At 43.8% G+C, this 121,896-nt stretch overlaps 1 protein-coding gene and 1 long non-coding RNA gene across 3 annotated transcripts; one reads left to right on the top strand and one right to left on the bottom strand.

Moving 5' to 3' along the window:
• Window positions 1-12,353: 12,353 nt before the first annotated feature.
• On the bottom strand, window positions 12,354-89,384 carry LOC121485786. Of its 2 annotated transcripts, XR_005986365.1 has the most exons (6): window positions 89,300-89,384; window positions 78,769-78,903; window positions 71,632-71,738; window positions 16,349-16,404; window positions 14,950-15,087; window positions 12,354-13,642 (listed from the first exon to the last, which is right to left on the bottom strand). It is a non-coding gene; the product is annotated as an uncharacterized LOC121485786 (long non-coding RNA). The 2 variants fall into 2 exon arrangements; XR_005986366.1 differs by lacking the exon at window positions 16,349-16,404.
• On the top strand, window positions 73,775-74,288 carry LOC121485785 (60S ribosomal protein L21-like). The gene has a single exon (XM_041746556.1). It carries the CDS (start codon window positions 73,806-73,808, stop codon window positions 74,286-74,288), a length of 483 nt encoding a protein of 160 aa, XP_041602490.1. The 5' UTR covers window positions 73,775-73,805.
• Window positions 89,385-121,896: the final 32,512 nt, after the last annotated feature.

The raw sequence follows: 121,896 nt of genomic DNA, 5'->3' as shown, positions 1-121,896 counted from the left end.
ACCCAACTCTGATACAGTCAATTGGTCAAAGCAAGTCATGTGTCATGCCCAAACTTAAGAGGAAGGGAAACAGACTCCATCTCCTGATGGAAGGAGTGGCAAAGTCCCTTCACAAGAGATTGTGGGACAAATTGCTGCAGAATCATTGGAAACATCTGGAGCAGCAACACAGGTGCAAAGTCCTCCTGAGCAGCCCCCACATTGTGGGGAAGGCTATGTGAGAGAGGCTTACACACATCTCTAGACAAAGGCCTTCTTTGTTACAAAAGGATAAAAGGGCTCTGAAATCTTGGGGTTAGAGCTGCGAGTTGAGCTTCTGTCTCTGCAGGTTAGAACTATCTAGGTTGTTTGTGACAGAAACTCCACTGAAACTAGCTTCAGGGCAGCCTAGGTGGCTCAGCGGTTTAGCATTGCCTTCAGCCCAGAGTGTGATCCTGGGGACCTGGGATCGAGTCCACGTCAGGCTCCCTGCATGGAGCCTGCTTCTCCCTCTCTCTGCCTGTGTCTCTGCCTCTCTCTCTCTCTCATTAATGAATAAAATAAAATCTTTAATTAATTAATTTATTTATTTATGATAGTCACAGAGAGAGAGAGAGGCAGAGACACAGGCAGAGGGAGAAGCAGGCTCCATGCACCGGGAGCCTGATGTGGGACTCGATCCTGGGTCTCCAGGATCGCGCCCTGGGCCAAAGGCAGGCGCCAAACTGCTGCGCCACCCAGGAATCCCCATAAAATAAAATCTTTAAAAAAAAAAAAAAAACTAGCTTCAGCCAAAGGGGAGATGTTGCAGAGACCGTGGATCCCATGGCAGGAAAATGGTAGGTCTCAGGGACATTGGGAACCAGAGGTTTGATGGTCCAGGACTCTTTGACTCTCCTTCCTGTTTCTCTGAACACCTGGCTTCCCTCTGCTCACTCTCTGGTTGCAGATCCCTTTCTCCTTAGGGTGGCAGATATGAATGTTCCAGAAAGAAGGAGTGGGATGTTGGGCAGACAAAACCATGAAAGGTCCACCTGATGAGCCCTAGACACAGGGCAGGGCAGTGGTTAGAACAAGGTCCAGAGTCAGACTGCTAGGGCTGGGGTTCCACTCCTACCACTCATCAGATGTGTATCCCTAGGTAAGGCACTAAGTCCTCTGTGCCTTCACTTCCTCATCTGTGAAATGAGCAGAGCTCTTTCTCCTATAGAGTTGTGGTGGTGAAAATGGGTTAAAATGTGCAAAGCTCCTTGCATGATCTCTGATTCCACAGTATGTGCTCACAGAAGGTTAATTATTATAAATAGGATGAACAGATTTTATTTACAGCAATTACATTTATATGCTATAAGATAATATATAGAAGATTAGAAAATTTTTTTGTTTCCTGGGAACTGAAATTCTTAATTTCAGAGAAAATACGTAGTAAGGGTCTTTTGTCCACTTCAGAAATGCTGAAGTGGAAGTTCACAAGGCAGACATGTGCTCTTTCGTTTATTGAACAAATATATCTGGAGTACCTGCCCCCCCATGCCAGCCCCTGGTCTGGGCAGAGGGCACCCTGCCTGAGGCCGCAGAGCAGAATGCCCGCTCTCATGGAGCTGACATCTGGTGCTGGGCCGCAGACCCGTTTAACATAGAAATGTGCTTTTAAAAGTTCCACGTGGGCCGAAAAAGGTTGTGTCAAATCAGAGCGATTTCCAAAAATGCCACCAAGGAAGGCCTCTGCTAGATTCTGAGCTGCAACCACAGCAAACCTTCACTTCTGGTCTATTCAGAAAGTTATTTTCTCCAATTTCCCCAAGTCCCCTCAACCTCCATTGCCAAACGGCCACCCAGAAACCCCCCCCCCCCAATCCATTCTACTATGGGTTGAAGGAAAAGAAAAAAAAAAAATCCCTGAGCATTGCCTGAAGCAAACCCCACAGACTTACGGCGTTACTTGGGTGTGAATTTCATAGGAAATCTGGCCCCTGGACCTTTTCACCACCTCATACACAGTTTGTGCCTGTGTCCCCCTCCCATATGAACTGCTCTGGAATGAGGGAGAACTATTTCATCCTGGGTGAAGAAAACTTGTCTCTAAACTGGGTCTCCTGTTTACTAGCTCCTGTGCTTTATCATCCTCAGTAGGTCACAGAGGCCTCTGAAGAGGCATGGGGGCCTGTCCCAGCACATGCAAGACCCCCACCCCACCGGCCCCTTCCTGGCTGCTAGAGGGACAGCTGAATGAGGTTGGGTGTTCATCCCTTCAGAAAAATATTTGAACACAGCTGTTACCCTTCTTCCTGCCACCCATGTGGTTGTGTTTTTAAATATGGCTTGAACTTGAAGCAGTTTCCATTTATAAAAATTCTTTAGCAAAATGCTCTTTCCAATAACAATATTCCCATGTGTGCCTTTTGCTTCTGATATTTTCCCTATAAATGAATCTGCTAAAACAGAGTCCTCTTAAAAAAAAAAAAAAAAAGAGTCCTCTTGTCCTTTGGTATTTTTATATCCACAAACCAGCTGGCCCCCACCTTGTGGTTCTGGGACCTCTTGCTTTGGCACAAGAACTCAGAAAGGGCAGGATTCCCTCTTGTCATTCTGCAGAGTTTATCTCACACCATTACGACAGTCCGTATGGGGCTCTGGGCCCGGCGTTGGGTGGCGTCCACACTGCCACAGCAGCGGAGCTACTAGGTTCTCCTGGGGGATGCTCAGGCCCTAGTGTCCAGGCAGCTCCACATATTCCCCGTCCTGCTCCTCTCCATGACCTTCCCCTCTGGAGAAAGAGAAAGAGAACACAGGCCACCTAGGTAGTCTCAGCCCCCAAATACCAGGAGCCTCTAGGTCAATGACTCTATCAGGGTGGTTCCCAAACTTGGCTGGACTTCAGAATCACCCTTTGGAAGTCCAGTGCCCAGCCCCACTCATACCAACTGGGGAAGACTCTTCAGGGAGCATTCCAACTGGAGTATCTTTGGAATCTCCTCAGGTGATCCCAATGTGCCAGTGAAGTTGAGAACCGCTGCCCTCAGGACATCCCAAGGATGCAGGGTATCAGATCCCGGCACAGAGTGGAATGGGTGTTTGCCAACAGCTGTTTCCATAACACTGATAAGCCCTATGGTGATTTGGCTGTCAGGATAAGCGTTTCCCCCTTGCAGATGTTTCCTGTCTGCCACATAGGGATTTGGGTCAAGATAACTCTAAATGGTCTTATTAACCAGAATTATATAACATCACTCACTCCCAAAGGGTGGCTGCCTCTCAAGCTTAGAGATGGGGAGATCACGGGGACAATCCTCTTTCGGTTATTGCAAAATTCCTTTCATTCACTGAGTTGTGAAATCTAGAGCCATAAACCAATTAATATTTTATTTTATTTGTTCATCTTGCAATTTTTCTAGTATGAAGAAAAAAGAGACAAAAATAAAAGTGTAAATATATACATGAATATACACATACATACACAAGTATATATTCTTTAATATATCTGTGTAAACATATATACACATATGCCTAGAAATGATTCAGTGGCAATGCTGAGATTTTCAAGCCAAGAAAAGCCCTATTAGAGTAGGTTGAACCCAAAGAAAATCATCTGCAGTTGAGCAATGACCAGATAGCCTTAGCAAAAATTTGAAGGCCTTTACAATAGTGGAATTTATCGAATTAGACGGAAGATTTAATTACGGAAATTAAATCTGAAAATGTGAGCTCAGTGGTGGGGGCAGCAGGCTCTAGCTCCTCCCCCCACCCTGACAAGGGCCTGTGGCAGAAAGCACTCCTGCCTACCAGCCCCAGAACTACCAAGGTCTGTGAGGGTGGGGTCTCCTTGCTCATTGTCCAGCAAGTGCCTGGCATAGAAATAGATATACCTTCAATATCAGTTGGAAAAATAAATGAACGACCCAATACTTTCAAATGTTCATAACAAAACTTATGAATTGAGTTTTAGTACTAAATTTCAAAATATTATCAGTATAATCTGCCCCTCTGCACACAACCCTTCCTACCATTCCCCCAACCAATAATTGACTATTTTCCACTATGACTCTTCTGAAGAGCTGTTTTAACAGGGTCACTGAAATACTTTGATCAATAAAGGCAAAAAATAATTTGAAAAGGGAGTAACCATGAAGAACCCTATTCTGGGGGGATCCCTGGGTGGCGCAGCGGTTTGGCGCCTGCCTTTGGCCCAGGGCGCGATCCTGGAGACCCAGGATCGAATCCCATGTCAGGCTCCCGGTGCATGGAGCCTGCTTCTCCCTCTGCCTTTATCTCTGCCTTGTCTCTGCCTCTCTCTATATATATGACTATCATAAATAAATAGTAAAAAAAAAATTAAAAAAAAAAAAGAACCCTATTCTGGGTCTTACCATTATGGAGTGTGAAGGTATTTTCTTCTCCAGGTCTGAGTCCCTTCATAAAAGTTGTCCGATTAGCTACTTCCTACCTATACTGTAGGGATTGCAGGGAAACAGGGAAGGTATATACACATGCACTATGGAGGAAAGATATTTTAAATGGTTTTCAACCAATAATATTGTAAAAATACCCCAGGGACTTGTGATGTGGAGCCAGACAGAGTCTAGGAGGTGAGATTATGTCTGCCTCAGGCCCCTTCGAAGCATTTAGAAATGTTGCAAACATAGAATAAACCCAATAATCTACAAAGGTGGAAAGGGGAGGTGTTACCCTCTGTGACTTAGGTTAGCTCGTCATTTGAACAGAAAGCAAAGTACCCATCTAAGTAAGAAAGTTTAAAGCTGTTTGGAAAGATAGAAAGAGATGGAGTACTTCCAAATTCGTTCTATGAGGCCAGCATCACCTTAATTCCAAAACCAGACAAAGACCACACCAAAAAGGAGAATTACAGACCAATATCCCTGATGAATGTGGATGCAAAAATTCTCAACAAGATACTAGCCAATAGGATACAATAATACATTAAGAAAATTATTCACCATGACCAAGTAGGATTTATCCCCGGGACACTAGGCTGGTTCAACACTCGTAAAACAATCAATGTGATTGATCATATCAGCAAGAGAAAAACCAAGAACCATATGATCCTCTCATTAGATGCAGAGAAAGCATTTGACAAAATACAGCATCCATTCCTGATCAAAACTCTTCAGAGTGTAGGGATAGAGGGAACATTCCCCAACATCTTAAAAGCCATCTACAAAAAGCCCACAGCAAATATCATTCTCAATGAGGAAGCACTGGGAGCCTTTCCCCTAAGATCAGGAACAAGACAAGGATGTCCACTGTCACCACTGCTATTCAACATAGTACTGGAAGTCCTAGCCTCAGCAATCAGACAACAAAAGACATTAAAGGCATTCAAATTGGCAAAGAAGAAGTCAAACTCTCCCTCTTCACCGATGACATGATACTCTACATAGAAAACCCAAAAGCCTCCACCCCAAGATTGCTAAAACTCATACAGCAATTTGATAGCATGGCAGGATACAAAATCAATGCCCAGAAATCAATGGCATTTCTACACACTAACAATGAGACTGAAGAAAGAGAAATTAAGGAGTCAATCCCATTTACAATTGCACCCAAAGCATAAGATACCTAGGAATAAACCTAACCAAAGAGGTAAAGGATCTATACCCTAAAAACTATAAAACACTTCTGAAAGAAATTGAGGAAGACACAAAGAGATGTTAAAATATTCCCTGCTCATGGATTGGCAGAATTAATATTGTGAAAATGTCAATGTTATCCAGGGCAATTTACACGTTTAATGCAATCCCTATCAAAATACCATGGACTTTCTTCAGAGAGTTAGAACAAATTATTTTAAGATTTGTGTGGAATCAGAAAAGACCCCGAATAGCCAGGGGAATTTTAAAAAAGAAAACCATATCTGGGGGCATCACAATGCCAGATCTCAGGTTGTACTACAAAGCTGTGGTCATCAAGACAGTGTGGTACTGGCACGAAAGTTTAGCATTTCTTTAAAGATTTTATTTACTTATTCATGAGATAGAGTGAGAGAGAGGCAGAGACACAGGCAAAGGGAGAAGCAGGCTCCCTGCAGGGACCCCGATGTGGGACTCGATCCTGGAACCCCAGGATCATGACCTGAGCCTGAACTGAAGGCAGATGTTCAACCCCTGAGCCACCCAGGCGTCCCAAGTTTAGCAGTTTTAAAGCAGGAAAACTTTGAATGCCATAGGAACACCAAAGATTTTGCATACTAGATTAATGGAACCAATTGTTCTTTTTTACATTCCAATAAAACTCTATCTCTTGGAAAACTTCAAGCAATCTGTGAAGGAGGCATGTGTGAGCCCAATGGAAACAGTTCTGCCTCCTCTGTCTGAATTGGGACTGAAAAACCAACAACCAGAACTGAAAAGACTTTATTTCTTGCACAGAAATGTTTGGGGTTTTTACTGCCCTCCCTACATTTATAGATCTGCTTGCGAATAAGACATACTCACAAGTTTATAAAGGGGTTGTTTGGAGCTTGGAAAGCATGCTTGGTCCTGTATCCTCTGCCTGCAGCCCACTTCACCAGCCAGACTCCATACGTGTCTTTGCTTCCGTACCCCTGAATTTCCATTCCTCTAACTGGCTTTGGCTTCTGTGCCTCCATGAATCTGCCTGAGCCAGTACCTCTACCTGGGGTTCCCTTTCTTCACTCCTCTATTAAGCAAACACTTAGTCTTCTTTCAGAACCTCATGCCACCTTTACTATGAATCTTTTCTCAATTCGGCAAATATATTTCATTGCTCCTGCTCATGTTCTGCCTCACACTTCAGCTACTAGAACATGTAAGCATTAAGTGCACTTAAATATTATTCCTTTTTCTTTCCACCTATCTCCATCAATGGTCTGTGAAGCCCTCTAGGACAGATTATGTTTCATTGACCTCCGTATGTCCAGTGCCCAGTCCAGCGCCTCTTTGGTTCCTAATCTAGGATAATCATTCAGGAAGGTTCCAACAAAATATGGGAATAAATGAAGAAAGAAGATCCATATCTTCTTTCCAAAAGACATAATGCCTCTGACCCATAGAGCAGTAATGGCAAGTCCAAGGATGACAGTTGTGCAGCAGTCTGAAATCAGTCAGTAGGGGGTGAGACTGAAGAACAGAAGGTCCTAGGAGAAAGGACTTATGAGGAAGAAGAAGGAGAGAATACCTGATATGATGGAGACTCAAGGGTAGAGTGGGGGTGTAGGGAAGCTGATGCTATAGTAATGACATGATGATAGCACATAAAAGGAGAGGCTAGTCAAAACTCTAGGAAAAAACAAAAACTTTACAAGAATTGTTCTTTCTAAGAAGAGAAATTGTTCATTTCTTGGAGCTGAAGCAATATTTACATAGTCATAGTCATAAAAATAGAAATTTTAGTTATTAATTTAAGTACAAATAGTGACGTATCTGTATCAAGACATAGGTGGAAAGAAGATGTAACTAAGGGCCAGTGAAATCTGAGCCTAAGCTGTTGATAGGACTTATGGAAAAGCTCCTTAAAAGGTCAAAAAGCATGTGGGCATTCCCCTTTTTCTTTCTCTTGTCTCCTTTCTTGCCAGATGTAGAGCCCAGGGTTTCTATGGTAGCTCTATAGAGCTATCATTTCCGATCCAGCTGCCTTCTATCTTTCTGCTCCTTGTGTCTAGTTTCTCTTATGTGAGAGATGAACAAATTTTTATCTTGTTTCAAAAGCTTTTGCTGGATCTCTGTACTGGCAGCTGAACACAATTCCTATCTGATACAAGAAATACAGCATTTTATTTAGAGATTTGTAATTAGCCATCCAAAGAAACACAGACTTCTCCAGCTGTGTTTAAACAAGGCGGGGCATGCAGTGTGGAGGGGGTATGTGGGAAGGGTATGCACACTATTGACTGCATGTTCATCCCCATGTCAAGGGCTTAAGAGTGAGCATGTGGGGAGAGTCAGGCTGACTCAAGAGTCCATCCTCACAGTGGCAACTTTGCCTAATTTCTAATAGGATGCATATGTTTGGCCATTGATTTAAAATGGAGTTTGAATTATAGAATCACTGTTTGGGTCAACCTAGGCTGGATGCTGCTGGTTAAACTCCAGGGTTGATAGTCTTCCTATCCCCTTACCCCCCATCTTCTACCACTTACAGATCTTGGCTACCACGGTTAGCTTCATCCCTGATATTCCTGGCAGGGATGCAATGAATGGTTGTTCAAATCGTACACTGAACTAGTCATTAATGGAACTATTCAAAATCACAGACAGCCTCTGTATGGACTAATGCCTTATCTCTAATTGCCCTTTGAATCTAAAACGCTTGCCATGGCCAACCGTGGCCTCTGTGGTCTGTCCCCACCTATCTCACTGAACTCATATTGACTCTCCTTGCTCATGCCACTCTAGCTAATGTGCACCTCTCTCTCCCTGCCATATTCCTGAAGCCTAGTGCCACCTCAGGACTCCTATACTTGCCTTCTCTGCCTGGATATTGCCCCTCATTGATCAGTCACTAGATGTGGGCTGTTCTCTAAATCGGACTTGACCCTGAAGGAGACAGCTTCCTGAGGGCTGACAGCTAAGGGCCATCTGCCATTAGCACCCCCTTGCAGCTTCATTCCTAGGAGGTACCTCACAGTACCCACTACTTCTGTCTTGTTCATCACCACATCTCAAGTGCCTACAATAGTACCTGGTTCCATAGGAAGGAACTCGGTAAGTTTTCAGCAGATGAATCTTAGTGGATTGAGAGGCTGTGTCCTTCAAAAGGCCATTGCATTCTTCCACTCCAAACCATTACGTTTAATCTTAAATTTCAATCCCTAAGGGACATGTTACTTCATTAATTTTGGAGCAGATAAGTGGACAGGAGACAGATCTTATCTTCACTGTCCCAAGTGTCTTACTGCCAAGACAGAGAGCCTGACAGAAATACACATTTATCAAATACTCCTTGACCTCAGTCACCCAGTGGGGTACTGTTTGCCTTCGCTGGTCACTACCCCAGCAGGCAGGCTCTCCCCCAAGCTCTGATGCATCCTTGGCTTTGGACCTGCTCTTGCATAATGCAAAGCAAAGGTCCTTTTATTCAGAGAATTCCCCTTGGCCAGCTTTTACTTAATCATGTCAGCCTCTCCACCTGAATCTTCTGCCTCCTAAAGAATATTCTATTGGAGCAAGGCCCTTCATTCAGCATAGAAGATGACTCCCCATGGAACATAATCCAGGCCTTCTACATTTATTATAACTTCTTTCTTCGCAGATCTTAAAATAAATACAGATGGAGACTGACTTCAAATTTAAAAAGATACAAAGTGCTGAGCTTGAGAATCTGAAGCATATTTTACTAGGAAATTAAACTAAAAGGAGATGATCAAAAACTTTGAAGTTAAGTATGGCCATATGACTTGTTCTGGCCAATGAAATGTGAGAAGACATGTGTGTCATTTCTGGGTGCAAGCATTAAGAACCAGTGCAGAATATAAGCTCCAGGATGGTAGAGTCCCAGGGAACAATACATGGAGTCCCTTGATAAATATTTATGGGGGTGACAGTGTTATTTAGATGATAAAAAGGATTTTAGCTTCAAAGCAGAATTTATAGTAATAAAATAAAAATATTGTTTGGGAAAAAAAAACAGTATAGAAGATGCCACAAACTGCCTTTGTCCTGTCTTGTCATTGGCGGCAGCACGTGTCAAGAGGGAGCTCCCATCAGCCTGGCTCCTCCTGACTATAATGCTAACATGCAATGGACCAGAAGTGTTAGTAAGAAGCAAACTTTTGTTTGAACCACAGAGATGTGGGAATAGTTTGTTACTGAATCGTGGCTAGGCTCTCCTGACCAGGCAGTTTCTCTTTCTCACTCTCTCTCTCTCTCTTTCTGTCATTTTTTTGTTTGTCTCATCCTATTCACCTCTGTAAATCCAGGCAGATGCCTCCCACATACTTTGTTGCCTCTCCTATTTACCCGGACGTCTCTGCCCAACCACCCTATTGATTATCTCTGCTTCTCTGAGAGATCCCTGGTTTCACAGCCTGTCAGCATCCTGCAAGTGTTCAAACTCCAGCTACTGTGGCCCAACTGGTGCGGATCTCTCCCAGCGATCCTGCTTCTGGAAACAGCTGAGAGGAGGAGGGGGCCCACTGAGCCTACTAGTTTCCCCCATCTGATCTCACACCCCACCTCCCTTCCCCTCATTAATCTCAGAGATAATATATTTTCCTGAGGACAGGGAGAAAGAGATCAATGTGTCTTAGTTTAAAATTCATGTTTGTGACTAGATAATTCCTTTTTCCAGTTTCCATTCCTGCCCCTCATTTCAGTGCATGGTTCTAACTTTCTTTAAAATATGACTCCAAACTCCCCTCGTTCAGGAAACATTTCAGGACTGATTGCACATGAATTGATTCATTCCTTTGCCGGTTGCCCCCCGGAACTTAGCTATTCAAGGGCACTGTGTTAATGTTCCCTTGCTGATGAGTTCTTTTGTAAATGTGTTCTTTGGATTTCCATGCTGCCTTTTCAGACTCAATTCTACATGTAGGATTAGCAAAAACAGCTCAGAGCTGAAATACAAGGGGACAAATTAATCTTTCACTGAGAAATATTAAAATAGCTTACTTTACAAACACTAAGAAGTCATTTAATTGGAATCTTTTCAGAGACTAGATCTTCTATTTCTTCAGGAAGTGTGCCAAACTCATGGATCTGTACATCTTAGTCATCCACCAAGTATGTTTAACTGGCTTAGGAAACATTTTCTGAGGCCAAACTTTCAATTATTTTCAGTGAGTTCCTTTTATTTTATTTTATTTTTTTGTTTGTTAAAGTTTTTTTATATATTTAAGTAATCTCTTTGGGTCCAACATGAGGCCCAAACTCACAACCTGAAGATGAAGAACTGTGTGCTCTTCCTACTGAGCTGGCCAGGCGCCCCCAGTTACTTTTAGAGAAAACATTTTGACGCACAAGTTTCATCTTGTAACATGGTTGATGGTTGATGATGTTACTTGTTCATCCACTTGCTTGTTCATTCGATTATTAAAAGGCACTCGATAAACACTGGGAACATGGCATCCTGTGAATAAGGCAAGGTAAGGTACACAAAAGAAAATAGAAGGTATGGTGCCTTCTGTGGAACTTGACATTTATTTATTCAGACAAGAGGAGGAGGGAAAAGGAAACAGTGCCAAGGTGCCGATCATCTTGAGTGTGGCTGACAGGTCAACCAAATCTGGACATGGATTTCTACATAGTGCAGTGTGTGGCTTCCAATTTTTTAAGCTATCAGATACAGAGTAGGGACCAAGGTACAAATCTGCAGCAGGTCCATATTATTAAACTAAGGACAGAGTGGACAAATTGAAGGAAAACTTGATCATTTCCTCTTCTTCATTTCCTTCACTGCATTTTATTATGACTGCTCCTACCTTAATAGATTTCATTTACTGAATATCAGAGATAGAAATTGGGTTGAGGTCCTGGCCTATGCTGATTTCTTCAATGCTTTGGTCCTCTTTTGAAAAATGAGCATGTGGGGCACCTGGGTGCCTCAGTAGTTTCAGCATGTGACCCAGAGTAGGGCATCCATGGTGCATCAGGTTCCTGAGCATGGTGTGGAACATAAGAGGTAAGGACACAACTGGATGGAACTCATACAGATCTTCTTGGGCTCTGTTGATTTGGGGTCCAGAAAGAGAAGCCCCGTTTCCCTTTTTATCTGCAAAACTGTTGCCATGAACCTGGAGTTGCTGTTGGCCACAGTGGCAGGTTTCTAAAGACAGCTGGAGCAGCTGGAGTTGGAAAGGATGAGTCCAACACACCAAGGGAATCTGGGGTTCACCACAGTACTCACACTGCCCCCTCCCTGCCCTCCTCTTGGCTTGGGTACATAAGCCAGTAAAACAATGTCCTCTTTCTTTCTCATAAATAACTTCACACTGGGCTTCTATTACTTAAAAACCTAACAGTCTTAATTGTAGAGGCCACGAAATACTCAACACTTCACACACGGTGTCATTTAACCCTTACAAAAAGGAGGTGGTGATAATTAATTTCATTTTATAGATAAGGAAAACAAAATTCTAGATCATATCACATTATCGTTGCTCTCATAGTGTCCTTCCCTGTTTCTCACTATAGAGTCTTTATTTTTTTCAAATTAAATTTCTTTATTCAGAGGTGTCTAAACATCTATTCATGCCCTCTGTCATTTTTAAAACAAATTTCTTTATTTCTTCATGAGACTCTTCCTTTAACTTTGGTCTCATTTTCTCACTCATTCAAAATAGTGGGCGGGGAGGGTCCTGGGTGGCTCAGTCAAATATCTGCTTTCAGTTCAGGTCATGATCCAGGGGTCCTGGGATGAAGCTGGCGTTGGGCTCCCTGCTTAGCGGGGAGTCTGCTTCTCCCTCTCCCTCTATCCCTCCCCCCAACTTGTGCTCTCTCTCTCTGTCTCTCAAATAAATAAAAATAAAATCTTTAAAAATAAAAAAATATATATATATATTGAACAACCACAATAAACCAGGCACCGTGCTAGATTCTAGAACATCATCATGAGCCAGATGGGCACACCCACAATCTGCTCAAAGCCTGAAGACTACAGGGGAAGAGAGACAGGCAGTTACCCATCAGGCCTCTGTGCACTGCAGTGAAGAAAGCGCATGGTGCTGGGGAAACCCACAGGAGGAGCACTCCATCCTAGAAGGCTCAGGAAAGATCTGAACCAACACCTGAAAGATGTCTTTCCTTTTGCCCCTTACTACTGTTTTTCATCATCTCCATCTCACACGATGTGTTTTCCTTATACTGGTTCTTCCATCCAAGGCCCTTAGACCCAAGTCCAACAAGCACCGATGGACCATCTACTATGTGTTAGAAACTGCCCTGGGGATACATTGATACACTGATGGGGAGACAGGAGCCGAAAAAGCATTTCACTGAGTGTAGACCCTTGTGATGAAAGTGGCCTGGGGTGCTGGAGAGTGGGGACAGGGCTTCTTGGTCCTGGATACCACACCCCTGTGGAGCCTTCCTTTGTGGTCCCTCCCCTCCTCATGGCTTGGAGCCTTCCTCTGTTGATTACCCATCTGATTCCACATCTTGCTAATCCCCTTCATTTCCTCATCTACGGAGATTTTCACTCTTATTTCCTAACCCCTCCATTATTTACATGGAAGTGAGGAATCTGGATATAAGCAAAGTGGTTGCTTTTATCCTATATTTTTTTAGGAAGTGAAAAACACAGGCCAACTACCAGATCCACTCTGAGATTTGATTGTATTGAACTGGAAAGAACAATGTTTCTCATTCTAACTCCTCTGTTAGCTTCATGCCTTTGCTTCCCATAAGTTCCCCTCACTCATTCCATCTGTGTTGTTGCTCTTATTTTTGATGATCCATTGTCTCTACATCTTTCCTGAAAGTGATGATTGGGAGGGGGTGGCATGAAGGATGAAGGAAAGAACGATGTACTGAGCAGCATATTTGGGGTGTACAAAAGGACTTGAGAGGGTGTAAAGTCATGTTTGCCCAATTTATTCCATCATTCATTTTTCTCCGTCCTTAGTTTCTATTAGTTTGGCTCTTCCTGGGCCTCTGTTGTTCCATTGCTTCATCGGGGTCCCCCCTTTTCCCGAGGGCCCCCACTCTTCTGAGACAAGAGTCCCTGACTCTCCAAATCTGCAACAAAACTGACAAGGACAAAAGGACAAGTCATTTTACCCTGGTTCAGGAAGCCTGCATAACCTTGGCTTCCCCAGTAAACTCTTCCTGGTATTTAAAACATGTGTGAACTGAGATAAGATTCCGAAAATATTAACAAAACCCAGGCCTCCACACAAAACAATCCTACAGGAATAATATTCATGACAACAGCACCCACCAGGGTTCGCAAGTCACGGCTAAAATGTTACTACTACTGTGCAATGGAAACTGCAGGCTCCCTGCTATGGAAGTGGAGCATGAGCTTGAATGAAACCATGCTGTGTGTTTCCCAAACCGTGCGGACAGCCCAATCACACTGTGATACATAAGGAACTCACTATTTTGTTTTATTTTATTTTATTTTATTTTATTTTATTTTATTTTATTTTATTTTATTTTTTTATTTATTTATGAAAGTAAAACTTATTAGTTTTAAATTCAAAGTATGACAGCCAAAAAAATATTCTTAAATATTGCTTCCTTCAGTAGAAGATTCTTGTCTTTAGCACGCTTCTCTGTGGGCTCCCACCATTGAATGTGAAAAGTGGCATTAAATCACACTTACAGCTTCTAAGCCAGGCCATTTGCCTTGTACCCTTTTCGATTAAACTATCCCAGTAGCCAGAAATCTAACCAGGGACTGTGGGGGAAGAGGAGCAGAAGTAAATAGCGGGGAGAAACAGTTGTAGGAAAGGAAGAAAAGAATTCCTCGCGCGTTCAGGACTACCAGGGGTGGCAGGATTCAGCTGCTTTGGAAACTACTCAGAAATATTCTACTCCAGGTCAGATGGAGCAGCTGCTATTTTAGGCGGAGGAAATCCTGGTCACCTGTGGGATGTTGATAGAATTGAGCCTGACTTCTCACCTCACCTTGAAATCTCTCCACTTCAGCTTCCATCAAAACCTGGAAATAACTCATTTAATCCACTTCTTTTCTCAGTGTTTGGAACTGGACACTTTATCTCTTCCAGGATTCTTTTTTTCCCTGAGGCTTCATGAGAACTTTGCCCTCTGATATCTACAATATTTAGTGTTGCTCATTTTTTCCTAATTTTTACTTTCCCTGGATTTTTTTAGATGATCCCCTCACCTCCCAAAGTTGTCACTCTCTTTCTTCTACTCACATGTTCCAGAATCCTGGAAAGCACATTCTTATTCGTAATCATGGAAATGACCACCCACTAAAGGTAAACCCAGAAGACAATTCCAAGTGAATCATTCCTAAACCGTCACTAGCAGTCACAGGGATTGCCCTGACCACAATGCTGGAGAGATGCCTGGAAGACTTGCTCACCTGGCGAAATAATCATTTACCCTCCTCCACATCTCCCATATTCCACAGGGAAGCCAAGATTTTCATTGCATGACATCTCCAAGATAGTAATCAGCACCATTTAATCTTCAGGTAAATGCGCAGGGTACCACACTGACCCTATAGGACATGAGAAATCAGGAGCTGATGTGAATCTGCTGATCATCCCATGGTTATAGGAATCATGGCATAAGTCCTGAGGGGGTTTCCCTTGTAGATCAACATGGCAAAGTGCTTGGTCAGACTCTAAGCTCAGACTGCATGGGCTCAAATCCAAGTTCTACTGCTGACTAGCCGGGTGACTGGGGCAAGTTACTCAAACCTCGCGAGCTTCCATTACTTCATGCGTAAAGTGTTTCAAAGAGTGTCGGGCACAGCAATAAATGCATGCTCTTTTTTATCATTGCTGCCTTCAACACATTTGGGTCAGATTATGAGCCTTGTTAAATGAATAATTAATTAAACTGCACATTTATTTCCACCAAATATAATTAAAATAACAACTATGTTAAATTTGCATGGAAGTGAGGAATCTGGATATGAACAAAGTGGTTTGTGCCACTTTGCCAGCTATGTGCCAAGTACTGTATAAGGGCCCAGGAATATCAATGCCATTTAATATTTTCAATGATGCTGTAACTTAGGGATTAGGACTGGTCCCCTTTTATATGGGGACAATGGGGATTCAGGAGTGGTGATGAACTGCCCATGGTCATTCACTAATGTGAAGAGAGGCTATTTATTCATACCCAGTTCTCCGACCCCAAAGCCCATGCTTGAACTGCTATGAGATACTGTCCTTCTGACTAATAGCTTATACAAAGCCAAGGTCAAGAGGGCACCTGGGTGGCTCAGCAGTTGAGCATCTGCCTTTGGTTCAGGTCGTGATCTCAGGGTCCTGGGATCGAGTCCCACATTGGGCTCACCGTGGGGAGCCTCCTTCTCCCTCTGCCTCTGTCTATGTCTCTCATGAATAAATAAATAAAATCTTTAAAAAAGAAAAAAAGAGGCAAGGTCAATATGTCAGATGTGAAATGAAATTCAGCAAGGACCAAATTGTGTATGTATTTACACGTGTGTGTTTGCATAAGTCAGATTTAACAATGAGGAGAAAAACCTGAAATAGTTCTTTCCCGCTCACTGCCCCAGGCCTATAAGACAGAGATGCCTGAGGGGAAAATACTACCGTGCCAACAAAATTACCCTGGAATGAAAGTGGACTCCCCAACTGAGTCTGACTGGCCTCCATATTTCTCTTTGCTTGTTCTTGATCTTGGCTCTTGTATGAAAGGCTTATTTGTTCTAATTGTTAGAGTAGCCACTGAATCTGTCCTCAGGCAACAAATTCTTTACTCTTAGCCCTCGAATCTTCACTTCTCACCTGTTCAGAGTCGTTCAGAACCCCATCAGTGTCAAATTACAGGAGGGCCCAGGAGTCTGCATGAGGGGAAACAAGTCCTTTTTAAAAGTGAGGCTAACACATGGAAAGACACAAAAATGAGGAGCATGCTTGTGATAATAAACTTAGAAACTTGAAAGCACACAAATTTATTATCTTCCAGTTTTGGACATCAGAACTACAAAATGGGTCTTACTAAAATCAAGGTGTCAGCAGGGCTGAGTTCCTTCTAAAGGCTCTAGGGGAGAATCCATTTCCTTGTTTTTCTAGCTTCTTTTTTTTTTTTTTTAAAGATTTTATTTATTTATTCACGAGAGACACAGAGAGAGAGAGGCAGAGACACAGGCAGAGGGAGAAGCAGACTCCATGCAGGGAGCCTGATGTGGAACTTGACCCCAGGACCCCAGGATCATGACCTGAGCTGAAGGCAGACGCTCAACCACTGAGCCACCCAGGCACCCCTGGTTTTCCAGCATCCAGAGGCTGCCACATTCCTCAACTCTTGGCCTCTTTGGCCAGCAACCACATCACTCCCACCTCTGCTTCCATTGTCATACCTCCTCTGACTCTCCTGCCTCCTCTTTCTCTCTCAAAGACTCTAGTGACTACATTGGGAAGATAATGTCCCTATCTCGAGAGCCTTAACTTCATCACATCTGCAAAGCCCCTTTTGTCATGTAAGGTAACGTATTCCCAGGTTCTAAGGATTAGAATGTGGACATCTTTGGGGGACCATTACTCTGCCCACCACAATGGGTCTTCTATCTGTTTAGGTTCCCAGGATTCTCACCATAGCTGCCATGTTTTCACCTGTGGCATGAGACCTTCACTCATGGTGGGAAGGAGCTTGCAGAGCTCTGCACTCCCCAGAAAGCCTACTATAAGCATGTGGGTCGTACATGGGAAAGCCTTCCTGAAAGCTTTACAGTAGAAGGGATCCAAACAGATTACTGGCCAGAGGACTTGAATCATGGAGGAGTAAAAAAGGTCTGCCTTTGTTTGTACCCTCTACTGTCTCTGCTTAGCTGGGCCCAGGAGAAGGAAAGGATGAAGGCAGGGTCTCACCACCATTTTTTACATCAGGAGGCAATAGCGCATCTCACAGGTGTCTCAGAAAGCCAAAAGCCACAACTCCGAGAAAAGAATATATTGCACAGCCCATGCACCTGCCTACTTGCCTGCTGTATTAGTCAGGAAGCTCTACCCTGTGGCCCTTTGACAATAACACCTGGGCCCTTCCCCGATTGGTCTTGGGAGAAGCACCTGTCTTTTGGGGGAAACATTTGAATGGCTTTTTTTTTTCCAGCCAGCCTGTCTTGAACATGCCCTGTGATGGTTCATTGTCCCTGGGGCTGTTTTGGGACTTTCCTTCTTGAACAAGCAAGGCCCCTAGAGATTATGAGAGTCGTGAGATTCTCTGATTCACTGGCTTACAGACAATCCTATGGGGAAATGGCACTGTGTTCTACTTGCACATCTGTAATTGGACTCAGAACTTGAGAAGTGGACATTTGGCTGCAGGCTAAATCCCCCTGCAGCAAATATTGTCACAGCTGAGAATCTCTGTGGATCCACAGTATTTCTAAGAACACAGATGTCCCCTACAACTTTCTGCCTGTGATTTCTTGCGTATATCTGCTTTATCGGGAAGCTTAGCATCGCTGTGGTCTGAGGCTAGCTCCCAGTGCTATATAAATAAGTAGATGCACTCTTCTGTGCTATAAAGCACTTGGCTGCATCTGGGATTCTATTACTATCTCCTCTGGGCTTCTGTAGGCTCTGTTTGGTATTGGCCACACAGCTCTGCCCTATGGCTGGCTCTGTTCTTGTTGGGAGGTTGCGTCTGTTGGATGCAGGCTGTCGGACCACACAGGGACTGTTAATAAACTGTTTACTCCACGCTGGTGTTCAGGCTGGGACACCCAGTGTGGTCCACCTCCACCTTAATGACCGGATCTCTGTAGCTCACACCCCCTAATCAGGTACTTCAGAACCGGCTGGGGTTTCTTTCTTTAGTCTGGCAAGCTCTTTGCTTTTCATCCTTTGCTCTTACATCCTGCCTGAATTTTCTCTCCATTCACTCTGGAAAAGCAAAAAATCCAAATGTCAGACCCACCAAGTAGCTTTAAGTAATCGTTCTTATTTCTATACAAGAGGCATTTGGGGAAAAGAGAGCATGTTTTAAGAAACCACTGAGTTTTAGACATTACTCCAACACAAAAGCTGCTCATCTTTCAGGTAAGGTGATGGTCAGGGTCCGTGTAGCAATGGCAAAGGGAAGCTGACCGCCATTTTCCCTTCTAGAAGTCTTTTGGTTACATTTAACTTTGCCACTTGCACACTCTAGGAAACTTCTTCAGACCAGACGATGAGGATGAGCCCCCTGACCAGTGAGGAAGAGAGAAAGACCTTTGTGGCTTGCCCCCTTGGGAGAAGAAAGCGGAGATCTAGAGCCACAGGGCCCCTGCCCCCTGCCTCCCTGCGTGCCTCCCTCAGCCATTCCAAGGATGCTGACAGCCATAAAAAATCAGGCCTGTTAGCAACAGGAAAGATCACAGGCCTTGATTCCTGTCGAGCTCCTCCAACAACAGCTGCCATCTGGCTCACCATCACAGACGAATGCGGACCCTGATTTATGGGGCAGCCCGGGTCAGGGAGTGGGCCACGTGCATTGCCCTTTCCCCCACAAACACCCCAGTGGGCCGCGGCCTGGGAGAGGGCTACTGCAGGTCATCGATAAATCCTGGGGATAAAACAATGCAGAAGTTATTAAAGGGAGCGGGGAGGGGACCAATGTGAGTTATTCCAATTACAGGCATGGTTATCTTCTTCCGTGCAGTTCAAAGCGCGTGCACCCTAATGCATTTCAGCGGCTAATAAAAGTACCGAGGGCTGCTTTTTTCTTCTTGAAACCCACAGAGCTTATAAATTATAGTGTAGAGGGGTGTGAAAGATACATGGTAGCTTTGAAGCAGCGCTGACAGCCTCAAACTAATCGATCATTGAAGGAAGTCCACAGTAATAGATGATGCACCATTTATCTAAAGCAAAAATAGATAGTCGCCCTGTGGGAATAGGAAGGAAAAAAAAAACTAAAATGAGGGGTGGGCATGGGGGGACAAATGTAACATTTCTGATGTTTCAGCTACAGGCTTTAAAACCAGAGGCTCGGGATCCCTGGGTGGCGCAGCGGTTTGGCGCCTGCCTTTGGCCCAGGGCGCGATCCTGGAGACCCGGGATCGAATCCCATGTCGGGCTCCCGGTGCCTGGAGCCTGCTTCTCCCTCTGCCTATGTCTTTGCCTCACTTTCTCTCCCTGTGTGACTATCATAAATAAATAAACAAAAATTAAAAAAAATAAAAAATAAAACCAGAGGCTCAATAAATAAATAAATAAATAAATAAACAAACAAATACCAGAGACCCTGCGGCTTCACCTGAGAAGAGGGGGTGGCACAGAGGGACCGGACCACCATGGCCTGGGTGCGCCGAGGGGACCAAGACCTTTACTGTCTACAGCTTTTCCAGACGAAACTTTGAACAGAACCCTCCGCGGCTGGCCATGAAGTTCTCCTTAGCGTTTATTGTACTAAAAGGGAATTGGCTGGAAATTATAATTAAATTGTGTTTGTGTGGCCTGGTTGTGCGGGGGGGCGGGGGGGTGCAGAGATTTAGGGAAATGATCGTGTCGTACAAAATATGTTAGAAGATGTACCTGTGAGGACGCCTGGCTCAGTGGTTGAGCGTCCGCCTTCCACCCAGGGTGTGACCGCAGTGACCTGGGATCGAGTCCCTCATTAGGCTCCCCAGAGAGAGCCTGCTTCTCGCTCTGCCTATGTCTCTGCCTCTGTCTCTGTGTGAAAAAGAGGAGGAAGAAGAAAAGAAGAAGAAGAAGAAGAAGAAGAAGAAGAAGAAGAAGAAGAAGAACCACCTGTGGTTGTGCAGCTCCCAAGCCCAGCCACATGCAGCACAGAAGTGGAGCACCGCTGGGCCCAGACCTCCCTGCGGAGGTCCACAGGGAAGTCCTGCACCCCATGTCCTTTCATCTGGGAGATGGAGGCACTCAAAGATAGTTTGCTCTTTCACGTAGACTGAGCACCTCCCAAGCCACATGTACATTTGCTTAAAGGAAGACACTTTTTTTTTTAAAGAAATACAAAAAAAAAAAAAAAAAGGAAGCTGTAGTCTGTTCAAATACAATCCCTAGTTACACTTGATCAGAATTTTACTACATGTGTGTTATATGAGAGGGCCAGGCAAGAATGGCCTCAGCTCCCGACTCTTGCGTCTCTCTCCAGACCCCTGCAGTGCTCACATGCCACCATGTTATTTAACTATATATTTAACTATATATTTAACTATATAACTATATATTTAACTATATATTTAACTATAATCACAGGTTGGAGGGTGCTGCTCCTCTGCTGTGATTCTGCGGCCATCACGCTCCTCTCCGACAGCTCCGCCAAGCCCTGAACACAACATTGAAGGACTTTCTCAACACATCCTTGGGCTCTAGCCTCACCATTGAGCGTGCCCTCATCTCACTGCCCTGTGGCCACACCCCACAACGGGCGGTTCATCCCCTCTCACCTGCCTGCCTCCCAGAGTCCAGTGGCATCTGCCTAGAGGGCCTTTGGCTTCTGCCTGAAGGTCTCTCTGGCATGCATCCTCCTAGATGCAGCCTGGTGATCACCAGTCCACCCCTCCTGTGGTTGGCATATTCTGTTGTCACAGGGGACTTTGATACTTTGCTCTCAACCCCACACCCCACTGGGTGCTGCTTTTGGGGCTTGACCTTGAGCACCCACCTCGCCTCCTCCAAACCATGTGTGTGCCCACCCAGCAGGCCTCTCTGGTGAGCATGCAGTGAGTGGCACGTCTTCCAACTGGGTGACAGATGCAGAGTGATGGCTGAGGGGGCCTGTGCTGTGGGGCAGGGGGTGACGGGGCCCACTAACAAGCAGTAACTGGGAACTCAGGCAGGTGAGCTGCCTCTGAGCTAAGTTTTCATCACGATGGGCTGTCATTTACCTTCTCCAGACCCAGTAAGCAGCCTGTTTCCATAAATTAAAACAGAGCGAGGGATCCCTGAGTGGCTCAGCGGTTTAGCGCTTGCCTTTGGCCCAGGGCACGATCCCCGGGATCGAGTCCCACGTCGGGCTCCCGGCATGGAGCCTGCTTCTCCCTCTGCCTGTGTCTCTGCCTCCCTCGCCTCTCTATGTGACTATCATGAATAAATAAATAAATAAAAAATCTTAAAACATACACACACACACACACACACACACACACACACACACAGAGCGAGGCAGGTTTCCTGAGTTGATTTTAGGTTCTGCCAGTCACGAACCAGGAAACTCTGGGGTGTCTCTCACCTCCAGGAGTTATCGGAGTGCCCGTCCCAGACGGTTGCTGCAAGAATTAAATGAGGCAGGAGTGCAAAGTGACTGAGATAATATCTGGCACAAAGTCAGAGTTCAATGGCTGTTAGCTATTATTAGTTATTACTTCTAATGCTCACACACAACACAAGGTCAATTTCCCCATCCGGCAGCAAATAGGCCATGAAAATATTACAAATAAGGATTCTGTACCCAGAATTACAATTATTCCTTAGTTTTCCATGGTTCTAATGCTCTTCCCACAAATATTTTATCCCATATAGTAAGGAATGTGCTAGACGGTCCTAATTTCAAATAATCTTACCAATAGTTTTCATAAACCATCCAAACATCTGGGAAACAAAGTACTCTCACCACCCAAACGACATCCCCCAGACTGCCTCTTTTACCTAAAAGTGGAGCTTAAAAATATATATATAAATATATGTATTTTTTACATATATGTATACATTACATGTTTTACATATATGTATACATTATAAAATATATGTATATATTTACATATATAAATATATGTATATATTTACATATATAAATATATGTATATATTTTTTAGCTTAAGCTTTAACTCTTTTTTTACACTTGAAAAATATGACCTACATTCTATGGCCCTCGAGCTTACTGAGGTCATGGAGCAGCGGCCCCATTCCTTATCCACCAAGGCAGTCCGGGAGCAGCTGGGGGACCTCTGACTACAAGCCCATCCTCCTGGGCCATGGGGCCCAGGTCCTGCAAGGAGAACCTGCGCTCATCTCAAGGGCAGCTTGGAAAAGGCTGGAGAATCACCTGGCTCACTCAGATGCTTCAGAAACACTCGCTGAATGAACGAATGGAGCAAACAGATGCACACACACAGCACCCGGCCCGGCACATGGGCCCATGCACACTCCATGGATGGGGTGGCCGGCAAGGAGAGGTTCTTGGCTCCTGCTCCTACCCCAGAGACCTCTCAAGCAGACCCCTGGAGGAGTGTGTTGTCCCCGGTGTCCCCTCTAGGTTCCCATCAGAGGGCATTGGTTGCCCCGAAGCCTCACATGTTGTGTGAACTGTGTGTGGTGCATGCGGTGCCCTGGAATTCAGGTTCCAGAACCCCCTCTCCTCCACCCAGCATAGCCAGTGTGGGGAGCCCTTCGACACAGGCATCTCTTCACTATCCTGCACGAAGGATATTTTTCCATTGGTGAACTGAATGCTGTTTTGTTTCCACGGTGAGAAGAGACCCTGGCATTGGGAGCAGGTTTGGGGAAGGCGGAAGGACCTCCAGCCTGGATGGGGGGGATTGCCCCGGGGGCTGTGACTCGGGTCACTTGTTGAGCAGGGGTGAACCTCTTCTGTCTCGTCCATCCCATTCCAGATGGCAGTGCGTGTCCCCAGGGGCCGAGGCATCCCCCCCTCTGACTTCCCTCCCTCCTTCTGCCCTTTCCATCCTTCCTTAGTCCTCTCCAGCCTAGAATCTGATAAGAGTTGCAGGAAATAATTGGAAACCAACCTCCCCAGGTGTTCATCATATAAAAAAGGACAGCTCTGTCTGGCGTAGCTGTTGCCACTGGTGCTTCTCCTGGTCGACCTGAGACTTTTAGTGTCCTACAAATGAATATTAGTAAATAAATAAAAGAAATGCCTTTTTTCACCTGGCGACTACTCAGCCTCCTGATAATTAACTCGCTCTTTTCTCCTCCCTCTCTTACCAACCGTGAGCAGTAACGTTCTCTGGCAAACAGGTTGCTCGTGACTGTCCTGCCAACAGGTGTTTTCCGTAGAGGATGAGCTGTCCCATGGAGGCACATGTTGAAAGCCAGAAGCTCACAGGTCAATTTGCCCCATGCAATGGGATTTTAAAGGTTGATCCTACATTGAAAAATAGAGACTTCACAAGAAAATTCATATTTTGGCCATTTCTTGGAAATTAGGAGATGCTTTTGGAGATGGTGGGCCTACATTCCTACTTGGCAGGAATTGCCTGGTGCCTACATTCCTACTTGGCAGGAATTGCCTGGTGCCTCTCAGCACCATGGCCTCACACTTCCTCTTAACTCTTGAGACCACAGCTGAATGTCAGATGTAATTTATCATTTTATTAGTTCTGTTGTTTCTCTTACAGTAGAGATATTTTTTCTGTGCCCATATGCTGTGAATTGACGATGACTGAAAATTCATGATCATTCCTCCCATCGAGAAAAAGGAAGTCAATTTCCCCTTTTGAATCAGGGCTGGCCCATGACTTGCTCTGTCCAACAGAATGTGGTAGAAGTGATGCTGCCTAACTTCTTAAATGGGGCCATTAGACATTCAGTTTCTGCTTTCATGTACTTGGAACACTCCATCTTGGATCTCAGCCATCCTGCTGTGAGAAGCCCACACCACTTATAGAGGCCATCTGGAAAGAACTAGAACATTCCATTCCACAACCCCAGTTGAGCTCCCAGCCAACAGCCAGCCCCACCATCAGCCATGTAAGTGAGCAATCCTGGACATTCCAGCCTGGTTGTGCCTCCAAATGATCACCACCCTGGCTAACACTCCATGCAAAAAAAATACCCAGCAGACCCCAGTCCACCCACCAAATCATGAGAAGTAGTACATGGCTGTGGTTATTTTATATCACTAAGTTTTGGGGGTGGTTTCCTCTGTAGCAATCACTAATCAAAACATCCTATCATTATCAAATTTGAAGAGGAAAGAAAGGTAGATAAGGAGACAGGTCTCAGGAAAAATGGAAGAAAGTAAACGTTTTTGGAACTGAAGACTCTTCCTACTGAATTGGTACATAAATATCCAGCTTGCTTCAAAAATTTACACCGCCAGTTCTCAAAAGCATTTCTGTCAAGGACTCTGGCTCTAAGGGCCAGAGTGGCCACAGAGGCCTGCAGATCACAATCTAAGTTCTGCTTCTTTCTTACTAGCTTTCTAATGGTGAGCAATCATCAATTATCTGACCTTCAATTTTCCCGTCTTTGCAAGTGGAATACCAGTATCTGCTCTGCTAACCTTAATGGATGTTTTATAAATTGTAAAGGACTTTGTAAATGCAAAATAGTTATTTGCATTTTATGTCCCCAATTTTTTTTTTAAAAGGCTATACAACTCCTGGGATACTCTAAAAGTATGCTGTATTTATTTGAAATGCTGAGAGTGACATATTGGAATTTGTCTATCCAGCTGACCTTGAATTCCAGGTCTACGGAGCAGGGATGACAAAAAGATTTCAACTCCTATGCCTAATCAGGTGTGTTTACTGCCTGGAGAACTGTGTTGCAAATGATCTGAGGCCACATCTGGGAAGGGAGATGTGTACATGCGGGCCATGAATTGACCCTCAGCATGAAAAATCTTCTTTTTTAATTTTTTTAAAGATTTTATTTATTTATTCATGAGAGACACAGAGAGAGAGAGAGAGGTAGAGACACAGGCAGAGGGAGAAGCAGACTCCATGCAGGGAGCCTGACATGGGACTCAATCCCGGGAATCCAGGATCACGCCCTGGGCTGAAGGTGGTGCTAAACCGCTAAGCCACCCGGGCTGCCTGAACAATCTTTTTTTTAAAGGGCTTTTTCTTTTGTTTTTAAAGAGCCTTTGAATGAAATAACAAAGCATAAGTTAGGGGACTGGATTTGAGCTGTGTGACTGTGACCATGGACCACACATAACTTTTCTGATCTCCAGTCATGTCATCTGCAAAATGACAGTGAGGATGAGGATGATGACGCACTTATTGAACATTGACTCCATGGTGGATATTCTCTTTCTCTTGATCCCTACAACAACCTCTTGGAATAAGGTCTGTTTCATCATTACCCCCATTTTACACATGAAGACATGGAAGCACACATGGAGAACTTGCCGATGTCACACAGCTAGTAAGTCTGGGAACCAAGACTTGAACCCTGATAGTATAGACCAAATGTTGGCAAACTTTTGCAATAAAGGGCTAGAGAGTAGATATTTCAGGTTCTGTAAGCCACACAGTGGCTGTTGCAACTCAAAAACTCAACTCTGCTGTTGCAGCTCAAAAACAGCCAGGGACAATACGTAAACAAATGGGGTGGCTATCTTCCAATAAAATTTTATTTGCAAAAACAGGCAGTGAACTGGATTTGGCCTGTGGGCTGTAGTTTACCGACCTCTGGTCTAGGGAGGTGCTTTCCAATAGAAACAATGCAAGCTGCAAATTACACAGATTACGTATATAATTTAAAATTTTATGTAATTCATATTTTCTACTCACATTTTAAATAAAAGTTCAGAGACAGGTGAAACTAATTTTAATACTATATTTTAAACACAATATATCCAAAATATTGTTTCAATGTGTTATCAATATTTTTTAAATTATTGAGATAGTTTACTTTTCTTTTTTTTTTTTTTATATCTTTGAAGTCCAGTGTGTACTTTATACTTAGAGCCCATCACAGCTGGGACCACATGTAGCTGGTGACTACACGGAGGCCCTCAGGTCTAGAACCCAGCCTTTCTGTCTGCCTCAGCAGGACCTTGGAGCTAATACATAAGAACACAGGAGAGAAATGCTAATTATTGGTTTTGATTCATTTGGGTCTCTTGGATGGTTCCCAGGTCCTACCTTGTATGAACCATTTCAAGAGTTTGATTTTAATTTAATGATTTGGAATTCAGAATGCATTTTTCCTTAGAAACAACACTATAAATGGCTGCTAGAGTGTTGGGCCCTTCCACAAAGCCCTAATTAATGGGCGGTATACCTGTCAAACACAGTGTGGCTTGAATTACCCCTAATGATCATCCACAATGTGATTTTCTGCTAGCTCTAAGGATACTGGGAACAAACTCTGGCCTTGGGCAGCAGGTCAAAGCAGGTGCCCCTCCCTCCCCTGCCCCCACCCCGGATCTTTTGTGGCCAGGCCACCCTCTGAGATCTGAGTCATGGTCTGAGCAGTTGTCCCTTGTTGGCGAGAGCTCCGATGCCCATGTGCTTTGCCTGAATTCTGGGAAGGCTGCGTTCCTAAGTCAGAGGTTGCCCAGCCCAAATGCCTCTCTCTCCACCAGTGTCTTATAAAGGGTCCAGTATATACATTTCATTGCTTCCTATAGGTACAAGTTCAGGCCTCAGAAAGCAAGCAATAGAGCATTCAGTAGCGATTCCCAGACTGTGGAGTTTAATGGATCAATAACATTTCAAAACCAAAACTAAACTGAACTAAACTGGAGAACCTATATAAAGTGGCCTTCTTGCAATTTTTCCAAGTAAACACATTAAGGGGGTAAAGACCCCTACCATACACTGGCACCAGTATTTTAACATCAGAATAGCGTTTTAATGCTGAGTAAAGGAGGGAGGGGGCTCAGAATTAGAGACACTTTTTTTTTAATCGAATAAATTTGATTTTGTAGAAAATTCCTACTGCATGGCCTTTATTTTTAGCATTTTGTCAAGGACCTTAAAAACTTTGCCTCCAGAGTCATGGGTTCTCAGGCTAGCATTTGGGAGCCCGAGTGACTAAAATGGCTCAGGGCAGTTGCATGGGATAATGAAAGGTCTGGGAAGTAAGCAGAGGGAGGGACATGGCAGCAGAGCCCTTAGGTGAGCTCGCCTCCCACCTTCAGGAGGGTTTTGGGTAAGAGACATAACTGAGACAGAAAACAGACCCTTTACTGGCACTACTATCTTAGGTTCACATCTCGTGGGGGACTTTAGAAGGTATTTACACATCCCTTTTACCTCCTTGGATCTTGTCCAAAACTCCACAAGTTAAACGGAGAAGATACGCCACGTATCGTATAGATTAGACGGTGCCATGGACGGAATTCCCAAGATCGCTGCTCTAAATTTTTTATTTTCCTTTTGGTGACTTTTTACTACAGCCCATGTTCAACACCCGAGGAATGGATTTGGAGAACTGGAACTCCTGTAAAAGGATGACTCTAACGCTCATTCATCTTATAACCTGAGATGTTGCCTCATCTATAGGACAAGAATTATAAACTCCATGACAATGAGGGCTCACTGATTCCTCTGTAAAAGGGTCTCAAAGCTCCTCTGATGAAAGGAAAAGCAAAGTAGAAAGAATCCTTACAATATATGTCTCCAGGCCGTGGGTTTTCTTCTCAGGGGTGGGCAGGTCCCCAGCCACCCTCCTGCCGCCTTGGGTACAGGCTCCCTGGGTACGGGCTCCATGTCCTTTCTTCTCTCCTCTCTGCAGCAACCCCGCCCCACTCATCACCGCCATGGCTGAGCAAACAAGCATGCAGGCTCCTACCTGGGTTTTGAAAAGTTACTTTAGTGACCTTTCCTGCCATTAACCATTTTGGAAGAGTGATTGTCAATGGTAATCTCATCCAGGGTTTTCCTGATGAGATTGTGTTTGAATTATCCCCAATTTTCAAAGATTTGAAAGACCATGCGCGTGCGCGCGCACACACACACACACTCACACACACTCACACACACACTCACACACACTCACACACACACTCACACACACACTCACACACACACTCACACACTCACACACACTCACACACACTCACACACTCACACACACTCACACACACACACTCACACACACTCACACACACTCACACACACTCACACACACACACTCACACACACTCACACACACATACACACACACACTCTCACACACACACACAGCCAAATATGGATGACAAGACCCCAGCTCTGGTTGTTCAGCACCTCAAATGAGTTCAGTCTGGATATTTTGAGCATCACTGAAGTGGTCTGCGTCCACCCCACCTCCCCATCTCTACCCTTCCTGCTTCACATTTGCTTTTTAAAACCATGCTTCTGTTACTAACGGTTCCTTCTGAACCCAACATCCAGGGCTTTGAAGTAACCATATAAAGCAATAGACAGACTGCAAGCAAATGGCAGAGCACTGAGCCTCTGAGCACAGAATTTTCAGCTTACTCCTTCCTCTTGCTCTTCACCATCTCTGGAATTCGGCTTTGAACGGGACTCAGCCTTAGATGAAAAGGCGTCTCTCTGGTGTGTGGCAGCCAACGCTCCGTTTCGCCCACTCGTTTCTCCCCAGGCCTGGCGTGCAAGGCCCTGCAGCCCGGGGGCAGCCCACCCCCGGCAGAGGGAGACAGGGGTCCGGGGCGTCTGGGGCGCACCGGAGGCTGACGCCCTGACCCTGAGCTTGTTGAGCTTGTCCCTCAGGGCGGAGGTTCCCACTGCTCGGGAGCGCCAGAGGGTTGGGAGGGAGGGAGAAGAAACAAATCTGCGTGCACAGCACCTCCCCCCGCAGGGTGCCAGCGCTGACGTCCTCCGCACCAGCTCCCCTGGGAAGCGCTTCCCGCTCCTGTGTCCTCCACCTTCCTCTTCCTAACTCTCCCTATTCTCTGTCCCCACCCCTTCTCCCGAAGCCAGACACGGAGGCGTGGGTGCGAGTCCTTCTACTTGCCGTGGCCGTGGGAAGAGCGTGCTGCCGCCTCAGGCACAGCAGAGGAGGCTTGTGCAACCCCGGGTGCTCCACGGGGCATCTTGGGAACCTGCAGGTTTACACCGGGGGCATCTTGCCAACATGCAGGTCCACACCTGGGAGGGTCTTTGGGCTCAGAGGCTGCTCTTCCACCCGACAGCCGGGTGCCGAGGGCGCACCCCTCCCCACCGTCACAAGGAGCAGTGGGAGCCCCTCGATATTTCGTTTCTGTCTCTTGGCTCAGTAGCCCCTCAGGAGCCCTCCTCCTCCGCGCCGCCCACCGTGTCTGCTGCCCGCTCCCAGCACTCACCTGGTGTCTCCCGGGCCGGGCGGCGCTGCCACAGCCTCTGGCAGCTGAGGTTCGCAATACCCGCCACCCGTGGGAGACTTTCTTGGGTACCTAGAAGCAGAATTGCCGGGTGGGCCTTGGGTGGACGTCACTGGATTAAGGGCACCCAGACTGTCCTGCTGTGGACCGCGCCTCATCCTACAATGGTCTGGCTGAGGGGCACCTGGGTGGCTCAGCGGTTGAGCGTCTGCCTTTGGTTCAGGGCGTGATCCCGGGGTCCTGGGATGGAGTCCGGCATGGGGCTCCCCAGAGGGAGCCTGCTTCTTCCTCTGCCTGTGTCTCTGCCTCTGTGTCTGTCTCTCAGGAATAAATGAATAAAATCTTTAATAAATAAATAAACAAACTGGTCTGGCTGAGACTTTCCACTATTATCGCAAACACTTTTGCGGTGGTAACAGTCACACCCGCGACAGGTGGTGGTGATGGGCTTGGGCGGCAACTGCGGTGGGTGGCAGCCTTAGGAACAGAGGCCCAAGGGGCTAAGGCGAATTTTGCCTGTGGCGTTTGACTTAAGCACGAAGTTGTTGTCTCCATGAAATTGCAAATAACTCTGTGTGGCTCTGGATTGGCCTGAGGGCAGAGCCAGGTAGGCTGAGGAGCACCGGGGTAACCCCTGCACTTACTGTCCTCCCTCTGCAGCCCTGAGGGGGCCTGAGGACAGCAGCCTCCCCTAGGAGATGAGACAGAGGCCCCAGGGGCCCAGCCCATCCTGACTCCTTGGGGGCGCTGCCCTAGGAAACTGCTAACTTCCCTGGGCCTCTTCACACACCATTGAGGACACCAAGGCACAGAGGGAGAAAGCCTGGCTCTGAGCAGCAGTCACCTGCCCATATCCTGGGGGCAGGACATCCAGGCAGGCGGCGGGAAGGAGCATGACTGCGGAGCATCGCTCACTACCGCCCAGGCGCCAGGGTGCATGATGCCCTGTGCCCTGGCTCATTCACACCCTGCCCACCCCTTCCCACCAAGGAGGCTCTCCCACGGGCTCTGGGTGGGGACGAACTCATGCAGCCCCAGCTGCGTAGGCCCCCTCATGACAACAGAGAGTGTTCCCCCACATTTTCAAACACTTGTGGGGGCGGAGGTGATGCTGCTCACAGCTCCTGGAGCCAAACTGCCCATCCTGCTGCCCCTGCTCAGTGTCCACCATACCTCTGAAAGAGCCTGGCAAAACAGCTTAGGAAAGAAGATTCTAGAGAGTAGAGGTGGTTTCCCTGAGACGACAGAAGTGTGAGCATGTCAGTGCAGGCAGGAGTTGTATCTCCCGGTGGTCAGATATCTAAGTCTCCAGCTCCTTGAAGAAGGTGTTTGTGGCCGAAACCCCGTGTTTAGGCCCTCAGCAAGGGCCGGGTGCTGGGCCTCCCAATGATATGTGTTACCTCGTCCCCCAAGGCCCTGGTCTCTTGTGCTGCCCATTGCACCCATGAGCTTTCTCGACAGCCTCATTGTCTTCATCTTTCTCCTCCTCCTCTTGCTTCTTCTTTTTGCTAAAAACACTTGCATTGTGTCTCCACCTGGAATAAGACCTGTCTGTCATCAATGTCGTGTGCCTTCTTATTCAGAGGTTGATATGTAATAAAGCAGAAATTGAACTTTAAAATACATTCACACTATACAGGCAAGAATTGTGTCTGGGGCAGAAAATGCTGCTGATGTTTGAGTGTTCACATGCCCATGAATGTCCCACGCTCATATTGCTCAGGATGCTGATATGACATCCTGAGATACTAAGTAATTTCCTCACACAAGAGTTACCCCATGACCCCCTACCTGCTTCTACTCATGGTTGCATGAACAGAGCCACAAGTAGAAGAAACCAAAGAAGTTAATTCTTGGATTTTCAGTGTTAAATAGGTTCTTGAAACTCAGAATTCATGGCCTTGAAGCCCAGATCCAAATCTATAAAAGTTGAGAATTTTGAGAGAAGGCAGGAGGGTTGAATTTCAAAAGGCTACCCCTTCCCAAAGCATGAAAACAGAAAGTTTGTGTCATAACAAGACTGGAGAAAGAAGTAGACAAAGAGCACATGCCCTACCTCAGGGAGACTGGATAAATGTAGTCTATACCAGGGAGGGAGGAGCTGGGAAAGCAAGAGGGTCACTCGGGTGTGTGATGCCTCTGCTTACCCTTCCTGTTTACAAGCTTAGTCCAAGAGAAAGAAAAATAATGGAATCCCTTTTCAAGTTTGGAGATGCCAGGGTAGTGTCCACCCACCTGCACCTTATTTCCCTAGCAGATCATCAGACCTCACAGGGAAGCCTCTGCTCCACTATGGTGATATAGTAGCTCATGACATGTATGGGGTACAGGCATTAAAAGGAAGAGGGAGATAAGAAAGTCTGCATCTAAGACAAGGAGATGCTAGAGCCAAGGTTCATATGGGGACACTCTCAACATGTCTGCAGAATCACCCGTGGACAAAAGGTAGAATTCTCTCTCAGTTTAGGACCAAGACAGAGCAAGATGAAGACGGAGACCCCTTTGAACCAATGCCCTCAAAGTACCTGTGTCAACTCCCAGAGTTTCACATCACCTCCAGAAAGAAGATGAGCAAGACAATCCTAAATCTAACTAATTTCACTGGGTACAACAGGTTGGTTACAATTCCTACCTATGTTGAAAATGTTGGGCCCATGGGATCAAGGGGGATCCAGAGGCACCAACAAAATGGCAGTGGACCCTCCATCTTGTTACCCCCGCCTCAGAACTTTCCCATCACCAGCAAACCACCCAAGGGCACATCATCAGGGAGACAGGACCTATTCAGGAAACTTGAACTGTACCTTACCCAGACCCCATATAAGGGCATAAGCAGTTATTGCCCCATACCGATTCCACCAGTAATATGCCCTAATACCTATCACCCCAGACAGACACAACCCCTTACCCCACCCCACTTAAAAAGCTCGCAGGTATTCCCTTTGGGTGCAACTTTCCCGGCCCATGACTTCCCTGGCTTCACTCCCCTGCAGGGCTGGGGAACCTCACCCGAGAGCGATTCCATTAAAAGCTTGCCTCGACCCACCTTTGCCTGGCCTTTCTATTTCATTTCACTATCAACTGGATCAAACCTGACAGAAAAGTTCTCACATATCTGACAGGAAGTAGCCCTTCCCACCTGTGAGGGGCCACCAGATGCCTGGTGCTGCCAGGTACTGAAAGGGAAGCAGCCCACTCACTCCCTTCCTCCTCCAGCCATGGACTTGACTACCATGTTGCTCCTGCCCTGTGTGGAGTTCCACACCCATGTGACAAAGTCACTGTTGGTCCTCCCAAAGCCACTCTTCCCCAGGTGCCACATCAAGGTGGAGGAGTCCTGCGCAGAGGAGGGCACTACCCTCTGCCTGCCTCTGGACCATACATGGTGCCTCGAAGCAGCACCACCTATGCGTTTTGTTTTAAAATGTCTCATGGAAAGAGTTTCTTCATTCTCCACCCAGAGGAAAAATTCTCAACTTGGTATCTGCAGATAGAATTCAAGAGCCTGGTAGACTTGCTTGGGGGAAAAAATCCCACATATTTATTTTTATGAACCTCTAACTGAAATTTCCTTCTATGACCCTTTGTAGTACTGCAATTTTGTCACCAGTAGAATCACGGATATCTTTATATCATATATGCTCATCACTTCTTCACATTACAATAATTAGACCCACTACTGGGTCTTGTCATTTAAAATATTAAGAAAGAAGCACACATATTACTATTTGACAAAATGTTTGTTTTCATTCATAACTATATTTCGATAGAATTAGTTTCCTTTGTAATTCTATGTATTTCATTTTGTGCATTTAAAAAAAGGAATGTTTTTTTGATAAGGGGACCAGAAACTTACTCCGATGGCTGAAACTTACTCAATGCCATAAAAATACTTAAGAATCCCAATCCATAGTGACTGCACCAGTTCACATTCCCACCAACAGTGCAAGAGGGTTCCCCTTTCTCCACATCCTCTCCAATATTTGTTGTTTCCTGCCTTGTTAATTTTCCCCATTCTCACTGGTGTGAGGTGGTATCTCATTGTGGTTTTGATGTGTATTTCCCTGATGGCAAGTGATGCGGAGCATTTTCTCATGTGCTTGTTGGCCATGTCCATGTCTTCCTCTGTGAGATTTCTCTTCATGTCTTTTGCCCATTTCATAATTGGATTGTTTGTTTCTTTGCTATTGGGTTTAATAAGTTCTTTATAGATCTTGGATACTAGCCCTTTATCTGATACATCATTTGCAAATATCTTCTCCCATTCTGTAGGCTGCCTTTTAGTTTTGTTGTTTGTTTCTTTTGCTGTGCAAAAGCTTCTTATCTTGATGAAGTCCCAATAGTTCATTTTTGCTTTTGTTTCACTTGCCTTCATGGATGTATCTTGCAAGAAGTTACTGTGGCCAAGTTCAAAAAGGGTGTTGCCTGTGTTCTCCTCTAGGATTTTGATGGAATCTTGTCTCACATTAAGATCTTTCATCCATTTTGAGTTTATCTTTGTGTATGGTGAAAGAGAGTGTTCTAGTTTCATTCTTCTGCATGTGGATGTCCAATTTTCCCAGCACCATTTATTGAAGAGACTGTCTTTTTTCAAGTGGATAGTCTTTCCTCCTTTGTCGAATATTAGTTGACCAGATTTACCCCAAAGATACAGATGCAGTGAAATGCCGGGACACCTGCACCCCGATGTTTATAGCAGCAATGACCACAATAGTCAAACTGTGGAAGGAGCCTCGGTGTCCATCAGGATGATGGAAAGATGAATGGATAAAGAAGATGTGGTCTATGTATACAATGGAATATTATTCAGCCATTAAAAATGACAAATACCCACCATTTGCTTCGACATGGATGGAACTGGAGGGTAATATGCTGAATGAAATAAGTCAATTGGAGAAAGACAAATATTATATGGTCTCATTCATTTGGGGAATATAAAAAATAGTGAAAGGGAATAAAGGGGAAAGGAGAAAAAAATGAGTGGGAAATATCAGAAAAGGAGACAGAACATGAGAGACTCGTAACTCTGGGAAACGAACAAGGAGTGGTAGAAAGGGAGGTGAGCGGGGGGTGGGGGTGACTGGGTGATGTGCACTGAGGGGGGCACTTGATGGGATGAGCACTGGGTGTTATTCTATATGTTGGCAAATTGAACACCAATGAAAAATAAATGAAAGAAAGAAAGAAAGAAAGAAAAAAAGAAAGAAAGAAAGAAAGAAAGAAGAAAGAAAGAAAAAAAGAAAGAAAGAAAGAAGAAAGAAAGAAAGAAAGAAAGAAAGAAAGAAAGAAAGAAAGAAAGAAAGAAAGAATCCCAATCCATGCCAACCCAACCCATCACCCAGAAGAAACACACCGTTCCCTCTACTGCCCTCCAGTGCCCTCTTAGGCTTGCTATTTTCTGCACTCCTCTCCCTCCTTTTCCTCTCTTCCACACAATATTTATTCTGTCTCTTGCTGTCATCTTCAACCCCACTCTCCAGCAACCAAACAGGAGAGGGCCATGGGAACATGGCCTCTCTCCCCAATGCAAGTGTAAAGCAGAGACAGAGGCCCTCCTTGGAACATAGCTTCTTGCAGCCAGGTGTGTCTTAGAGGAGTGCATAATTTATTTCCTGTTGGATGGCTCTTTGTTTAGGAAAAACAAATAAGGCCCTTTGGCCAAGAAAGCTGATACCCAAAAGGCCTGGATGAGTTGCCCTAGGGGAAAGAAAAAGAGGTAAATAGCTCTGTCAAGTAGGATGGGAAGAATTTTGACATTCTGTGTTCAAAAGGGCGTGGCTCTGAGGAGGGGGGAGAGGAAGCATGGGGCAGGTGGCAAAAGGTTGAGATTTAAGTTAGGGCCTGCGCAGCACCTACTCACCCCCACTCAAAGGCAGCAGGCTATCACCCCTGTACCTAGGTATCTGGCTTGGTGAGAGTGTCAATCACATGTGTTCCAGCAACCCAGTCAAGGGGAGGGCTGGCAACCCAGCCCCAGCCAGTCAGACCTCTTCCTTGGGTAGAGGGATTTTAGTGTGGGAAGGCAGAGAGCTGAGCCATCTGGGTGACCCTCCCTTAGTCCTGCCTCCCACCCCTCACCCCCAACCCTGACTCTAGGAGGTGCTGGTTCCCCTCCTGGCTGAGGTCTGGTTCTTCAGCTAGCCCTTCAATTTATCACTCATTCCTTACCCTTCCTAGAAATTGATTTTTTGTCCTTTTTGTTTTATGGGCCAGAAGTAGTTTCTGCTGCAAAAACCAAAATATCCTGTCTCAGGAAGGCTGAGAAGAAGAAATGATCTGTGGGAAGTACAATAAGAAAGGAGTGTAGCCAGAATGACAGCAGGATTTGAAAAAAATCTGGAGATGGTGTCCTAATCTCCACTAGCAAGTCCTTCGTTCCACACGCAGGGACTTAATCTCTCTCCATAACCCAAACCACCGCTAAGTGTCTGCTTTCCAAAGTATTGTATTAATTCACATCCCCAGAATTGTGTATGAGAGTTTCTGTTTTCCTACTTTTCCCCTAGACTTTGATATTGTTAGATTTATCCATAGATTGGGATATAGCCTGCCCCATATCTAAGTGGAGCCATGTAACAAGTGATGGCGCCACTTCCGGGCTAAGGCAATTGAGAAGGCTATGCCTTCCTACCCCCTCTTTCTTCTTCCACCAGCTGAATATGGGCCAGCACTAATACCTGGGAGATCCTGAAGTAAAAACCCCAAAGAGAGAAGGAGCCAAATCCCTAAAACCCACTTGGAGCACAACAACTTGTCACTGAGGACCATCCACTTTAGATTTTACATGAAGGAGAAATAAGCTCGTAGCTTTCCTGAGCCATTATAAATTTGCATTTACAGCATCTCTTGCTACTCCAATTAATAAGCTCTGTAACCTAATACAAACATACCTCATTCTATTGTGCTTTGTTTTATTGTTCTTCACAAATATTGTATTGCTGGGATTTTTTTACAAGTTGAAGGTTTGGGACATCCCTTCACTGATCATGTCTATAAACACCATTCTTCCAACATTAGCTTATTTCTTATCTTGGTGCCACATTTTGGCATTCTTGCAATAGTTAAAACTTTCTCATTATTATTATATTTGTTATGATGATCTGTAATCAGTGATTACAATTTGCTTTAAGTCCAGAGAATGGTTAGCATTTTTTAGCAATAAAGTATTTTTTAATTAAGGTACATACATCTTTTAGACATAATGCTATCACACGCTTAACAGACTGCAGTATAGGGTAAACATGAAAAAATTCATTTGACTTGCTTTATTGCAATATTCACTTTATTGCCATGGTCTGGAACCAAACCTGCAATATGTGTGATTATATGTCTGTAATTCCAATTCATGATAAAATAGCACTAATACACTATTTACAATAGAAAAGGAAAGAAAGCACTCCAAATGTCTGTTAGTAGAGAAATGAATAAATGAATTTAACATAGTCATATAAAGGACTACAATACAAGAGTCCAAATGAATAACTAGATCTATATATCTCAATATAGATGGATCTAGAAAACAATTTAGAGTGAACAGAGCTAGCTTCAGATGTTAATACAATTTGATGCTATTTAAGTGATAATTAAAAAAAATAAATCTATTATGTGTAGACACATAAATGTATGAAAAGAGTTGATACCTGGACTGGAATGATACCATAGGGATGGTGGGTGGGGCTGGCAGGGGGCAGAATTGAGAGGGGAACTTTGGACACTTCATAATATATCTATAATAGTTTCTTTTTTTTAGAAAAAGGGTTAGGACTAATTGTGTTCCAATATTAACATTAGGGATAAGTCATTTGGTATGGCAAATTCTTGGATATCTGTTTTTTTTTTTTTCAAAGATTTTTAAAAATGTATTTATTCATGAGAGACAGAGAGAGAGAGAGAGGCAGAGACACAGGCAGAGGGAAAAGCAGCCTCCATGCAGGGAGCCCGATGTGAGACTCGATCCTGGGTCTCCAGGATCAGGCCCTGGGCTAAGGCAGAGCCAAACTGCTGAGCCACCCAGGCTGCCCGAATATCTTTTTATTATCCTCAGTGCTTTTCTGCTTGATTTCTTGTCATGTTTCAACAACAAAATTATACCCAAAGAAAGAAAACTCTCATAGGCTTCCTCAGCTTGGAGGCAGAGAGCTCCCTGCTGGCTGTCACTCTGTGGGGGCCTCCTGTTTCATTACATGGGGGCAGTGACATTTTTCTGCTAAAAATGGAAATAACCCTCTTCTTAGGCCCCACAGTTTCTTCCCTTCCATCATTCCTTTTTCCATTTCTTATCTGCAAAAGCATCACCACCCCCAAAGGTAAGAACATTCTTCCACTTTTTTCCCATGGTGGAGATTCCAGCTAAAGAAAATTTCAGTTCCAATAGCAAGATAATTCCCATGAATAACAAATGGTAAAAGGAGCAAAGAGATATAGACAAGTGACATAAACATGTACCATACATGTTTAGAAGGGAAGGAACAATTTCAAATATGTAAAGAGCTTACAAAGTTCAATGTGGGTTCCCATTTTTTAAATTTAAATTATAGTTAGTGAACGTATCGTGCAATATTGGTTTCAGGAGAATTCAGTGATTCATCGCTTACACACAAACCTGGTGCTCATCTCATCATGTGCCCATCACTCCTTTAGCCCATCCCCCCACCCACCTCCCTCCATCAACCCTGTTTGTTCTCTATCATTAAGAGTTTTAATGGCTTGTCTCCCTCTCCTCTTTTTTTCTTTTCCTCCTTCCCATATGTTCTTCTATTTTGTTTCTTAAATTCCACTTATGAGCGAGACAGTATGGTATTGTCTTCTTCTGACTGACTTATTTCACTTATCGTAATACACGCTAGCTTTATCCATGTTGTTGCAAATGGCAAGATTTCATTCATTTGATGGCTGAGGAATATTCCATTGTGTTTACACTATGTGTTTACACTACATCTCCTTTATCCATTCATCATCAGTCGATGGACATTTGGGGTCTCTCATAGTTTGGCTATTGTTGACAATGCTGCTCTAAACATTGGGGTGCACATGCCACTTCAAATCTGTATTTTTTTTTTGTATCCTTTGGGTAAATACCTAGTAATGCAATTGCTGGATTGTAAGGGTAGCTCTATTTTTAACATTTTGAGGAACCTCCACAGTGTTCTTCATGGGTTCCCCTTTCACATAAAATAAACATGAGTCTCCACTGATGGGAGACCATAAAGTTTCACATGTGCAAGGATTTCATTGCAGTCCATATTGCAGGAAATGAATATTTATATCTTGTATTTTTACCTTTGTGACTGAGGAAACATTTCATTGTTAAGAGTCATGAAAACAAGGACAAAAAACCCCACAAGAAATTAGGTACGACCCAGTGCTACCCTTCTGCAGCAAGACACTTTCTATTTCTAGGATTCTCAGTTTCAAGGAGGTGCTGTGAGTTGTACATGCTTCTGGATCTGGAAGGACACACATCCCTCCCTAAAATACCATCACATCTATTTCCTAGTTCTATTGTCAGAGAAACTGTCGCCATCAATTACGTGGACAGAATTGCCGGAAGGCCAATCCCAGAACATGAATGTCTAAAACAGGGCAACCGTGTGGCTTCCTGTTACATCTGACCTCCGCCTCCCTCCCTCCCCAGGAACAGTGCCAAACCCAAAATCCTTAGCTTGAGAGAAGTTGCCTTGCTATGAGACACATCCTTATTGAGAAAACTCCTGCACCCACTGAGACAAGAAGTGCACGGAAGACAGAGGGAGGCTGCTTTGCCAGCCAAGCTCCATGGACTAAACTGGAGTCCCGTGGGAAGGCGTGTGTTTATGACCGCGGCTGAGATGGAAAAACGGGTCGAGTAGTTGATGACAGGAGACCCTATAGGAGTGCTGACCTGTTTCCCGCCTGCTTGGCTGGGTGGCGAGTAGTTCTGGTCAATAGTACGGACTTTGGCAAATGTTCTGATGATTACATAATTCTGGTGGTCGCAGTGCCTCCCTGCCACCCCCTGGAAGGAACAGATGTCCCCACCCTGGGGAGCAGGAGGTTTTAGTACATAGAATAGGGGCTCTTGAAGTGGATCAAGGAGGAGATGAGGTATTACCTCCTCCTCGACATTCTGAGGGTCATTTTTTAGGGTTTGAAGCATGGAAATGTTCATTCAGAGTACCTCCAACGATGGAAGGAGGGAGTAGCCTATAAAGAAGCCTGGAGGGTCTGGGCCTGTGTGCTCACTGTAAGCCTTTCTCCTTGTTGTACTTCCATCTCACTGGCTTCAAAGTTCAGAAAATTCTCATGAAGGTACAGTCTGAACTCCACTGTAGATGGAGAATTAAGGGGAAGGGCTGGTTGGGGGGATAGAGGGACACATTCCTCATTCTGGTCGTCACTGGGGACAGCTGTATACTGAGGGCCACTGGCAGCAGCAGTGGCTGAGACAGGACAGAGGCCCAGCATCAAGGAAGCTCTGTAGCTGCTGTAGGAATCATCCCAGGAATCCATCCAATCCATCCAATCCATTCTTGCTCCTCAGTGAGCAATGAGGACCCAATGCTGAAGCACCTTGGAGGACCTGTGGCAAATCAAGGAAGCAGCCTTGGGAGGTTCTGGACTTTCTATTAGCTTGGTCAATGGGATTTGGAGTTGTTTTATATGAAATGTCATATTTCCTAATATTCTAATATCCCCTTCTTTACTGACAGAATCTTTGAAATTTAGTTGGGTAGATGGCCTTTCTTGTGGTTACCAGCTTGAACTCAAGCATTATTCCTGTATAGATACATTTGACAAAATAAATTTCAGACTGAGTAAAATATAGCAGCTTAAACCCGATAAAAGTCTATTTCTCTCTCATGTAGAAAGTAGAAAAATTAGTGGCATGGACTGCTATAGTGGCTCCATCCATTAAGATGAAGAGAGCAACATAGGCAAAAGGGAATAAGCTAAAGTGAGTTAATGTCAGATATAAGAAGAAGCAAGATGTGCCTGCAGGTGAGTAACTCATATGATGGACAAGTGGACTTTCCTCTCAAGGTCTCCAGCAGCACAGGTGGGTGAAAATGAGGAATCTTGATTAGAGCATTAAAAATGTCGCAAATAGAATCAACCCACAGATAAATCAGTGGCATATCCAGACCCAGAATCCAGGCCCCGCCTGCCTAGCCTCCAGGTGTGACAGTGATAATGGTCAATAATCTAACCGCAAACTTACTTATATACTCAAAATAGTGAATACAGACTCATTGTCTGTAAAACGCAGTAATTTGTTCTCCAGCTCCTTAATGCGGTTGGGGGATGGGATATGCCAGTGGACTTCAGCAAGAAGGACTTTAGCAAGGATGTGTATCTGAGTCCAAGTGTGTTTGAGGTTTGTGAATTATTTAGGACAATAATGGCTGGGTATTTATTTACTACATTGAAGTGGAGCTTTTGTGTTTGAATCAAAAGCACATATAAAAGCCTATTATAGAAAATCAGGCCCTATTGTAACATAAATGTGCATTATATAAAGCAAAAAGAAAAGGAGAAAAGGGGTTTAAAATTATAAATAAACTGTGGAACTTACAAATTATGGCAGAGTTGAGTATAGGATCTTGGGAAAGATCCAAGATGGCTCTTCTGATTTTTCCTGAGCAGTGTCCCTGTCACTACAATCCCCTCTCACGTCAGCCAGAAAAGGAGAAATGAAATGGCCCTTCTTTCCCCAGTCCTCAGGATATGACGACTGTGGATGGAGCCAAGTGGAGGAAGAATAATAGAACAGGAGAAACACAAAGAGATGGTAGGTGGAGCTCCCTCGAAGTCCTTGCACACGCTCAATAAAGAGAAGTGACATGAAAACAGTCCCCACCACCATCTTGAGTAGTCCTCCAACTTACAGGAATTTCCCAGATGGTTGCCTTTGTGGTCAGCCCATACTGTAGTAGGGGACGTTACATGCTGGAGTTCTGGTGCGAGGCTGTATTTTCACTCTGGGTAGTTTTTTAACAGCTTACTTAAGATATGGTTCAAATATGATACTATTTAAAGTATGAAATTCAATGTTGTTTTTCTATATTCACAGTTATGTGCAATCATCGCCATGGTCCATTTTAGAAACTTTTCATCACCTCAGAAGGAAACCTGATACTCTTTAGCTATCACCTTCTTTTTGCCAGATCCCCCCTTCCCCACTTCCACAAATGTCTCTACATCCTGTCTCTCCAGATTTCCCTCTTGTGGACATTTTGTATGAATGGAACCAAATAATATGTGCTCTTTTGGGGCTGGCTTCTTTCACTCAGTGCAATGTTTTCAAGATTTATCCATGCTGTAGCATGTATCAGTTCTTCCTTCCTTTTTGTAGCTGAATAATATTCCGTTGTGTTATATTGTATTGTGTACATTTCATTTCTCTATTTGTCACTGATGAACACTTAGGCTGTTTCCTTCTTTTGGCTAACGTGGATAATATTGCTGTAAATATTCATGTACAAGATTTTATGTGGATATATGTTTTTATTTCTCTTGGATATATTCCTAAATCAGATTACTGGGTTATATGGTAACTCTATAGTTAATCATTTGAGGAACTACCAAACTGTTTTCCAAAGTGGCTACACCACTTTACATTCCTGCCAGTATAGGATATGGGGGTTTCAACTTCTCTACAATCTCATCAACACTTGCAATTATTGGACATTTTGATTACAACCATCCTAGTTGGTGTGAAGTGGTATTTCATTCTTTCTATGTGCATTTCTTCGATAACAAATAAAATAAACCATCTTTTAGTGTGCTATTGGCCATCTGCACACGTCTTTTTATTTTATTTTATTGTATTTTATTTTTATTGTATTTTATTTATTTTAGTTTTGTTTAAATTCAAATTAGGTAACATACAGTGTACTATCGGTTTCAGGAGTAGAATTTAGTGATTCATCACCTGCTTATTACACCTAGTGCTCATCCCAACAAGTGCCCTCTTAATGCCCATCACCCATTTCTCATCCCCCTACCCTACCTCCCCTCCAACAACCCTCTGTTTGTTCTCTATAGTTAAGATTCTCATGGTTTGCCTCTCTCTCTGTTTTCATCTTATTTTATTTCTCTTTCCCTTTCCTTTTTTTTTTTTTTTTAAGATTTTATTCATTTATTCATGAGAGACACAGAGAGAGAGAGGCAGAGACATAGGCAGAGGGAGAAGCAATGAGCCCGATGCAGGAGTCCATCTCGGGACTCCAGGATCATGCCCTGAGCTGAAAGCAGGTGCTAAACTGCTTAGCCACCCAGGTGTCTCTTCCTTGACTTTCCTTATGTTCATCTGTTTTGTTTCCTAAATTCCACATATGAGTGAAATCATATATTTGTCTTTCTCTGACTGTGCATGTCTTCTTTTAGAAATGTTTATTCAGATCCTTTCCTTATTTTTTAATTGAATTATTTGGCTTTTTATTATTGTTGTAAGTTCTTTATATGATGTAGATCTAAGTCTCTTATCTGATATAAGATTGTAAAATATTTTCTGACATTCTGTGGGTTGTTTTTCCATTTTCTTCATGATGTCTTTGGACCCACAAAAATTTATAATTTTGATGAAGTCCAACCTCATTTTTCTTTGTTGCCAGTGCTTTTGGTGTTTATAAGATATCTTTTGCCAAATCCAAGAACAAACTTCCATGTGTTTTTTCCTTAAAGTTTTATGATTTTAGCCTTACATTAGGTCTTTGATCCTTTTTTAGTTAATTTTTGTGTATGGTATAAGGTAAGAATTCATACTTAAACTTTTGTATATGGCAATTCAATTGACCCAGCACCATTTGTTGAAAAGACTATTCCTACCCTATAGGATAGTTTTGGCACCCTTGTGAAAAATCAGTTCACCATAGGTATATGGGTTTATTTCTAGAATCTCCATTCTATTCCACTTACCAACTTGTCTATCCTTTTAACAATACCACGCATCTTGATTAACACTACATTGGAGTAAGTTTTGAAATAAAGAAGTACGAACCCTCTGCTTTGTCCTTGTTTTTCAATATTATTTTGGCTGTTCTAAGACCCTAGAAATTCCATATGAATTTTAGAATCACCTTGTCAACTTCTACAAAGAAGCCAGCTAGAATTCTGATGCGAATTTCACTGAATCTGTAGATCAGTTTGAGGAGTATTGTCACCTTCTGATCCATGAACATGAAATGTTTTTCCAATTATTTGGATTATCTCTAACTTCTTTCAACAATGTTTTGTAGTTTTCAAAGGATAAGTTATGTACTTCTTTTGTTAGATTTATTCCTCAGCATTTTTTTTTGGTGCTAATATAAATGGAATTATTTTCTTAATTTTATTTTTTGGGTTGTTCATTGCAAGTGTATAGAAATATAATTTATTGCTATATATCGATCTCATATCCTACAAACTTAATGAAATTGCTTATTAGTTTTAATAGTTTTCTAGTGGATTCCTTAGGTTTTTCTGTATACAAGATCATGTCATCTGTGAATAGAGACAGTTTTATTTTTTCTTTTCTAATCTGAATGCCTCTTATTACTTTCTCTTGTCTAATTGCCCTGGCTAGAATTTCAAGTATAATGTGTAATAAAAATGATAAGAGCAAGTATCCTTGTCGTTTCTGACCATGGTGGTAAAGCATCCAGGCTTTCACTATTCATGATGATGTTAGTGGTGAATTTTTCATAGCTGTCCTTTATCAGTTTCAGAAAGTTCCCTTTTACTTCAAATTCGTTCACTCTTTTTATCATGAAAAGTGTTGTATTCTGTCAATTTATTATTCTGTATTCCTGAGACAATCATGTGATATTTCTTTCTTATTCTATTAATATGATATTTTACATTAACTGGTTATTGGGTGGTAAAAGTAAATCCCACTTGGTCAAATTATTTTTAGATATTGCTGGATTTGGTTTGCTAATACCTTATTGAGGAATTTTATGCCCATTTTCATAAGAGATATTAGTGTGTAATTATGTTTTCTTATGATGCTTTTGTCTGCCCTGGGTATCAGAGTAATACTGGCCTCATGAAATGAGCTGAGAAGTATTTCTCCCTCTTCTATTTTTTGAAAGAGTTTGTGGAGAACTGGTATTAATTCTTCTTTAAATGTCTGGTAGAATTCAGTGATGAAGCCATCTGGGCAAAAGCTTTTCTTTGCTACTTTAATTATTATTATTACTAATTTAATTTCTTCACTTGGCATACTGTTTTTTTCTTTAGTCAGTTTTATTAGTTGTGTCTTTCTAAGAATTGTCCATTTCATCATCTAAGTTATTTAATTTGCCAGAATACAATTGCTTATAGTAATCCTTTATGATGCATTTTATTTCTATAAAATAAGTTGTAATGTCCCTTTTTGTTTTGTTTCTGATTTTAGCAGTTTGAGTTTTCTCTCTTTTTATTTTTATTGACAACTTAGTTAAGTGTTTGTCAGTTTTATTGATCTTTTCAAAGAGCCAGCTTTTGGTTTCAATGATTTTCTCTATTGTAGGTCATTCATTGCTGCTCTAATCTTTGTTATTTCCTGTCTTCTGCTTGTTTCAGATTTAGTTTGTTCTTCTTTTCCCAGTGTCTTAAAGTGAAAGGCTACTGACTTAAGATCTTTCTTCTTTCTTAATATGGGCATTTACACCTTTAGAGTTCCTTCTGAGAAGTGCTTTAGCAGAATCCCATGAGTTTTGGTATGCTGTATCTTCATTTTCTTTCATTTCAGACACTTTTATAATTTCTCTTTTGATTTCTTCTTTAACTTGGTGGCAGTTTATTGAGCGTGTTACTTAATTTCCACTTATTCATAAGCTTCTCCAGTTCTTGCCTGCTATTAATTTCTACCTACAGGGCAACCTGGGTGGCTCAGCAGTTTGGCACTGCATTCTGGCCAGCGCACGATCCTGGAGACCTGGGATCGAGTCCCCCGTCAGGCTCCCTGCATGGAGCCTGCTTCTCGCTCTGTCTCTCTCTATGTCTCTCATGAATAAATAAATAAAATCTTTTAAAAAAAATTTTACTTACATTTCACTGTGGTTGAAGAACGTATTTTGTATTATTTTTATCTTTTAAATTCACTGAAGTGTGTTTTATGCCTAGCATATGGTCTATCATGGAGAATGTTCCATGTGCACTTGAGAGAGGTGTATATTCTGCTATTGTTGGGTAGAATGTTTTATAGAATGTCTGTTAGGTCTGTTTGTTTATACTGTTGTTCAAGCCTTCTATTTCCTTATTACTTTTCTGTGGAAGAAATACTTCTCAGCTCATTTCATGAGGCCAGTATTACTCTGATACCCAGGGCAGACAAAAGCATCATAAGAAAACATAATTACACACTAATATCTCTTATGAAAATGGGCATAAAATTCCTCAATAAGGTATTAGCAAACCAAATCCAGCAATATCTAAAAATAATTTGACCAAGTGGGATTTACTTTTACCACCCAATAACCAGTTAATGTAAAATATCATATTAATAGAATAAGAAAGAAATATCACATGATTGTCTCAGGAATACAGAATAATAAATTGACAGAATACAACACTTTTCATGATAAAAAGAGTGAACGAATTTGAAGTAAAAGGGAACTTTCTGAAACTGATAAAGGACAGTTGTTCTACACATTATTGAAAGTGAGGTATTGAAGCCAACTATTATTGTTCAATTATCCACTTCTCCCTTTATTTCTGTCAGTTTTTGCTTTATATATTTTGATACCATGTTATTAAGTGAATATAAGTTTAGAATTGCTATATCTTCCTGATGGATTGACCCTGTTATCATTATAAAATGTCCATTTTTATAACATTTTTTTTTGTTTTAGTCTATTTGTCTGACATCAGCTTAGCCATTCCAGTCTTCATGTGATTGTTGTTTGCATGCTGTGTCTTTTGTCATATTTCTATTTTCAATCTCTTTGCATCTTTGAATATAAAATGTGTCTCCTGTAGACAGCATATAGTTGAAATATTTTTAAAAATATAGTCTCACAATTTTGGTCTTTTGGCTGGATTGTTTAATCCATTCACATTTAATGTTATTATTGAGATAGTTCAATTTATGTGTGTCATTTTGCTTTTTGTTTTCTATCTGTCTCATGTCTTTTTGCCCTCTATTCCTACTTTACAGTTCTTTTACATTAAGTAAATATGAGTATAATATTTTCTAATGTAGCATTGTACTTCTTTACTGATTTTTTTTTTTTTTTTTTTTTTACTATTTTTAGTAGTTCTTCTAGAGTTTACCACATACATCTTATCAGAATTAGCTTCTGGTTTACACTAGCTTAATTTCATTGATGTATAGAAACATTACTCTTATATATTCCTTGTCCTCCCTTTTTGTCATATTATTTTTACACATATTAGATCTATTGATGTTACAAACCCAAAACATCATTATAATTATTATTTTGTAGTCTGAAGTAATTTCCTTAGCCTAATAGAGCTTTGCTCCCATTCGCATCCTTTGTGCTATTACTGATAAAATAAATATTCTTCATACTTATGTGTTCACAGGCTCCAAATACATTATCTACATATCGTTTTATACCAGTGTCCTAAAATCAATTAAGAGAAGAAGGGAGAACATGTGCATTTAAACTCTGTTTTTCAGAAAAGACCCCGAATAGCCAGGGGAATTTTAAAAAAGAAAACCATAGCTGGGGGCATCACAATGCCAGATTTCAGGTTGTACTACAAAGCTGTGGTCATCAAGACAGTGTGGTACTAAAAAAAAAAAAAAAAAAAAAAAGACAGTGTGGTACTGGCACAAAAACAGACACATAGATCAATGGAACAGAATAGAGAAGCCAGAAGTGGACCCTGAAATGTACGGTCATCTAATATTCGATAAAGGAGGAAAGACTATCCATTGGAAGAAAGACAGTCTCTTCAATAAATGGTGCTGGGAAAATTGGACATCCACATGCAGAAGAATGAAACTGGACCACTCTCTTTCACCATACACAAAGATAAACTCAAAATGGATGAGAGATCTAAATGTGAGACAAGATTCCATCAAAATCCTAGAGGAGAACACAGGCAACACCCTTTTTGAACTTGGCCACAGTAACTTCTTGCAAGATACATCCACAAAGGCAAAAGAAACAAAAGCAAAAATGAACTATTGGGACTTCATCAAGATAAGAAGCTTTTGCACAGCAAAGGATACAGTCAACAAAACTAAAAGACAACCTACAGAATGGGAGAAGATATTTGCAAATGACATATCAGATAAAGGGCTAGTTTCCAAAATCTATAAAGAACTTATTAAACTCAACACCAAAGAAACAAACAATCCAATCATGAAATGGGCAAAAGACATGAAGAGAAATCTCTCAGAGGAAGACATAGACATGGCCAACAAGCACATGAGAAAATGCTCTGCATCACTTGCCATCAGGGAAATACAAATCAAAACCACAATGAGATACCACCTCACACCAGTGAGAATGGGGAAAATTAACAAGGCAGGAAACAACAAATGTTGGAGAGGATGTGGAGAAAAGGGAACCCTCTTACACTGTTGGTGGGAATGTGAACTGGTGCAGCCACTCTGGAAAACTGTGTGGAGGTTCCTCAAAGAGTTAAAAATAGACCTGCCCTACGACCCAGCAATTGCACTGTTGGGGATTTACCCCAAAGATTCAGATGCAATGAAACGTCGGGACACCTGCACCCCGATGTTTCTATCAGCAATGGCCACAATAGCCAAACTGTGGAAGGAGCCTCGGTGTCCATCGAAAGATGAATGGATAAAGAAGATGTGGTTTCCCGGGATCGAATCCCACGTCGGGCTCCCGGTGCATGGAGCCTGCTTCTCCCTCTGCCTATGCCTCTGCTTCTCTCTCTCTCACTGTGTGCCTATCATAAATAAATAAAATTAAAAAAAAAAAAAAGAAGATGTGGTTTATGTATACAATGGAATATTACTCAGCCATTAGAAACGACAAATACCCACCATTTGCTTCAACGTGGATGGAACTGGAGGGTATTATGCTGAGTGAAGTAAGTCAATCGGAGAAGGACAAACAGTGTATGTTCTCATTCATTTGGGGAATATGAATAATAGTGAAAGGGAATATAAAGGAAGGGAGAAGAAATGTTGGGAAATATCAGGAAGGGAGACAGAACATAAAGACTCCTAACTCGGGGAAACGAACTAGGGGTGGTGGAAGGGGAGGAGGGCAGGTGTTGGAGGGGAATGGGTGACGGGCACTGACGTGGACACTTGATGGGATGAGCACTGGGTGTTTTTCTGTATGTTGGTAAATTGAACACCAATAAAAATTAATTAAAATAAATAAATAAATAAACTCTGTTTTGTAATTACTTAATTTCTTGTGGTCTTTGTTTATTCACGTGAATTGAATTACCATTTGGGGTCACTTACTTTCAGTATGAAGAAGTTCCTTTAATATTTTTTATACAGCAAACTAGCAACAAATTTTCTCAGTTTTTGTTTATCTGGGGAAGTCTTTATTTCACTTTTATTTTTTAAAAGATAGTTTGCCTGAAACAGAATTCTTAGTTTATATTTTCTCATTGAACATTTTGATTATGTTATCCCACTGTTTTTAGGCCTCAATTGTTTCTACTGAGAAGTTAGCTATTGATATTATTGAGGGTTCCTTGTTAGTCATTTTCTCTTGCTGCTTTCAAGATTTTCTCCTCGTTTTTAACTTTCAAAATTTTTACTTTAATGTGTCTCTGTGGCTTGCTGTGAATTAATCCTATTTGGACTTTGTTGCACTTCTTAGATGTGTAGGTTAATTGTTTTTCAATAAATTTGGAGATATTATGAGCAACTCTATATCTACAAATTTGGTAGCCTAAGTGAAATGAACCAATTCCTTGAAAGACATAATCTACCAAAACTCACGGGAGAAGAAACAAACAATCTGAATGGGCCTGTATCTAGTAAAGAAACTAAATCAGTAATTTAATAGCCTTCAAAACAGAAAGTGTCAGACCCACATGGGTTCACTAGTGAATTCTACAAATATTTAAGGAATAAATTATGCCAATTATCTACAAGCTTTTTCAGTAGATAGGAGAAAAGGAGGTCCTTCCTAACTCATTTTATGAGATCAGCATTACCTTAGGACCAAAACCAGACAAAGATTTATAAGAAAAGAAAACTATAGACCAAGACCAATATCTCTCAATAAATTTGAAAAGTTTTCAGCCACTATTTCTTCAAATATTTTTCTGCTCCCTTCTCTCCTCTCCTTCTGGTCTTCCATTACTCGTAAGTTGCTGTACTTTCTCCTCCCTAGGGACTCATTCTGAGTATAATATTTTCTCCTGCAGAGCTTCCTCCTGCAGACTAGCAGGCTTACAATTCGGTCTTCAGTATCTTAAATATTTTCCCAGCTGCCTATCACCACAACCTCCATGGTTTTTGAGAGCATGCTTAGTTTGACTTTCTCCAAGCACTGTTGCAAAAGAATTTAATTCCTTTGGAAAAATATTAGGAACTAGGTTTTTAATGGCCTACTTTTCCTCCTCTCTCCAGCCCCATTCTTTAGCAAAACATTTGAGCCAGGTTCTAGAGCTGGAGATAGGGACAATGGCAAGCTTCTTTCTGAGTGACACCTCTACTCTAGATGCTGAGGGGTAGGGGCAGCCAGGTAGAGAGGTAGAGAGGTAGGGGCAGCCAGAAATTCTCTAAGTTTACATCTTCCACCACCTCATGAGCCAGAGCAAGAGTAACCAGAGCCATACCCTTCTCAGCATGCCATGCTGAAGGGAGACGCTCTATTCTACAAGTGGCAGCTAAGTAACAGAAGAAGGGGCCCCACCTCTCAACCATACTCATCTGGAACTTAGTCTCAGAAACAGGTAGCTGTGGACAGGATGAGAAACACTACCATACTGCTTCTCTGGGGAAGAAAGTCCTCTGCATGCTGGAGGGAGAGGGAACCCTGTGTTCTTGGCTACAGAAGTTTGGAGTGGAATCTCCACCCTGCTGGACTGGAGCTGGGAAGGAAGGAAGCAGTTTCGGTTCAAATATCACAGACACTCACCTATCTTACCAAATTTTTGTAAATGTTCTTGAGTAGAAGTTTCTTCAGTTACTATCTTTTCTTAGAACCATTCCCACAAGGTTGAAATGATCAGCGTTCTATAATTTTTCTCCAGTTTTCCTACAGTGGGCCTGCAGAGCTCCTCATGCTGTCATGCAGAAGTTAATCTTACTCTGGGTAGTTTTATTTCGAGTATGGAGCTATTACTAATACCCTTGTATATAAATTACAAAGAACTTCTGGCATATTCTCTTAATGGTGACATCATGGACTAAGAATGGGATGTTGAAGTCCTAACCCCCAGTACCTATGAATACAATCTTATTTGGAAATAGGGTCTTCGTAGCTATAATCAAGTTCAGATGACAGCATACTGGATTCTGAGTAGGCCTAATCCAATGACTGATATCCTTGTAAGAGGAGGGAAATGTAGACACATACATATAGGAGGAATGCCATGTGATCACAGAAGCAGAGACTGGAGTGATATGATGACAAGCCAAGGAATACCAAGGATTGCTGGCAACCACCAGCAGTCAGAAGAGGCAGGAAAGGATCTCTCTCTTAGGGCCTTCCAAGAGACCATGGCCCTGCTCTTGATTTCAGAATTCTAGCCTTCAGGACAATAGCTATACAGGACATTTGGTAACATTGTCTGGTAGATAGTTGCTTTGAAAGGAATTTCAAAAAACCGTGTGGAAGGGTTACCTCTATTCCATTTCCCATTTAACATCATCCCTTTTATTTTTTTGTTTCATGAAAAAAACATGGAGACCATGGAGAGACTACATTTCTGTAAATTACTCTTTCAGTTACTTATTAAATTTGAGAAATTCTTGGTTTCCAGAAACTTGTCTTATAAAATATGTTTGAACTGCCACACCCAAAAATTTGCAATAACTCTGTCTCACTGTTTAACAAGGCAATAATTAGTCCTCAAGTTGGATCCTCCAAGGCCTCTGTTCAGATCCATTTTTCTTTGGTGCCTGGGTTACTGCCTATAAAACAGCACAGTAGTGCTAAGGGTGAAAGGAAAGGACCATCCAGAAATCTGATTAATCAATGCCTTCCCCCCCACCCCAGATTTGGCATAGCTTTATTCTTGGAAGCAGTATATAAAATACAGTCTGCAATATTTGTATTTTTATAACACCTAATAATGTACTCTTTTATGATGTAAAATCTGTCTCTATGGACCTTTTTTCAATTTATTTCTTACATCTTTGTGTTTCTCTACAATGTGGCTAAGCCCCAAACAGCAAAACTTAAGCATGCCCACATGGATACATGTAATAGTGAAGGAAACTTTCAAATCCAAGCTAGTAATAGACCATTTTAAATAACTGATGGTAACTTTTGTATCTCTGGACAAAGACTTCTCTGAATTATACTTGCAAGCAATCCTATTATATGATGCTGTGCACTCAAAGGTTTTGAGAAATTTTGGATCATCTCACACTGCTCAGGATATTAGACTACAAAAACAATGTATGAGAAAAAAAGAGAGAAGAGAGGAGGATGCCCCAAAGAGTTACTATTTAGGAGATCATTAGCTCTTTTCCCCCCATGTCTACCAAACTTGTTAAGGGAATGGGCAATATCCAAGTGAGAAAAACTGAAGTCTAAAGAACAAGGCAACCCAACCGTGAAATGATTGCTTTAGAAATCCAAGAGCACTGATGAGTTAGTGCATAAAGGAACTCTGTGTGTGTGTACATGCATATATATTTGAGTGTGTGTTGTCTGTGTGTGTTTGTTGCTACCATTTGAGCATGGGCTGGAAGGGAGTCTTCTCATCTGGCTTCCATCTAGAGATTACCACCCTGGCTTTCTCCATCTCTTCCTTTTCCACCTCCTCAGCTTTGGCTTTCCATCCCTTGGTTAGCCCCTCAGATGCCACCCAGCCACATAATTGCAGTCATATGGCTTAAAATCTAAGGAAGAAAACATATTAGACTATGTCTTCATGGGGTTTGCATTCTTTAATTATAAAAAGTATCATTTGGGTTTCTTTGGACATTTATCTAAAAGCAGAACACCCAGCCATTGTTCTTCCAGGACAACACTCTTTCTCAACATCTGTTAGAATCTTGGGAAGTGTAAAACCACAATTAATTAAAATTCTTCTCTCATTTCTAGAAAACTAAGAAGGGCCCAGATGAATAAGATCTTGATTCTAAATCTAATATTTTGTAAATAATGTGGAAGTTTGGGTGTTTTTTAATTTGGCAGTAGTGGACAGGACAAGTTGAATTGGGGAGAAGAACCTAGAAGCTGAAAGATCCCTGAGGAGCCTGTGGATAGAGCCAGAAACAGGACAAATATAGACAAAGTAGAGTCAGTGGGAGTGGAGAGTGGGAGAGATTCTGTTGGCTGATGGATTTGGGGAGCTACAGAGAGGGAGGAGTGAGCAATGACTTGATGATGTGATCTTGGCTGGCAGAACAGTGAGTTAGAAAATATTCCCTGAGGCAACATGGGTTGGCATTTGAAAAGCACCCCCAGAAACTACCTAGCCTCAGAAGCCAAAATTCCCTTTTGACATGACTAAAGGAGGTAAGAGTCCATTTCAAAGCCCTCATGAAATTTACCCTACTGAGATTTACCAAATGCGGTGAGTTGACCTTAAAGTTAGTCCTTCAACAATGTCACAAGATGGTTACTTCTTTATTTCACAGCTGATGCTCTCCTTAGGTTTTGGTTAGCCACTTTATTTGGGAGGCCTAGTCTCATTACTACTGCTGTTCACAGGCTCTTACCCGGACAAAAACTCAGAAATTCAGTATCCTGACTATTCAGTGCACAATAAGACATCCATCTCTTCTCCCAGACTATGACCAGGGCAGGCAGGCAGGCAGGATCCTTAAGTCTCACAACCAAATGGATCATCACATATTTTCATAAATAAAGAGCCTGATGATGAGAACTGTGTCATTTCCCAGATTGCCTTTCTGTTTTCTTTGCTTCACTTAACAATTTGTCCTTGCTATACCTGCCTAGGTTCTACTTAGAAGTTACTAATTCACAGAGAATGCCCCATTCCTAACTCTGCTTCTATTCCTGTCCTTTCCCCCATCTTCTGTCCTCTTCCTTTTCTAGATGCAAGGTCATCAAGAGCTGATTAAAGTCTCCATGAAAATGACATGGTAGTGGCAGTTGGGAGCCAGCAATAGTAGGCTGGCTAAAGGAATTGACCTGAAATTTGTGTTTTGGCTCAAGCTGTCCCTGGTATCTCCAACTTAAACTGGTTCTCCACCTCCACCCTCACCCTGCCCCATTGAATCTGCTTAGAAATTCTTGTCTTAGTCATGCCACATGTCATCAATCCTGAACAACACGTTAAGATATTTAGAAAAATGCTCTCCTTGTCCTCTCCCCCACGCCCCTACTCATTTGGACAAAATGTGACCTTTACCTGCCAATGCTGGTCAATAGGGCATCTGGGTGGGCTTTCAAGTAAGAAATTCAGAACCTTCCATTTAAAACTGCAAAATCTAAATAAAACACAAACCTGAATGACAGCTATGCTCTCTACCTGTGCCAGCAGAAGGACCAACATGGAAGGTACCCACTCAAATTAACTTGTCTCAGCCAAAGCAGACTAGACAATGCCTTGAACAACAGAATTCCAGAGGCATCACAAGTCTGCTATACATACAGATTTAGCCCTAAAGATCAACTCTTCCACTGACAGTTAAATAGAATTCTAACTTCTTAGCATCACTTATTTCCTTGCCCTCTTCAAAATGCAAATGTTTTTGGGGAAAATTATTATTTTATGCATATCTTTCTCACCTTAGTGTGAAATAATTTGCAAAATAACTTTCCAATCTGATTGCCAACTGAGACAGGCCCCATGAAAACAGAGAGCAAGGAAACCAACTGCAAATAGAAACACAACATTGATGTGCCCATGAGAGCACTTGGTGGCAAACAACAGGAACCAATTCTAACTTGAGCAGGAAAGGATTCTATTGTATTGATTTAAAGATCAAAATCATTGGAAAGCAATGTATGAAATTTATATGCAATCTGGAAGATCCAGTTCTAGGTATAGACAAAAACAAAGGGGTACTAGACAAAAATGTAGAAAAGCCACCCCCCAAGACTTGTTGCTTGTGCTACCATCAGTGGTGCAGCCCAGTGGATAGCACCACCAGGTCCCTGGGCCCTTGTTGCCACATTTCTTGTCTTTTTTCTCTACTGTCACCTCCATCAGTTCTTTATGTCACTCCTTCAAGAGTCTAGGGGCTGATGGGAGAGTCTGGCTGAACCAGTCATATTGTCTGCCTCCCAAAGATAAGTTGCTAGAAGATTCATCACACAGTGGGAGACATGGCCCAACCTCCCATAGATCTTGGCATTTCCCCCAAAGAGGCAGATTACTCAGTGCTGGGCTGCAAAACATGCCAAATGTCCCCTACAGTAGGTAAAACTGGAGAAGATTCTAGAGTGGTTGGACTTCAGCTGCATTAAGTCTGTTTACATAGGTTTACATAGGTTACATAGTTCATTTAATGTGCATGCCCAGGGAGAGTTCATTATATAAAGTTTTATGAATGAAGCAGCCTTTGAAGCCTTTGAATCTCTTTGAAGATTCAAAGAGATTGAGTAACTTGTTGAGGTTAGAAGGGAGTGAATAAGGATTGCAATGTGTCCCTGACTCCAACAGGCCAAGAGCAGCAATGGAGTAGAGGTGGTTTGTTCATCAGGAGCCTGTTTATAGAGCAAGGAGGGTTCTACCTGAAGAGCTGGGCTTGGAGAAGGTATATTAGGTTTCTTGGGCCAAAACAAAGTACCACAGACTGGATGGTTTAAATAACAAATTTATTTTCTCACAGTTCTGGAGGCTAGAAGTTCAAGATCAAAGTGTCAATAGAATTGGTTTCTTCTCAGCCTCTCTCCTTGGCTTGTAGATGATCATTTTCTCTCTGTGTCTTCACAGGGTCTTTCCTCTAGGTGTGTCCATGTCCTAACCTCCTCTTTTTGTGAGAACATGAGCCAGATTGGATTAGAGCCCACCCTAATGACCTCAGATAATTTAATTACCTCTTTAAAGGTATAGATAGGGGATCCCTGGGTGGCGCAGCGGTTTGGCGCCTGCCTTTGGCCCAGGGCGCGATCCTGGAGACCCGGGATCGAATCCCACATCAGGCTCCCGGTGCATGGAGCCTGCTTCTCCCTCCGCCTGTGTCTCTGCCTCTCTCTCTCTCTCTGTGACTATCATAAATAAATAAAAATTAAAAAAAAAAAAAAAATAAAGGTATAGATAGGCTCCAAATACCATCAATCATATCATGAGGTACTTGGGGTTAGGACTTCAATATAAGAATTGGGAATGGGGGAAGGGGAGAAGAGCACAATTCAGCCCATAACAGGAGAGTAACCTGTCCGGAAACCCCTCTTTGCAGAATAATGAGGGAAGAGGAAGATAGTGGGACTAAACAGGTAACACCCTTAGTCCTCATTTTGCAGATCTGATGAATGACTGCCCCACCTGCCTTAACTACCATTCAAACTGTTGGGTTAGTCCTTAGAGCCTAATTAAACCCAAGGCAGTGTGTTCTCTCTTCCAGGTTAAATTATCCTTTTGTTTGTTTGTTTGTTTAATTTTGCCTGTTTTGTGCATCAGAGTTTTGTCCAGTTTCAACTACTAAATTGCCAGACCTTTGCTGGGAGATTTATGCAGTAAGATAGTGACTTGGATTGAGCTATGTCTCCCCAAAAGTCATGTGTGGAAGACCCAACCGCCAAGGAGATGGCATTTGGAGATGGGGACGTTGGAAAAACATCAAGTTTAGATCAGGTCATAAGGTTGGGGCCCTCATAATGGGATTAGCATCTCTATAAGAAGAGATACCAGAGAGCTTGCTCTTGCTCTTTCTCTGCACGTGAGCACACAGGGAGAAGGTCTACAAGCCAGGAAGAGAGTCCTCACTAGAAACCAACCATGCTGACACCCTGATTTTTAACTCCCAGCATCCAGATCTGTGAAAATATTCATTTCTGCCATTTCAGCCTGTCTGTACTATTTTGTTATGGCCCTGTGAGCAGACCAGCCATGCCTCTCCCTGCCTCTGCCTCCACAGCTGTTCCCTCTCTCACCTCTTTGTCTTCCTGTCTTCCTACTCTTCTTTTCCAGATCTCCTCCATTTCATTTGCTTACTATGGCTGCTGCAACAAATTACCACAAATCTGGTAGCTTGAAACAATAGAAATTTACTCCTTCAAGGTTCTGGAGGCCAGAAGTCTGAAATCAAGGTGCTGGCAGGGCCATGTTCAGTCCAGAGGTTCTAGCAAAGACTTTTTTCCTTCCTGCCTCTTCCTTGGCTATGACAGCATCACTCCAATCACTGCCTCCTTCTTCACATGGCATTCTTCCCTGTGTGTCTCTCTGGCTCAAATGTCTGCCCCCCTCCCCCTTTCTCTTGCAAGGACACCTACTAGTCATTGGATTTGGCCTACCCTAAATGCAGGATGACCTCATCTTGAGATCTTTTAATTGATCACACTTGCAAAGACTCTTTCCAAAAAAAGTCCACGGATTCCATAGGTTGACTTGGGCATATTTTGGGGAGGGGGGGCACTTTTCTACTCAGTACACTCACACTCCCCCTCCCTGCCAGAGCTCATCTTCCCACCTCCACAACCCTGCTGTCCTCCTTCCTTTCCCAGGCCTGGATCACAGAACCTTGGACTGGATTGGAGCCAGATATCGCTGGATCAAACATTGCATCCTGTCCCCACATCAGAACCCTCATACCTAGAGAGAACACCTTTTTTCATTCACCAGGTAGGAACATGAGAGCTGTCTTATAAAGAGCCTCTTCACTGGGAAGGAAATAGTTTACATATTAATAGTATTATAATATATAATATATATATATAATACTATTATATTATATAGTATAGTATTAATAGTAAAATAGTTTACATATTAATACGAGTGTGTTTATACAAAGAGTACTCAACTAGCAATGTCACAGTGCTGCAGACAAGTCCTGACAGCCAGTTGTTAGAGATTTGATTTGTCATTGATTTTGGGTGGCTCAGATTCCATTGTCACCTATGATATGATCAATGTCGGCCAAGTTCCAAATGCCTTTGGCTGTGTTCAAAGCATGAAGAAGAGGGAGAGAGTTAAACAGCCCTCTACATGGAATCCAAAGGCTTTATTCATATGCCCCAGAACTTTTTCTCCACTGAATAAAGCATTCTGTACCCAAAGGGAGCCCAGTCCACAGCTGGTACCATTCCCAATGTCCTGCTGGCCTCCTGGCAGCCTCTCAGCACAGAATCTGCAAGGTCCACCAGGGACCCAGCTCCAGGATTCAAACTCTGCCCTATAGCCAAGAGGATGTCTGTTCCTGCAATGCATTATCAATGAGTCCTTGATCACCGTCTCCACCAGCAGAAACCCAGGATATAGCCTGTGAATTACCATGTCCTCAGCCTGGGGAAGAAATAGGCACAGCTCACCCATATTGTTCAGCTGAGAACTGGGCTCAGACCAGAAGGGCCACTCTCAGCCAGGATGCCATCGCTCCAAGCAGTTCTTGCCTTTTCTACAAACACCCTAGGGTGGGCTTTCGAGTCCCTCCAGCCCTCAATCCTACTTTTCCTCCATTATATCCAGAGAACTTTTTTTTTTTTTTTTTTTTTTAAGCAAAGGGCTAAAAAAGAGCAATGGCTGTTCTCTCAGACACCAGAACGTTTTGTTGTGGGACTTTTCCCTCATACAACATCATTTTAAATTTGGAAGCTTTAACAAAAGCTTACGTTGTTATTTAATTCCTTAAGAAAAGTCTGGCATATTCAGAGTTACCTAGACCTGGGAACAGTGTCTAATATTCTAGAGATTAGCAGAGGTTTCTTTATCACCTGCTCTAATTCTGCATAGAAACTGGAGGCTCTTGCCATGAGGTTACCCCCACCCCCACCCCCACCACAACTAAGAAGTAAGGCCAATTCACTGGAAATGTGGTGGGCAGTTAAGAGACAAAGGAGTTGTCCCAAATGTGAATGAGAGATACACAAGTGGGTTGGTTAATGACTTTAGGTGTTATGGATTTATGAAAATTTATGTAAACATGATGAATTACACACAAATTCCTCTCTACTCCCTCCCAAAACACCATTAAAGTGACAGAAAAAAGATAAAAAGACATTGATCCACAAGGGCAAAAGAGGATATGCAAGAAGTCAGAGCAGAGGGAGGTCAGAAGGTAGCAGTCATATCTAATGGTGATTAAGTGAGCAGACTAGAGGAGTCAGAAAGCCAGTTCTGGGCCCAGGGCTATAGGTGGGTTCATGCCTAGAGGAAATCTTGGGAATAGAAGCATCAGGTGTTTCTCTTGGGAAGAGTCCTGGTGGTCAGGTTGAGAATGAAGTCACAGTCCCCTTGCTAACCCCACACAGCATAGGACCTGTGGGACCCAAGGAATTTAACAAAAATCCCCTACCCCTGGACAAGCAGAGCAGGACTAACTCCATTTTGTGCTACACCCGCCATCTCATGTATAACCCCCACATGACCTGCTTATTGCTTAAGGCGCTGCCCCACCCTAGTCAAGCTGCTGAGCACACCCTTAGCCAAACTGGCTAAGAATGTAAACCCGCCTTTTGCCCGCCAAACCTGCACGCCAATTCTGACCAGAGTGATAGGCTAGTTCAAACGGTCACTATAGGGTAAATTGTAATTCAATCGGCCACCTGCGTGTGGACCGACATGACTATGCAACTTTCTGTGTGTTACAAACTCATTGGCCACTGGCCCCTATTAAACTGGTACGCCTCTTAACCTCGGGGTCCAAGTCCCTGCTCCGCTGTGTCGGGTATACTTGCACACAAGCTCGAGCTTGCAAATAAACCCTCGTGCGCTTGCATCAGTGTTGGTTCCTTGGTGGTTTCTTGGATACACAATCTTGGGCACAACAGATCAGCCCTCTGTTATCCAGAAAGAGAGTCACTCTTTAAAGATGATAAAACAGAGAGAGTCCAAGCCCAGGGACCTGGTCCCCAAGGTAAACAGCAGGTAAGGTCAAAGTCAAGCCTCTTTACTCACTTGGCTCTGAGCTCTAAAAGTCAGGCATGGACCCTCCCCTCCACCTCATCCCATAGCAGGAAATTAGAGAGTCCTTCTCTGGAAAAACTGATTGACCCCAGACTTGACTATCAGTAATGACATTTGGGAGTTTCTAACAAAATAGCCAATTACCCTTTGGGACACTACAACATAAGGAAAACCTTTGCACACAATACAGAGTTTCCTGTACTATTTTAACAGTCACTCTTAAATAAAATGCAAAGGTTAGCAGATACTTGAGGGAAGTCTTTGTGAACAAAGAGAAAAAAAAAAACAAGAAAAAAGAGATAAGGTAGACATCAAGATATCTTTTTAAAATCTGTAATTCATTTTTTAAGTAAAGAAAGGAGATATTGTACTCATAAAACAAGATCAAGATGCCACATAAAGAAGAATTTACAAAAGTAATAACATGAATTTTAAAAACTTCATCATAGAAGTTGAAAGATCGAGTTGAAATACATTTTTTAAAATATTTATTTATTTGCAAGAGAGAGAGCATGCAGGCAGAGGAGGGGCAGAGGGAGAAGGCGAGAGAAAATCCCTGACACAGAGCTCAATCTCACAACCCTGAGATCATGACCTGAGCCAAAATCAAGTCAGCTTAACCAACTGAGCCACCTAGGCACCTCAAGAAATACATTTTTTTTAAATGGAAGACATATAAACAAGGGATTAGAAAATAAGATAGCAAATACCAAAATAATTAGACGGTTAGTCCACCAAATTTTAAAGCTGGACTTCACTCTGCATGAGGAAAATTATCAGAAAATAAAGTAAGAGAATTTCCCAGCACCAAAGTCTCCTGATGGAAAATTCCTACCAACTATTTGGCACGATAAATGAAACAAACAGCAAACAAAATACATCAGAGCAGACCACCTTAAATTTTCAGAATGTTTGAGAAAGAGATGATGCTACTATGTTCTTGAGAGAAAAACAGGGCACCCACAAAAGACCAGGAATCGAAATGGCATTAGACTTGTCAGAACCAGGACAGAAGCCAGAAAAGTAATACCTTCAAAATGATTTCCAATCTAGAATTTTATCACCCTCATCCAAGTTATCAACCAAAAAGTGAAAGTAAAAAATAAATATATTTTCATTTTCAGACATGTAAGCCTCAGAAAAAACCAAAACCAAAAATGGGAAGCTATTGGAAGGGTATAATTCACTAAAGCAAGGAAATATACCAAGAATGAGGAAAATATGGGATCCAAGAAACAAACATTCCAACACAAATTAGAATTCTTAGGGTGAGGGATGAGATCCCTAGGTTGATGACAGTGGCTCTACACTACAGCTTGTCTAAGAAAGAACCAGTTCACCAGAAGTGGAAAGAGGAATCCTCTGGGGAAAAAGTCTATGGAGAAGAGATTGAGTAAAATAACTCATAGATTGGAACAGAAATCCCCAGAAGGATAATCACCAAGAAAAATATGAATCACATAGATTACTAGATGCGTTAGAATGTTTTGAGAAATGTATACTGTGGCAAAGAATTTGAGGATGAATAAATGATAGGTACATTACAAAATTTGGAAATGAAAATATGAAGCAATTTTTAGCTGCCAGAGAGACAAACAAGTGACTCTGAAAGGAAATAATCATAGTATATATACCACACAGCTCAGCTATTTATATAATCCTGATATTAGCAAAAATGAGTTTTAGTTTAATCAAAAAATTATAGAAATAACTGTATGGAGAGAATGTTGGGAAGGGCATATGAAAGGAGCCAGACTTTATATTCTATAGTTAGAAGTTAGTAGGTGATACCTATCATGCATTGAATATCCATCACACCCCCCCCCCAAAATCGTGGGGGGAGATATTTAAGTCCTACCCTAGAGTGTGATGGTGTTAGGTGAGGCCTTCAGGAGGTAATTAGGGTTAGATGAGGTCATGAGGATGGAACCTTTACACATGGGATTAGTGCCCTCGGGAGAGTCACAAGAAAGCTTGCTTCCTCTGCTCCCCATGTGAGGACACAGCCAAAGGTCAGCTGTGTGCAACCCCGAAGAGGGCACTCACCAGAACCTGATCACGCTGGCACCCTAATCTCGGACATCCAGCCTCCATACTGTGAGAAATGAATCTCTGTTTTTTTACAAACTCCCCAATCAGTGGTGCTTTGTTATAGCAGCTCAGATAGATGAGGACAATATCAAAAACTATAAACTTACAGAATAGCAATGTAAGGTTATTATTTTACAACATGGAGATAAACAACGGAAGAAAGATCTGGAAGGAGTTACATTTGCCAGAAGGGTGGGAAGGGGGATGGGTAAGGCGGGATGGGCAGACTGCTTTGGTTTGGATGTCGCAAAACTGTTTCACTTTGTAAACCATGTACGTGTAAAAAAAAATGAGGATTTTTAAAAAAGATTTTATTTATATATTCATGAGAGACACACACACACACAGAGAGAGAGAGAGAGAGAGACACAGGCAGAGGGAGAAGTAGGCTCCATGCAGGGAGCCTGATGTGGGACTCGATCCCAGGTCTCCAGGATCATGCCCTGAGCTGAAGGTGGTGCTAAACTGCTGAGCCACCCAGGCTGCCCAAAAATGAGGATTAAATGGAAGATGTTACTTGGAGGTCTGTGGCTTTTACATTTCAAAAATATTCTGTTGGCATAAAAAAGTACTTTACCAAGTACTTGCTCACACATAGCAAGTTTCAGGCTTCAGAAAAATGATTTATAATGCACTGCATTATTTTTTAAAAAGGGTTCTTTGGAAAAAAAAAAAGGGTTCTTTGGGTTTTTTTTTTTAAGATTTTATTTATTCATTCATTCATGAGAGAGAGAGAGAGGGGCAGGGACATAGAGGGAGGGAGAAGCAGGCTCCCTGCAGGGACTCGATCTCAGGACCCTGGGAACACAACCTGAGCCAAAGGCAGACCCTCAACCACTGGACCACCAGGTGCCCCTAAAGAAACATTTTTTACAGGCATTATAAGTTTTGTTCATAAACCATTACAAAGCCCATACATGTTCTGTCACGGCAGGAGCCCTGGGGCACAGAGGTGATAAAGCTATGTCCTCAGGCCTGAAGGGGGACGGCATGGTGGGGAGGCCCACCTGAGGTGCCCCAGTGCCCCACACGAGCCCAGGGCACCTCTTGAAGGGCCTGTGTGTTTCCCAGCGAGCCACACTCCTCGGGTTATCCTAATGGAGCAGACACAGCTGCTACCTGCTTTCTTTCTGGTTCCTACCAAATTTTTACCCTGCTTATATAACCAAAGAAGTGCAATGAAAGGGTGGTTTTTGGTTTTTCTTTACACATCTATCAATGCTGAGTTCGCCTCTGATGGTATCATTTACCCCTCCAAATTTTTACTATAAAAAATTCAGTAATCTAAGTAAGATCAAATACTCAGAGAGTTCTTAGAGATGACACTGCAGTCTGGACAGCAGAATAAAGAATTATATTATGCCCAAAAAATGTCTCACAACCGCAGCTGCTAAAACGGTGTCTAATATAGTCACATGTTGAGTCCAAATGCCCGCTCCCAGGGATCAACAGCAGAAGGAATGATGGCGAGTCATCTGTAGCATCATCCATGTGGCACACCTACCACCCTTGCTCTGGTCATAGCCTTCTGGATCCCCTTTAGGAAACCACTCCTTCTTCTCAATGCCTGGGGAGGCCTGGGGGGGACCTCAGTCCCTGCACGGAGTGGTGGGGCATGGCTCAAGCCCCAGCTTGGGCTGAAAGGGGGCTATTTGAACCACAGAGTCCTCTCTGGGATCTGAGGCAGTGGGCTAGCCCTCACTCTTCATTAGAAGCACAGGCTGCACGGCTGTCACATCAAAGCTGCCTCATTCTTGAGGCACCTTGGAGACCAACACTAAGACCTGGAGCCTACTGAACCCTTACAGTAGGCCAGACCCCGTTCCAAGGATTTCCCATGTACTAACTTACTGAATCCTTACTGAGCAACCCTATGAGCGGATTGTAATATGATCCCCATTTTACAGAGGTGGAAACTGAGGCATGAATCCATTAAGTAATCTTTGTGGCCAGATTTCCAGATCTAACTTCTCAATCATCATGCAGAGCAGAAGTCACAAGTGGGAGGACAGGACTTGAGTCACTTGCAATGGAGAAAATTCTCACTCATTTCCAAGCCTGGACTGGTACACACCTTTTGTCTAAAACATAAACGAAGAGCTCTTTTCAACCTATTAGGCTAACTGAAAGAAAATGGGCATTGCTAATGTAACTTTACAGCAAAACTCAGACTAGCTAAGGTGTGGGTCCTTCAAAGTCATGTGTAAGGTAAGGGCACGAGCGGCCCAGGTGGCGGCCCCGCTGCCTCCCTCATGCCAGGTGTGGGTGAGTCTGGGTGGAATGCAGCCAAGTAGGCCAGTGAGGACTGAGGTCAAGGCCGACCTGCCGAAGATGACAAATAGAAAGAAAGAATCTGGGTTCCTGATGGTGTCATTTGAGCCATGAACTTAAGCAGCGGCCCCCAACCTCCAGACCTAGGCTCCTGATAGATAATGAGTTTCCTCATTTCTAACTCAGTTGCATTAGAATTTTCTGCTAACTGTGGCCAACAGCATTCTATGTGATACTCCTGGCATCCTGCCCCTGACACTTGTTATCTGAATACTAAATATAACTATCATGTATAGCTTCCCTCCAACTCCTGGAGACTCGGTGTCATCCTCTGGAAAATGGGCTCACAGTGCCTGTCCCCAGAGGCCTTTATGAGAGGAAGAGTTGTATGTAGCAGCTGAAACAGGGCCGACGGTTTCCAAGCAGCTTGTCACACGCACTAACACACCATCCTTCCAGGTTAGTGTAGAACCACCTACGCTTAACAAAGATGCACAGTGTGTTAAGCCTGAGGAAAGATAGTGCCACGAGTAACCTTAGGCTCTGACTAGAGGGCAGAGGGACCCCTGCTGGTGCTCAGATCTCTGTACCACGTAGGGGAGCACCTCCTGAACCCATCCTACCAAGGACAGGAAAATATTCAAATCTGTGCAGCAGAATTGTTCAGTTAGGAACCCGAAGTCTGTGGTGAAGCACATGGCAGGGCTTCTAGCTGGACTACGTGGTTAGAACCCCACCCAGAAAGGCCCACAAGAGCTGCTCATCAGAGTCCGCCCCCGCCCCAAGGTGGAAATGCCTCGCAGGTAAAGTATCCGATATAATCAGCGACTGTTACAATCGTACCACCTCTGGCTCCTTTGTGTTTATCTCATCAGACAGGCTAACCTTTGAATAGGAAATGGAAACCAAGCTCCCAGCCCAACCTCCGTGGGTCCCCTGGTTTCTGACTAAGGCACATCATTAGAGGCTGGAGAAACGCCACTATTGCTCACACTGGCCACCTCTTAGCCCATTCTGTTCATCTCTGCTTTGAAGCTAGTCCAAAAAATAACCAACTTTAACTTTAAATGGAATATTTTTTTTCTCTTACGATTTGCTCTAAGGGACTATGGACTCATACAAGGGGCTGTGCAGACGTTCTAGACTTTACTCAATCATTTCTTCTTTGGAGATGCCACCCATGGGCTGGGTGGTCTCAGCAGGGCTCTGGTCTCATCTCCCTTTGCGCATCACCCCCCAACATCCCCCACCTCCAGTAGCTAACCGGGTCCCAGGTGGAGGAAGCACCCCTGGCTAAAGGAGCTGCCTCAAAGACAGGTGAGCCCCTAGGGCTGCTTCCCCAAGACTCTAATGGAGAGCAGAAATCGAATACCAGTGACTCCAAAATGCATGTGGTTAGGCCTGCATAACATTTTCAAAAGCAGAAACTTTTACATGAAAAGTCCAGATTTCTGGTTTTCTTGAAAATTAGAGGATCTGGAGACCCCCGGGCCACATATCCGCGCGGTGGCTGGTCCTGGTTGTCACAGTGTCCCCAGCACATGGCCCTTGTCACATGTTTGTATTTCCTGCCTGGCCCCCCTACCTGCTCTGTAGAGCGGCAGCAAGAGACTGCTCTGGCCTGAAGCCCCCCAGAGCAGGGTGGGGGGTGGGGGGAGGCTTTCCCCAGGGGGCTTCCCCAGGAAGGGGGGAAGCCTGCGCCTGGTGGGTAGGATGGGACAAGTTCAGAAGGTGGCAGAGACAACTGCCTAAGGAGACTGGGAGCCAGACTGAGTGGCATTCAGAGATCAGATTAGGGGGTTAGGGCCTCATGGTCCCATCCAGGCCCTGTCAGCCTCCAGATACAAGTCTTGTTCCTCACCCTGCTCCTCTGCAAAATGGGTTGGGGATAGGGCCATGATCATTGTGTGGCTTGAGGGTTAAATGCCCAGGCTAGTGCGATCTGTGCTCAGGATTCAGTACGTGTTTGCTTTCACTGCTACCCCTGGAATGCGCGCCTTAACCCATCTGGACTTTCCAGCTGCAGAAGCCCAGAAATCTCCTTTGCTGCTTAGGCCTGTGTGGGGCCTTCCGTCATTCACAAGTTTAATGGCCATTAATACAAGCACAAATCTTTGTTCCCAAAGAATGTTGCTTTGGACTTCCCAGGTAGAGGGACGCCTCAAAATCACTTTGCTGCAGACTCCAAAAGGCTCTGGTGTCATAGATCTGAGTAGGATTTGAGGCTTTTAAAACCCCTTAAGTCTCTGTCTCATCTTTTCTAAGGAGGGCTGGAAAGATTACTCAGGATATTTTAATTTGGAATAAATAACAGGCAACGTGCAAATGCTCTCTTTTGTTCTTACCAGGGACCCAGGAAACAAAGATGCAGGACACTGGGCCCACGAGGGATGCTCCCCATTGCCGGGCCACTCCGACCAAGGGCCACCTGTTTTCTACTTTCTTTTTTTTTTTTTTTTTTAATTTATTTATGATAGTCACACACACAGAGAGAGAGGCAGAGACACAGGCAGAGGGAGAAGCAGGCTCCATGCACCGGGAGCCCGACGTGGGATTCGATCCCGGGTCTCCAGGATCGTGCGCTGGGCCAAAGGCAGGCGCCAAACCGCTGCGCCACCCAGGGATCCCCTGTTTTCTACTTTCAAGCTCCTCTGGTTCCACACAGCGCCCACTGGGTCTGAGGGCGCAGCCTTCTGAGAGATCCTAGGGCCTTCCGGGCGTGCTGCTGCCCAGATGGTGGGGTGCACACACGTGTGTGCACGCGCGCGTGGCTCCTGCCCGTTGGTGGATTGAGAGCCAAAGCCCTGGGTGGGTGCATTTGCAACTTCTCAAAGGGAGGAGAGACAGCCCATAAAAGGAACCGGGGCTTTTCTGGGGCTGTTTACAGAGAAGTAACCCCTGTGTCATTTTCTGCAGCAGGGAGGTCCTTGCCCTGATTGCTAATCGTCTGTGTACTTTAGCCATGTGTGGCGTAAGCCGCGCTCGGCCCCAGCACAGAGGTCCCTCCACCCGCAGCTTGCTTTTAACTGCACAGAACACAGCAGGCTGTGCTGGCCGGGCCACCCAGGGAGCCACCGCAGAGTTCTTCTGTGGGAGACCTCCCTGCATTCTCTGCTCTGCCTCTGCCCACCGGGACAGCTGAACAGCCCTCCCTGAACTCCCACTCAGGACACCTTCTCGTGCCTTCCACCTGGGTCAGCAGTACAGCCGCAGAGCTTAGCCTGCTGAGCCTGTCTCTGAGTCAGCCAGCAAACGGCTCTCTCTTGAAGCCTCATGAATACCCAGAAGGGGAAGTAGGCAGGGGAGTGGCCACTGGGGACTGTGGCCTCCGGCCTCACTACCTCCACACTGTGGCAGTGAGGGCAACTCTGGTACCTCCAGGAAAAGTGCGCTTGGGAGCCTCCCATGGGACCCTTGATGCTCAGAGCACTTGGGTCACACTGGAGGCTGAGTGCCTGGCTGGATTGAGGGACCGAGGGAGGAAGTAAGGGCCAGATTGTAGCATTCTTGTTCTAAGGATATGAGGAAGGGATTGATGGCCGAGTAAACTGACATGTCTCAAAGATCACTGTGACTTCAGTATGGAGATGGGTCAAAGGAGGAGCAAGGATAGAAGCCAGGAGACAGGGCCAGGGGCCCTCAGGGTCCTCCAGGGAGAGGGGAGGGGCGGGAAAGAGGATCCTGGCACATTCCAGGGGCCAAAGCCGTGACCTTCTGGGGGGTTTGTTCTAGAGGAGCTGCTAGGTAATAAATCAATACATAACACAACAAGATTTCCAGTTGTGATCAGTTCTGTGAATAAAACTAAGCAGCATGAGGGGAAAGTGGTGATGGAATTTGTGAGTACACGGATCCCGGGCCCCAGCTCACCGAATCAGCACATCCAGAGAGGGAGCCCAGAGATAAGTCTGTTCAACAAGTGTTATAGGTGAGTCTTATCGTCAGATAAGCTCTGAAAAGAGACACGTGAGGACTGTAGTTGGTGGGATCAGACACCCTAGAGCTTTAGCACTGCTTCTGCCACTTTTCTTGTGACCTTGGGACCTCACTTAACCCTCCCCAGCCTCATCTTCCTCATATGTCAAATGGGAATCTAAACAGTGCTAGCCTGACAGGGTCGTTGTAAAGATCAATGATAAAAGCACACAAACCACTTTGCAGGGTGCCTGGCCCATCCTGTGGAGGATAAAATATGGAGGAGAGGCTCCATGGTTTGCTATACTTGGTTATGTTTTATCAAGTCAATGAGTCTATATTAAGCTTCACTATTCATATTTTACATTTCAGAAATTGAACTCCTTTTCCTTGACCCCCAACCACATGTCCCATCCCCACGGCCGACACTCTGGCAAAACCATCATCCTATTGCAACAGCCTCCCACAGGGGCCTTCCCACCACCTCCAAGCCACCCACTCTCCACTACTCCACCCTGCTGTCGTCATAATCAGATTGGGGCAGTCTCTCACTTGATTTAACAGTTTTCCATTCTTCTCCAAATAAAACTCAGCATCATTACCGTAACTCATCCAGTTTCACCCTAATTGGGCTCTAGCTCCATATTCTGGCCTTGCTGTGGAAACTTTATACCAGGAATTCTCACTTGCAACTTAAATTTGTGACTTATTCTGAAAGACTTCAGACCCCCCTTTGATACACTTCTATAGCATAAAACTCACCAGACTTAAAATTTGTCAGACTTGCAATTAGTCATTTAACGTCTATCTTCCCTGTGAAATAGTAAGTGCCATGAAAGCAACGGTAGGATCTATCTTCTTAGAGCTGTGGATCGTATTGGGATTAAGAGTACCAACTCACGAGACAACTTCCTAGTTCCAGATCTTAGCTCTACCACTTATTAATTGTGTGATCTCAGCCAAATTATTTGGGCGTTCTGGGCTTCAGCCTCCAAATCTACCAAACTATGGGATTATTTTATAAATAAATTAAATAGTATGTGAGAACTGTGTAGAAGGTTGCCTGATAGCATTCACTAAAATTTTAACTGCTATTCTAATTACTCCAGGCCTGTATTTAGACATTGTGTACTCAATAAATACTTGTTGAGTGAAGGATATTGTTTATCTTACTTAGTATGTGGCTTGCATATTCCCAGCAGCCACCACTTAGTGATACTTCTACTCCATAGCTGGGCAGTCTTGGATAGAGAACTCATGTATTTTGTGCAGTATTAAGAATGGAATTCCTATAGGATGATTTGGAAAAGAGATTCTGATTTCAGGAATAGAATATGTGTCATCAATCAGAATTTTCTTTTTTTTTTTTTAAGATTTTATTTATTTATTCATGAGAGACAGAGAGAGAGAGAGAGGCAGAGACACAGGCAGAGGGAGAAGCAGGCTCTGCGCAGGGAGCCCGACGTGGGACCCGATCCCGGGTCTCCAGGATCCCTACTAGGCTGAAGCTGCGCTAAACCCTTAAGCCACCCAGGCTGCCCTCAGAATTTTCTTAGTAGGAGATGATTTTGGAGTAACTCATCTGCAGAATGCTTTGAAAGCACTTTGGCTTCCAAGTTCTCAAATGGAATTAAAATAATGGAAATATTGTAGTATACTCTAATTTTTTTCCTTAGGGATTACTGACTGCTGGTTAAGGTTTTGTTTTTAGTGTATAGAAAACTATACAATATAGTGACATGGTCCAATAAATATCTTTTTAAAAATCTATGCTCTGCATCATGAGGTGCTGCCTATCTTCACTAACACCATCATAAGACAGAATCTTTGAAATCCACCTATGTGCTAGAAAAATATCAAGAGTATCCTATAGGCAAGCTCTGCAGAGCTCCCATACATTATTTGGTGCATTTGATGTGGGATTTGGAAATAGTACAAACTGCACAAACCTCCTTCTGGACCTACCCCAGCAGTCAGTTCCTTCTAAACATTAAGGTTTGTTTTGATGCCCAAAAGTTTACTATCTTGTTAATTATCAGACTGGGCCTAAAAGATATACTGGGAAAAGTGAGAACAGACACGGACCAGCCGCAGGCTCCCACAGTATCAAGCTGCAACTATAGATCCAGAAAGGTAGGGAGACTATATTCTTCTCATTTCCCAGGTAAAGCAGGGAGGAATTGGAGGGATCGGCTGAAACTCCCACATGCAACCGAGTTTTGACATTAGGAAAGTCTATAAATTGGACACCTGGGTGGCTCAGTGGTTGAGTGTCAGCCTTTGGCTGAGTGGGAATAAAACTGATGTGAAGATCAAGAAATAGGAGTGGGAATAAAACCCCGGAGTGACCCCGGGATCCTGGAATCGAGTCCCACATCAGGGACAGAGCCTATTCTCCCTCTGCCTGTGTCTCTGCCTCTCTCGCTGAGTCTCTCATGAATAAATAAATAAAATCTTAAAAAAAAAAAAAAAAAGAAAGAAAGAAAGAAAGAAAGTCTACAAGTCACTTTTCCTCTAAAGAGACCAAAATGTTGTAGATCACCATTCTGGTACTTAACTACTCACCTTATGTCTCCCTACTTTGGAGAACATACTTTCTCAATGTTTTTCCTTAAAACAAGCCATACCCGTCTGGAATAAACCCTATCACATGGTAATTTAAACTAAAACTCCTAATCTTGAATAAGCATAGGAATCCCCTGGGGATCATGATATACTGCAGACTATGACTCAAGAGGTCTGCAGTGGGGCCTAGGACCCTGCATTTCAAGCAAACTCCCCAGTGATATTGATGTTGCTGGTCTGTGGGCCTTGGGTTGCCAGGGTTAGCCAGCTAGGTGCCTGCAGGTGTGTGGGGTGCCCAGGAGGCAACAAGATCCTTGAAACAATGTTCATTTCAGTTATAAATCATTTCCCCATTTCCTATTTCCTGATCTTCACACCAGTTTTATTCCCACTCCGTGGGGTGAGTCCCCTTCACCCCAACCAGGACTGGTAAAAAATATGTTCATGTCAAGCTTGGAATGAATTCCTTTCTCCATGCTCCATTGTCTACCTCCGGAGGTGGAAACGACATTGCCTACTTTATTAGCTTCCCATGGTCTTCCCAGACTGTCCTGTTGTTGACTTTTACAGAGAAAATAAGCAAACAACTGGGAGAAAGGGAGCTGGTTAACGCGGATAATTCTGCTGTTCTGTTAACTTTAAAATTGTGAGGGGATTTCTCCTTTAGCTCAAAGTATCTGCCGACCTCATTCTCCAACGTCAGCGTTTTAAGCAGACCCTCTGCCCTGCAATCCCCACATTTGGTTCTGACAGAGTCCTGATAGTCTTAACGTGTGCAATTGGAGGCCAAGATGTTTGTGTTTATGTCCCAGGCCCAGAATAAATAAATAGCTACATGGTATTGAAATCACCTGTCAAAATAGCCTCTGCAGTTCTGGGGCACAAAGAGAAGTCTCTTGTGATTGGCTAACTTGCTGCAAGAATTCAAAGGCTGTTTATCTCATTTAGTAACAAAAAGACCTATAATTACTACATTTTGACCCCAAGGCAGGCAATTACTTCACAAAAACTCTCCCCAGGAAACCAGACATTAGCCTGGCTAATTAGGCTGACCTGGCTGCACTCTGCTCAGAGGGCCGCCCACACGGCTGGACGCGGAGGCTGGGCTGCGGGGCGGCTGCGGGGCGGCTGCGGTCAGAGGAGACCTGGGGGGGCGCTGCGCCCTGTGTTGTGTGTTGTGTTTTCTTTTTTTACTACTTACTTGTATGTGCTCCTTGAAGCCCAAGGCCTCTCCCAGAAACGGTCTCTCCTCAAAAAGAAGTGGCTCCCAGACAAATTGATCTTTATTGCATGAGGAGGAGGAGGAAGCTGGCAAAAAGAAAAAAGAAAGGAAAAGCAACTGAGATCGTAAATTCTTTCCAACATAGGAAATCAGTCTTTGCCCCTTTAGGAATATGGTTTGTTGTGTCAGCCGATTAGGCGAATTTCCTAGCCCCCTTTTGTCCTTGAGCCGCTTGGAGGTTGACTTCTATTTGGGTTCTGGGTTCTATGAGGCTGGGCTGATTTTTTTTTTTTTTAACGTCCGAAGCCTGTAGAATTCTCCTGCTGAAAAATCAGATGAATCCCCAAGGGGTGCTGGGAGGTGGGTTACAAAGTCCTCGGACCCTTTCCACACATGAAGAAGTGCATAGAGAGACAATGTGCTGCACCTGGCTGGGCAAAATGCCTTGAAACCCAGGATACTATGGCGATTGAAACAAGGATCTGCACAGAGGGAGGTTTTCAAAAGGGTGGAAGGGGAATTGGCAATTCTCTTCTAGGGCTGCAGGCTAGAGGTGTCCAAGGGCGAGTGCACCAACAGGATGTCTTGGAAGGTGAAGAGATGGTTACCTGATTGGGGCAGGTCTCAGCAAGCAGAAAGCAGCCCAAGTCAGCTTGGGCGAACTCGACAGAGGGATCAGAACGGCTAGGCTCACTCATCCCTTTGAGCTCACACCCAAATGATGTTAAAGAAAAAATTCATTCTGACGCTTCTAAAAATGGAAGGAAGACCTTAGCCAGGACTGTGGCGACAGGTGTCCTGACTGTGGCCATGGGAGAGAGACTGGGCTCCACTCTGAAGATAGCTGAGACAGCTGGGATTTACAACCAAGGAGCAGAGCAAGAGGGTCTGTGTATGAAAAAGTACTAAGAGTAGACATCAAGACCTATCTTGCTAACCTAATGTAAGATTCTTGCCAGAGGAGGACTGGGAGTGATCAGATACAGAGGGGAAGGGCTGAGGAATTTGATCCGATATGGGAGGTACAGTGGGGTTCCTTCTAACCCGACTCAGCAGGACTCGGTGCATCATGAGGCAGGCTGAAGGCAGGGCCCAAGGACGAAGCCTTGTTGAGAAAAGGGTTCAGAGGAGTCTAAAGTTTAGTCAGTGAGAGAGTCTTTGTCCAATGGAAGGTTGAAAGGCAAAAGGTGCGGAAGCACCTGGACCTTTTCCCTAATGGTTTTAAAACAAAGATCAGAAAGGGAAGGAAGGAAGGAGAGGTGGGTGCGCATGTGGTTCCTCTGGAGCTGCTGGCTTCTGAATGGCTTCTGAATGGCTAAGCGGCTCCAGCTGCCTAGCCGCATGAGAACCAGGTGGAGAGCGTTCCAGGAGGTCCTGAAGCAGAACCTCCCCGGCTTCCTACAGAAGAGTCGAGATGTGTTGTGACTACACTCTGAGCAACCAGCAGCATTTGATGCTCGGTTGGCCGTCAGAAGGTCTGACCTTTACTCAACTCTTCCTTGGGTGGCACTTTAGGATTTCCAAAGCAAGGTTCCCAGAGCTGCATGGAAAAGCTAAGTGTAATGCTACATACTCATTCTTACTCAAAGACAGCTGGTGAGGAATAAATAATTACAAAATGACGATGCCAGCATTTTGAATGACCACTTCAGAAGCACACCACCTAATAACGTGCCAGGTGCATGGCTTGGCCTGTCGTCAGCCCCTGACCTCTATCTTTCACGAAACTAAACCATTTGCTCAGGGTAAGATAACTGAGCCAGAGTAGGGCCTATGTATGTGTATGTGCCTGCGTGGGTGTGAGAGAATTTTTCAAAGGTCAAACCATGGATCTCATAGGAATACCAAATGACATATGCCAATGATTTTTATTTAACTGATTAATTAATATTGTTAATCAGTAAGGTGTTAGCACTCGTTCAAAGGAGAACCCCAGGGACAGACACATACCTAGGGCATTAAGAATACCAAGATGAATTTGCTTAGTAGATGTCAAAGTGACCCCTTCCACAGTGGGAGACACAAATCAGTGGGACCTCCACCATGTGCAAAATGTGTTTGCAGTGCTACAAGTTATCCACACTTTACAGAACTTTAAAAAGCTCAACAACAGCCTTTCGGCCGGAACCGCCATCTTCCAGTAATTCGCCAAAATGACCAACATAAAGGGAAAGAGGAGAGGTATCCGCTATATGTTCTCTAGGCCTTTTAGAAAACATGGAGTTGTTCCTTTAGCCACATACATGCGAATCTATAAGAAAGGTGATATTGTGGACATCAAGGGAATGGGCACTGTTCAAAAAGGAATGCCCCACAAATGTTACCATGGCAAAACTGGAAGGGTCTACAATGTTACTCAGCATGCTGTTGGCATTGTTGTAAACAAACAAGTTAAGGGCAAGATTCTTGCCAAGAGAATTAATGTCCACATTGAGCATATTAAACACCCAAAGAGCCGAGATAGCTTCCTGAAGCGTGTGAAGGAAAATGATCAGAAAAAGAAGGAAGCCAAAGAGAAAGGTACTTGGGTCCAACTGAAGAGCCAGCCTACCCCACCCAGAGAAGCACACCTTGTGAGAACCAATGGTAAGGAGCCTGAACTGGTGGAACCCATTCCCTATGAATTTATGGCATGATAACTGTAAAGAAAATAAAATACCTCAGGATCGTAAAAAAAAATAAAAATAAAAAAATAAAAAGCTCAACAACAATGAAAGAGGCAGACACCACATAAAATTAAATAATCTGGAAAACTGGACATAAAATCAAATAGATCTGGAAGTCATGCCAGACAACAGCTAGTTTTCCATTGAAGTTGCCCAGCTATCTTTTTGGTTCATTTGAAAGCCTTTCACAATTTTTCCCTAATATGTAATATATATACACACACACACACACACACATACACATATGCAAGGGTGTGGTTTTCCATCTCTCTGTTCATGCATATGTTGTTTACTTTCTTTTTTCTTTTTCTAGAGAGAGAGAGAGAGAATGAGCACACAGGAGCTGGGGGGCGGGGGAAGAGGCAGAGGAAGAGGGAGAGAATCCTAAGCAGACTCCTCATTGAATGAGGAGCCCGACATGGGGCTCCATCTCAGGAGCCGGAGATCATGACCTGAGCTGAAATCAAGAAGTAAGACACTTAACCAACTGAGCCACTCATGTGCCCCCAAATGTTTACTTTTTAATTAAAGAACCCTTTCCCATTGTTCCCCACCAGTCCAAATGTGATTTTCCTGATCAGCCCTAGACCTAATAAATCAGAATCCAAGGGGGACTTTGGACTCTGCCTTTTAACCAGCTGCCGCAGCTGAGTCTCTGATGCATAGCATACACACCAGAGTGGTGGGGAGATGGTTCATGGATTAAAATTGAAACTTGAACTGCAGGTAGGATTTGGGAAAGAGCAGAAGGCATTCCGTTAATAGGGTCTATGGGGGAAAGGGCAGGGAAGTACAAGGAGGTATGGGAGAGCCAGGGGACGCAGGGATGCCTGCCTGAGGGAAGCGTGGGGAGGAATATATTGGATGAGTGGGAGATGCAGGAGGGTCAGACTTAATCCTGAGTTAATGCACTTGTTTTTCAGCAGAGAATTAATATAAGAAAATCAGTGTTTAAGGAAGGCTTGTGGGGGGCATGATAGACAGAATAGGCTCTGTTCTCCAAAAAGATGGAGGCATGTTTCCTGAATGTGCTGCTTCATTTCAGCCTTGGAAGGGAGGGGTGCTTATTGAGAGAAAGAGAGAGCCAGAAGTGGTCAATTTCTCTAGGTATAATCACTGGGGGACTGAATACACATGTGGGCAATGGCCAGGCCAAAGCCTATATAAAAATGGTACTCTGACCCACAGGCTGCATCAGCCACCCAGGAAACCAGCCCATGATAACTCAGTAACCAGCCCAGGATGCCAACCTGCTATCTACAAGTTTTTACAAAAACTCTGATCACTATGTCTAGCAGCTGTTCCAGGAAGCCAAACAATAACCTCTGTAACAACTGGACCCAAATAGCTAGGACTTGGTTAATCATGGACAACTACCCTAATTTTTTCTGGTTGCTTAAGACCAACCAGAGAAAGCCAAATGTGTACTCCGGACATTCACGTAGAATGCCCCCGCCCCTTGTAATTACCCCTCCTCCAGCTTTCCCAGGCCAAGCAGCCTCCAATAGGTGTACACTTGAGACCTTCCCTTCTTGCCACTATAAAGCTTTCCCACTCATCTGCCTGCCTTCAGTCTCTGCCAAATGCAAGTGATGGTGGCTGACTCCCTTGCTAAAGCACATTCTGGTCTGACAGTTGTGTAGTTATATCTCACAGTAATTTTTCAGAGACGGTTTATAATTTGGCACATACCAGTTCAACTACTTTGCATTACTGTCTTCTTCCTCTGAGCCACACTTTTAACAGAGAAAACTCATTCCACATCCACTTCTCTTTCTTCTCTTCATTATTCCTCGTGGGATTAAAGGAATGTAGAAAAGGTCCCCATTTTCTCTTGGGTCATACTGTCTCAACCAAGCCTCAGTGATGGCCTGTCCTTGCTTTCACCACTGGCACTGTAGCCAGCAGGGAATGAAGGGAAGACACTGATGGCCAGAGGGCTACGGGCAGTGAGTCTGTCCTTTGTGTCTGTATATATTCATTTTCTAGCCACAGCACAGGTTGTTTTGCTTTCTGCTGCTTGGAGAAAGAGGGAAACGCAAATGTACTCGCTGTTGGTTAAGCCTCCTGGACAGTAAAAACAAAGACAGCTCTACTGCTTTTTTCCTAAATAATGTAGGGTAACCCCTTTGAGAGCCCTTCAAAGATGATCTGCACATTTCAAAGACTTTTGAAGTTAGAAGGAGTCTTGAGTAAGACCCTCCACAAACATCACTTATGTGCCTACTGTGTGCCTGGCTCTAGGCGGGGCACAGGGCTAGACCCCTGCATACGAATGAGCCAGACTCTCCATCTACTGTCAGCAGATACAGTTGAGGCAGGTCACATGCTCAGGAAGAAAGGACCAAGGGCTGCTGGGAGTTGGGAGGACTCCACAGCTCACTGTCAGGAATTGGGGAATGCAGTGATCAACTCCCCCAAAGCTTCTCAAGCCTGAAAAAGGCTGAGAATCATGTGAGATGCCTGCTAAAAACATAAATTCCTGGATCTCACCCCAGATGGACTGAATCAGAACCTCTGGAAGAAGAACCCAGGAAACTGTGTTTTATTTTATTTTATTTTATTTTATTTCAGGAAGCGGTATTTTAAAACAAGCTATCCATATGTTCTGCGGAGTGAATTGTGTGCCCCCCTCGTCAAATTCATTTGTTGAAGTCCTAAACCCTGAGGGAATAGTATTTGGAGTTGGGGATCTTTGGGAGGTAATTAGGTTTAGATGAGGTCATGAGGGCGGGGGGGCCCCCATGATGGGATTAGTGCTGTTATAAAAAGAAACATGAGATACTTGCATACAAGGATAAATGACCATGTGAGGACGCAGCAAGAAAATGGCCATCTGCAAGCCATGAATAGGCCCCCACCAGGAAATGAATCAGCCGGCACCCTGATCTGGAACTTCCAGCCTGCAGAACTGTGAGGAATAAATTCCCACCATTTAAGCCCCCCAGTCTATGGTATTCTGTTGTGGCAGCCCCAACAGCCTCATACAATATGATTCTAGAATTATCCTGACTGAGAACCATTGACCCAACCCAGCCCTCTCATTTGTCAGGTGAGGAGATGGAACACAGTGAGGTACATATCTCACCTGGGGTCTCCATACCTAGTTCATGGCCCACTCATGACTGAGTCCTGGTTCTCTGACTTTCAGACCAGGGCCCCTGCTGCCACCTCAAAAATGACAAGTTTCATCTGCCAAGTCAACTCTGGTTGATTGCTGGTGGCTGCCTAGAGGACCTTGTCAGGAAGGGTTCTAAGAACAACTGCAGGCTCAGGTGATGTGGGCACACCGCTGGCAGAGAGGGCATGTACAGAGTCAGAAGCATCATGGTTTGGGCAGGAAACCTGGACTTGGAATCCAGCTACCCAACCTGATAAAGCCCCTCCCACTTTTAAAAAAGATTTTATTTGTTTATTCATGAGAGACACAGAGACAGGCAGAGACACAGACCGAGGGAGACGCAGGGGAGGCCCTAGGGAGCCCCGATGCGGGACTCGATCCCAAAACCCCGGGATCAGCCTGAACACAAGGCAGGTGCTCAACGGCTGAGCCACCTGGCCTCCGCTGATAAAGGCTCTCATCACTTGGCTTCAGGAGATCAGTACCTGATGGTGTCGCTCACAGCAATAGCAGCGGCGCCTGGAGCCTCCTAGCCAGGTAAATCCTGTGGTCCCGCCGGGACTCGCTGGCCTGGGTCCCCGGGCACGGTGCGCACCAATCTGCCCCAAGGCTGCGCTAGGGTGTGTAGCGGTACCTGTGTGTCTGGGGCGACCCCGGTAAGGTGTGAGGCACTAGGGGCTGCTTCGCAAACAGGCCAGCGATGCGCGCCACAGCACGGCCCCACGTCCTGGGCTCCGGCTTGGCCCCGCATCTCTCACGGCCACCCCCGAGGTCGCATGTGGAGCAGATGGACTGCGGGGGAGACCTCCTGAGGCTGTCGGCATGCGTGTGCGGCCCTCAGCCCCGGGACCCCTGAAGACTGGCCAGGGCCGGGCGTTTCTGGTTGGCGACGCCCTGCAGCCGAGACCGCCTTTGAGCATGCGGCCCTCCCTGTGCAGCCGTGGCCTCTGTTACCAACCCTTCCATTTTCTGTTAAGCAATGTGTTTGGAAGCCTGAGTGAATTAGAGACAGTAAGTATTTGATTGCTTACATTATTCTGGTTCAAACATGGCTCCAGGCCCGGCACTAATTTATTTATTTTTATATGGCCCATTTCTACTTAACTTGGGGATCTGCCACCCCCGGCCTCTCCCCAGCTGCTGTCCCTCGCCCACCCACGCCCCTTGCCACCCTTCTTCCCGGTCCGACTCTCCCGTGGGGTGGAAGGTCCGTGACAGATGCCCCATCGGCAGCCTCCAACCCAGAGGCTCAGCTTCCACCCACGGGGTTCGGGGTTCGCGCGCCCTGCCCAGCCGGGGCCTCCGAGCTGCGGGGCACAGGCCACCTACCAGCGGCTCAGCAGAGCCCGGAGCTTTCCAGAGCAGCCGCCCGCGGCTCTGCGCCTGCACCACAGGGAGGAGACTTCTTCCAGGAGCCCCTAAACCTGGGTGCGGAGATCGGGGCAGGTTTTGTTCATGGTCAACCTGGGGAGGAAAGCCAGCAACGTGGACACGACAGAATCAGTATCCCATTACAGGTCCCCTGAGCCAACCTGTCCCCTGCTTATCCCTGCCCCCATTTGCAAAACAGCCTGCTCTGCATATGGGATGGAAACTGTGTCCTGGCAAAACACAAAAAGTAAATATTTAAAGGGAAAAAAGCACACACAAGGAAACAAAATGCCTTGCGTTTATGTTTCCATGGTCTGCCGCCAAGTACCTCCCAGCCTCTCCGGCTCATGTTCAGCTCGCCATATGGTTTGAGACCAGCGGATTAAACCCCTACACGGTTGTGAAAAACATCAGTCCATTTGGTCTGGCCTTTCTCTGCCTGCATTTGTTGTTCATTTGCGAGTTTCTCACATCCCTCAGCCGACTGCTGTCAGTGTGTTTACAGGTTTTAGATTTCTGATGGAATCGAAAACACCACACCACACAGAGCCTGCTGCAGGCCATCTCCAGGAGGAAGGGAGGCGCCCGGAGGCCCTCAAATGAATGTTTGCGTACAGAGCCCTATGACATGCATGATCCAAACCCAGCTCACATTTGGATGCCTCCATGATGAGCACTTACACCCCACCCCACCCCCGCTGCCAACTCAGGCCAAAAGTAAAAAGTGATCCTCTGTGTTGTCCCTGTAACACCGCCCAGTGATACTGCTGACCCAGAAACTTGAAGGGTGGGCCTTGCCAGGCGGTGGGTAGAACACTGGCCAGCATTGGAGGGAAAGATACAGGAGATGAATGACGGGTAAGCCAAGGCCGTCCAGAACAAAGCCTCCTCTGCTTCTCACTTCCGGATGGAACTAGACGCCTAACTTTTCATGTTGAAGCTATTGTAATAAATTGTCATAAGAAATGAAATTAAAATATCCTACACAAGATCTGACACTTCCTCACCCTAGTCTGGAGGGCAAAAGCACAGCACCCAGGTAATGGTTAAGGGAGACAAACAGATACAGGGAATGCCTGTGCTGTTAAGGAAGCTCAGAGAAACAGTTTGCACATCCACATTGGACTTCCAAGCCTTGGGCTGGTACCCTTTTCGCACCATGCCTCATATTTTGCCTGGTGACTTCTACACACAGGGCCATATGGAGACAATTCTGTTCTCATTTCTCACTCAGCTCTATCCAGTTCATGCTGGGATCTGTTTAATTCAGGCCCTGTTACACATTGAGTTGGTTGCAGAAGATTATTTAGCAGGATTCATAGGCGCCTCTTGGCTGTGGATATCTGGGTGGGCTAAGGAGCCAACAGATGTGTGTTCATCTTTGAAGACAGGGAAAGACATAATACAAACTCGTTGCATTTATTTTTTTTCAGCTTCCAGCCTGGGTCCGCAGACAGGCTGTCACTATCATGATTTGGAAGTTCCCTGATTTGGAAAGATAGGAAGTACATTTCTTTATTATAATAAATCATGTCTTTAAGTTGCATGATTATTAGAGCAAAGACTCTAGGGACCTGAAGAAGTCCCTAGACTTCTGGTCCTTTGAGTACTAACTTTCAGTTTGGACTTCTACAGGACCCGTGATTTGATCAAATGTCTTAATGTGACACAATGTGTCTAGCATCCTTCATGTAAGTGAGCTATTTATGAGACCAGAAGTGATTGGACATTAACCCTTGAGTATGTCCTAGTAGAGAGGCTCAAACTCTAAGAGGTGACACCATAAGCTGACACCACCAATATAGCTATGTCAGACTAGAACCACATGCCACAAAATGTAGTAAGTCCCAAAATGGGCATGAGAGACAAGCAAAGGAAAACTGAAGAGAGTGTCCCCAGATTTGAGAGGAAAGCCCCATTTTGACCAAAATAAAGAAGCAGCCATCCTCCTGAAGCTACAAAGAGATAAACAATCCTAACTGTGGAACAAAAGGTCCTTTTGAAATATACTCACGTCATTTAAAGACTATAAATTTTCCTCAGTATAGAGATCTGACCATAACTCTTAGGTTTTGACAGGAAGTTTTTCTTTCCTTAATTTTAAGATAATTTATCATTTTTTTAAATTTAAATACAATTTAGTTAACATATATTATTAGTCTCAGGGATAGAATTTAGTGATTCATCAGTTGCATATAACACCCAGGGCTCATTAAATCACATCCCCTCCACAATGCCCATCACCCAGTTACCCCATCCCCCCAACCACATCCCTCCAACAATGTTGAGTTTGTTCTCTGTAGTTAAGAGTTTTTTATGGTTTGCCTCCCTTTCTGTCTTCATCTTATTTTACTTTTCCTTCCCTTCCCCTATGTTCATCTGTTTTGTTTCTTAAATTCCACATATAAGTGAAATCATATGGTATTTGTCTTTCTCTGACTGACTTATTTTGCTTAGCATCATACACTCTTGTTCCATCCACATCAATGCAAATGGCAAGATTTCATTCTTTTTTTTTTTAAAGATTTTATTTATTTATTCATGAGAGACACAGAAAGAGAGGCAGAGAAACAGGCAGAGGGAGAAGCAGGCTCCCAGCAAGGAGCCCGATATGGGGCTTGATCTCGGATGCTGGGATCATGCCCTGAGCCAAAGGCAGACGCTCAACTGCTGAGCCACCCAGGCATCCCAAGATTTCATTCTTTCTGATGGCTGAATAGTATTCCATTATGTATACATAGACCACTTCTTTATCCATTCATCTGTCAATGGATATCTGGGCTCTTTCCATAGTTTGGCAATTGTGGACATTGCTGCTATAAACATTGGGATGTATGTGCCCTTTTGAATCACTATGTTTGCATCCTTTGGATAAATGCCCAGTAGTGCAAATTGCTGGGTTGTAGAGTAGTTTTATTTTTAACTTTTTTTTTTTTAACTTTTTGAGCACTCTCCACACTGTTTTCCAGAATGGCTACACCAGTTTGCATTACTACCAACAGTGTAAAAGAGTCCCCCTTTCTCTGCATCCTCGAGTTGTTCATTTTAGCCATTCTGACCAGTATGAGGTGGTATCTCATTGTGGTTTTGATACGTATTTCCCTGATGCCGAGTGCCATTGAACATTTCATCGTGCGTCTGTTAGCCACTTGTCTATCTTCTTTGAAGAAATGTCTGTTTATGTTTTCTGCCCATTTCTTCATTGAATTTTTTGTTTATTGGGTGTCGAGTTTGATAAGTTCTTTATAGATCTTGGATTCTAGCCCTTTATCTGATATGTCATTTGCAAATATCTCCTCCCATTCTGTAGGTTACCTTTTAGTTTTGTTGACTGTTTCCTCTGCTGTGAAGAAGCTTTTTATCTTGCTGAAGTCCCAATAGTTCATTTTTGCTTTTGTTTCCCTTGTATCTGGAGACATGTCTAGCAAGAAGTTGCTGTGGCCAGGGTCACAAAGATTGCTGCCTATGTTCTCCTCTAAGATTTTGATGGATTCGTATCTTACATTTAGGTCTTTCATCATTTTGAATATATCTTTGTGTCTGGTGTAAGAGAATGGTCGAGTTTCATTCTTCTGCACGTGGCTGTCCAATTCTCACAACACCGTTTGTTGAAGAGACTGTCCTTTTTCCAGTGGATATTCTTTCCTGCCTTGTTGAAGATTAGTTGACCATAGAGTTTCTGGGTTCTCTATTCTGTTCCATTGATCTATGGATCTGTTTCTGTGCCAGTACCACACTGTTTGATGATCACAGCTTTGTAATACAGCTTGAAATCCAGCATTATGATGCTCCCGGCATTGGTTTTCTTTTTCAACATTCCTTTGACTATTCATAGTCTTTTCTGGTTCCATACAAATTTTAGGACTGTTTGTTCCAGCTCTATAAAAATGCTAATGGTATTTGGTAGGGGTTGCACTGAACGTGTAAATTGCTCTAGGTAGCTTAGACATTTTAGCAGTTTTTGTTCTTCCAATTCATGAGCATAGAATGTTTTTCCACTTCTTTGTGTCTTCTTCAATTTCTTTCTTAAGTGTTCTATAGTTTTTGGAGTATAGATCTTTTACCTCTTTGATTAGATAATTTATCACTTTTAATTTGCCCTTTTCCTTTTAACAGCTACCACCAGGTTATTTTCCCAAAGTGTTTGCCAGTTCAGACCCTGCTAGCATCGCAAGGCATGAGAGATAAGTCTCCCCACATCTTCACTGGCACTGATTATAATCATTATTTTTATTTTTTGCCAACCTGATGAGCAAACCATTGGATCTCTTTATTGTTATATAACATTCCTTCAAATACTGGTGATGTTGGGCAGTTTTTCAAATGTTTGACATTCATTTTCATTTCAACTTCAGTGAATTGTGCACTTTCCTTCCTTCTTCCTTTTTTTTTCTTTCTTTCACTTTCTTTTTTGCTCAATAATTTGTAAGAGATTCTCAATGTTAGAGATATTAGTCTCTCATATGTGTCAAATATTTTCTCTAATCCCATCATCTCTATGTTAATATTTTTGTATTGTATTTGGCCACATAAAAATATTAACATTTTATGTAGCAGGTTTGCTTATTTTCCCTTAAGACATTTTGGTTTCCTGTCTTGCTTTAAAAAACCTCCTAGAGGTTAAAAACATTATCCTAAATTCCTGATTAGAATTGCATCAAATTAGGTACTAATTTAGAAAGCTCTGTGTTTACATTCTTGTGCTCCTCCAAGCAAACTATGGCGTGTGGGCCAACTTCAGCCCATCACCAGTGTTCCTAAATAGCATTTTATTGGCCCCAGACACTCTCATTCATTTACATATTGCCTATAACTGTTTTTGCACCACAATGGCAGAGTTGTGTATTTGTGACAGTTGTATGGCCAAATAACCTAAAATATTTATTTCTGGGGCAGCCCCGGTGGTGCAACGGTTTAGCGCTGCCTGCAGCCCGGGCTGTGATCCTGGAGACCCGGGATCGAGTCCCAGTCGCGCTCCCTGCATGGAGCCTGATTCTCCCTCTGTCTGTGTCTCTGCCTGTCTCTCTCTCTCTCTCTCTCTCTCTCTCAGTGAATAAATAAATAAATAAATCTTTAAAAAAAATAAAAGAATAAAATATTTATTTCTGTCTGGCTCTTGACAGAAAAAGCCTGTCAACCTTTACACTGTTAAGATCTTTGCATATCTGTCCATTTCTTCAGATCCAATTCATTTCTTTCTTTAAATCTCTGTACGTCTCTCCATTTGTTCAAATCTTATTTTATTTCTTTCAATGATGCTTTATAATTTTTCATCATCTTTAAAAGGAGGATCATGATAGTACCCATCTATTGACATGCAGATTAAGTTAATTAAGGTGAAATGCTTAGGACAATACCTGGCTCATAAAAAGCCTTTAAAAAAATAGAAGCCACTGTTTTACCCTGGCACAAAGAGGTGCAATAGACAATAAGACATAATTCTCACCATTCTGAATTTCCTGATTACTGTAGATTTTCTTTAAGTCATCAACTGTCTTGTTAGAATTTTTTTCCTGATTGTAAAATTAATAGAAATACATTCTAGAGATTTGAGGAGATATATCAAGTAGGACAATTTTAAAAATTAAAATCTCCTCTGATCTCTCAGCCCACAGAAACCAGTGTTACTACACTGATGAATATCTAGCATGGTTTTGTTTCTGTGGATACATATACATGTGTTCATGTGTCGGGTGGAACCCAACTGTTCCATGACATTTGAGTACTAGAGACATCATGTTTCTTTTTCTAAATCAAATCCTAATCTGGCTGAGCTTAGTGAGAAGGCTAATGTCAGTCATTCGGGGGCTCCATTCTATGTCTTATATTAGACCAACTAAGGACCTATACTACTCTGCTTGGGGAAAGAGGCAGGTATGGTCCTTGCTGGGGGTGGGGGTGGTCACTGCTGACATTATGCACCACCAGCTAATGGTGCTGCTGCCACCAGACAGCAATTCTTCACCATTGGTAGGCACTATTACCCCAGATGGCATCAGGTTGCCCTTCATAGCGGTCCTTCCTGCTGACTACTTGCTGAGTCACAAAGACCCTTGCTACCATTCCAAAGCCACAGCTTAGTGACCCAGCTCCACAGGCACTCATGAAGCCAGTCACCTGGGACCACACCTGAGACCAAAGCTTCCATCCCTTCACAATGTCCTGAAGTATCTGCCAACCCACCTTCTCATCTGGGCACCCTGTCCCTCTCCACCTTGGAAGTACAAAAGCTATGCCTCTCTTCAGGGGACTAAACTCTTTTCCACAGAGATCCAGGTGGTCCTTGAAACATTTTTTAAAGGCTGTTAAATTTTAAATACCTCCTTAGTGGCAGGGCCTCCTTAAGAGGAAGAAGGGAGATACTTCCATTTTTCCTTGGTACATCTACAAATACAAAGTAATCTAAAAGATACTAGTTAATTTTTCATTTGAGATGATTCTTTAACACTGTTTCTGCAGCCTACTGTTAATGAATAACATGTAGGCATATTTTCATTTTCCTAAATAATCTTTAAAATATTATAGTAATAGATAAATATGTGTGTATTATATATCTGTGTATGCATATATAACTATACATATACAATAGTTTCCACTAAATGTAAGAATGCTCCTATATTTGAATTCAACCTTGAATTTTTGCCAAAATCTACTTCAGACTTGGCATCAGCCTTTGGAAGGTCAAAGAGCTGAATGCTGACTTCAACATCATTTCTGGTATCCCGAAACTTGTGTACGACCAATGATTGTGAGAACCCATAGATTTTCATCATATCTAATCAAGGGAACAATACTAATATGAATAAAGCAAGACATCATGAACTAATTATTAATATCTTATTATTTACCTTAAGGTCTAGGTAAGCATTCTGGATATAATATGAGGCAAAATCTCCTTATCTGTTTTATATAAACAAATAATATAGAATTTTTATAAAATTCTATCAGCTAGCTGATACATAAATAAGTAAAATGATGAGATAAATAATATAGATCATGAAAAATATTAACTTCACATGGAAAACAATTATCAGTAACTTTCCAATGATTAAATGGGGACACAGACAAATGGTTAATACAAATATTAAAAGAGCATGTAAAGCTAAGTAGCTCAAAAAGTTGTATCTTTTTAAAGCAAATATACATCAATAAAACTTTCAACAATATAAGGGTAAAGATAACCACTAGATTATACTGTAATTCTCATATTTAGAGAATTATTTGGCACAGGAGCATTACTAATTTCACACAAAGCAAACTTTAAGAACTATGTTGAATTTTTGGTTACTTAACTCCACATAGATCAGGAGTCTTTCCAGGAAAGTTCCCTGCTTAGGAATTCTTATCTATGAGAATGAATTTGAGGCAGAATTTCATACTTTTCACCCTGAAATTCCTTCAGGAGGAAAACAAATCCAGAATCATGTGCTATAACCTACACAGCCTGATAAATAACTGTTAATCCAGATATAATAAAGAATAAAAATTAATTAAGAAATACTGCAGATAAATGAGATACTCAAAGTATATATTTTTACTAGCCATCAAAACAAAAGATGGTATTAATTCTTTCAAAAGATAATTTTTATGGTTTGAGGTCTATGGAAACTAAAATTTTTTTTTTTTTTAATATTTTTTTTTTATTTTTTTTTTATAATTTTTTATTTATTTATGATAGTCACAGAGAGAGAGAGAGAGGCAGAGACACAGGCAGAGTGAGAAACAGGCTCCATGCACCAGGAGCCTGACGTGGGATTCGATCCCGGGTCTCCAGGATCGCGCCCTGAGTCAAAGGCAGGCGCCAAACCGCTGCGCCACCCAGGGATCCCGGAAACTAAAATTTTGATCAAAAACTTGTCAAAATGTTGCTCTGGTGAAGACTGGTGTCAGTAGATGAAGACAAAGGACTTTTGCAATTTGATTTACTCAAGTGATAAGCTACAAAGTTACTCCCAGAAAACACATTTTAAGAAGCTTTTTTTCTTGAGTCATATTCTGCTATGTGCAGAAGGCTTAGTGGTGTTATTAAATGTGCTACTTTTGTACTTTCTACATCAGTTTGAAGTCTAGTGTACTTCATCTATTTTGATGCCAAGAGGCTGATTCTTCCCAGCAGAGCAAATCTTATTGAAGAAATATTTATAAAATGAAAAATCCATCAAGAAAATTGTTGGGCAATTGCCTCTGACAAGAACAAACACAGCGAAGGCTACAAGTGATTTAGGAGTCACAAGCATCCCATGGTCATTGGCATTCTTCAGTTGCATACTGAGGAAGCTATGATGGCATAGAATTGCTGCCTGCAACCACCATTGAGTGGGCCTTCCATCATTCCTTTCCACTCTGAGTGGGCCTTCCATCATTCCTTTCCACTCACAGACAAACCACATGACACATAAGAGACTGTGGAACTGTCTTATCGTGTGATTTTGTAAAATGTTCCAATAAACTGGAATAGCTGCTATTGCATGTTCAAAGGCTGCTTGAGCAACCAAAAGCCTTAAATTTGTGCCATGAAGAGAATACCAATTTAGCGTGAGTCCAACCAAAGTTTGCTTGCAGTGCAAGTAGCTCATTTGTGTGCCATGCCAAAGAAGTGCACCACCTCATGGGCTTTGAGAAGGCAAGTGTCTCATTCCCCAGCCTGCTGTAAGGTCCTCCTACATTCCTGCTGCTCAGAAGGTATTGGGCTTGGCACACATGCAAGGGCAAACTGAGTGGCAGGTGGAAATTCAAATGATAGTGTTATAAGCCAATTACCTTGCTCCATGGCTCTATTTTTAGGGTGAACATTTTAAGGACAAATTTTTCCTCGAGTATATGCAAAAGTATTAGAAATAAATATGACCAAGGCTTGTTCTTTCTTTCACCATGGTTTGTTGGAGTTTGGGTTTTTCTTGCTTTTCCTGGGCTATCTAGTTCTTTCCAGGCTACTTTGCGGCAGGCTGAGTCTTGAGCACCACCTTCCACAAAACTGAAGATCAAGAAGGAGCTTCAGCCTGTGACTAGGTTTTCAATGGATTCACAAAAGAAACTTTACCCGACCTGGACCCCAGAGTCTTCTCAGATGTCCCAAGAAGAGAATTCCTAGGGAGGCTCAGCTGATCTCAAAAATTTCAATAAAGAACCATAGTAAATTGACTCTCAACCTTAGTATCAAACTCCCTTCCCTTCTACAAACAGCAGGCAGAGAGAAGACCTCGCAGGGGCCCGTGGACCGCACACTCAACAGGAGGAGGGGGTAGAGTAAGGACATCGTTAACTGCTCGGAAAGAAAGGATGGAAAGGATAGTGCCATTTATTAAATACCAGCGCCACCTCAACCGGCACTCTACGCTGCAAAAAGAATAACAGTAGAAGGAAATTGATGTTGAATCAAGGTGAAAAGATCTAGATGTAGCTGTCATTATTGCCTGTATGACAGAGATCTGAGGATACCAGCATGGAGAATTATGACACAGAGTCGATGTAAACATAAACCTTACTCTTGTACTGTTTTTTCTTACTAGTAATGTTAGTGTCATTGTGCAGCAGCTCGGGAAAGCTGCTCCATGTTAGGACAAACTGTATAATATTTTGATAATCTATGATGTAAGCTCTGTCTTTTTTGTGTCTTTTCTATCCTGATTACAGTCATGTGTGAAGAAGCCATGTAGTTTGCATTTGAAGACTTCGGTATACTTTAGCTCCACTTTTTGATTTGACCCAAAGAAGTACTAATGGGTCTTGAGTGTTGCCTGTGTATTTTTGAAGCCTGAGGTCATTAAGATAAAACCTAACATCAAAAATTGGATGCCAAGTAACTTGTGCAGAGGGAATATATAGAAAACACTGAGAGGTTTGGCTGGAGCACAATTAGGGCAACATGCATAAACTAGATTGGTTTTCAAAAATTTGAATTGTAATAAAAATTTTTGTATGTTATTTCAATTTTCAGTAGCAAATAAATGTGTGTGCATAATCTTATTAAAATTGAGACTTATTTGGAAAAAGAAAGATGAAGTTATATTCAGAAAGGCTCTTCAAACCGCGCATTCATTTTCAATTTTGGGGGGCTGCTCCAGCTCCATAGACAAAATCTCCAGGCCCAGGACATGAAGACCAAAGATTTGACTTTAACTTGTTATGTTTACACAGGGTTTCTCATTTGCCTTATTGACATTCAGAATCAATAATTTTTTGTTGTGAGGGGATGGCTGTATTGTGCACTGTAGGACGTTGAGCAGCATCCCTAGCCTCTACCCAATAAGTGTCAGTAATATCTCTCTCCCCAGTTATGATGCTCAAAAATGTCTCTAGACATTGCCTAGTGTCTCCTGGGGGACAAAATCACCCGGAGAACCATTGGTTTAGAGGAAGGAAATCTTAATTAATGGTACAAGCATTTCTTACATGATAAGCCTCCATAAACATGCTGCCATCAACCCCCGCTAGGCATTAGCAAGGGGGTTCTACAAGACCCAACACTTATAAAATTGCCCAAACTCACCACGTTCCCCAGGCTGATTTCAGTTGGAAACAGGCTTCTGTTTAGCTCATACCCATGAGCACAGAGTCACAGGAGCACTCTGTTTGTTGATGGTGCTAAGATGTCACTGTTACCACACTGTATTATTAAACTTTTAAAAGTTAACTACTGGGTTGGGGGGTGGAGTGCCTGGGTGGCTCAGTCAGTTAAACTTCTGATTCTTGGTTTCTGCTCAGGTCATGATTTCAGTCAGGGTCATGAGACAGAGCCACATGTCAGACTCCACACTGAGCACAGAATCAGCTTCAGATTCTCTCTCCCTCTCCCTCTTCTGCTCTTCCTTTCACTTGTTTGTGCACTCTTGCTCTCACTCTCTCTAAAATATATTTTAAAAGATCTTTTTTTAAAAAAAAAAGTTAACTATTGGAATTCCTTAGTGAACATTGATGTGTTAGGTAAGTTTTTAAGTAAAATTTCAGAAGTACCCATGGAGCACAAAGTTCTAAGATGGCAATATGTGGCTCTCACAGAATATCAGTTTATAAATATGTGTATTCAACATTGGGTCAAACTATGTATTTAGAGTGTATGTCTGAGGAAAGTTTCCTGAAGACCCAGAATGGACCAGGGCCAGGGCCATGAGGGGTGCTCAGCAGTGTCTGCTGAATGAATGATTCGGTTAGCCAACCCTATATTGTGGAGCAGTGAAGTTGTTTGCAATAATTTGGTTTTATAAATTACTTTGTGATGAACTTTTTAAATCACTATGCAGTTAAATCCAGTTATCCCCTTCAAAAAAATTTCTAGAAGTAGAATTATGGCATCAAAAGATCTGAACAACAACAAAAAAGAACAACAAAAAAAGATCTGAACATTTTTATGCTTTTTTTATACCTATTATTGTGTCCTCCAGAAAAATCCATTTACACCATCAGTAATGTCTTGGAAGACCCTGGGCATTATGATTCTTTTCAAAGACCTTTACTAACATGATAGGAAAACATTGTATCTTCTTTTTATTATTTCACATTTCTTTGGTTTCAGAACGAACAACAATTACATCGCACCAAAACAACCATCCATCACTGTTTCTTTATCTGAGCCTCTGACGACATGGTTGGATGGCAGTTGGGGCACATGAGGTATGAGATATATGTAGCTTTAAAACCAAGAGTCACACGTGGCCTGGAAAAGTGTTTGCACGTTGAGAGCATGAAGGAACTGAAGTCTGTGAAGGAACAGCAGGTGCTTATTCCCCATATACAGATTCACTGAATGGAAGAGTGAACACACTCAAGCTGCCTTGTTTGAACAAGATATTTAAACATTCTGGAACTACATACATTTTTAACTTGGTCTGCTTTCGCACTCTCTCCCTGCCAAGGAGGAATAGTTGAATTTGCAAAGGATGAAGTCACCTATGATATAACCATAACACTGTAATCCTTAGCAAGCCACTGCCATGTGTCATGGATATCCTGTGATCCCACTCACTCTTTGAAACAATCTTCCAGGTAGACAGCATCTCTATCTTGTCAATAAGGAAACTGAGGCTTAAAAACTGGTATTGGGGGCAACCTGGGTGGCTCAGTGGTTTAGAGCCGCCTTTGGCCCAGGGCATGATCCTGGAGACCCAGGATCGAGTCCCATGTCACGCTCCCTGCATGGAGCCTGCTTCTCCCTCTGCCTGTGTCTCTGCCTCTCTCTCTCTCTCTCTCTCTCTCTCTCTCTCTGTGTGTGTGTGTGTGTGTCTTATGAATAAATAAATAAAATCTTTAAAAAAAAAAAAACTGGTCTTGGGTCCAAGGCTAGTGGAGTCACCAATCTGGGATTCACATCCAGTTCTGACTGATTCCAAAACTTCTACTCTTTTATTTCCTGTACCATATGGTACACTGAGATCAACCACAAATACTAATGTTTCCTCTTGACTCCCCCTCCCCTCAATAATGAAAAGTCCATGGTTTTCTCCAACTTAAGTTCAAAGAAAGCTACTGAAAATAATTAATTATTTTGATGACTATTATAGAACATCTGGTTCTCCTTTGCTCCCTGTTTTACAGCAAGGAAGAACAGGTGGGGTGGTAAGGGAATAAAAGGGGAATTAGATTTCCTGGTACAAGGAATCACAACATATTACAAAAGTAAACACTAGGTCATTTGTTTGTCTCTCAACATCCTCTGGCTTTCAGTTTTGTGTCACAGTGACATGATGTGGGCAGAGCCTGGCCCGGTCTGTATTTTCATGTTCCCACTTGAAAATGTCTGAAGGAATACAATTATTTGCTTCCTCCCCAGTAGGATTTGAGGGACAGACCTGGCTTCCTGGGTTGGTGTCCCTCCAATGCCATCCTCCTATGATGATTTTTGTCTAGTCCTCACAGGCCCATGGTCATTATTGTATGACCATGGTATTCAAACCGCAGAATGGGTTGCCTCGCCAGCTCTACACCAGAATTCCCTGTCTTCCATGGGAGGAGAGTGAGCAGTTCCTGTCCAGTCCCCACTAAGCACCAAAAAGAGACAGGTGGTCGAGTTGCTGTGCTCATTTCTTAAGTTAGAGAACAAGGAAGGACACCCAGCACCTGATGATTTGCATTCCCATTCCAGAAAAATCATTGTGAATCCTGTGACCCTGAGGAATTGCCTTAACATTCCAGGCCATTTATTCTTGTGACAAGCACATAGAATACACATGTCCTGGCCCATGAAAATCATGAAGCCTCATGCAAATATAAGTTACAGGTTAATATTGTTCAAATAATACTTTCACCATTTAACCTACTATATACTTGACTTATTTGTTTTATTTCTTTTCTAGCCTCACATTTTCTGAACTCCCTTCACCACCCCCCAATGTAAGTGTGATGTAAGTCCCATGAAGGCAGGGATTTAGGCACTTGGTTGGTTATTATATCCCCAGAGATCAGAGGAAGGACGGCATAGAGTCAGCACTTTATAAATGTTTGTTGAATGAGTGAATGAAAAAAAATGAATTGATGATAATCCCAGTGGGGACTTACCAGTGTAGCAGGCAAGGCCTGACCATATAAGTTTAGTGATAATGCTACCTATAGGACAAGAGTGGGTCCAGGAAACTCTGACAATTACATTGAGTCCTGATTCTTTGACATTATGGCTTTCTATCCAGTATGGGTTCCACTGGGCCAAGCCACCACCATGTTCAGGTCAGGATTAAAGGTTCATCAACACCTTCCTTTAAAAGTCTATGAAATTCCAGCTCAGAAAAATCTAAAAAAAATTTTATAGATTGATCCTCTCCTCACTTATCCTGGGAGTAAAAAATGCATTTACTAATCATAGATTGAGCTACTGGGCACTCCAATACACCTGGGGCACCAAGTCTGCCCATGACCTTTCTAGGTAGCCTTCAACCTGACAGGCTACCAAGAGGCGATCCCAGGATTCTGGTGACTAGGCCAGCGGAATCCAGGGCTGCAATATTTAGTCAGCATGGAGCTTGTACATTCTGTCCCCTTCCCCCCTCCAGGAAAACATATGGTGAGAGCTGCTTTTTTTGGAGCAAATCCTTAAGGGAAAACAAACTTTTCATCTTAAAAAAATAAAAAAAAGTTCCAGTAAACCCTTCTTACTGATTTCTAAGGAAATCACTTCAGAGCTTAATTTTGCATTTCCCATCACAATGATCACTCCTGTTACAGGAGAAAGTGCAGCTGAAGAGAATTCTGAGTCAGCAGCAAGTGTGGGCTTGCGTGCCCAGGTGCAGGGCACATATACATGTGTGTACAGACCAATGTATACAGTATGCTTATTGCACATATACATGTGTGTACAGACCAATGTATACAGTACGCTTATTAATCACTGAAAGCAAGGCTCAAGAATAGCCCATTTGCTTTTCCAAAAATGGCCAAATCATGACACTTTTGACAGCCCAGCTAGGCAGCGTCTGCTGGAATGTTTGGCCCTGGAAGTGTCAGGTGTTGATGACTCCGTCCTTCCTCAATGCTTCTGAACACTAAAAGGGTTCTCCTGGGTGGCCCAGTGGTTTAGCACCTGCCTTCGGCCCAGGGCATAATCCTGGAGTTCTGGGATCCAGTCCCGCTTTCAGCTCCCTGCGTGGAACCTGCTTCTCCCTCTGCCTATATTTCTGGCCTCTCTCTCTGTGTGTCTCTCATGAATAAATAAATAGAATCTTAAAGAAAAGAAAAGAAAAGAAAAGAAAAGAAAAGGAAAGGAAAGGAAAGGAAAGGAAGGAAAGGAAAGGAAAGGAAAGGAAAGGAAAGGAAAGGAAAGGAAAGGAAAGGAAAGGAAAGGAAAGGAAAGGAAAGGAAAGGAAAGGAAAGGAAAGAAAGAAAGAAAGAAAGAAAGAAAGAAAGAAAGAAAGAGGGTTCGTGTGTGTGCGAGGAGCAGAAGGCACACGCAGATGCACAAGAGAAGGCAAAGGTGGGTTCTTTGGGTCCCTGCTTCCTTAGCTTCTCCTAACAAGGGCAGGATTCAAATGCCAGATGCCGAGCTGAGAGCAGCCAAGCATCAGCCCCAAAGACAGGAATGCCTTTGAAATTTGTGCCAATGCTAATTGTGCGAAAGAGGATCAAGCTCACTTTTGTCTTGGGTCTGGGGGCCACGCCCATAGGAAAGCCCTGTTTCTCTTTTTGTTTGCGGTGTTTAATGTAGGCTTCTGTTTTTCTCAAGAAATAAATGGAAGTTTAAATAACACAGTTTGTTCTTCCCCCGACACCTGCAATGTCAGCTTCACCAACACAGGAGCTACTTCCATTCACTTTTCGAAAAACAGAGACTTCTCTTCATGGCTGCAGGCGTGCCCAGTCCTCAGAGCCAGGCTGGGTATTGTCCCTCAGCAGTTGCCTGATGGGGAGTTCAGCCCTGATTCTCTCTGGAACCTCCAACTCTTCAGAAATGCAGTGACTCCTGAAGAGAGCAGCAGGAGTGGTTGGGCAGGTAGACTAAGGCCATGTGTGGGGCAGTGATACCAGGCACCGCAAGCTGCAAGAGCGAGAGGGAAATGTCCATGTCGAGAAGTGAGTATCACGCCTCATGCCTCAATAATGGACAGCTCCAATTTTTATAAGATATTGAACATTCTGGCATTTATCATAGTTTCCTCCCAAATAAAAACACCACTGTTCTTCCAAAGAAAGAACAGAGCTAAAAGTCAGATAGAGGGAAGTGGGGTGAGAGGTGTGCACATATGTTCTTGACCAGGCTTTTGAAAAAGTTCAGGAATACCTTTGGGTCTCCACTAGGGTTTCCTGTGTCAGGTAACACGAAGGAGACGTCATTTGCTTCTTAATCTCCTGGTCCAGGATCTCTAGGTAGCTGGTGTAGCAGGAAGCTTCAGTGGATCAAATTCACAGCCATAAACCTGTGGGATACATTGTGAGGATGAGAGAAAAAGCATGTCCCTTGGGCAGCCAAAGCCCCCCACCAGAGGGCATGGCTTGCTGACCACAGCAGGTGGAAGTCTAGGCCCTGCTCCGTGTGGGAGCCTTCATGTGGTCCTACAAATGTACAAATAGGCACAGCAAAGCTCAGAGATTTGAAGTTGAGACTAAGGAAGAGAGAAAATACAGCTTTTCCATTAGCTTAGGATGCTACCAGCAAGGGCTGGTCCCATAGGAACATTTCAAAGAATTCCCCAAACTGGAAAATCTGACTTTCATTACCACCAACCATAGCAGTGGTCTTCTTCAGTTTCCTGCTTCAGGAATCAGAGTCCACCTGGCTTTCTCTCTATCTTCTCTCTATCTTCTGGTACCCCGTCTAACACTTAGTGGTGCTCTGGTACAAAAGTGCTCAATAGATGTTTGGAATTGGCTGAATGCGCTTGTAGCTCAGCATTGTCAGAGGATGTGAATATTTTCCTTAGGCCAGGTTTTCCCTCCTGGATGCCTTGACCCCTTTGCTTCAGAAGACTGCATACAGGGGTGGTTCTCTGACACACATCCTGGTTTTCATGAAAATCCACAAATAACAACAGGTGAGGTCTTTGCTCCACACAGTTAGCACAGCCCAGACCATCCACACTTCCAAACAGCAGAGGAAAAAAAAAAAAAAGTAAAGCAACAGGCCAGGAGCAAATTGAGTTCATCTCACCCTGGCAACACTTCTTACAATGGAGTTGAAGAGAAGTAAATGTCTCTAAGGAAAGAAGTCTGGTGACCTCCTACTGGTCCTGGAGGTGATTCAACCACAACTCCACGGCAGCCCTGCCTCCCCAACCACTCACGGCATCTGCCTCAGGAGCCTTTGGTGCAGTTGTAGTTGGTATTTTTTGTGGTTTCCTCTGGGGGAAAAATGCAACTCAGATGTGAAGAGACAGATGCAGAGACATTTCTTGGCCACAGAGAATCAGTTCCCCTTCTGCTTAGAGCAACTTCTCTGATGACTAAGCTGTTGATAGAAAACACTTCAGTGAATGTGGCTTTTCCAACAAGACCAACCCCAGGGAGACAGCACAGACATTGGTACCTGTGCCATGTTAACCTCTGAGCCCACTGCTTAGTGAAGCTTTAAAGGTTAAGCTATATTGAACTCTGACTCACCACTTCAGGGTCACACAAAGTCGGGGGCCACCCTAACATCGTCGTGAATAGAAAATAGAAGCAACAGTTCTTTTTTTTCCCCCTGGGAACTAAACTTGTTTTCACAGCATGTTTAAGGCTTTAAGTGCTAAGTATGTTGATATACATTTTTGGATGAAAATGGTTATTGCAGTAACCATCTCTTGATACATGGTCTAATTTCTCCCTTACCCTACCCCTACCCTGTTGTTAGCAGTGGCAGGAGAAGATGGTCTCACCAGTGAGTCACCTCAATAGGAGCTCTGAATAAAAGGTTCTTGCATATCTTCTGGTGCAGGACTCTCCCAGAAGAACACCATCAAGCTGGTGACTGTGTTGTAAATGGGCAAACACCTTTCAACATGAGAATCTTCACCGTGGGGCACGGGGGGGGGGGGGGGGGGGTCCTGGTTTATATCCGCAGGGCTCGAGCATGCCTGCAGGCAGACAAAGGACCTTACTGATATGTCCAGGATAAAGAGAGAACGGAGAGGTGAGACAAACAGAAGCATGAAACCAGAGATGAGTGATCCCACTTCCTGTCCCATGTCACCCTTACAAAACCTGCACTCCAAAGATGATTCTTTTTTTCGTCTTCTTGTTCCTAATGGGGTTTTTAGAATGTATCTTTTTTGTGGTTCTTAGCTAAAGTCTACACTGTTTGATCTGAGACCCCACCTACACAGAACCATGAAAGTCTGTTTCCAAGGCAAGAATTAGAAGAAATCCAGGGACATATCTAAGAAAGAAGTCAGAGAAGAAGACATACTGGGAGAGAAAAAACAGTAAGAATAACAACAACAATATCAGTCCCAATGACTATTTAATATGTGCAAAGCACCATTTTATGTGCTTCACCACATCTCTTAGGAAGGGACCCTCCTGTTACAATTTTACAGATCAGGAAACTGAGGCTTATAATCATCAGCTTAGGGGCAGGGGAGCCCATGTGCTTGCAGACGGTGATTCTAGAGCTTCTAAACTCAGAAGACAGAACATCTAAACACAAAGCTCACTGCAGTGAATGCAGACCTCTGGTGGGTTTGCTGATTTCCCAGACCACCTGCATTCTTGTCGCTTTCAACATGTTTCACCCCAGAAGCTCTTTCTTCAAGTAAAATCTTGCATAGAAGCCACAAATCTACACTAAACAGATAAAATGGAGGTCCTTGGGTCAAATGAGGAGGAGAAGCAAGGATTTCTGCCTTTTCCCATCCCTTGCTGGTGTCCTAGAAGGTTCCCCAAGGTTTCTGTGGAACACAGTTGGAAAACCCCTGGACTGTCTCTAGTTAGTCTCCTTCCACTGGTAAAATTGCCAGCTCCAGAGTTTCTTTCCAATTTGCTTCCAAAACTCCAGGGTTTACTGTTGCTTCTAGGATAAGTTTTGAAATTCTGCGCTGGGAATTCCAGGTTTTCCCAATCCTGTCCACACCCCATGCACCCAGGCTTTCCTTCTGTACCCCCTTCCATCCAACTGGCCAGGCTTCCCTGCCGCTCCCGAACAGGCATCATCCTTTGAACCATCTGAGGTGACCTCAACTTTCTTCTCCTTTGCTGAAATTCTAACAGCGAAACCTGAGTAGAGTGCAGCTTCTCTATACAGCCCACCTGCTGTAGTCCTGCTCACGCTGACTTCCCATCATAAATAGAAACAGGTTCCACTCCTGGAACAGAGACCAAAACAACAATGACTTAAACAAGATACAAGTGTATTTCTCTTGCAAGAGCTGTCCCAGTGGGTTACCCCTGAGGGCAGCCCCGCAGTGGGGCCCCCATGCCTCCTCCACCGTCGCTCCGCCATACACCTGCAGCAGCCCGGCTCACCACCACCAGGAAGGGGGACAGGACAGGAGGACACATCTTTTTTTTAAAGGGATCCACCTCTACTTCGAATTATATCCCACTGGCAAGATGAGAATGAGTATTTCAAAAACTAGCAATCTCTTCCATGTTGAGCCATTTCAAGGAAAAGAAAGAGGGGCATCTTCTCTAATTTGCCTAATAAGCTCCTAGAATAAAGGACCTCTGTCCTACACATTATATTCCCATGGTGCCTGTCTAACCATGGCATCTTTCCATATATTTTAAATGTACTCAATATATATTAAAGAGTGAATATATAGATATAGGTATTAGGGAATGAGAAAATGAAGACATGGACATTTTTGGAAAAGTTAACTGTAAGATGGCCCAGTCTGTGCCGCCGGTGCATGTGCATGTGAACAGCATTTCTACAGAGGCCCCACCAAGGAGGCTGCACAGAAACACCCCCTCAGGGGCACCCAGGTGGCTCAGCCATTGAGCATTTGCCTTTGACTCAGGGCATGATCCCAGGATCGTGGGTGGAGTCCTGCATCGGGCTCCCCATAGGGAACTTGCTTCTCCCTCTGTCTATGTCTCTGCCTTTTTCTCTCTCTGCATCTCTCATGAATAAATAAATAAAATCTAAGAAAAATAAATAAAATAAAATAAAATAAATAAAAAAGAAAAGAAAAGAAAAGAAAAAAAAGAAAAGAAAGAAAAGAAAAGAAAAGAAAGAAAGAAAGAAAGAAAAGAAAAGAAAAGAAAAGAAAAGAAAAGAAAAGAAAAGAAAAGAAAAGAAAAGAAAAGAAAAGAAAAGAAAAGAAAAGGAAAGAAGAAAAGTCCTCTCAGGGACTAGGAATCTCAGAAGACCCTGGGCGCCGCTGCTCCTCTCTCGAGCCCCTGGGCAGGGTGGGACAAGGTGACACAGAGATGCTGACACAAACCAGACATGGATGGAAGCATGCCCCTCAGAGGAGGCCCCATCCTCCCCATCCTCCCTTAGCGAGGCATCACCTGCTCTACCTTCCCCGCCTCTGAGGCCTGCTCTTGCCCTGGAGTCTGGGCTCCTGCACAGCCCAAGTGAAGCCCACCCACGTCCTCGCTGCGCTGTCACTGCCACCCCGCAGCTTTCACAAGGTGACATCGTAGTTGGAACGTGATGCTTCTGACAAGGACTGATGGGCAAGGCCTGGAGACCCCAGGCAAGGTGCAGCCATGCTCAGCAGAAGCCCAGCAGCATCTCAGCTTATATGCTCTCCCAGGCCCCTTGAGGAAGTTGTGGGGATTTTCACCTCTCCTCACTACGGAGAACCTGGCTGGGAGAGACAGGCCTACAGTCATGCATGCATGAAAATATTCTAGGATTTAACTCTCCCCTGATGTTAGGTTTGCAGGGTAGGACACAGGCCAGCACATCTCAAGCAAACACAGGTGGCCTGTGTCTGCAATGTGCTCCTCAGGGGAATGGAATCTCTCATAGACCTCCTTCACAACACTGGCTCTCCCATGAGCCTTATCTTGAAGTCTTTCTCCAGAAGTTTCTATCTCTCTTTCTGTTCTAGCCCAGAGTCACTCGATGGTGGTACTTTCAATATTTTAGGTCAGATAATTCTTTGCTGTTCAGGCTGTCCTGTGTATTAGAGGATATCTAGCGATATCCCTGGCTTCCCCCCCACTAGATGACAGGAGCACCCTCCCTGTTGTGACGACCAGTAGTGTCTCCAGACAAGGCCAACTGTCCCTTTGGAAGCAAAATCACCGTCTGAGAACAGCTGTCTAACTGGTTGAATGCCGTCCTATACTGAAGGCCTCAGGCTGCTTTTCTCTGAGGCCACTGGAGCACCCCATCCCTCTCAACATCCCTAGGGCCTCTCAACATAGCCTTTAGTTACTAAAACTCTTGTATGTTTGTAAACACTTGTAATGCAGGTGACCCTGAGTTTCAAGCTCTTTGAGCTCATGCTTCCCCACCAATCATCAAGTGGCTCCGGTCTGCTTGCCCTTTCTGTGGAACTGCAAGAATATCCTTTCATGGGCATTTCTGCAAATAGCTGTTTTCCCACTCCCCCTGAGCCCTGCCATCACTGCCGTGCTGCTTCAGATTATCATCCTGTCTAACCATAGGATTAGGGTATTTCTTAAGCTATTCTGGAAGGAGACAGTCACGCTTAACGATCTTAACTAGCAACCTTGAGGAACCTTCGGAAGGAGCCATACCAGCTGACACAGGCTCAGCCAGGACCCACTTCACGACTGGTGACCTGAAGTATAATCAAAATCATGATGACCTCGGACCTTGCTAGAAGGAGGATGCCAAGAGGAAGAACCCAAAGGGCTCTCCTAGACTAAGGCAAGAGCCCCCCTGCCCCCCCCTCCCCCCCGCTAGAACCACCAGAGCATCTGAAGTACACAACACTCAACCATGAAAGGCTTTGGGTAAGACTCTGTTCTTATCCTCCAGAAACTGAACATTTAACTGGAAGGAAAAGTAAACCTGCTAAGTCACATAGTGAAAATTTCAGTAATTTGGTCAAGATAACAAGAGACATCATGAGATCGCAAATAATTAATTGCATCTTAAATAACTTTCCTAACACTTGTTACATTTTATTTTATTGACATTATTTAATTCGCGGTCTTCCTTAATATAAGAAAGAAATGCCATGAGCACAGACAGAATCTTTTTTGTTGACCGCAGACAGCCCCCCTCTGGTGACTAACAGGTGGTAGGTGGTCAGTGGTCAATATTTGTCAGGGTAGCCCCACTCTGTCCAGATGGCTTAGGCACTAACTAGTCACCAGGTGGCAGGACGTGAATGCTTGACTGTACTTGGTCAGAGACTTTTGAAGCACTTTTAATTAAAAATGTATATATATATCCCTTGTTTTCCAGGCAGAGTGTGCATGAGAGAGACAGAGACAGAGACAGAGCTCAGCCATGTAATGGACATTTTTCTGGGCAGGGAAGATTTCCAAGGCACCCTGGGAAGACAGACCTCTTCTCTCTCTCCATCACTGACCTTTGTCTGCTTTTAATGCTCTCAGTGAGGCCAGTGGGGGGCAGATAGGCCAGGACAGGCCAAGCAGGCAGGGCAGGGATGAACCCGGGGCAGGAAAGGACGACACAGCAATCCACGCCCGTTAGCCGGCCCCCCGCGTCCATCACTCGTTCACTCGTGGAGTGCGCGTGGAGCACCTGCCCAGCAGCGCGCAGACCCGCAGGGGACCAGCAGCCAGGCCCCGACCGCACGCGGAGCGGGGAGAAGGGGACCGCGTCCGCCGGGATCCCGACCCGACCCTACAGGCGGGGCCACCGACTGCCCGGGACGGGCTGCGGGCGGGCCTGGGCGGTGCGGGCTCGGGGCAGGGAGGGCTCCCAAGGGAGCACCGGGACCCCCGAGAACCGCAGGCCCGCGGTCCTCCCGGCTCGGGACACGGAGACCCGGCGACCCGCCGTCTGTCCGTCCGGGCCCGCTGGGGGGGACGCGGCCGCAGCCCCCGGACGCCCTCCCTGCCCGGCCCGCGTCGCGGTGTGTGGTCGGGGCGGGGGCGGGGGCGGGGGGCCAGGCCCGGGTCCGCAGGGGGGCTTGCGGGGTGAGCGGGGGCAGCGCCGCCACCAGCGCCTCCGCCGTTTATTTACTCAAACTGCAAACATCCCGCCTTGCGCGGGGCCGGGCCCGGGGCAGTCCTGGAAGCGCCGGGCACCGCGTCTCCGCAGAGGGGCCACCCACGTCGCCGGAGGCCTGCGGCCCCGCCCCGCCCCGAGGAAGGAAGGACGGGGGGGGGGGGTGCCCGGGAAGGTGAAGGTGGGTGACGGCCCCCTCCGCGGGGGCGCCCTTCCCTGTCCTTCCCCTCCCATCTCCTCCCCTCCCCTCCTCCCCCCCCCCCCCCAGTTCGGTCTCCTTTCATGTTTCCTGCGGAGTTTCTAGTCTTCCCGGCTGCGGTGCTGATGCAGAAACACAGATAAGGGGGGGGGGGGAACAATTGTAAGCTTTCTCCCACAGAAGGGAAAACAGAGCTGAATAAACAGAATGTCACTGAAAAGACAAACAAGCTGTTTCTGGAAGACCCAGATGGACTTCCCAGTGGCCCGGCGGTGGGGGGGGGGGGGGGCTGCGCTGGGCGGGCGGGGACGGGGACGGGGATGGGGACAGGGATGGGGCCGCGGGGGCCGCGGGCTGGACCCACTGGGAACTCGGAGCAGGGTTCCGGGGCCCGCGTGTCGGCCTGTGAAAATGCGGGCGACCTCGGAAACCCCAAACCCACTGAAGTGAAATACAATATAACAAGCCCTGTATTATCTTCGGTTTTTTCTAGCACGTCCTATATCATTACTTTCTTTCTGACAGATCATCAACGTCTTGAATAAGGAATTGCTGACCTGATTTTTTGTTTCTTATACCAAAAATGAGGGAAAGTTGGGTGTTTGTTTTTGTTTTCATTTTTCTGTAGCTTTCCCAGACTTAGCTAAATGGCCATGCTCATAGCTAAATGGATCAGTTTCACCGGCCCTTTCACCTTATCTATTTAATGGGGTCCTTTACCCACTAAAACAACTATGTTTTTAAAAACGATATCTAACTAATACTCAAATTCCTCTAATAATTCCAAACAGCAGGGTGATGCATGCTACGCAGATTGAAGGGGAAAACATTTGCCTTAACAACCATTTTTCCATTCTCTAAGGATAAATTGTATTTTTTTGAAAATAGACTTTCCTTTTTGAGCAATGTTAGCTTTGTAGCAAAATGGAGCCAGTACAGCATTTCCCACATAACTCCTCCCCCCCACACACAGTCTTCCCCACTATCCACACCACAGCAGTGGATTTGTTACAATCCATGAGCCTACACTGATACAGCATTATCACCCAAAGTCCATAGTTGACACTAGGTTCATTCTGGGTGTGTTATATCCTATAGGTTTGGACAAATGTGTAATAATATGTATCCACCATCATAGTATAATACAGAGTAACTTCACTGCACTAAAAATCCTTTCTGGAATCCACCCAGGTAAATTCTATTTTTCAAAAATAATCACATTGGAATGTATGAAGCATCTCCTACTTGATATTTATATGCCACTCATATATTAAGAATTTTTTTTTTTTTTTGGTCAAGTCTTTTTGAAAGTTTTGAAGAAGGGCAATAGCTCTCCGAGTTCCTAGAATAAGTGCTGGTGATATTCCCTGAAATGAGTGTGATATATGCTGCCAACATCACTTGGGGTGGAAACCTAGGTCCCAGGCATCAGGGGAAACTCAGGCTCTAAGGTCTACCAGATCCACACAGTTCTGAGAAGGATGGCTTGGAACCCTCAATGCCCCACTGGACAATTGTCACTTGGAATTCTACCCCTTGGAACTTCCTTCCATACTATGGATGTCTCAGGGCTTACCTTCAGAGGCTCCTCCAGCAGCACATTTGATAGGGACACAGAAGGGTTGGAAAAGAAGGCAGCACCTGAGAAGATAAAGGGATGGGGCCGCCAATAAACCCAGCCCACCTTGGAGTAGCCTCTAGACTCAATTCTCCCTGGGCACCGGTGAAAATAGGCTAAGCAGAAGGTATGGTAATGGCAGGTCACAATGTATAATCTAGTAGGCATGCGTGCAGCTGGAGGGCAGAAGTTGGGAATTCATATATTGGCTCTAATTCTGCTACAATTTACCAACTCCATCTTGGCTAGGCCGCTCTTCTCTCCAGGCTGTGCTGTCCTACCTGCAGAAATGAGCGGTCAGAGGCATCACTGGTTGTGGGAATGTAGAACACTAGTGTCTGTAAGGATTCCTTCACCATGATACATGTTTTCTTTGAATGAACGTTTATAAAGCAACCTTATTTCCAGGTATGTGGGATAAATGTAGATTAGCATCTGAAGACAGAGACATGACATCAGATTTAAATTTTTGATGTAAAATCAAAAAGAAAGGAAAGAAAGAAAAATTAGGGCAGCCCTGGTGGCACAGCGGTTTAGCGCTGCCTGCAGCCCGGGGTGTGATCCTGGAGACCCGGGATCGAGTCCCACATCGGGTTTCCTGCATGGAACCTGCTTCTCCTTCTGCCTGTGTCTCTGCCTCTCTCGCGCTCTCTCTGAATGAATAAATAAATAAATCTTAAAAAACAAAAAAAGGAAAGAAAATTTTTAAAAAAGGAAGGGAGAGAGAAAGGAAGGAAGAAAGAAAGAGAAAAAGGAAAAATGGGAAGAAAGAAGGGAAGGAGGAAAACAAAACCCAAGCAAAACTGGTCATGCATTTTTGGCAGCACTGATAGAAGGGTTTTTCAGCTATGCCCTCAGTTTTTAGGTTGAATCCATGCCAAGGAGCATTACTTTCTAGTGTCAAAACCCCATTACAGGCTATAGTTAAGAACTAGAGTCAAGAGGAAAAATCTTCATCAAGGCTCATAAACTTGTTCACAGCAAAATTACAACATTACCTCATGGCTTAACGATTCCAGAATTTCCTAAATGTGGCCTAGCTTCAAAGGACATGGTGACATTTCATCAAAACATAAATTCATCGTTTCCCCAATGTGGCCTCCTTTTCACTGGTTAACAAACAAAGAATTTTTTCTAAGCAACAGTTTGTCAGGCACGTTTTATGAGCCTTCCCACACAGGAACAAAGCCACCAAAACCATGCCCAGCTGTGTTGTTCACTTGTCCATGTCCCATGCCTAGAGCAGTCATTCTCCTTCTTTAGGGTTGCTTCAGAGTCACCTGGAGGGCTTGTTAGGACATGGACACTGGGCCTCATTCCCAGAATCTCTGCCTCCAGGGGGGCCTGAGAGTTTGTGTCACTCACAAGTTTCTGGGTGACACTGATGCTGCTCATCTGGCTACATTTGATATCCAGGGCCTTGAATAAGACTTGGCACATACCAGGTCCTCAATGATATGTGTGCTATTTGCATGAAAAGACAGTGTCTCAGACTGTGCTTCTGCCAGTGAAGGGTGAAGATGGCTTAGTGCTTGGGTTGCACTACAGCATTTCTGGAAGTTAGGAAAAAATTCATTGGTCCTCAGGGTCAGGTTGTATTAATCAACTCTACTTGATGACCAAAAGAAGAGCAACAGCACCCAATGACCTCCAATTCTTCCTGCTTCCACTTTCCCAAAGCTAGTTAGCCTTGAGTACTTAGAATTGTCACCCTCTTGTTACATTTCAACTACTGAAAACTAGTTCCACAGCAAGGCTTCTATGAGTCTTCATCGCCAACTTTGCATTCATTTCTGATTTTAGGCAAGTTCCCAAGTTTTCTAAGGATGAAGGAACTGAGGTAGTTACCAGAGATTTTGAGACTTCCCCAAAAGCTATACAAGAACTAGTGGCTCACAAGCTTGTGATGGAATTAACTTCCTCTTTTTAGCCAGTAGCCCACCCAACTGTTGTCCTACTGCCATCGATTACACACAGGCCTGGTTACCTGATGAGTCCAAGGAGGCACCCTGCTTTTCTAATGAAACACAGTGTGCCCCATGTAGGTCCATGAATGATAGAGATCTGACCAGAATATTCCTCTAAAGATAAGATAGAAGCATAATATCTCAATCTGCCCAGGCAAGAAGAGAGCAGTTTCATCTCTCAAGATATGTTAATATTAAGCGTATTGCCCCAGTCTTTGAGCCAGACCACTTCCTGTGAGGCAACAGCACAGAACTATTGCTATTTCAAGCTCTTTCAAGTAGCATCTTCCAAGCAGATGCTGAATAAAGGAGTGTTTGGGGGTCGATTGCTATGTTTGAATGTCCCCTTTGAACCTAGGTTCCATCTTTACAAGGAGCAAATCTTTGACATTCTACCCAGAGCCTGAAAGTCTTTGATGATGAGGAAAGGAGAATAAGCATAAGTTTGGTAGTTCCAACAATAGAGCCTACTACCAGGCCAGGGAAAAACACTTGCAAGGGCTTGGGAAAATAAGAGGGAAGGATGGAGAAAAAGGCAGGCCCTATTGGAGTACTCCGTATAAAATCACCGTTTTTGTAGGTCAAAAGTGATGTAATGTTGACAATTTCCTGTGGATCCACCTAACAGATAAGACAAGTGCTCACTTATTACCCATCTGGCACAAACAATTTCCCCTTCTCAGGGTCTGGGCAGTTCTACCTCTAAAATCAACTAACTCACTTAGAGCAAAAGTAAGGAGCAACATATGCTAACTTCAAGCAACTTTCGGTCTCTCTTTTCCTTTGGTCTTCAAAACATCAACTGCTTATAAATACCTCTTTTGGTTAAGCTCAAGCAGCATATGGTTAGTATTTTCTGAGTAGATACACCAACTCGAAACCAGTCATGAGCTGAGTGGGAAAAAGCACCCTTCATGGAAGAAAACCTAAAGCTTTATCTTTGGTAAATAAGTACATGACGTTAGTGGAGTTAAGATTCTACAACTATAACTGTAATAGAGTAACAAGATAAAGAGAGATAAAATGTGGGATGGGACTATTTTGAGCATGAGTCTTATGTAGACCAAGAGGCAGGATCCTACACCATGACCAGCTTTGTGCCCTTGGAAGCTTTGTGCCCTTGGGAATTCATTTCGCCTCCCTGAGCCTCAGATCCCTCCCTCATCAGTCAAAGGAGAAGACTGGATCCAGATCAAGTAAGGCTGCCCCCTGAACCACGCCCCCTTTAGAGTCCATGACCTCCTGGAGCTCTACCGTGAGTGTCCTGAAGGACACCACTAAATGATAAGCAGGTACCTACCTATAGGGTGACAATCATGGCATCAATGACCACTACACTCCCCTTTCCCCTTTAACTCGTATGGTTTCAAAATCATTCATTCCAGCCTCAATGAAAGAAAACTCCTATAGACTTCCAGTTTGAGATGCTTATTTAAGAAGAGCAAAGACAAAAGGCAATCACTCCCATTTGAGTGACAAGTTTGCCTCCACCACATATGTCCAGTGTTTGCCTGTTGTTTGTTCATTTGTTTGTTTCAAAGGTGATCAGTCCATACTGGTACAGCAGCACATAACAGGTAAAGAGTAAAGTCAGGGCCTTCGGCTGATTGCATGAAGTGATACTAAGGATGAACTTAACGTAATGAAAACTTTTCCTTTCAAACTTTAATAACTTCCGTCTTGGACATGATGGCAATCATCTCTTTCTGGCAATCGAAAGCAAATGTATTACAGCACAAAGCTGTTTAGCAATTGAGGTCAGAAGGTGATAACAACAATGTCAAAATTGTAGGCTCATTTCCTAAATGGCTGCATAGTGTTGATGGCACAAGATGGGGCCTAGGCCCTTCTGTCATGTTTACCTCTGTGTAGCCAGTCCCCACAGAGCAGACCCTGGTTGTTGAATACATGCATTACCTGTTTCACAAGATGATACACAATACAAATGAATCTCCAAAGTTTTAGAAATAAGATATCTTGAGTGGCTAGCAGAGTTGAAATCTCTCTTAACTATGGCAAGAAAATTCAACTTAGGGGATGCCTGGGTGTTTCAGGGGTTAAGCCTTTGGCTCAGAGTGTGATCCTGCAGTCCCACATTGGGCTCCCTACTTCTCCCTCTACCTGTGTCTCTGCCTCTCTCTGTGTGTCTCTCATGAATAAATAAAATCCTTAAAAAAGAAAGAAAATTCAACTTAAATGACATCTACAGATTGTTTCTATCCCATATTCAGACTAAATTTTTACAATTAAGAAAAATTGTATAGGGTGCCTGGGTGGCTCAGTCAGTTAGGAGTCTGTCTTCAGCTCAGGTCATGATCCAAGGTCCTGGGATCAAGCCCCACATCATCAGGCTCCCAGCTCAATGGGGAGCCTCCCTTTCCCTCTCCCTCTGCCTGCTGCTCCCTCTGCTTGTGCTCTCTCTGTCAAATAAATAAATAAAATATTTTTAAGAAAAGAAAAAAAAGGAGAATTGTGCAATGGTTCAAGGTAGATCTTTTGTTTAAAATATACTTATAAATAAATTTGAAAAAAATGACTAGCCCATACTCATTTTTTACCACCTTTGTCCCAAAATATGCAAATAATAAAGTTAATGATTAATGTGAGAAGAAAGCATGTTGTATCTGCATTTAGTATCCTTTTACTGTTTGTTTTGAACCTATTTTTAACACAAAGTACTGATGAGGTTGGAGTTTTTCTAATTCTAAGCTCTTTGACCAAATATAGAAACCAGCTGAGGACAGAAGGCTCTAAACTTGTCCTGCTTAGAAAAATACCATGAAAGGAAACAGGGGTTATGCAGCTAACCCTGCCTATGAAAGAAGAGGAACCCTATTGGGGTGCTTGGGTGGCTCAGGCAGTTAAGCATCTGCCTTCTGCTTGGGTCGTGATCTTGGGGTCTTGGGATCCAGCCTCGTATAAAGCTCCCTGCTCAGTGGGGAGTCTGCTTTTCCCTCTGCCCCTCCCCTCACTTGTGCACTCACATGCTCTCTCTCTCTTTTTGTCTCTCTCTCTCTCAGAAAAATAAATAAATAAAATCTTTAAAAAACAAAAATTAAAGGAACCCTACTAGTTCTTGGAATTTAGACACAATTAATCAATTATTTTCTGGAATTAGCAGATAGCAGCTAGGGAAAGGTTATCCCAGGACATTTGAAGATACCAAAGGAAATCTAAGTGCCGAAGAGCTGCAAGCTTTCCAAGTCTATAGTACTGAAAGTGAGAGAAAGACCTAAAAATTCTTTGCTCAAAACAATATAAGAAAATGAGGGGGGAAACCATAACTATCAAATTTTAATTTGAGATTTGCACCCAAGTGCTTGTTTCCCTTTAAATCTTGCTCTACAGTACATTACACCTTAATTTAAAAGGCATTTAAACATTCTTTTAAATGCCAATATAAGTAAATATTATGTTTTTAATTTTAATGTTTTATTTTGATTTAAAAAAAGTTTTTAAATGGGAAAATGTTTTATATTCTATCATTTCAGTCAACAACAACTATGGGAAGAGCCCTCTTTGGACCACTGAAATTAGCACAGGAGCCCCCATTCACACATATCAACACGTATAGGAAAATAAAGGTTTCCCTTAAGCATGTCTCATAAAAGCAGGAATGAGGAAAAATATCCCCAGTGCTATCTACATGGCTTTGAAATTTCCCATCTAAACTTTTAGTCTTCCTGGCTAAGTTAGACAAGCCACAATTCTCAATACAAGCATAAAATATGATTCAAATAAACATCTACTGAGTTTCCAGTTTTAAAATTTACCTAATATTTATTGAATGTCTATTATTTACAAGGGACTTGCTGAACATTTCCAGAGAAACAAAGATGACCAAGACATAGATCTTGATCTTCAGGGAAGTCACAGCTACCAGAGAGGAAAAAAAAAAAGCACAAATAATATTAAACCCATATGTACTTTCTTTTTTTTTTTTTTATTTATGATAGTCAGAGAGAGAGAGAGAGAGAGGCAGAGACACAGGCAGAGGGAGAAGCAGGCTCCATGCACCGGAAGCCTGATGTGGGAGTCGATCCCGGGTCTCCAGGATCGCGCCCTGGGCCAAAGGCAGGCGCCAAACCGCTGCGCCACCCAGAGATCCCCATATGTACTTTCTTTAAGGGAAAATATTCAAAACTATCTTCTTAGTATTTAGAAGATGACTTCAGCTGAAGGATCGGGGATGAGATGTGAAGAAACTGTCATGTTATCTGGATCTTGACAAGTCAGAGAGGATTAAGAAAAAGGAACAATGACACAAGCAATGGAGTTTATTGGTTAAACATGAAAATCACAGACCTGCAGCCCATGGCCAAATCTAGCCAACAGATGTGCTTTCTTTGGCCTGAGCAATGTTTTTTTAAAACAGCATTTTAAAATTGAGATGCCACATAAAATTCTGGATGATTTTGCAGCTTCTCTTGAAAAAGACAAACAAACATGGAAAATGTTAATAGTAGGTCCACAGGCCCACATACCAACAAGAGTCAGCTCGAGCTCTGTCACAGCTGTTCACTCCAGAAAGGGCACCCAGCTCAGCAGTGTACCGTGAACCCCACTCAGCCAACCACACCCTCCATGTATCCCATGAGCCCCCTGTGGGAGATTGCCAGGACTCCTGATGCAAAGTGGGCATGTGGGTCAGACCAGTGGTATGCTGGTGAGTGTTTAGCTGTAGATATCCTAAGAACAAAGAAAAAAGTCCCTGATTATAGCATTTGCCAGCCTCTGTGGTGGATGCTTACTATGGTCAATTTCTAGCTACCATTTTGTCACTGAACATGGAATTGGGAAGAAATGCATACAATGGGCCCTCACAAACCAGTAAAACCAACCCCAGCATATTGCCAGGTCACACAGACCTGAGTTCAAAGTCAGGGTTTCCTGGGGAGGTTTCTTACCTCTCTAAGCACCAGTGTCTTCTTGTGTTAACAGGGAGAAACAATTGCCTGCCTGCAGGACCAAGGTGAGTTATAAATAGTTCTTCAGATCTGTCTACCAATTCAGCTGTTCATAGTTGTGCCTAGCCTCCCGTGTAATTCTGGTCCTGAGTTTTTCATATCATACTGCATCTCTTTTTGTTTCTGGAATTCATATTTGGCTCTTTTTCTAAAATTTTCTATTATCTTAAAATAATATCTTGGGAGTGGATAAAGAGGATGTGGCATATATATATATTGGAATATTATTCAGCCATCAAAAAGAATGAAATCTTGCCATTTGCCATGATATGTGGATAGAACTAGAGGGTATTATGCTAAGTAAGGTAGGTCAGCCAGAGAAAGACAAACACCATATGATTTCATACATGCATGGAATTTAAGAAGTAAAACAAATGAGGGACTCCTGGGTGACTCAGTGGTTGAGCATCTGCCTTTGGCTCAGGGCATGATCCCAGGGGTCCTGGGATCAGGTCCCACATTGGTCTCCCTGTGGGGAGCCTTCTTGCTTCTCCCTCTGCCTGTGTCTCTGCCTCTCTCTGTGTGTCTCTCATGAATAAATAAATAAAATCTTTTTAAAAAAAGAAATAAAACAAATGAGCACAGGGGCAGGGAAGGAAAAATAAAATAAGATGAAAATTGAGAGAGAGGCAAACCATAAGAGACTCTGAACTCTAGGAAACAAGCTGAGGTTGCTGGAGAGGAGGAGGAGGGAGATGGGGTACCTGGGGGATGGGCATGAAGGAGGGCATGTGATGGGATGAGCATCGGGTGCTTCATGAAACTGATGTATCACTAAATTCTACGTCTGAAACCAGTTTTAAAATAAATAAATAAATAAATAAATAAATAAATAAATAAATAAATAAAATACTATCTCACTTTTGCCTTCTGTGAGGTCATTACTTCTGTCACCTCTTTAAGGAGGTTGCTCCAAGTGACCCTTTGTTTGTGCTGTTGGAATGTGAGATCTCTGTGTCACCTCTGCACACTACTTCACTGAGGGCTTGTTTTCTACTGCAGTTGCAAGCTCCTCATGAGGGATCAGCTTCAGGAGTTTGCAGTAGAATTGTTGCCTCTGCTCTGTCACAATGCAGCTGTGCAGATCTAGCCTGCATTTGATATTAATTTTTGGGCGCAGGATTCCCACAGTGCAAGAGTAATGGAGACTACCAACTACATGGACAGCCTGAAGTTTAAATTTTAGCAAAAGTTTCTCTTTCTTCCTCAGCCTTGAATGAGCAACCCTTCCTTGCCACAGCCCTGAACTTGAGAGTAGAATTTTTTTCTCCAATGGGGAATGGACAGTCTTCAGAGACCCCTGGCTTTGTGCAGGGGGCTCACTTCTAGCCCCTTGCTATTCCTGGACTGAAGGCCTTCACCCATACATGACATTCTTGGTTCCAATTCTCTCTGACTCTGGCTTTGCTTCCAGCACCCAGGAATTCCCTTTCTGAATTTTGAGTTTACTTTGAATTTTTGTGTTAAATTTGTTATATTTGAGTAGTAGGAGGGGACTGTTGACTGCCTGCCTTTCTGTGAAGAGTTAATGAGAGTGGTAGCTAAGTACCTGGGACAGCTCCTGGCACACATTAGGTGCTCCATAAATGACGATTATCTTCATGGAGACAGGAAAAGTTGCAGCACCGTCTGTTGTGGGAACACAGGGACATGAAGAGGGACCCAAGGATGGGACTGAAAAGGGGGTTTCATCCAGATCGTGAGAGGTGAGGGAGCCACAATTAGACTATAGTACAGCCTCAGACAAGAAGGCACAATGACGATCTTTGAGCAGGAGAAGATGAGAGTCCTGGTTTTAGAATTCAATTCTGGAAGCAGATCTGAGAAGGTTAATTAGGAGTCTCTTGCCACAGTAAAAGGAAGAGGCCATGGGAATCCAAGTTGGGGGGCGAGCTGGAGGGTGAAAATGAGGGAAGAGATGCAGGATCAGTACTTCTGGAGCCTGACTAGCTGTGGACTGTCATCAGGAGGGGGTGAGTATAGGAGGCTTTGAGAGGGAGGACACTGAGGGTTTGTTTAGTTATATTTTGGCTAAAGTCCTATCAGTAGCAGAAAACAGGAGCTGAGGATGGTGAGGAAGCTGATGCCACCTTGCACTCACTCACTGTGAACTTAGTGTAAGCACGTGTCAGGCACCCGGGCAGAAGCCCTTCCATTGGCCTCTCTGGGTTTATTCTCAACCTTCTCCAATGCATTGGGTGCCCTGGAGGCTGCTCTATGGCAACACCACCAGATTACCTACCTTTATGGTTCCTGTTGAGTTTGGATAGCAAGGAGCCCCAGCTGGATCTAGAGGGAGGGAGGAGGTGAGGCTTGACATATATTCACTCTTTCTCCCTATAGGGTCATTTTAGTCAGTCTGCACCCCACAACTACAGCTTCCTGTCAAGCGGGCCCTCTTATAAGCCCTCTCTAGCTTCTGGCAGTAGGTCCCTGCCCTCATCAATTCAGCTCTCTGTTGCTAGGCTCAGGTCCTACATGTTCCTTGTGGTTTCTCTACAAAATGCCCCCATCTTTATAGAGTCCCTTCTAAGTTTTTCAAGCTGATGAGAGCCCCAGAAGAGTTGGTCATTTTGACCAACTTCTGAATTTTATTGGAGAACAAATTGGAGCCAACCATTATGATTTGCACAAAGCAGGTCTGTGGCAAAGGAGGAACCAGGTAGAACCCAGGTTCCCTGAATCTTCACCAGAAGTGTCCTTCCACTCCATAAGTCCTCGCCTCCACAGTGGTGACATCATCTTTCCAAAGCAATGAGTGAGACCATTGTATGTGTGCACCTAACACACGTGTAGACATACACATGGATCCACACACATAATCAGACATACACATAGAGATAGGTAAACACACACACACACAGAGAACGACACACAGAAACAGATACACATATACAGACACACCCACAGATACACACAGTGTTATGCAGGTATAATCAGGTTAGAGAAGTTATCAGAAGCCTTATTGGGAAAATAAGAAAGGAGCACCACAAGAGGTATACCTGAAAGGAGAGTAGAGCTGGCCACTTGCCACCCTGGTAGTGAAGATGCCTACGGACTGACTCAAGGCCAGCCTCAGGCCTCTTCTTGCGCCCACTGGTCATGTCACTTCCTCCCTTTGCTTGCTTCCCAGAGTCAGTGAGAGTGAGCACAGGGTCCAATGGATATGATAATAATGCCTTCCAAATCCCAAATAAGGACACATGCGTCAACACAGACCCATGGAGCAGCTTCCAGTTACAAAAAACAGTTAGAGAAATGTGGTTTAAGCACTACTCTACTGAGACTTCTGGCTATCCCAATGTTTTATGGAGGAATAAGTAAAAAAATAGAATTCTAGGATTTTACTAAAAAATTCAGGACCTGCTGGAAGCAGGGGCAGTTAGGAGAGGGAAAAGAATCATTAAAACAAGGCTAAGAGAGTCCTATTTTTTCATCTTAGAGAGAGAGTTCTATAGATAACTGTGCTTTATTACACACCCTTTCTAGGGCTGACTATCCAGAAAAATGCTGCCATCAGAGTTTCTTGTCCACCCACATTCTTCTGGCATCCTGAGCATCTGAGATCTGACTGCACTGGGAAATTCTAGCAATATAAAGAGCAGCCCAAAAATTTGTTATTGTTGTTATTGGGTACTTGTCATGTAAAATGACAAAGCATTTTATTATTTTTATTTTAAATTCTAGTTAATTAACATATAGTGTTATATTAGTTTCGGGGTATAATATCCAACAATTCTATACATTACTCAGTGCTTATCAGGGAATATCCCAAGAATTTGAGGGGAAATTTATTTTTGTAACTTAAAACACATCCAAAGCAAGATTTACATTTCATGGCTAAAATCAAGAACACAAGAACAACAGGTGTTGGCAAGGACGTAAAGAAAAAGAAACCCTCTTGCACTGTTGGTGGGAATGCAGGCTGGTGCAAGCACTCTGGAAAAGTGTGAAGTTTCCTCAAAAAGTTAAATATAGAGCTAGCCTACAAACCAGCAATTGCATGACTAGGTATTCACCCAAAGAATATAGAAATACTAATTTAAAGGGATACATGCACCAGGATGCTTATAGCAGCATTATCTACAATAGCTGGATTATGGAAACAGCCCAAGTGTCCATCAACTGATAAATGGATAAAGAGAATATACATATATATATGTATGTATATAATGTATGTGTATGATGTATATATATATAACATGTGTACACATACACACCATAGAATATTACTCAGCCATGAAAAAGAATAAAATCTTGCCATTTGCAATGACATGGATGGAGCTAAAGAATATGATGCTAAGCAAAATCAGTCAGTCAGAGAAAGACAAATACCATACGATTTCATTCATATGTAGAATTTAAGAAACAACAAATGAGCAAAGGGGGAAAAAGAAAAAGAGAGAGAGAGAGAGAGACCAAGAAATAGACTGTTAGCTATAGAGAACAAACTGATGATCACCAGAATGGATGTGGGTTGGTGGTCCAATGATAGAAGCCAAATTTTTTATCTTGGATTAAAAAGCAAGCCACTCCTTTCTCTCTGAGCCTCAGTTTCCTCACTTATAAATAAGGTCTTGGTTCTGACCCCATTTCCATATGCTATGAAAATAGGTGTTAAGAGGAAAAACAGTCAGTACAACTCCTTACCCAAGAAAGAAATGACAGCGGCTCCTGGGAGCACCGTCGGTTAAGGTCTGACTCTTGATTTCGGCCCAGATTGTGATGGCACGGTCATGGGATCCAGCCTCCCGTCTACTTAAGACTCTGTCTCCCTCTCCCTTTGCCCCTTCCCCCATTCTCTCTCTCTTTCTCTCCCTAATAAATAAATCATAGAAAGAAAGAGAGAAAGAGAGAGGGAAAGAAAGAAAAAGAGAGAAAGAAAGAAAGAAAGAAAGAAAGAAAGAAAGAAAGAAAGAAAGAAAGAAAGAAGAAAGAAAGAAAGAAAGAAAGAAAGAAAGAAAGAAGAGAAAGAAAAGGAAAGAAGAGAAAAGGAAAAGGAAAAGAAAAGAAAAGAAAAGAAAAGAAAAGAAAAGAAAAGAAAAGAAAAGAAAAGAAAAAAAAGAAAAGAAAAGAAAAAAAAGAAAAGAAAAAAAGAGAGAAAGAATGAACTACTCAGCTGGTGATGTTTTGCAGGCTCAAGGTTGAAATATGCCAGGTAAGAAATTGTCCTGTATAAGGAAATCCTTTCAAATCTTTTTACTGGTCACGCAGTCTGTACAGTTATTGTGGGCTCTCCATGAGACCACCATGACAGTGTTGTGAGAAATACAAAAGGAGTAAAGACACAAAGCCGTGAAGGCAATATTTGTGGCTCAATTTTACCATGGCCCCACTCAGCACCCTCTTCACCCACTTGGGTGGCGACCTTTTTCTCATTCTTACCTACTCACTGTTCTCTTGCTCCCCTCTGCCTCCCTCTAACCCCACTTCTTCATGTCAAAATCTGCTTTCCACAAAAAAAAAAAAAAAAAAAAGATCTTGGTGCTCATTTGTACTAGTGGAAATGACTGATAGCAGTTTAAAATACCCCAGGGAGATTTAAAATTTCTAGGGCTTTAAGGATTGAGGCTCTAATGGTGGGATCCCAGCCATCACAGTTCCATGCAAGAGGCATATTGTGGGCCAGAAGCCCCATTCAACACCCAAAAGCCACACTGCAGAGGTTCTACTGAGACCAGCACTATCCAAAAGAAATAAAATGAGTCACAGATGTACTTTAAAAGGTTCTAGTAGCCACCTTAAAAAAAAGAAACTAAAATTCATTTTAATAATATATTTTCTTAAACCAAATATATCCAAAATATCAATTCAAGAGGTCATCTACATTAATAATATATTGTACATTATTTCGTCCATACTAAGTCTCCAAAATCCAGTGTGTATTTTACATTCGCACCTCATGTCAGTTTGCACCAGCCAAGTTCCAAGTGCTCAGTAGCTGCCTGTGGCCAGTAGCCACCACACTGGACAACAGAGCTCTAAGGAAAGAGATGCCCTCCAACTCTGAAAACCTGCAGAGTAAATAGCTGATAAAGCTGCCCTTTCTCCTTCTTGTCCTGCATCGCTCACCCTGCTGCTTCATAACGGCTCACACTCAGTGAGCACACACACCCATCTGTCCTTTTCTCTCAAAGGAGAAGCAGGACCCCCTGTCACACACTCAGAATACAGAGAAATATAGAGCACGAGCCTGCCTTCCAGGGGCTTTTACTCTCTTTGGGTAGACAATGGAAAATACACCACATAACTCAGCCCTTACAGTCAATAAGCAGATAAAGAACTCAGAGTAATCAAGGTAGACTTCATGGAAGAGAGAACCTGGGCTGAGCCAAGAATGAGAGTAGGAAATCTACTCTGGGAGGCTGTTTCAGGTAGAGAGAAGTGCCAAAGCCAAGGATTAGAGAGGAGGAGGAAGAGATGGGCTGCAACCTAGGGGAGGTGAGCCCCTGGTTATGACAGGTGTCAATCAGCTGTAGGGCATCAGGCTCTCAGTAGAAAAATGGCTGGAGCTATTCCTGATCTCTGACCCTCACTCCCACCCACCCTCAGGATGAGAGCTTCTGTCTTAGTATTCACAAAAAAATATCCAGACATTCCTCTTGCTTAGATCACACACCCACTCTTCCATGATACGCTCTGCCCTGCGGTCTGGGCTGACATCGGCTCACCCAGAATCCCCTAGAGATCCAGAAGCAGCTGTTACAAAGAGGGAGAAGAGAATTATAGAAGGATAATGGAAATACATCCATCAAATGTCCAGGACACTGAGTCCCTTGGGTGTGCATATCTTGTCCAGGTTTTAAGGAGAAAGTATTGTGGGTTTGGCTTGGTTCCTGAAGCATTTTGTGTACAAGCACTTGGGCCGATGTTGCCGTGAGTGAGGATTTGAGGAAGCTTTTCCATCCTCCCATCTTTAGGTATTCACAACAAAGCAAACCACATTAAACTTCCGTGCCACAAAATCGAAGCATCTACGGCAGGGTTTTTTCACCTCAACACTATTGACAAGTGTAGCCAGATGTTTGTCGTGGGGGCTCAAAGTGTAGGATGTTTAGTAGCATCTCTGGCCAGTTGCAAGTCATGACAATACAAACCATCTCCAGACATTGCCAGATGGTTCTTAGGGGGCAACACAGCTCATGGTGAAGAGCCAGTGCTCTGTGAAAGTTCCTCTCTGGAGGCAGCGGTTGCCACTCGGCCAAGGGCCAAGTTCACAGACAAAAACGCTGCACCGCACGGGGTCAGGGACCTGAGCTCTGGGATCAGCCCCATCCTCTTCTCTGCAGCACAGGGTTCCACAGTTCCTGCCTTTCGGGTCAGCTATAAACACTGCAGGAGATCGTGTGCATGTAATTCATCCAGAGGTACTTCTCAATACCATTAGCTATTTTCCTGGCCCTACAACAAAAACATATATTTTTTAGATTGCGTGTTTCTGGAGAATATTTGCAGGGGCAGGGGGAGTGTTTGCTTGTTTGTTTGGTTTTTTTTCCTTTCAAATTGGAGCCCTTCTGGGGAAAAGCAACAGAGAAAACTTCTCTACTCACTGTTATTGTGGTTAGACCTTCTTGAGTCTTCCCTCTTCCCTCTTAGAAAGGACTGGCCAGTAGAGACAAAAGTCAGACAACCTGCTGGTGAGCTGACAGCTCCAGAGGCCACCCCACACAGGCCCTGGTGTGTGCTGGGGGGTGGGGGGCAGGCGGCCCCAGGCCCTGCTGTGATCACCCCGCAGCACCCGGGCTCTCCCTGTGTGGTCCCAGCTGCGGGTTCCCAGGCCCTGCAGCCTCCACGGCCGTTGTGCAAGAGAAGATGGCAACTTTGCCTTAAGGAATAGAACCCTTCTTCCACGTAAGGCGTATGCTTCCTCTAAAATGTCAGCCATCGTCTTATCAGCCTCCCTGTCCCCTCCACTGCTTTCTAAAAAAGTCACACTCTCTCAATCTCTGAAACCCTTAACAAAGACTGTTGAAAACACGCAGTGGTACCAATCAGGAACCTCGGGGCTGCCCAACACGACATGGAAATCTGGAAAGCCGGATGTGGCAACCGTACTCTGATTTTATGAGCCCGACTTTACTGCCAAGCACAGAGGCAATAAAGAGGAATAATCAATGAAACAGCAGCCCAGCTCAGTCTGCACGTGAGCCTCACCTTTCTGCGCGCAGCTCCCTCTCCAGGGCTCCTTCACACAGGCCTTCCAGGTGGCTTCATAAAAAAATACATCAAATGCTGTGTTCCTGGGAAACTGTGCACAAGGGAGTGGCATGGTGATCAAGCCTCAGGAATGGAAAGGCAGATGAGATAGGGGTGGATTCTCAAAATTATGAGCTGGCAAACTGGAATATTAAAACATGAAAATGCAAAGAAATTTTGGGGGGTAGGTGTTACATCATGTACAACTGTTCTAAGTGAATTATCATCAGAGTCTTGGTTACTAGTGTATTTTAAGAATTTGATTCACTAAGTTTTTATAGGAAGGAGAAAAGATCCATTATTTTCTCAGAGAAAATCCTTGGAGAAGAGCATTTGTAAATTAGATTTCCATCTTTGGGCTTCCGCTTTCTGATTTGCAGAATGACATGAAGCAAAAAAAAAAAAAAAAAAAAAAGAATAACAATAATTTAAGGTCTCAGGACATAAGAACAGTTAGCAATTGGCTCATGTTTCTGCTTTTTTGGTTTCTAGAACTGTTTATTTTAAGATGCTGTGCTTACATCCACATGACAGTGATAACAATATGTGACCTCATAAGAGGTACGATCAGTAGACACTCAGGAAATGGAGAACTGTGTTATTTGTCTCAATTTTTTTAATTCCATAGAATCCTCATAGTATTGACATTTACTATTAAATAAATGATACCACACACACACACACAAACTATAGAAAAAGGGATCAGATATGTGGCGGGGATAGAGGAGGGGAACTGGATGAAGGTGATCAAAAGGCACATACTTTCAGTCAGGAGAAGAAAGTCCCAGGGATGTGGCGCACAGCATCGCAACCGCAGCTAACACTGCTGTGTGGTACATGGTGAAGCCAGTAAGAGAGGAAAGGCTACAAGTCCCCATCACAAGAAAAAATTTTTTTTTCTTTTCATGCTTTTTCTTTTTCATTGTATCTGTGCTCACCCCACAGTATATGTAAGTCAGACCATTATGCTGCACACCTTACATGTACACATGAGCTGCGTCAGTTAGATCTCAATAAAACTGGAAAAATATTAAATGGGTGATTCCAACTGGGAATCAAGGAACAACAGAAAACAGATAAATCTAGTAGAAATGTGTGCCCAGATGTATGTATGTACATATTGTGGAAAGGATAGCTTAATAAGCATAACTGAAATGTGCTCCACAAAGTGTTGATAGTAAATTATAAAAAATCTCCCCCATAGAAGGGAGATTAAAAGAAAGACCAAAGTGCAGTCATTCAATCTGGAAAGTGGAAATCCGAGTTGCCATAATTAGTCTCTGGTAGCTGGCAATGCCTCATTCTTGTCAGAGACACAGTAGAGTGACCTACTGTGACCGTGGAATTCAGGGCCGAGAAGGGCTGAACGAATGACCAGGGGAAGAACCACGTGGACACCATTTACCTCCGACTTTTGGTTGGCCATCCTGCCTTGGTCCGTAGGCCCCTCGCCTTCAGAAATGAGGATAAGATCCTTCGGCTAATTTAAGAAGCGGTTGTAAAACACAGTGCAGTGGAGGGAGTCCAAGTCACACTGCCACTAGGTGTGGCTGCCGAGAGTCTTCACACGATGTTTGTCCCAGAGCAAGACAGCTCTGCTCCCACTCTCATCCTGCCAGAGAGGCCTTTCTCTTTTGTTCTGGAGTCTTCTTAAGCACTCATTTATAAACTCATTTTGTGACACACAGGAAAGAAGCCAAACCAGAGGTCATCCTGCCAGCCCCTGGGACGCCTGGGATCAACACAAGCCTTATCTTTTCATAAACTTTTATTATGAAGAAAGATCATGAATTTTTACTGTTTCTTATCCAGAAGCACCACCCATATTTTTGTTTCAGAATGGAACCAGTTTTCAAAATCAAGATGACATAGATGCCAGATCCAATAGGGGTCTTGTCACAGCTCTGGAGTTAGTATTCTGTTGTGTTTATAGAAAGACCCTGAGGAGATAATTCTAAGAAACATTTGTATGTGGGGCCTCCTGACTAGCTGCTGGCCACAGAGCATGTCTCTTGTCCCCCTCTGGGGCACTGGTCATGACCCTCGTGTCAGCCATGGTTGAAGGACCTGGCCTTCTGCAGAGAGATGCCTGGGACTCCAAACTCTGTAGTACTGGAGTCCGCAGTAAAAAGACCATTCTGTCCCAGGGTAGCCAGATGCCACCCAAGGGGGAAGCACAGGCCTACAGAGCTCTCCTCACCCCCTCCTTAACTTGCTGTTCCTTCCCTACTCACGGTGGTTATTATTTGGGACACTATGGGGACACTATGGGACCTGGAGATAGATCCTACCTGGGCCCATGTAAAATGCAGCCCACTTCCCACCTTAGATGTCCTTGCAAGGTGAGATCCTCAGGTAGAACTACCATGTTTAGGTCTTATTGGCTAGCCAGTCCTCACCTCCACCATGCTCTGTTTCCAGATAACCAGTGGGAGATTCTGTTTCCTTGGTGTCCAGTCAACCAAAGGATCAAGTTATTATTATTTTTTTTAATTTGAGAAAGAGAGAACACTTTAGTGGGGGAGGGGCAGAAGAAGAGGGAGAGAGAGGGAGAGAATCTGATGCAGACTCCCCACTGAGCACAATGAGGGGGGGCTCCATCTCAGGACCCTGAGATCATGACCTAAGCTGAAATCAAGAGTCAGATGCTTAACTGATGGAGCTGCCCAGGCGCTCCCAAAGGATGATGCTCTTAAGGAGATCTTCTCCCTGAGGGATGCCTCACAAGGGAGCCACAAAGGTCACTCGCCGGTGTTCAGCTAACAGATGGCTTCACTGCCATGTTCCATAACTGGGCAGGGACCGTAGGCAGGCTCACCTGAGACTGTCACACATGTGGCATCTGTGACCTGGTGAACCCCAGGAGGGCCTGTTCCCACTGCATTGCTTATGGAGGCCCAGCCCACTCCACCACACCCCAGTGGCCAAAACTGTCACCCATCTGCCCAGACTCAAGGGCTGGGGACATGGAGTCCACCTCCCACGTCACATGTGCCAAAAACCACAAGAGGTCGCATCTGCTGTTCCTGAGAAATATTCCCTCAGAATCCTGTTCTTCTGGTCTTCTCAGTGGCAGAAGGCCACTCTGTCCCATGTTAGAGGGCTCCTCCTTGGAGAACCCCCACCTCCCACCCAACCATTACCCTTTGTATGTGTCACTAGTGACTTGTACCAGGCTCTTCTTCAGAAAAGCGGTTTGACAAAACTTGTTCAAATTCCTCTAAACACATGAATGAAACACAACAAAATGAGTCTTCCTTATTCTTTAGATTGAAACCTTAATGATGTCCCATCACAAACACAATAAACAGGCCCTGGCTGGCCTGACCCTGCCCACCTCTCCAAGTCTTCGTTTCTTGTCACACTTCCCCACTTGTCCTTGCTAGCCGCACTGGTCTCTCTTTTTTCCATCTCACCAGGTTCATTCTCCCCTCAGGGCATTTGCACTTCTTGTTGCTTCTATGGGAATGTCTATCCCTGTTCTCAACCTGGCCATTCCCCTGAGTCCTTCAAGTTCATCCCACACATCCTGAACTCAAGCCTCTCCTCACCACCTGTTGTATTCCTGGTTACAACACTCAATTCTACTGATATCACACAGACATCTAACATCATGTCATTAGTTCAGGCGAACCTGTATGGGACTACTAGCCTCCTCACATCCCGCTCAGTTCCTG

This window comes from Vulpes lagopus, chromosome 2 (assembly GCF_018345385.1).
Source record: "Vulpes lagopus strain Blue_001 chromosome 2, ASM1834538v1, whole genome shotgun sequence".
Taxonomy (NCBI): Eukaryota; Metazoa; Chordata; class Mammalia; order Carnivora; family Canidae; genus Vulpes; species Vulpes lagopus.
Note: the sequence above shows the minus strand (reverse complement) of the source record. Positions and strands in the feature narration are given on the sequence as shown.

What these genes read in the sequence shown, in the direction of transcription:
- LOC121485785 (XM_041746556.1), top strand. Translation starts at nt 73,806, where the DNA reads ATGACCAACATAAAGGGAAAGAGGAGAGGTATCCGCTATATGTTCTCT.